General features: G+C 41.1%; 1 protein-coding gene and 1 long non-coding RNA gene across 2 annotated transcripts; one reads left to right on the top strand and one right to left on the bottom strand.

Annotated features, from left to right (window-relative positions):
• Positions 1–26220: 26220 nt before the first annotated feature.
• LOC147656599 (uncharacterized) lies at positions 26221–89254 on the bottom strand. Its single transcript, XR_015294135.1, has 3 exons — positions 89124–89254; positions 27867–28071; positions 26221–27627 (listed from the first exon to the last, which is right to left on the bottom strand). It is a non-coding gene; the product is annotated as an uncharacterized LOC147656599 (long non-coding RNA).
• Positions 42851–48618, top strand: LOC100863654 (sister of odd and bowl). The gene is made up of 2 exons (XM_003694431.4): positions 42851–45300; positions 47276–48618. Exons 1-2 carry the CDS (start codon positions 44312–44314, stop codon positions 47619–47621), a joined length of 1335 nt encoding a protein of 444 aa, XP_003694479.3. The 5' UTR covers positions 42851–44311; the 3' UTR covers positions 47622–48618.
• Positions 89255–116894: the final 27640 nt, after the last annotated feature.

The raw sequence follows: 116894 nt of genomic DNA, 5'->3' as shown, positions 1-116894 counted from the left end.
GTTTCGATAATAGAATTAGCGTGTTTGAATGTGTTGGGAAAGAATGTACGTGCTAGCGCGTAGTTATACCAAAAAAAAAAAAAAAAAAAAGAAAAAAGAAGAAAAAAAAAGGGGAAATATAAAAGAATACACTATCGCCCTAGTCTATTCTAATGTATATTTAAATATTGTTATTCGATTGGAAATAGAAATGAAATTGAAATACAATTAACTTGATAATTTTTTGAATTACCCATTTCATCCTATTAGATTTTTTCTCCATATATTTTATCTACGAATTATTTATTATCCCATTGATATTAATATCGATAATAACGAAAATCGTTTTAAACAATTTATGAAATTCTTTATAACGATTTATTTTACGTAGAAATCGCAAAATTTCAGTTTTCAATTTTTCTCCTTTCATGAAAATGTAGCATTATCACGAAGTAAATATTTGTGAAAAATTGATTATTAATTTTGTTTTCCTCTCCTCGTTTGAATTACACATAAAATATAGATACACCAACATGCCATTCTTTCGTAATTATCTATACAAAAGCTTATAAGAAATTTTTCTCGTATTCTCTAACTATATAATTATTACGGATAAATATTCGTCAAAAATAGATTTTTCGTTTCGCTTTATTTTTTCCTCCCTCTATTGAATTTCACGTAAAATTATCCTTAACATAATTCACTGTCGCTACAAAATAATAAACATTAACCATTTAATTTTACCATACAAGTATTTACACTAAATAAACATTTCAGCCCTTATAAGCTTCCAACGCTCCTTGTCGATGAATGACTTGTTTGGAAAGAGTTTCGCATAAAGCAAAAGTCTTATACACCGTCCATAATAATTTCACAGTTGTTTCATTATATCCTTTTGGCCTCCGCTTGTCGAACTATCACGTTTTCTCGACAATGGCAAGCAGTTAACCTGCTTGCCAGGCAGTTAGCCTTGTTTGACTTTAATTAATTTCCCCAGCCCTTCGAGGCGATGAAGCATGATGAAAAATCGAGTAAACAATTCGACCTAACCTATAACGCTTGCTCGTCTTCGCGATAACTTCGGCTCGTTGTGCGCGATCACCTAAATTCTCCCGGATTGATTTATGCTTTGGAAAGGAATTAATTTTCTTTCAAAAAAAATTAACGTTAACAACAATGTTGAAAAATTTTTTCCCCATCGTAAAATTGAGTCGGAAATGGCAAATTGTTTCATTCCGTCACACTCATCAAACATTGAAAAAAACTAAGCGTTTTGGGAGGCGTTCAAGGCGATCCTGTCCTCGATTTAGAAAAAGTGATTAGTCTTCCCCGTGGAATAAGTCACGGTGGACTCACCGCTGGTACCAGGAACCGGGCGTAATGCTGTGATTATTGTAATTAAATCGTCCCCGAAGGCAAAGGGTAGGAGAGGATCCTCTTCCTCCCATTTCCCATCCTCCGCTAAATAGTATTTTTGTTTCTCTTCCTTCCAGCTACGGCTACCTGCATCCTCGTGTATCTCTTCCCTATCTTTTCTTTTTTTTTAAGTTCGAATCCTTATCGAGGATTTCTAGAAGGTTGCAATTATCCTTCACACCATTTTCGTTAGTTCTCGATCGATAAATCATCGCGATTGCGGGAAAAAGAGTGATGTTGTTCGTGCAAAAAATGTAGGGGAAAGTATGGTTGAGCCAAGTACCTGATATATTTTTTTATAATAACAAAGAGTCATAATTAAAAAGATTGTGGATTCCACTTTAGAAATTAGTTAATTTTTCGTAATTATTTTGAATATTCCACCTATAAAATTCATATTGTGTGATGATTGTAAATAAGTAAATAAGAATTTTTGCGAATCTGAAGAAATATGTGGTGGACAAAAAAAGAAAATGGAACTTACGGTACAAAAATTGTGCAAAAGAGTTAGGTTAGAATGAGACGTGATAAGCAATTTTTTTTTTAAAAAAGTTGAAAAGAACAATTTAATTCTTCGATAGCGATCGATAATTAGTAAGCAATATCGATACGTTGTAAATGAAGTTGTTATTTTATCGTACATGAAATATTACACGACAGATTGCGATCCAACTTGAGGAACGCCTATTGATCTGTGACGGTGTTTATCACTTTCTACGATCGGTCGATCTAAACACGAGTCTGTATGCATAACGATATTAGCGGCAATCTGCCTCGGCAATTCGTTCTGTATTATCTGATTAAATTCTTCTGCTGTCGCAGTTATTTATCTGTTCAAAAGATTTTTGAAGTTATTTATTAGAAATTATATGCGTCAATATCGCATATGCTCGAAAGATCTTGCGAAACATTGTCTTTTGTGAGATATACGATTACACATACGACTACTAAAATACATTTGATTCTATGAAATATATATTTTTTTGGATTATCACATAATGATTTCAATATCACGGATCAACAAATTAAATCGATACTCTCATTTAAAAATAATTTTTCAACGTAAAAAAGAAGTCAAATATTTTTTCTTTTTATAGTAATTTTAGTGTTGCGGTTGGTAAGTCACTAGAAATTTTTTTTTCATGCTTTTACTTTGGTAATTTCTCCTATGAGAAAGAAATTCCCAACAGAGGGTAAAGAAACAATAACGATGAGAGACTGCCGTCAATGAAAGAGAAAAATGGCACCAGGATCGAAATTTTGGGCTGTTCAAAAGTAACAGTGTTTTTATTGTAAGTTCTTGTGGCAATTGTGGGAACGGTTGGCAGAACCTTGGTCGTTCAAATTGCTTCAATTTCGGAAGCATCAATCAGTTTAATGACTTCGAAGCACTGCGATTTTTGATTTATGCCTTTTAAATCATTATAGTTTATATTTTTCTTTCTTTCGTTTAACATTGCAAAAATAATAATAAGAAAAAATATAAACAATAATGATTTAAAAGACATAAATCAATTTTTAATAGATTTTCTATCGTGTTCAAGTAGTAATATTATAGAAAGAATTTTTTTTGTTTTTTTTTTAATTAATTCTTTTTCTTGACTTAAATATATTATTATCCAATACAATCCAATACATAATACAAAATATATATCTCAATACTATTTAAAACTATTTTGAAAATAACAGTATTTAAAAGTATCATTTTGACGTCATTTCTGTTTGTTAGATAGCGCAACTTAAGAATGGCGGTGCAAGCAGCGGAATGCAGCAAAGGGGGCGGTACTGCACGACGATTTCGGGGTAGCAGTTTTATAGCGAGCTCGCAATTGTGGGAGTTAGCACGGTGGAATGTCGTGAAGGGCCCCCAGGTTCCACCCTCGGTGCCCTAAAACGTTAACCACAGATCTCTCTCAGGATTAGATCTCGCTGGGGCGAAGCCTCGAGCTACGATTTGCGGCCAACAGGGAGACGAAGAAGAAGAAGAAGAAGAGAAGCTGCCACGGTCCCCTCACCTTCTTTCTCTTCGTGTACCCTCTTATTAGGGCGTGAGCCTTATCTAAGGGTCATAGGGCCTCCGCGACCTCCAAAGTCCCACAGGCGATTCCGCAGAATTCCAGGAGTCACTGGTCACCTTTACGCATCGTGCGTAACCCCTTTAGTTTTTATCTTTCCAATACAGTTGTTTTCTCTCGACTTATCTTACCCTTTTGTGCTCGAATCGATCGTATTCATCTGAATCACAAGCAACGATTAATTATGCGATCCCGTCACTTAGGAGGAGAATCATTTAAAGAATTGCAGACAGGCCCATAATTGATCTAGCGATGATTCTCAATCGTAGGACGAAGAAGCCAGTATGACCACCGTGCCTTTGATTCGCACGAACGATTAAACGTGAAATAATAAATTTCGGGAAAAGGAAGGTGGCCCGAACCTCTTTCGGGAAGACGGGACGCGCGCATTCAGGAAGGCGAAGAACTTGGTGCCCGCGGGCCCATGGCCTGTGGTTAGGGCGGTGCGCAGCCTCTCTTTTTTGCTAGCCGACGATTAGGTAAACTGGCTGGGTAGCCGTGCACAGTGTGCCCACATTGTAGAAACACACTCTAGGCCTGCTATTAGTTAGTAGTATAGTTTAAACTCGAGACGCCGTCCGGATGGGATGGGGCGCGGAAGAGAATGAACACGTGAAAAAAAAGAGGAGAAAGGGAAGGAGGAAGTTCGGGGTCCACCCTTTTAAACGCCGCTAATTCGCGACCTAGCCAGGCGCCGGCTAACCTCATTTCGTTCCTCCTCTGCTTTTTATGTTTTTCTCTTTTTCCTCGAGGTCGAGCCGGAGATCGAAATAAGAGATATAAAACGAAAAGGGAGAAGTGTAAGTCTTGTGGCCGAATATCTTTGCCTTCGTCGAAGCAAGTGACATTGCGTGCGAATGTGCGATTTATTTTTTCTTCATTCTCCCCCCGAGGAGAAAGAGTTGGTATGTATTTTTCTTCCGATTTGCTACGGTCGATAGTGTCGAGGCCTTGTTATCGACGGAGCGCGCCGCGACGAGTAGTTGCTTCGTGTCGCGCCTGTGTCACACTCGAATGCAGATTTTGCCGTTCTCCGATGCGTTCGTGGCCTCGAGTACGGGCTTCGCACCGCGACGATTCCATCCACCCGATGCTGCCATCTGAAGGTCTATTCGATAACGATAAAATTGTCTTTACATTTCGCGAGCGCGAAATTTTTACCCTTTTGCGAAAATGGTATGAGAAATTATATTTTATTTTTGAAATAAGAAGCTTAATAAGTTTGTACCTTCAAATAATTGTGAATATAGAACAATGTTATCACGAACAAGATAAATTATATATTAATCAATCGTTAAATTTGAAAATTTCTTTGTTTCTTATATCTTTTATATAAAAATCAAAATTCGTATGATTTAAATTCTATAATCGTAGTTGTCATTATTAAAATATAGCGATACACTGCAAAAATTAATAACTATTTATCTTTCCATTTCGCATGCAACAATAAAACGATAAAAATTCATTCACGATCTGACGATTCTGTAATCTCAGTTGTACCAAACAAAAAATTAGTTCACAATTGGAATTTTCGAATCTCATATATAAAATCGACATTTATGACATTTTATATTTAAAAATTTGAAAGAAAAATTGCACGAGGAGTAAGTTTAAAAATTTTCACATTAGAAAAATCAAAATTCGTTACTCGTCTCGCAGAAACGATTCTCACATATCTTCGTAACGCACAACTTTTCTCACTGCGGACGTGTATAAAAGAAAAAGCTTCGGCTTGCAAACGATAAACGCGCGTAAATTCCGCGCGGCAACCGTGGATTATCGGCTCATAATTCATCGCGGGCCGAGACAGTGATTGTCAGTTTGCACCGGCGCTGCATCCGCTCGAACTCGCCTCGAATCAGCGTAATGGATCATTATAGGCCGACGCGATAATCAATTTTCAAAGTACTCTCGGCCGCGGCGCGAGCCAGAAAGGGAACCGTTTTGTACCATTGCATCCGCCGACGCGTAATTTCAATCCTGTCGGTTCGGCACTTTTGATTCCCGCAGACGATATAACTGTCTTGCTGTTTCACAGAGGCAAAAAGGATCATTCCGATCATTCTCTGGATGGATGGATGGACGAGATTTTAATTGGGACGGACATTATTTCTTATAATTTTATTTATATTATTATCCGTATAATAATTTTTATTAAAAATTTTAATCAAATAAATCTATGATTACCAATTCGAGAAAAAAAAAAAAGGAAGAAGCAATTTTTTATCTACTTTTATTTCCCCCAAATTTTTCTCGATTCTATCTGGCATCTGAAAATGAATAACAACCGCGAATAACGTTAACGCTTTACCCTACTTTCCCTTCGGTACAGATTCCGCAAACGATCGAAAAATCAGTGTGGTTGTGAGGCGAGCAGACGGTCGTCCTGGACAGACGGAGAAATTCTCGTGGTAATGAAAGGGCTGAAAACCGCGATTCGGTGCCTCGGACAGAGAGAAAAGGGGAAGCCGGTGGAGGTGGAGGAGGCGGTGGCCGGCACAGAGAGGTGGAAGCGGTCCGCTGGAGGATGGCCCATCGGCGTCGGTGCACGCTGGTGGACGGAAGGGGTAGGGGAAGCGGACGAGGAAGCGGGCGAGGCGCGCTCGAGAGCGAGGCGAGTCGAGACGAGAGAGAAACGTCGGGAGGTGGAGATGGTGATGGGTGGTATTCGAAAAAGAGGAGGCAAGAAGAATTGCGGAGGATGTTGCGAGAAAGTCGGTCTGAAGTCGTTCGAGGGAAACGGGATCATTAATGGGTGTCCGACTGTTGCGAGATCGCGAGGAAAGAGGTGGCACGTTTTTCATTTCAGAATTCAGAATTGGAAAATGAGAAGTCGAAAGTGGTGATCGAAGAAAAGATAGATTTTTAGGTTATGGAATGATGTTTGAGAGATGATCGAGAGAGACGCGTTTTTTCGTTTCAGAATTTGCATTGGGATTGGAAAATGAGAAGTCGAAAGTGGTGATCGAAGAAAAGATAGATTTTTTAGGTTATGGAATGACGTTTTGGACAAGTTTGAGAGATGATTGGGAAGGCAATGGAATTGTCGATTTCGAGAGGTTAGAGATGGAAAAGAGAAATGTGAGACGAAAATTGGTTGAAAAAGTTAGAGGTTATAATTTGAGAAAGGTAATAAAATAAGTATGAGAGCGAAACGTATTGGAAGTGAGCTCTGTTGAAATCCAGATTGAAAAAGTTTAAACAAAGTAGATTACAATGGGATCACGAAGGATCGTGACGAGCGATATTTTAAATGGAAAAATTCAGAATGAAGAATTTCAAAACACGGTGAGAGTAGATCGGACAATGGATGCAAAGGGAACGAAGTACGTATTTCCATTGAAAGTTAATTTTGTGGGAATGGAAAGAGAGTAATAACTGCGAAAATCGTTAATAAATTTAAGGGAAGAGAAATATTACTAAATAAAAAATTTACTCAAAAGAATTAAACAAATCTAAATTATAATTATCCTATATTATTTTTATTGGACCTTTTTTTACTTATGTTTCTAATATAACGTACATAATAAAATAATATTTGTTTTTGCGTGTTTCTCTATATGTCTTTTTACAGGTAATTATAAAATTTAAACATAACAATGAAATATATAAATATATAAATGATTTATTAAAAATGTAATATTACATGTCAAGTTAAAATAGTTTCCAATTATTAATAATTCCGAATATTTGTATCATTTTACTATTTTATTTTTTTGCGATCGATTCGCGTATAAAGAAAAATTTCTAAATAACCGTATTTTATACAGACCTATAATAAGAATCCGAAATTTCAAAAATTTACAAGACAATATCCAATCAAAGAATCAATGACGATTCCACCTCATTTTCTAACAAAAAGTGAAATTTTTGTTACAGAACCGTGAAAAGTTCAACGAAACGCGTTCAATCCCCGAACGAATTTCGCTTCAAAGACTCCCTCCCTCCTCCTCCCTCTCTCCCCTCCCCAAAAAAAGATCCGACAGAAGCAACGAAGAGGACACCGAACGGAGGACCCGAAAAAACGAAAATATCCAGAGAGGAGGAGGGTTTGGATCGAAAGATAAGGGAGAAAGGAGAAGAGGACGAGTGAATCGTGGAGGGACAGGCAAAGGGGGTTAGTTAGGCGCGTGGGGCCACGTGCGTTCCCACGGTTTCGAGAGGCATATCGCACCACAGCCCTCCAGTTTCGCTTCCCTCATCCCCTCCCTCGATGGACCACGTTGGAAGGCCAGCTCTCGATGCTTATACAACATTATATACGGCTTCAAGTGTATGCATACACTTGCACAACCTGGTGCGGACGTGTATTCATATACGCGTACTCATACAGGGTGATTCACAAGTGCATGCCCATAGTTGAAGGGGTTGAACGTGAAGGGAAGAAACGCTGAAACAACGGACAAATTGTTCACCTGTTCAACCTACGAGCGCGCGATTCGATACAATCTAAAAAAGCTAAAAGTTCAAACTTTGAAATACAAAGATTCGAGATCCGAAGACAGAATCTTCGAGACATTGTTTCTGTGATCCATCTGTGTCGATACGCAAGAACTAGCTCTCCAAGCAATCACAATTACGCGCGACGTGTTTCCCCTTATCTTTCACCCCCTCGAGTGTACGAGTTTCTGAATCACCCTGTATACGTGTATATACACGCACAGACAGAATATGTATATATACGTGGCCCTCGGTAGAATGCCACGCCATCCCCTTCCCCTCGCGGCGTGGCCAACGAGGCAACAGAGGTTCCCGGGCCTCCTACACCCCCTTCGATCTCTTCCACGGCCACCACTCCTTCGTCCTTCCATCCTCCTCGCTAGCGTTGGCGGCGCGGTCACCTCTGACCTCCCATTACCGGCTCGACTGACCGACGACTCGACTCCCTCGCACATTGCAGGCCTGTGCGCACGGTTAGACACGCTGCCTCGATGCGATATAGACGTAGCAGCCTCGCTCGCGGAACGAGGCCGTGCCTCGAAGGGAATTTCGGGGAATTGAATGTTGCTGGGGGGGGACCCTCCGCTTCGAGGTGGGGCTTTGGGGGGTTGGAGTGCGATGGGAGGGTTGCTCCGCGATTCGATGGCGGTTCCCAAGATGAACGATTTTTTGGGGATGCCCGTTTGGATGTAAGTGGCGGATGGATGCTGGTTTTAGGATCGAAAGGGAAATTAAGGTTTGGTGAATTTCAGACGTTTCTTTACAGGTTTTTTTTTTTTTTGAGTTCAAATTGGAATGGAATACATGTGTTTTTTTCCAGAATGTTATTAAAGGAGGTTTGCAGATTAGTGTAGACAGATACTTTTTTGGAATCTTGGATGTTGGTGAGTTTAGATCGATGAAGGAAAATTAAACGTCCTTTTCACATTTCTCGATGTTGAGATGCGTAATAAAGTAAACGAGGCTTTAACGAATTACAGAAATGTTGTTTGCAAATTAGTATAGATAGATTTTTCAAAAGTATTCACTTTGAATGTTGGATGAAGATGTTAATGAGATACGTGAAAATGAGGCTTTAATGAATCACAGAAATGTTTTTTGCAAATTAGCATAGATATGGTACTTTTTTTAAAATCGATGAAGATAAATCGACAGTCCTTTTTACATTTTTGGATGTTGACGAGATGCGTGAAAGTAAATGAAGCTTCAACGAATTAGAAATGTAATGTGCAAGTTAATGATAGATAGATAGATACTTTTTTAAAACTTTGGATGTTGGATGAAGATATTAATGAGATGTGTGAAAATGAGGCTTAAATGAACCACAGAAATGTTTTTTGCAAATTAATATAGATATGATTTAACAACTTAATTAAAAATAAAGTATGACTTTTTTAGAATCTTGGTAATCGATGAAGGAAAATCGACGGCCTTTTATTACATTTTTGGCTGAAAGTGAATCACCCAAATGTTGTTCTCAAGTCGATCCAACGGAAGTTTCTCTCTTATTGAATCTATTTAACTCGGTATAAAAAAAAAAAAAAAAAAGAAAAAGAAAAATATTAACTCGCTTCATTGTCTCAAGTGAAATCAGCAAGAAACGGAATCTCGTCCGGGAAGGAAGAGTTTGCGCGAACAGGTTCGTTTGTTCCGATTCAGCGTCATTAAGCGAGTTGTTTCGCGGGGCATCAATTCCCGGGGCAATTTGAAGTAGGGCGGTGAATCCATTAGGCCGAGTTTCTCGGAGGCGAAAGGGGCGTTAAACGGTGCGACGTCGTGCACCGGGATCGTGTCTTCGTGTTAACGACACGGCTTCCTCTTCCACTGAAAACGGGAGGTGGCCGCCACGCGGAACGCAAAAAAAAGTTTCCTCCGCTTTTCTGTGAAACCGTAATAAATCCTAATCGTGGAAAAAACCGTGGTGTTTGTTCAAGTCTCGACCCTAATTCGAGAGATAATTCGACAATGAGATCGTTCGAGTCGAACGAGTAATGACTCGTGTCTTCTCGTTTTATTAATTTTAACATCTTCCAAACGAGATATCTTCGACGAGATCCTTTATCCATTTGAATGGTGCTTTGCATACTTGGCACGAAGTAGTACGAGTCAATAGTACGCGTTTAAGAGGTACACGTAACAAGAGGGAATAATTCGATCGTGGTTTGAGCTAGATGGAATCGTTTGTTAATGAAAGATCGATAAAAGATCACAGAAAGTGGAACGAATAGAAAGATGGAGAGATTGTAAATTAGAAAAGTTTAGAGGAGGAATCCACGGCAGAATTTAGAATTTACTGCTTAATGATATATCTCGGAGAGAACTAAATCGTTTCCATAATTTGTATACCATTCTTCGGGAAATTCACGCCGGTCATTTGAGGCTAAACGATCCAACTGTTTGAAACGGCGTGTAATGCGCACACTACCGTAAATAAAAATCGTGGATTATCCATCATATTAGCATACCCCATGCTTGAATGCCGGAGTGGAACGTAGATCATTTGGTCAGCTTATAATTTCAATGCGTTTACCGAAACACTTTACGTGCACGGAGCATCATCACGACTTCCTAGAGGCGGGAAATATGATAGAAACCTGTGTCTGTTTGCCTATCCCATTCTATCCCTAATTAATTAAATTCACCTTCCGACTGAGAAACAACAAACATTTTTGAAACGAGAATCGAAACGAGAGGAACTTGTTCGAAAACTTCACGAAACATTATTATTCTCGTTCAAAAAATAATTTCTCGATCGAAATTCGAAGAAAATTTCTCAGGAAAAGCGTCATCTTAACAAAGATCTTCGTAAAATTCGGCTATCGAAAAATCCGAAGCGAATGTATTATTTCTCTCCTACGAGGCGTAGGTAAAAAAGAAAGAAAAAAAAGAAAAAAGGAAAGCACAGGTACGGCAAGCATAAGTACAGCTGCAAGCTGGAGGGCTGTGTGGGGGTCCAAGATCGTGGCGAGCGCCGCCAAAGAAGAGACGCTCGCAGATATTCCCAAGAGCGAAAGCCTGGAACCGAGGTCACTCCTCCTCGTGAGAGGGCCCCCAGGCGCCGCATAGCCTCCCCCGTCGGCTCGACCCGCCACGAAAAACAACAAGACTTTATGGTTGCTGCATCGCAAGAGTGTACACGCGCGCGCGCGCGTACGGGCCGCGGTTGCTTCGGGCCCAGGGCCGGCCGAAGGCCAACCAAACCCGCCGCGGACCGCTCGAAAAATCCGCTTGAATAATTGTCCGGCTTACTTGTTCCCCGCGAGACCGATTCCCAGCTAGGATTAACGAGGCTGAGAGATGCCCGTACCCTTCTGGGAAACTCGAAGATTTTTCATCGAACGTTTCATACAATGGGGGAAGTTCGAAGTGTTTTTCTTTTTTTTTTTTTTTTTTTTTTGGAAGTTCGAGAGAAGACGAGCTTTAAGCTCTTGCGACGAATAATTTAAGTGGAGGGAAATTTGTTTTTTTTTTTTGCAAAAATTTGGAACACATATGATATTTTAAACTTTTTTGGGATCTTGGTGTTTTTTAATGGGTTCGTTGTTGGAGAAAGTAATTTAAACTAGAAGAATGTAATCCTTTTGTACGTTCGCGCCAAGTGTTTTGGTGAAATTTCTTTTCGAGCGAGGAAAATGGAGTAGAAGTGGTATTTTTTGGGGGTTTTGAGTGTTTTTTAACGAGAAAGTAATTTAAACTAGAAGAATGTATTTTGTTTGTTCGTGCCAATTGTTTTTTTCGAGCGAAGAGAGTGGAGGCATTTGAACGATTTGAATTGTACGAAAGATGCTCAAGTATCAACCGACTCGTTATATTTCAAACTTTTTTGGTTTTTTAACGGGTTTGTTGTTGGAGAAAGAATAATTTAAACTAGAAGAATTTTGTTTGTTCGTGCCAAGTGTTTTTTTTTTTTTTCGAGCGAGGAAAGATGTGATATTTAAACGATCTGAGAAAATGAATTACTATACGAAAGGTGCTTAAGTATCAACCGACTCGTGAAGTATTGACCAACTCGGCGAGCGCATGTAAAATGCTTCGTAAACCAGTCAACCGATGAGAATCAACGATCGATCGGGAAGCGTTTCTTGTTGGCCAGATCTAGAAGGATCTGTTCTTGGAGATCTGGCCGAGCGAACCGAACGATCGTCTGTAGAACAAGCTGGTAATCGGCTTGTACGCCCGAGTTACTTGTCGATTACTCGTTTTTATCCGCCTACTTTTTTCTACCCGTCTTCGATCAAATCTGGCCACGTAAATCGTGTGCACAATCGTGATGCAAATGGCCACTTGGGCATCTCGTAATTGATGGCACTCCCGATAGACGGCGGCGTCGTAATATTATCGGATCAATTAAATCGGCTGTCTCGCGCCTTTGAACGGCGTGAAAATAATCGATCGTCTCGAGTTAAGTGGCTCGTGTCACAATATTTGGACGCCCGTAAATCGAAGTAAACGAGTAAATAAATATAATTAATTGGATAAATTATTTACATAGATGGTTCAATTTATTTTAAGTGAGATATTTAGATATCGAATGATCTATTTAAATTAAAATATTATTAAATGAATAATAATTTCTAAATATTATGAATAAAAACAACACGAATAGTATAATTTCTTCTGATTCATTTTCATTAGAGGCCTCGTTGCTTTTCAATTTCCAAGAATAATTCTCTCTCGTGTAATTTAGAATTATTTAAAAACTGTTTTTAAACAGTCGCAATAAATGGAAAAAAGAAGGCAGAGGAGGGAACGAAATAAAAGGTAGAAAATATGATTTATCGTCCACTTTGTCTGCTTTTACGCAACAAGACGTCACGATGATTGCTTTTCTTGGTAAATTGCTACTATACCGTGCACCACGCGGCTCTCTCACGCGTATTTTACAGATATATTTTACAATGCTGCTTGTCCTCCAGCTTCCAAGGGTTAGCCTGTGATTGAGACATAGGTTGAATTATGTGCGAACTCGGGTCTCGGTTCATCGAACACGTCGATACTTTGTACTTCGGGCCTCTTCTTCGAAGAGAGCGAGCGAGATCGAGAATGAAATCAACGGCTGGAAATTTTTTTCTTGCGATAAAAATGAACACTCGCACGTCTCTTACTCACACGTATTGCAAATATTTCTTTTCTTTTTTTTTTTGAAAGCTTCAATTTATTTCGATACCCGAATCTTAAATATCTTAAATATTACAACACTTTGAATTTTGAATTCACATTCAAAAACTAAAAATTGTCTTTCTCTTTTCATCCTTTCGAAAAAAAAGACGAATGAGTCTTCGCGAAAGCCTCCTTACTCAATCCGAATCTGAGAAAAAAATTATCCATTTCGAATTCAGAGGGCTGTAAATAATTAATCTTAAATATTACAACATTCTGAATCTGGAATTCTAAAAATTGTTGAGAGCAATTATCTGTATTTCTGTTTTCGTCCTTTCGAAAAAAAAAATAAAGATCGAGCCCTTCTCACTCAGTCTGAGAAAAAAATTATCCATTTCGAATTCAGAGGGCTGTAAATAATTAATCTTAAATATTACAACATTCTGAATCTGGAATTCTAAAAATTGTTGAGAGCAATTATCTGTATTTCTGTTTTCGTCCTTTCGAAAAAAAAAAAAAAGATCGAGCCCTTCTCACTCAGTCTGAGAAAAAAATTATCCATTTCGAATTCAGAGGGCTGTGAATAATTAATCTTAAATATTACAACATTCTGAATCTCGAATCCTAAAAATTGTTGAGAGCAATTATGTGTATTTCTGTTTTCGTCCTTTCGAAAAAAAAAAAAGAACGAGCCCCTCTCACTCAGTCTGAGAAAAAAATTATCCATTTCGAATTCAGAGGGCTGTAAATAATTAATCTTAAATATTACAACATTCTGAATCTCGAATCCTAAAAATTGTTGAGAGCAATTATCTGTATTTCTGTTTTCGTCCTTCCGAAAAAAAAAAAGAACGAGCCCCTCTCACTCAGTCTGAGAAAAAAATTATCCATTTCGAATTCAGAGGGCTGTAAATAATTAATCTTAAATATTACAACATTCTGAATCTGGAATTCTAAAAATTGTTGAGAGCAATTATGTGTATTTCTGTTTTCGTCCTTTCGAAAAAAAGAACGAGCCCCTCTCACTCAGTCTGAGAAAAAAATTATCCATTTCGAATTCAGAGGGCTGTAAATAATTAATCTTAAATATTACAACATTCTGAATCTGGAATTCTAAAAATTGTTGAGAGCAATTATCTGTATTTCTGTTTTAGTCCTTTCGAAAAAAAAAAAGAACGAGCCGCTCTCACTCAGTCTGAATCTGGGAAAAAAATCGTCCATTTCGAATTCAGAGGGCTGTAAATAATTACGAAACGTGGTGTTGTACACCGTGAAACCGGATAAACGAACGATAAAAGCAATTTCAGCGGGATGAGCGCGCGTGCTGGGCACGTAGGAGGCGAGTTACAAGCGAAAGCCTCATTAACCGGACTGTACTCGCAAGAACGAGATAATTAACGCGTTAAACCGGCGCCACGTCAAGTTATCGGGCCTCTCCCCGTTTAATTACGTATACCCACGTGTTGTTGCTACTCTATTCGACCACCGGTGATACACGTTTGTCAACTACACCTCGGATGAACGAGAATGCAGATTTTTTGGTCTGACGCTGATCGATCAAACGATCGATAAACTTTCCGACAAAATAAATACATTATTGAACACGGAATGATAAAAAATGATTTTGCAATATATTTTTAAATATATAACATTATTGAAAGTTTTAATCTATATACACATAATATATAACACACAGAAGAAGAAACGATTACGATAAAGAAATTTTTCGTGTATACGAGTGAATGCAGTACAGGTGAATACCAGCAAAAGTCACCCTTGTGAAACACCACAAGAAGAAAGGTTCACGAGAATGGCAACAGGTGGTCAAAGTTACCGCCTCGCTATTCATTATCCTTTGAATAACGAAGGGGATGTTACCAAGAGGGTTCGTGTTCCATGGGGTGAAAGGAATATTCAATCCCTTGCGAATAATGGAAGAGAGTGGATAAAAGGCTATAGGTATTTAAGGAAAACAGGTGAAAGGATGAGAAAGAAGAAATATTTTTTCTATCCATATGTTTTTCTTTCTTATTGTACACGATTCCGAATAGTATCCGACTTGATATTATTATAATCATTTTTGGGAATAGGCTCGTTGCTCGGCAAATTCTTCTCCTCAGAAATCAATTTATTTTTACCATTCACCTAGATTCCCAGGTTGCAACAGGTAGAATTAGAAAGTTTCTTCCTTATCTCTTCGTTTCACCATATTCTATACACCTCCGAAAGATCCTCCGAAATATTCCTCAAATCTCCACAATTAAGAAAATCACGTTAAAAATCAGGAATTATCAATTACGAAAGAAATAACGATTCCAAGTATGGAAATCAATGGTCCAAGTATCGCCTCGAGCGTATCGTATTTGAAACTCGCCTCAAGGCCCCAAAACTACCAGGCACGAATTCATCCTCTGCCCCTCCTCGCCCCTCCCCACCGATCACAACCACAACGTGGTCTTCCCCGATGACCGTCCGACACGTGATCCGTCATGCGAAATGAAAACTGTCCGATAGAAGGTGGATTCGAAGGAGAAATCGCGAGTTGGCGAGTTGCATCGGGGTCCCACGCAGAGACGATGATTAAAATTGTAAATATCCACGGCCGACCCCCGGTGTTACGACCTTTGCACGGGCCACGGCGCCCCATCGGCTCACCCCATATATCAACGGATATTAGATTATGGTAAGAGGCGAGCATTAACGAACGTGGATTCGCGCGCGCGCGCCTCATTTGCCGCCCTTAGGCACCGTTCGCGCGCCATTTTTCACGCAACCGCCATGTCTGCGTACCCAATCGACGATTTCACCCCGGGAGCTGCAAGCATTCTGACGCTTCCTCTTCTTCTTCTTCTTCTTCTTCCTCCTCCTCCTCCTCCTCCTCCTCCTTCACTTTCCTTCTTTTTATTCGTTTTCATTTGCGCTTGGTCGGTAGTATCGAACGGTTTACGGTGAATAATTGATCTAATATCCGAGGGATTGGGGGGGAGGAGGTAGGATACATTTGTTCTCGTCGCAAGTGGGTGAAAGTTCCGTTGAAAGCCACCTTCGATGCGGTTAATGGCGTGCAATCTTTGTGAAACCATTGCTTTTGTCGAGCGGCTGTTTCCTTTTTTTTTTTTTTTTTTGTTCGTTAATCAAACGAAGCGTGTAAGATGATTCAGATGTTAGTGTTTTGCATTTGCCTTTTTTTTTTTTTTTTTTAAATACGGATCCTCTTTTACTAAATGGCCGATATCTTGGAATAAGCTGCAAATTGTTTTGGTATTTATAACGATTATAAGTTAGTTAATTTCACAAGTAAATTTCTAAGTTTTTTGGGAATTATTGGCTTGTTGTACTTTAGAATTATTGATCGTTTATTTGGTCTCGTTGGATCGTTGCTGAATTTTATAACGTTGCACGGTGTTGTGAAAGTGCAGGTACTATTGTTTGAGTAATTAGATGGGTATGTTATTATCGATTGGTTATAGCGCGTTTGTTCTATAATTATATTCAATTTTTTAACGAGGATAACATAATACGATGGGAAATTGCCAAGACCTTTACAACGATGTAATTTTCTATTATCCTTTTTAGTAACATAGATTCTTATGGATTATAATGTTCACGTTAAATAGAATGTTGAATAAAACTTATTATTATACGAATATATTCCATAATTATAATTGACAATTTAACTTTTACAATATTCTTACGATTTTTTCTTACGAAAACGAAAAAAAAAAAAAGTAGCGATAATTAACGAAACGCGAACGAATGTAAACGCAATATCATTCGTATTCGTATTTAAGTACAACTAGTTAATAGTCACGCGGCGCTAGTGTCGCCTCGATCTTTCGAAATCCGCCGCGTTTCCGCGCCGAGCAGAAAATCGATCCACCTCGTGTCACCTCGTTCCTCGTTCGAGAAGAAGGTGGTAAAGGGGTGTGGATACAGGTCGAGCAATATTTTCATGGCGCTTAGCGGCAGGCGGACTCGAACGGCTCCCATCCGCGCAGCACGACACTATTTCCGAATGTATCCCAGCGGCGTGCCGCCGCGCGCACTCGCGCGCGCACTACACCAAGACACGCGCGCACAGACACGGATCCGCGGCGATATTTTCCCGAATATATGTAGCGCGTGTACATACATACGTCGAAGATTAATCGAGTCAAAAGACCGCGGTCGTTACAAAGTGTGCCGCCCGCCGCGACACAAAACCCATGCATTACCCGGTTCAACGTTGCCGAACGAGAGGACGTCGCGTTCGTGTTCTAACGTTCATCTTGTCTCCGTCGATACACCCACGCTGCCCTCGGTGCCAAAGAAACTCGAAATAGGGTGGGGGAGGGGAGGGGGGGAGTGGAGAGGCCACGAAGCGTCGCCAACCAACGATGTCCAAAGCGAGCGTGTACGTGTGCGCGTGGTGAAATGGTCACGACCGTTTCTGCAAACCTTGTCCTCCTGTTCGTCCTGGAAGGAGGGGCTTTTCGAGTCTCGCTGTTCCTCACTTTAATGCCCCTATATATCGCGTAAAATCTTTGCGAAAATATTTCTGTTTCCTACGAAACCTAACCTCAAACACGCACCAATTTAATACAACAATTTGGAACACGTAAACGGTATAAAATACGAAGTGCATATATAATATAAGCGCAGATCAGCAGAAACTATAGTTTAATGAAAAAGAACAATGTAACAACGTAACCAACATAATGCAAGGGGGAAGGAAACGAGTCACGAGTGAAATGGAACGAAACAAGATCTATGTTCGGCGAATAAGTAAACGAGAACGAGAAAAGTTGAAGCGTCGAGGAAAGGAGAGGATCGCGCAGGATCGCGACGGAAGAGGAAGGCGTCGCCGGGCACGGTGGCGATCGCGGAGTCACGAAAATAATGATTGATCGAGCAATTAAATTCCGTTGTCGTAGGGCAGGCGGGGGCAGGGCCGGTGAAGGTTGAACCGGTGCCCGGGGTCGGTGGGGGCCGGTGCAGCACGGTGTAGCACGCCGCAGGGTGCCGTTCGGCCACAATTGCTGGTAATGAGCCAGCCTTAAGGCCTTCTGACGGGCCTCGTACGCCCCCTTGCCTACGAATTCGCATTCTCACGTCCATCCTCGGAGGCCACGATGACAACAGAAATCGACCAACACGCGGATACCGACCAAAGGGTATTCCCCCGACCTCCCCAAGGAGGTGATTCCAAGGAATTCCGCTTGATTTCGAAGAAACGACGCGATCAAGAAACTACGACGCTTGCCACCGTTCCAAAATCTTCTCCCCGAGCGATTTTTGACGCAAACGAAGAATATCTTCGGGTTGAGTGTAGATAGATAAGATGGAATGTTGCTTAAGCTCTTTTTTTGGATAGATTATCTGTGAATTTTTCTTTGCTTAATAGTTGCCAATAATCAGTAAATATTTATTAGAAATATGAGTTTCAAACTCTTGAACGGGAGTGTAAAATTTCCATTCGAAAGAATTTATAAATTATCGATACTGAGAACAAACTATCGATGATTCATAAATCTTTTTAAACACGCGAGCCATTATCTTGCCAAACAGAACTCCATTCATAGAGGGCAATTTTTATTCCATTATTTCCTATCAACCTGCTATTTCGTATTTTTACTCCTCTTTCTTTCTAAACTATTCTCGTGAATCTCAAACCCCATAAGACCCACGCATCGCATTATTCGAAGGCAAATAGACGACACTCTCTAATCAAACACTGCTTCATCCTCGATCCGTCTGGCAATTGCTTGACAAAGAACGTCACATCAGCCTCTCTCCACCTCCGGAAACCAATGCCCTCTCTTGTGCCGGCACTCTATCGAATTAACGGAATACATTAACCTCACATCTGTGTAACAGTTATTCCCTTATTCAACCGCGTGGACACGCGCCTGTCGCCGTCCATAAAAATTCCAACTAATTCCCCATCATCATGACAATGAGAGGCTAAACGCACGCGGTTTCAAAAGGATGCGATCGAATCGCGTTGATCGGCCTGGTCTCTTTGATGACTGCCGAATAGTTCGTCACAGCGCTCACAGAGCGCGCGCCAGTTCGAACGAAAGGCGAAAAACGTACGCGGCAATGGTACGCAAAAGTGTACGCGTAAAAATACACGCCTCGTTGATCTCGTCTCAAATTTCAAATCGAGAACACGCACACGCGTTTCTTTTCCTTTGAAGAAAATTGCATCTTTACGATCTTATACGAAAACTTTTGCGGTTGACTGTATATACGTGTATACGGAAAAAAAGAAAGAAAAGAAAGAAAGAAAGAAAGAAAGAAAGAAAAGGAATAGAAAGAATAGGGGAGGAAAGAGGAAGAAAAGAGAAGGAACTGAGACAGCGTGGAGACAAAACGAACCAATTCTCGGCCTTTTACGATCATTCTCCACGCTCTCACCGCGTCATTAGCTGGTTGCCGGATAGATACAGGGCCGTGTTACGAAAGGGGCGACCCCCGAGTCGACTCACCCTTTCCGAGAAACAATCTGTTATAGTGGTCCACTATGAATGGCGAAACGTAAAAATACCCCTCGAGTTCCCACGTGGCCGGCTCAATGGACCGGGAAGGAGCGGCTCCGGATCCTCGAGGACGGACACGGAAAGTGAGGTTAGAGCGAGAGGAAGAGACGCGTGAAGGCCAGAGAAGGGAAGGGAAGGTTTATAGTAGTGTTTCGTTCGAGTGCAGGATGAAGAAGGAGAATGGATAAGGAAAGAAAACGTAGGAGGAGGAGGAGGAGGAGGAGGAAAAGGATTCGTCGCGGAGTGCGGTTTTCAACGAAGCCAATTATTAGATGCGTCTCGAGGCAAGGAGACGAAGAAAGGAGCCCCGGATATATCGATGTGAAATACGCGGGAATTTATATTTTTGTCGTGGACGTAATTGGGAATGGGCCGCGTGAAAGAGTGGAGAAATTTAATTTTCGAACGACCGGCTTGTGGGCTTAGGGAACCGACGAATGGGAAGGGAGAGAACTGCGAGCATTGAGAAGTAGGCTCGGTTCCTTTTTTGCGAACGTGATTTTGTATGGATTTTGCGGGTTTAAAATCAATTCCTTTAGGGATTCTCTTGGAAATTTTATGAATTTCGCCATCGATAATGGCTAGCATTGTTGGAATTATTATTTTAGTATATATTTTCTGGATTTAAAATGGACCCTTCCATTCTTCTTTTATGAATTTTGTTATTGACAATGAGCAATGTTTGTCGGAATTGTGTTTTTACTTTTCTTCAAAATTAAAATTATTAATTTCTTCTAACATCCCATCCAATAACTCAGGATTAATACTTTAAAAGAGAGTTTCGAAGATTTAATTCTTTAAATTTAGTTTACTCGTAATCCTATCGTACGAAACAAAGTTAATATATCTGTTAATACAGAATCCATTCCTGATGCTTCTTTTACTCCGAGTACGAGGTATCAATTTTTCATACGTCTAAAAAAAAAAAAAAAAAAAAAAAGAGGAGTCCAAGCCGAAAACGGTAACGCGTGATCCTTCGCCCGTCATTTTTAAGTCACGATCGCGTATGACCGCTCATTTAGGGGAGGCCATTCATCCTCGAGACACTTCTCTTGTCCAACGTGTCTCAGGGCATCACATAGTCAGATACTTCCCCTTCTCTCTCTCTCTCTCTCTCTCTCTCTCTCTCTCTGCCTGTCTATCATTTTCTCTTTAGGCTCGTGCATGCTTATTCAAAATGGAACGAAACGAATTACTCGAGTTGTCGTGGACACGTGCTCCTCTCCTCGATTCTTCGTCGTCAGTGTCGTCGTTGTCGTCGTCCTCGTCATCGTCGTCGTCCTCCTCGTCGTCACGTCTCTGCCGAGCTCTCTTCCTTTCTCCTTTTCACACCCGTTCCTTTCTCTTCCTCTGTTTAATTGTGACGGCTGCTTGGGCGGGCACCACGAGCTGGCTGGGCGGTAGAGAGGGATCAAACACATTTATTATTCCGAGGGATAAGTCTCTGTAAATACGTACAACGGGGATAAAGAAACAAAAAGGGGAGAGAGGAATGTTAACCCTTTGAGTACTTTCATTGCGTTATGTGCCATGGTCGTTCTTTGTATTTATAATTGACCCTTTAGCTCAGACGCTTTGAGAATGGTCTTTTAAAGGTGGTGGAACTTATCGTGGTGTTACTTATTTACATGCATTGTAATTTTATATAGACTTTTATTGTTTTTTTTTTTCTTTTCCTTTTTTTTTTCTTTCAGTCAGAGATAAACGATTTAATGACGTTTTATTCGTGGATTGGGATATATATATATTTAAAAAATTATCTAATCTATTCAAATCTAGCCAAATCTATTTAAGAAAAATCTATAAAAGAAAAAACTATAATTAGTTTTTCGTATATAGTTATACCAAATTGCTTTTTGGACTTAGACTATTAGAAAGAGTTAAAGGAATTATTTAAAACCTCATTGAGGTTATTTTTATTCGTTGATCGAATCGAAGGTACTCGTCCAATGTTTCAATATATACGAAGTTTCTTCCCCCTCTTCCACCCAGTTGAATCTAAACCTTTGTGCGAGTCGGGAAGAAGTGAGGAGACGCTGCAGGGACACCTCGGTTCTCGTACGGCCCTGACAATGGCCCATTCGTCCGCCATTGTATCCTCGGCACATTAATTGTCTCTTTGAAGCCCGATGACCTCCGTGGATACGAGACCGCTCCTCCCCCTTCCTTTCCTTATCTCACCTTGCTCTTTCTATTCTGACACCCTTTTGTATCGAGTCATTGGTAAGGGGTTGATCAAGGGTGGATGACAGAGAACTGAAGTTTGAAATCGAAGGTGTGAATGTTCTTCTTATTAAAAAAAAGTTCTCGTTATCCTCCGTGAAAGGTCAATCAATTTTACAAGGCGTTACACAATTTTTATTTTTCTTCCTCTTATAATGGAGGAATTATCGAGAATTGGAGAACTTCTTTTTTTCTTCTTCAGAAAAAGAAAATTTGTATAGTTATTCAGGCATCAATGAAGTTTAATGATGTTGAAGCATCATTGACAATTTGTAAAATACCCTTTGACATTCTTGCTCTCTCTGAAAGGATCTCGCACACTCCTCTAACTTGCGCTCACAAAAATAACTTAATCTCTAAACAAGAGCAAAAATGAATAAGCTCTTACGAGCATCATATCATCGCGTAGAAAGGTAGATCGATTAAGCATAAGCTGTTGCCAAATCCATTGAATTTTTACGAAAAAGGAGCGAGTCGGAGAGACAAGAGGAAGGACAGATCGTTCAGCAGGAGATCCCCGTAAATCCTCTGGACGGTGTTCGCTGAATTACGAGCGATATCGAGGGAGGGCACCGCCGATATAATTAAGGAGAGGCGATCATCCTCCGCGAGGCCTGCTCGTGTCTCGCGTTGGAATCCAAATTTTATGTCGGTATCATAAAAGCGCGTGACGGCAGAAGAATTAGGACGGCACTCGGTCCTTCTCTCTCTCTCTCTCTCTCTCTCTCCCTCTCTCTCTCTCTCTCTCTTCATCGAGGGACCCTCACCGAGGACTGCTAGAGATATTATAAAGGCTAATTCACGCTGGACTTGTTTACCGGAGGAAGATCATCGTAAAGCGTAACGATCGTTTCTACTTAACCCTGTTTCGATCAACAATGTTAATCGAATCGAATCTCTGATCGTGATTTTATTTTAAAAAAAAAAAGAATATTCTTTTTTATTCAAGTTTACGCTTACGAAGAAAAAGAAAGAAGAAAAAGAGAGGTTATTCCTCAAGCATTTTCGATTTAGAAGATAATTGGAAAAAGGAGATAATTTGAAAATTTTTTTGAACAATTTTGAAGGTGAATCGGCGCGTCTATTGGCTTTAAAGAGACGATGCATGAATAAAAGAGGGGACATCATGGCGGTTGAGAGCGAAATTTGGACGAAGAGATTATTCTTCAAGCGTCTTCGATTTGGAAGACAATTGGTAAAAAGGAGATTTGAAAATTTTTTTGAATAATTTTGAATTGACCTTAAAGGAACGAATAAAGGAAGGAACATCATGGCGAGAGCGAAATTTGGACGAAGAAGTTATTCTTCAAGCGTCTTCGATTTGGAAGACAATTGGTAAAAAGGAGATTTGAAAATTTTTTTGAACAATTTTGAATTGGCCTTAAAGGAACGAATAGGAAGGAGGAAATATCATGGCAGACAAGAGCGAAATTTGAACGAGGAAATTATTCAAGCGTTTTCGATTTGGAAGAAAATTGGGAAGAGGGGATTTGAAAATTTTTTTGAACAATTTTGAATCGGTGTCCATTGGGCTTAAAGGGACGATGCACGAATAAAGGAGGGGACATCGTGGCGGCCGAGAGCGAAATATGGATGAGTAATATGGGTTCCTCGCTACCCTCACGAGGCAGAAAGGAAGACGAGGGTGTCGCGATTCCCCGCTGTGCATTGATGGCCTCATCTAGCCTAGAAGAGCTCAGGGAATTCAGCGGTAATTACCTTTTCTTCGGGCCGACGCCAGCCAGAGGTGTTTCTGGCGTGTTTCGCTGGCTTCAAACCCACGGACGTGGAAGTTTTCAGCTGCTTGTGAAGCTTCATCAAGGTGTCCCGTGGCCGAGTAATGGTCCCGTGTGTCCGTTGGCGATTCCTGATGGGTCTGGGAATGCATTAATCCCGGCTCGTTCGAGCTTGAAATTTAAACTGATTTGAATGTGCCGCGTTTAAAGCGCGTCGTTCCATCATTTACGATGACGATCCTGTTTGTACGTGGCGAAAGGCCCCCAGAGACTGGCTGGGGATTGTTATACGTCATTGTTAACGATGCTGTGAAAATTTTTGCGGCAAAAGGAAAATGATATCTCATCTAATGCATGTTTGTATATTTTAACTTTATATCGATTCATAAGATTTCGTCATATTTTAATTATAATAAATATATATATATATATATAGTATTATAATGTAGCAGGTAAAAAACGAGTAGAAATTGATCGTATAAAAATGATCGAGGCTTATTTATCGAGTTATTGAAGTTTGCGTAAGACGAAGTGGGATAGAGAGAGACAGCGGTGTCTTCGTTACATTGCCACGGTGCGGCGCTGAGGTAAATCGATTGCTTACATCCAGAGTTGACCATTAATCAGAGAGTTGAGAAAATAATTAGTTAAAAATTTGGAATAAAGTAATAACATTAAATTTACGCTAATTACATATTTTCATTAAGCCTCAACCAATATTCTTTAAACAATTATTTCTCCTGTTTGTTTCAACCTCTAAACGATTAATATTAACAACAATATTAATAATTATAAAGAATACAAATTTGAGGTATTATTTTAATTCGAGTTCGATTAAAAACATTTCAAAAGTCGCGACTTTACGAGTTTTATATCTTTCCACTCAAAAAAAAAAAAAAAAAAAAAAAAAAAGGAAAAAAAAAGAAGCTGAAATAAACGATACGAGATATTTTTAACTAACCGTCAATTTCTCGAATCGCCTTAGGAAAAAGTGAATTGAAAGGTGCGTTATCCGCATTAATTCCCGACTGGTTAATGACTTACACGCGGCGCGTCGTAAACTCCACATTTTTACAAGATACAAGGGCCCACGTCCGCCGAACCGTGGTCGCGAGCATAATTGCTGAATCGTGAATGAATTCACAAGATCATTACGGCCTTGCAAGACACCTTCATCGGGCATCACACGGATCGGAACAGCCTGTTGAATCTCTCTCCTCTCTACGCAATAAGATTTCTCGGACGAGAGAGGCACGAACGTCTCCTCGTTTGGCCGTTGACAGCATCTCCTTACGGCGAAAGTAAGCACGCAAGAGTATTCGTTGGCGTTTCGTACGGAAATCCTGTGAATTTCCCACGCGTAATACACCGTGATGCGTGTGTAATCGCAGCGACGAAACGAAACGTTCGAAGCTTCGAGGTTGGAATTGAGTATATAGTACCTACTACTTGTTAGTCGAAATTAATTCGTTGGTGAAATTTATGGATTCCGGTGGAATTTAGTCGCGTCTCCAGCAGCGAACTGGATGGAACGAATGAATGTTTACGATTCGTTGAACTGTGAACATGTCGGCTGTTTCTTCTTTTTCCTTCCTTTTCTTTCTTCTCTCTCTCTCTCTTTTTTTCCTTTTTAAATAACATTTCTTTCGCCGGACATGAGAAATGGGATATTACGTAATATCCTGTCCCCGAGGGAAAAGAAATTCGTAGATAGGTCGTTTTTGTTACACGATGGAGATACAAGAGAAACGGAAATTAAAACAACGTACAAATAACATTCGCCTTTGAGCATCGATTTACAATCACGTCGTTCATATTTCCGTTTCTGGATGCGACGATTGCTACGTTTTCTTACAAATCCATACCATTGCCAAGGATTTTTGCTTTCCACGAACTTTCCATTTTCCGGATCGGATCATGCCTTTCCTTCGTTCTTTTTCAAATTCAGATCAATTTCGTCCCATCGTTTCACTCGATTCCAGCCGATTTCGAGAGGAAAGAAGAAAACGATCATCGCGCCACGTTGGCAGGAAGGGAAACAATTTTCAAGCCCCGTGGCTTCGATCCGCTGGATCTTCGATTTCTCCACGGTGCGCCCGTGTCGCACGGATATAAGTTACGAGCGTTGGAATAATTACACGGGTCGGGTTTGAGGCGAGTCGCGGTCAGCGGAAGGCAAAAGACAATTTTACGCAGCAGGGGCACCGACGTCCCTGGCGACCCGGTGGCAACCTTCTTTTCTGCTAACTATTCGCCCCACGAAATCGACAGCCCGTCCCGTGTTCCACGGAAACCCACGATGTCGGCGATCGAGAACGCTTTTAATGTACCTGAAATGAAATATAACGCCGACACTCTTCGTTGCGGTTCTTTGGAGCCGCGCGGGGGTGGACGGGGGGTGGAAGGTCGGCGATAAATCGTAGATCCGTTGAACGTACTTGCCGTGGTAATTGTGGCCGGGGTAAACTGCGCTACGTGTAATTTGATTTCGGATTTTGTGACCACGGATTGGATGGACGGAAAAATTTTTCAACCGTTTCATGGATCGAGCTTTCTTCTTTTTTTTTTGATTTCTGTGATGTAGGGCTGTTGCTCTACCTCGAATTTAAGATGTGTCGAAGATGTTTCGAGCAGAGTTAAGGGGATTAACACGTTTAAAATATAGTAAAATTGGTTAAAAATTTCGAAGAAGGTTATTTATGCGAGCGAACGATACAAATAGGTTTTACGAAACAAATTAAATTTAATAGTTTATTCCATAAATTTTTAATATACAATTATATTAAAATTAATATTTTATATCCGAATTAAAATTATTTTTTAAAAAACTAGATGTTGATAAATCTAGTTTAACATTTAATTAATATTAATAATTTTACTTAAACAAAAGAACCGACATTTAACTCATTTAGCTTTCGATTAGTTTATTAATATTGTTAAAACAATTTTAATTAACCCCGATACAAATTAAAACAATTACAATCTGTTATAAACTTTCGATCATGCACAATTTAAAAATTCTAATAAAAATATTTATCTTCCACTTCACCCCCTTAGACTAGCGTCCACTCCCCCGATGATCAATGATACCCAAGCACTTGTTAATCGTGAAAGAGACACCTGAGGGCCAGAAGAAAAATAACCCGAAATCGATCCGATTCATCTCGAAACCAGCTCCTAACCTCCACCACCAACCACCACGAAACATTCATTAAAAGACATCAAGGAGCCCCTTCACCCGCGGCTTTCTACAAACCAATTCCTCCGGCTATCCCAGAGACATCCGTCACGCGAGAAAGCTGGCTTCGTTAGAACCTGAGAGCATCCCGAACAATCGACAGAGCCCGGGTTTATGTAAATCAGGCCGCGGCCACGTAATTGGCGCCGAACGAAAAAACCTAATTACCGAAATCGTGCACCCGGGACCCGGGGCCCCATCAGCGCCCAGCGGGATGTCGCGACACCCTCGCCCCCCTCCCCATTGCACGCGTCTTTTCCACGATATTCACCGGGCCGAAGGGCCCCGCGATATTACTCATCCCAGGGCCGATATACCGACTACCTGCTTCTCGATTATGCTACTCGGCTCGCGTCCAAAGTGGCGAAAGAGATATATTTCCACTCCACTTTTTCTTCCCTTCCCTCCTCCATTCTTTCTTTCTCGAAACAAGTAATGAATAATATCGTAAATCTTCGGAGGGAATAATCACACCCTTTCTGCGAAAGTAAGCAAGGGGGTAAGAGAGGGATACGTATTATCCTCGGTGTGGAATTATAAGAGGAAAAGGAGGATAAATTATCGAAACAACGTTGGTCCATGTCGAATGTACTCGCTGCTAACAAGTATCGTTTATAGAAGGAAGAAACGCGTCAACCGCATTTTACCGATATTTACGGGTTCCAGCTTCCTATGACGTCACCTCGCGAAAATCCATATATCAAAACGGTGGAAGGCGCATCGGTAGAGAGACGATGAGTACCGAGCCGAGGGACTCTTCAAAGTTGATCAGCGGGGGTCCTCGAACGGTCCTCCTCCGCCATCGTGCGCGACACGCATACACACGCACACGCATATATGTATGTATACACGGAGAGGATTCTCACATTCTCTCGGCTTTCGCTCGCGCGTGTGCTCGCCTAAAATTTGTGGTTTTCCTTAAACGGCAGCTTCCTCCCGTGTTTCATCCTTTAAAGCCCCGCTCCTCCTCCTCCTCCTCCTCTCGCTCGAGAGAAAGATACACGGAAGAGAGAGACGAGAAGAAAAGGGGGGAATATATAAGAGGGGAAGGGGAGGGGAGCGGAGAGACGTTATTAATCGTCGTAGCGGGTCGCTGAAAAGGAGGCGCGCAGGAAAAAGAGTACGCTGGTTTCACTACCTGGACGTTTGCGGGAGAGGATGGCCAGGTAGCCGGTGGATCCTTTGACCTTTCCACCGGCTGTCCTGCGGGATACGTCCTCGTTCCTGTCCACCTTCTGTCTTTTCTCACCGAAAGAATTCCGCCAGCGGCGCGGCCGACTCCATCCGGGGGCGGGGTACTACCTTCTTGGCTTCGGTTCAGCTCCCGCTATTCATTTTGCTGCCTACGAGAGAATGGAAGAATTAATAAGTGACATCTAGCGAGAGGAGGTGGAAAAGAGGGGAAAAGGCGCGTGGAGTGGAAAAGGCGAAGGGTGAAGGGGGAGAAGAAGATTGCTCCTTCCTTTCTTTTCTTTTCGTCGTCGCGCTGGTCCACGCGGTCCTCCTACTCTTCGAATCCGCCGCGCGCCCCTTTGTTGTGCCGGTGCTGCCTTTTGTCAGCCCGGCGAGGAACGAAACACCTTGTCTTTGGTTAAGCGTAACACAATGGGCCTCGCAGATCAAACCTAGTGTCTAGTAAGTCGGAACAAGGGAATTCTGACACTCGTTGCGCGCGTGGTGGATGATCGGTCGGATCCTTCTTTGGGGCGGCCAGGACTGAAGAATGTAGCGTAGGACCGTTGTCATTGTATCAGACGCTTATATCGTCCTCCTGTTCCCGATATCGTAATCGTCTCGACCCAATTTTCAAACGCTCGATTAACTCTACTAGATGCAACTACAACAGACTGCTCTTCAGTCTGTCATCTCGTTCTCTCTTCGTTGTCTGAGAATCGTCGAACGAAGCAAAAAGTGATCACGAGTAACGAGTAGTTTCATCGGTTGCAACAACGTCGTCGGGGAATGGAAGGAGGACACGAGCAACGAGATGGTGTTCGAAGGAAGATGCAAAAAAAAGGCGGGACGATCGGGATACCACTTCCCACGAAGCGATCAATGGGGGAAGCGAGCCGCTGCATGACGAATGGGGGCGCAGCCAATTTAGATGCATAGAGGTCGCGGCGTAGGGTCGTCCGACGACCTGTCGTGTCTCATTCCCGCGGGGACTATTCACGGGGATCTCTCTCTCTTTCTCGCTCTGCGCCGAACGAGGACCGACCGCCTCCTCTGCCTCCTATCCTCGTTATCGAACCGTTGAAATCCGATTGCCGGCTATCCGATCGCCTGTAAGATTTCGATTGTCCGGAAGGAAACTGTGACGAAGGCTCGATCAACCGGAATCGAGTTTTTTTTTCATTCTCACTCTCGTTACTTTATCAGCATCGTCTATGAGATTTCGATTGTTCGGAAGGAAACTGTGACGACGTTGTCGAAGATGAGACGCGTTCCAGAATTAAATTTTTTTTTCTTTAATCGTCATGTTATCAGTGAAGCATCATCTATGAGATTTCGATTGTTCAGAAGGAAACTGTGATAACGTTGTCGAAGATGAGACGCGCTCGAGTTCTTTCTTTTTTTATCTTCACTCTCGTTATTTTATCATTGTCTATGAGATTTCGATTGCTCAGAAGGAAACTGTGACGACGTTGTCCAAGGCTCGATCAATGAGAATCGATTTTTTTTTTATCGTCACCCCCGTCGTTTTATCAGCGGGGATAATATGGAAGAAGCGGGGGCGAAAGAGAATTTGTACCTTCCCTCCTGCTATTCCGCTCATTATCCGCGCATTATCGGCATTGTCTTCGCCAAATCTGATATCCCGCGTCCTGGGTGGCGGACCGGTGTAATTACTAACACGAAACCGCAGGCTGGGCCGCCGATTGGCCCCGATCGGGGCCCCGCGATGACGAGAAATCTCTCTCTCTCTCTCGAGGCCTTTACCTGTTGAAGCGATCGAGGGGGGAGGGGGCGGAGCGGGCATTGCGTCTTCATTATAAATCCTGAGAATCACCCAAATTGATAACGGCATCCGAAGGCTGCCGTAAAGATCCTCGTAATACTCTAAAGAGGGCTCACCTCCACCCTCGCGCAGCGGGGTGTCCCCGGCAACGAAATAACAGGAGGCCACTTTCGCCCCCCCTCTGACCAAGCTACGCGCCATCCTTTCGTCCGCTTGTGACCGTGACGGTTGTTTCCACGACGGTTTAGAACGAACGCCAAGTTCCTTCCATCGATTCTTCTCAGAGTGTTCGTTCTTCCACGTAAGAAGACCGAATAGATCGTCGAAGGAAACACGTGAGTTATATAGGATGTAGGGAATATGAAAGTTCGTGAAGTTTCGACATTTCTCTTCGATGCTGGATCCATTCTTCTTTCGAGAATTTTGCTTATCCTCTCCGTGACGAAGTCGTTGAAGAAAAGGAATCAAAGTTGGATAAAAATATAATTTTTAGATTTCGAGAAATTATATCTCGCTCTTTGCTTTGTGTGGAAACTGAATGAATTGAATTTTTCTAATTCTTCTGGATGGATCAAAATGGACGATCGAGGAACGAGATATTTTCTTCTTTTTCTTTTAAATTAAACGTTTAGATCGATGGAGAAAAACATTATGGACGTTTTGTATTTTTTTTGGAAAAAGTAAGAGAGAAACTTTTGGAATAGCTGTTATCGTGTCGAGGCGGGGTTGGATGGAACGTAATTAACAGATTGATTTTTTTCGAGGGATGAATGGAATCGTTATTGATCCGATCTTTTGAGAATTTTATTAAAATTCGAACTTGCTTAAAATGGTACTTTAATTCGCTCTAAAAAAGGACTCAAACTCGACTGTATCGTAAGATAGCATCGTCGTTCAATCATCGATATACGAATCAACGACAACGTCTAAATGACGCTGCAAACTGGCTTTTTCGAAGCAAAAGAAAAAAAAAAAAACGAAAAAAGAAAGAGAAAGCCACGAAACTGCCAAGAAAGAGACACAAGATTCGATGGAATCCTGTCTCGGCAGGGTGTCGGCGTGGACCCCGCAGCAAGAAGAAGAACCGCGATCACCTTTTCTCTCCTATCCCTCACCTGTCCTTCACCTCCTTTTGCCACGATCTCGACCAACGACGGCGAAGAAGAAGAAGAAGAAGAAGAAGAAGAAGAAGAAGAAGAAGAAGAAGAAGAAGAAGAAGAACGTTCTCATCATCGTGAGGGCGAGCAACGCAGCCGAAACGTCGGCTCGCGCCATCCTCGCCTCCTCGCATCATCCTCCACCACCACGAAGGGGTGGATGGAGTCGCGCAGGAGCGAGATGGACAGCGTTTGTGATATTTCCTTCAACGGTTCCTCGAGCCCAAGTCCGAGGGAACCGAGCCCGGTGGAAGCAGCCGCAGCCCTCGCCTTGGCCGACCGGTGGAAGATTCATAAATTATTTCAGGAAAAAAGGAGGAAAAGTATTTCCAATTACAGTTTTTTGTGAAGGGTTGCCGCGGGCCACGCGGCAGGGGGTCCGCTTAATGGCGACCCGCGCTCACCGCTCCTCCTCCGCCCCCTCAAACCCCTCCACCCTTCCCTTCGTCTTCTTCTTCTTCTTCTTCTTCGTCTTCTTCTTCTTCCACAGTCTCTCTCTCTCTCTCTCTCTCTCTCTCTCCACCGATTCTTCAGGGTCCTCTGACGCCGCCAACGTGCACGTTCTTTCTTTTTCTTTATCCTCCCACTACTAACGGGGCCCGCGTTCACTCCACCTCCTCTCCTTCGTTTTCGTTCCGCTGTCTGACGAGCGACGGTGACACGAAAGAGGATCGATCATCCTCGAAAGCGAGGATCCTCGCAGATTCCGACCGACTGTGAGGGGGTGGTTGGAAATCGTCGAAACGACTTGCATTTTATTTTCATCTCGAGGAATATTTGATCGATTTGGATGATTTCTAAAGATTAGAAATTTAGAAAGTGGAAGAGCTTCCATATCGGTCTACCGAGGAAAAGGCGGTTCTCGAGAGATAAGGAATGCGGATAATAGGGGTTCTACTATTCGAAGAAATTCCGATCACCTATCGATGTTTCGGCAGGGCGTGGAGGCGAGCGAGTCACGGGTAGCAGGAGGTGAGAGGTCAGGACATAGGGCTATTTCGGGGGTCACAGGTAAGAGGGACTCGGTAATTTAACCGGCCGTCAAGATCGTAAACGGCCACGCCACGGAATTTGTCCTCGGGGGATGCAGTTTTTTGGCAGGTAGGTAAAGATTCTTTCGACTGCAGACGGCAATTACGCGCTTGATGAAACAATTATTATTCTAAATTCGAGGTGAACACGATGATGGAAGGAGGGAAGGGAATTGTACGCTGTCTTTTAGGGGGGTGGCGACCGTGACAATGAGTTTCCGTGGCGGTTTAACATAACCGCACGTGTTCAGATTTATATCGCTTTTGTGGTTGCCAAAGCGTAACATTGCATTAGTTTGTTCTGTGCGGTTAAAAAGAATTGTGGTTGTGTTGATGATAGCTAAGAAAAAAGGTAAGTTATTGGGTCTTAAACAACCGACCTTTCCCTTTCTCTTTCTTTCTTTCTTTTTTTTTTTCTACGTATCGTTGTTGCGTCGGCGCGCAACACGAGTTATCCTCTAAAAATTATTCGAAAATTAATGGTATATCGTTCGAAATCGGTATGGCAAATTTTAATCAAGCGTATCTTTTCACCATTAGGTGGGTTATTGGCTTGATATTTTGGAATAAGTACAAGTTATGGGGGTGGCAAATAAAGGATCTCGCCTTCGTGTTTCTGGAAGAACACCATGCCGATCATGTAGCGCCATAGGCAATTATGTTTGCAGGTTTGTGAGTGATGGAATGGAAAGGAACTAAATGTTATCAAGCCTATAAATATTTTCTTACAACAACAGTTTTTCTTTCCTTCCTTGTCAACGATGAAACATACATTATCAATTTGATATTATTTAAATTCTTCATCCAAGAATTCTTAGAATCTAAGAAATGGAAAATCTCGTTGACGAATTATTAGAAAAAAAACGAATTGAGGAAAAATCCTGTGTAGAAAAAATCGGTAAAAAATTAGATGGAAAATGGGTCGAGAAAAGACGGGCAAGTTGGAAAGAGGGCTGTCGGTTTGTTTATGATCGTTCGTGGCGGACTTCCCGGAATGTTCGGCTCGTGTAAAGCGGACCTGACCAAGCGACGGATCCGGCCACGACCTCGCGCGCGCGCGCCAGCTCGATCTCTCTGAGCCGGGAACATCGAAACGCAGGACGTATTGCTCTGTCACCCACGGGCCGGCGATCTATTAGTTATGAATATTGTTGCCCACGGCGGTACATGACCAGCTCGGCCGCGTGGTGTTCTCCCAAAATATGTACGGAGGCTCGCACGCTCGACGTTCCTCTTCCCTCTCCCTTGCGCGCGGCCATATTCATTCCGAGATGTCACGTGAACGAGCTTTTACTCGCGAAAAAATTTCGAGACGAACAGTGCAGCTCGGTCTCTGGTGATAAACATTTATCAGAAATGTTCACGAATGCTCGACCTGAAAAAAGTTCGCTCGATCGGATTCGATGATTGTCTATCCGATTTTTACCTTTTCCTCGTTTTTTTTTTTTTTTTTTTTTTTGTAATACATGCAAACAGATATATCATTTTGGGGGTCCATTAAAAGTATAATTTTTTTTTAAGCATTACAGATATTCGATTTATTTCGATAGCCATTCATCGCCGTTTATCGATCCCCAAACATTTTCTCGCGGTAAATACAAGCAGAAATATGCATATACGATAAAAAGAAAATTGTAATGCGCCGTTAAATTTAACAGCGAGCCATATTACGACATAGACTTCTTTTTTTTCTTTTCCTCCCCTCCCCCAAGTAACGTTCACATTCTCTCGAGAAGGTGAAAAAAAAAAAAAAAATTATATCCCCAAAATTGTTTCATAAAATCGTGTCGTGTTAAAAGGAAAGGGATATCTCGTGTAATAAAAATTCGATTTCACCTCGATTTTATTTATTAATTATCGCCGTTGTAACTTATTTTCTTCTAGGCAAATGAATTTTCCGAAAACGAAAACGGGGACAAAGTTTTATTATTCCATTGTTTCATCCGGTCCAAGAATAATAGTCGACGCGCGCATAGACGAGTACGATTTTAGGATGGAAGAATGCGCGACACTCGCGGCGGGTGTTCAAGTAACACGAGTGACCTGTGACCCCCGCAGGCGGTACCCCAAGCAGGGTGCGGCGCTGGAAGTCTCCGAAAGGGTCCACGGTAAAGGCCCGAAAAGGAGATGGGGGGAGGAGTGGACGCAGAAATACCTCGACAATAGGGCCCAGTCATACGATAATAATGATCAATTATCGATCTGTCATTCAAAGGATACGCCGGCGGAATGCACGACGAATCGAACTCTTTTTCTTCGTCGCCCACCGATTCTTCTCCTGCTCTTTCTTCTCCCAGAACCGCCTCCTTCGATCCCCTCCCCCCTTCCTTCCTATCCGGACCATCATCGCGTGGCATTATTCTGGTAGCATTTTCTCGAAAATGTTAATGATGCACGGCTATATATCGGGTTAGATATATATATACTTTGTATATATCTCGTAATATTTCGCGTTTATTATCGTTTATCGTGGCCACGAGTTATGCTGGATTGTGGACGAGGGAAGATCGATGTGATATTATTTTTATTATCGTGAGAATAGATTTGATCGATCATATGGATGAATGAACTCGAAATTGCAAAAAGTTCGACGTATAGTTTCACACGGTGCCTCGTAGAAAGAGAAGAATAATAACGAAAAAGAGAGGAAAGAAACAATTTATACAGAAGGGTGTTGAGCCGAGTTGATACATCGCTGGGCCAATTTTCAGCTCACCAAGTTTTCTCACAGCAGTAAACCGGCGAGTAACTACCGGCTGCTGCCGCAAAAAGCCTAAAATTAATAATGATAATAACGGCAGGTTACGTAGTAAAAGGCGCTGCTAACTGGATCCCCCCGGCGGTCAAATACTGTACTACGTAAAGTTAGAGGGAGAAGAGGAGATCTTTGTCGGGTCGGTGAAGTTTACCGACTCGAGATTACGCGATTACGCGAGTGTCAATGGATTAGCCGGATCTTCGACGATGTTTTTACTTCGTTTTACGGACGTGTCAACGTTTTACGTACGTTTTCATAAACCTTTCGAATCGGTCTGTTTGCTTCCTTCGTTCGAAATCTGTTAAATGTCGCGCATTATCTTTCGTGACAGTGCCAATTGGAATGATAACACTCGAAATTTTGAACAATTTTATTATTATTAAATAATTTATCCACGATATCCATTGATTCGTTTAATTGGAGTGAATAATAGTAATTGTAAAAGTGAATTTTTAATAGCCGACATACAATCTCTTCAACAAATTCATCGATCCTGGTCTGCAGAAAGAAACCGATTTTCCAATTATCAATCCTTTTCGGTCCCCCAAATAAAAGATTCTGGGATCATTCTTGATTCTTTTTCACCCAAGTGAGTAGAAAGAAGAGATTCCTCGAATCGAAACGAAGAAAAGCGTACGGTCATTTTCACGCTGCGATCGAGGCGGCAGATTGCGAACGAGGGATAAACCGAAATCACGAGTAAAAGCGAAAGGACACGAGAAGGTGGAGGCACCCCCTGCCGCGAGTCCGTCGCCTAATCATTCTTTAAACGTGCATAAACAAGTCTCCACAGCTGGCAGTCGTGGGATGCTTCATGACTAATGCCATTCCAGAACCGAGGAACCTTCCCCTTTGTGTTCCACCCTTGTGTTGCATAACATCCCTCGACTCTTTTATCAGAAACGTGAAAAATAACGAAGAATGATCGAATAAAATCGATATTAAGTTATATCGCGCAATCTGAAACAATATGAAATAAGAAGAAACAATTTCGTTACGTCTTTTTATAAATTTAAATATAATTTATTACTGAAGAAAAAACTGTGCGATGCGTTCCATAAAGAAAAAGGAAAAGAAAAAAGAACCTCAAATCGAGCGAACAAGTTTCACACACCGGTAAAAAAAAGGGTTGAGCATAGGCTCGAATCCAGGCAACTCGACTAATCTGAACGACGCTTGAAAGGAAGATAGACGAGAGAAAGGAGAAGGAGGCGAGGGTGAGCAGCAGGCGCGGCAGCCTAAATCTAAAATGCAAATACACTCAACAAATCACTATCGGTGACAGGCATCCTTACTTTTAAAAAAGAGGAAGGAGAAGAAGCCGGTGTACGGACCCCCTGCCAGGGGTTTCGAGGGTAACTCCAGGTCCCCTGAAGGCGAGTTTACACCGCATGCGGTCAACGCCTGTTGATGCATCCTTCCAACCAACGGCTTCCACGCTCTGCGTGTCAACGTGTGCATCCACTTGATATCGCGAACCCTGCAATTCGACCTGATAACGAATTCGCCACTATGATTTATTTTTCATTATTGCATTCGTTATCAATTGCAATCACTCGTCTGCTGGTAATTTTACAACTTGTTATGCTTCTCTTTTTTCCTTCCCCTCAGTTGGGAACTAGTCGTTCACCTGCTACGAGATGAGAATCTGGTTGAATTATGATCCGGGAGCAAACCGAAATTTTTCGTGAGATCGAGACTAGCTACTCGCTTCCAAGCTTTCCAAGTAAAGATACAAAAGTTTTAATTTGCCCGAATTCTTCCCTCCCCTCGCTTCTGGGAGAACATTTAAGATAATCCTTTCGAAAACAAATTATCACACACAACATTGTCCAAATCTTTACCTTCCTCCAATTTTGCCAATCCAAACTCTCAACTTTCAATATTGATCGATCGATATCGGTATCAGTTATTCACAGGCCGAAAAGAGATCACGGGTTGGTACGGTTGTAAAGTAGTCGAGGCGTGTAAACGGTGCTTTAAACCTGGTGATCCTCGGTGGTGAGGTCCTGACTAATGGAATCACGCTTTGCCTCCTGGTGATACGTGGCATCCACCAAGGATTTTTCGTTCCTTCCCCCTCCTCCTTCTTCTCTTTTATTTAACAAGCGGTTCCGGATAGAAACGCTTCTAGGCAGCCACCTAAGGGGCCTCCTGCCCCTTTCGTAGACAGGAACGGGGTGGAGTCGCGCCGTTTATTTATTGGGAAGGGGAGACGGGCCTCGAAAGCAAGGCGGCAGTGCTGAAAGTATCACATTTGTTTCATTGGCCCGGTTTTGAGGCCGCGTCGTACGCGACAGGGAGCACTTTATCCAGTCGCCTGGGAAACAGTAGGGGCCGTGTCACCCCCGAGAAACATGGGTGACCGCCTTTTATCATGGCTGCCCCCTCCGTGTTCCTCCAGCCTCCCTGTAAGTCGGTATTTGTTTAAAGGAGGTGCTGCGTATCGTATACGATCGTATACGAGAGATATTTCTCGGGTTGAGAAGATTTTTGCCTCGATTAGAGATTGGGCAGGGATGTGGCGGGGTGGAATGGAGAAATGTTCGGGAGATGACGTGTTGATACGTCGCCGAGGTGTCTTCTGTTTGGGGGGATTATTCATTGGGTGTTTAGTGAGGTTGGGCGAGTTTTCGTCGGTAATGGGGAGGGATGTTGGGGAGATGTTTCTCTCACTTGTTGGTTGGATAGTAGTATATCGTTGGAAAAATTGTTGATCGAGTATCAAAGTATCGAAAAGAGCATAAATATATTAAATGAGTTTAATTCCTTCTCAGAATGTGTATACGCGAGGCTTTATGTATCTAGGTGTATAGTCGAGCTCTTAAATAATGAAAAAAAAAAAAAAAAAAAATAACTATAATGGAAGATAATAATGGTAGAAAATAACCGGTATTAGCAGAAGGAATAATACGCAATGAAGAGATGATTGGCCAACTAGCTATTCGAAGCAGTTAATGTTCAAATATTCACGGGAGGGGAAGATGAATATACAGAGGTGCATACGTATACTCCTTAAATCATTTCTCGAGACTATGTTGCACTAATATTCTGTCTTAAATGAAAAGTAAGCGTATACTAACTCTCCGGGCACGAGTTAGTTTTGCGACGGTAATAAAGTTTCGAGTTGAAGGTGATACTTGCGAGTACTTCGCGATTGCAGGGACGAGATTGCCCCATAAATTATTTTAAAGACCGCAAAGACTGTCCGCGTAATTCTTTAAAGTTGAATCATAATTTTTCCGTATGCCATCGTGCAATACAGTTCGATACTTAAAATATTGGCACCCATTTTTGAAAAATTACGCAACCTTCAAACGTGCCTGCATAATAATTTTCATTCGAGATCGAAAAAAGTACATCAAGATCCCGTTCAAAAGAAACAAAACTTCAATTCCTATTTCCCGCGTAATTTTAAAAACAATTCCATCTTTTCACAGGCACGTTGATCTATCGAGATCTACCGATTTTTACCGATCGTTCCCTCTTTATTAAAAAAACAGATTCAAAGATTATACCGCGGTATAAATCACGGAGCCGACGACAAGCGGCGACATTGATTTAAAAAATGGAATAACATCGGTAAGGAGCGCGCGGTTTAATCGGCGCGTCGCTTTACCACTCGGCCGCGGTAATAGATTTACAAAAGGCCGCTCGGTGACACACGCGCGTGCGCGGTACCACGGAGGATGCGCGTGACCGGTGACGCATTAATCTTATCAAGTGCTGCCCCCACGAAGGGGCGTGGCCGCGTCATTAATCAGACGGGCCGGGACTAATGATTCAGTGTCGTGAACACGATAAATCCGTTGCCTCGTATAACGATTTCGCGGCCTGAAATTTACATTCAGGGATTATTGGAAGGCGCGCGTGATGACCACTCGTGAATCGACGATCGGATTGTTTAACGTAAATTGGACGAATCAATCTGGTTGGTTCCGGAACGGGACTGGCCCGAATTTTCTCTTCAAGCGTGAACGATCTTTGTGAGTCGACAGAGAAGTCTTCTTTCGAGGACGGGTGGCCGATGTCGTGGCTTTTTAAAGATCTTCGTTCGAGGTGTCTCGAAATGTTAGGTTAGGTTAGTTGGTACCTCGAGCTTACTCGTTATCTATTTTTGACAAAGTTAAGGTTAGAGTGTTTGTCGTCTGCCGATGATATTCTTCACGTTGGTCGAAGCGTTGTTGACACGAGGTTTAAGAAGGCAAGAAACTTTCATCTTGGATATCCGAAGAACGAGTCGATAAAGAATTCCATCACATCGGAAATCAGTTACAATGGTTGTTGGGTCGATGCTAACTTTCACGCGTCTATCGGCATCACGCCGCGAAGGGAGCGTTTCGCTCGCACGCCGGCTCGCTGCTGGCGAGCTGACGGAAGAAAAGGAGCCGACGGGGCGAAGGGAACAAGCTTCGGTACACGAACGGAAAGAAAGAAGAAACGGCGAGCGGTACGCGACCGCGGAGGTGAAGATGCGTGAAAGTGGAGGTGGTGGTTGGTAGCGATCTAATTATCTACGCGGCGGGAAGTCGCGACCTCCCTCTGCGCTTCACCGCATTCAGGAAACAAGAGCAAATTGAAGGGAGCTCTCGAATGCTCTCGTGGCTCAACGAGCACGCGCGCGCGTCATGCGGTTCGAGCAGTTTAAGAGCTGTCGGTCCAATCCTATCCCGATCCTTTGCATCCCCTGACTTTTAAAAGTCTTGCAAATCCTATTTTTCCTTAATTCTTCTTTAACGTCGTTGCCAGTGATAATAAGTGACATGTACGTCTCAATTATACACTATATTTTATACATATAAAATTGACTTGTTTTGCATTAAATTAAAAAAAAAAAAAATGATTAGACTTTAATCTTTCCTGGAGTAATATTTGTTCCGTTTGTCATAAAATTGGGGCAAAATTGTGCTCAACTCTTACGATATCATGCGTTGCAATCATATCGTGTGCCATATCGTTTGCGCTTCGAGCAAACATTTGTATTTGATATTATTTACCAGATGCAGGTGCTGTTAATGAACGATAGTTGGATCGGTCTCGAGAGATTTTGATACACGTTGCATCGACATCGTTCTCACGTGCAATGGCGGGAGATCCATTGCTCGATAGGCCTGTTTCTTTCTAACACTGTCGAATTAACCTCATCCACGGCCCGGAGCACGTGTAAACACGGTGAACGAGGATGAAGAATGATAAATGAAACCGGTCGAACGGATTAATTTGTAATCGTTCCTCTTTTTTTTTTTTTACCGTGGATGATCAGCGTGTACTTTTTGTGGAATCGGTGGCTCACCTTTGCTATAGATTGATTTCGTTTCGATTGTTTCTTTTTGCCTTTCTTTTTTTAAATATCGTTCGGTCTTGTTATTGTCACGGGATACAGTTTCTTTTGGCCAAGCAAAAATGTAATAAAATTCTAATGCATATGCATTTCACAGCCAAGCACGGTTTAACTAGCGGGTGTATGCTAATTTGAGGCGTTGTAAAGAAGATTTATCGAGTAGCCGAGTCGGTTGCTTGTTTCAAACCAGATATTTGCAACGAGATTTGATTTGAATTAAATAGACAGTAATAATTAATGGATTTTCAATAGAATCATTTGACATTGTTATACAGAAATATTTAGTTTATGAGAAAGTATGAAATTTTAATTTCTGGTTATTAGAAGAGACATCTTGACAATTGGAATGTAATGTAAAACGAGAAAGTCTCTATCGACCAAATATAGTTGTCGCGAGGTCGAGTCTCGAAATCGTCAGAATGGAATTCCAGTAAAGCTGACGTAATGGAATTCCGGTTGTAAGCGTGAGGACTCAATGTTGTATTGTCGCTTTATCAAAGGATGTGTGTCAAAAGAAAAAAGAAAGAAAAAAAAAAAAAAAAAATACACAAAGTCGTGCGTGCAGTTGAATCTCGAAAACATTCATCGTATCTTTAATACTTCACTTTCAATTTACCATAATAATACTTACCGTAAGTATAATAATACCTTTGTAAGTAATATCTTTGCAATCGTACAAATAGACAAAATAAAATTTTTTGAATTTTTCATCCATCTCTTCTCATCATAAATGTTATAAATACACTTCACGAAAGGAACAAATGAAGAAGTATCAATCATCTAACCCAAACAAATTATAAAAAAAAAAAAAAAAAACCTCTTTTACAATAAAAAGCACACTTCCATTCGAACTTGGTTATAAAAAGAACGCTCCATTCACACACCCCCATCCATCTGGTCCGCGAGGGTCTTCTTTCAATCACCCGGGCCGCGAGTGTGTGGGTCGCTCGACTCCATCGTGGAGAAGAGCGGCTTAATTAACCTCTCGTTCACGAAAATGAAAATTTCGAAAACCTACGTACACCAATTAATTGCAAACAAGAACTCGAGAAAGTACTCATAGAAGGAGATAAAAAGACCGAGGAGGAGGACAAAGCAAAGGAGGATTAAGAACGAGCGAGGAAATGAAGAAAGACCGATAGAAGAAGAGAAACTCGAACGGAAGAGAAGAGAGAGAAGAAGAAGAAGAAGAAGAAAAAAGAAGAAGAACGGGGGGGCCTTCGAGATTGGAAGTAGGGTTGGGGCGGAGGCACGGACGGACGGGAAGAGAAGGAGATAGATAGTTAGATAGAGAGAGGGAGAGAGGAGCGAAAAGAGAAAGAAAAGCGTGCACGGTGACGGTCAGCGAGCGCGAGGCTGAACCCTGACCCTTCGTCCGTTGTCGTCCATACTCGTTCCCCGGCTCGGCTCGGCTCCTCTTTCTCCCACCCACGGTGCCCAACGACTTCGTGGGGCCGCAGCGTGGGCGAAACTCAGGCGCGGGGGAGTGGGGAGTTCCTGGGGCCCGAGGTGGGCCGCGTGGAGGGGAGGGGGGGAGGGACGGAGGGGGTGACGAGTTGGCCCGCGGGCGTCCCGGGACCGTGAGAACACCACCTATAATATTATTTAGTCTGCCTCGGTTCGCCTCACCTCCCCTCCCTCCCGGGCCCGCTCTCGCCTCTTTCCTCGACCTCTCTCTGTCTTTTCTCCCTCTGATCCCTTTCCCTCCACTTTCTTCCACTTCGTCCTCCCTCTCCCCCCCCCCCACCCCCCGCCTGCCTCCTTTCGCGCTTGTCCCTCCCCCTCCCGCTTCGTAAGTAAGTATGCAAGCTTCTTCTAAAGGTTGGTCGCCCGTTGCCCGGTCTTCGTTCGTTCTCTTGCCGTCGAGCTTCTCTGTATCGAGAGAGTTGGCGGCGCGTTTTCCTCGCCAACTCTTCTTCCTCTGCCTCGTTCTCTCTCTCTCTCTCTCTGTCGCGCGCGCAACGAGATCCGTCCGTCCTTCTTGCTCCCGAAGGGCTAACTATAGGCGCGCGCTAGCTATGGGCACGGTTTAGCTCGCGCCCATTAATTGCCATCGTAAATTGTTGCCGGTTTTGCGGCGGAAACGAGGCACGCCGGCCCCCTCCCCGCGCCTTTCTCCATTTTCCAGGGGGGAAAATGTCTTCTTCTTCTTCTTCTTCTTCTTCTTCTTCTTCTTATTCTTCTTCTTCTTCTTCTTCTTCTTCTTCTTCTTCTTCTTCTTATTCTGGGATCGTAGAGGAATAAAAGTATCGAGAACTCGATCGAATTAGTGGAAATAGAAATGGAAGAAATGGACGGATATGATGATTGGATCGAGGATGAATGGATGATGTATTTGTGGAATTTGCGGTAATGGAAATGTGTCTCGATGACACGTGACTTATTAATTCTACGACTTAGGATTATCTATCGGAAGAAAATGTTTGAAAATTTGCTCGGTTCTGAAAAATTGATTATGATCGAGTGGTAAAGCGATAGAGTGTGGAATTGGCATGGCTATAAGAAACGTTCACACGACTCGGTATGTAATAAAGCCGAAGAAGATATGGTAGATAGTTAAAATTTGCTTGTTACGTTAAGCGAAGATTGGTTTCATCGGTATATAAAATCGTGTGCGCAAGTTTGCAACTCATCGCATAGTGATCTACAGAACGATAAATCAAGTTAACGGTACACGCATCCTTATTGAACTTTTTACGTCTTTCGAGTATTTTATCTCCAACAAAAGTCTCGAGTTTGTTCTCCAACGTATAACTATATAAGCGTCAAACATTTTTCAATCATTTAGATATCGATAACAATAGAATTTATCTAATCGTTTCGACACAGATGCGAACGATGTTTGTTCATTTCTAAACTAAATAAGATAATTTAATAATAAAAAAGATTTATTATACAAATAGTTAATTACATTCAATTTTTTTCAACTTCAAATTATACCTAATAAACGCATAAACATCCGCAATAAGAAGTTAAAAATTCATCAAAACAAACTAATAACTCGCATCATTTCGAACATTTTACAAGCAACTAAACAATTAATTTCATCCTGAGACATCGTTTAGCATCTCGACCTGGGAGCATTTCCATCAACGTAATGACACTGTATCCGCGTGTTCGGATTGTTAAACGCGCGAATAGCTCGAGTACGAACAAGCAACGTCGTATTTACATTGTTTATTGCCCGACGTGTACGTATCGTGGCTGGTGACACTCGCCATGACAGAATTTGCTGTTCATTACTTTCACGGCTCACGGTATGTTACGTAAGTACCTCATAATTCTTAATTCGCGACGTTTTAATGATAGCCGCGGACACAGAAGCGCGGAGATTTACCGATACGTTCCTAGACAGAAATTAATTTAACCTTCGAGCTCTGTTGCGACGTACAAATTGAATGAAACGTTTCGTGACTGCTCCACCAAATCTGTTCGGTTCAACATCGAGAACGAAGGGTGGCACGAAATATCAAGCCACTGTGTTTTCACAGAAAACAATCCAATTTTATCCACGTTCCATATTTCTCGAAATTCCGATTCAGAATCAGAATTAAGGTTACCGATATTCTCTACCAGATATTTTTAAATTCTTCGTTACAAAAACTTGCAATAAACAAACAATTTCGTTAGAAATCTATCGCGTTGCTTCTTTGGTTCGACACGCTTTCGATCAACAATCGTCTCCCCCTAAATCCATCATTTCGAATTATCGAATATAACTCGGGGCCCCCGACATTCCTCGATTATCTTTCCATCTGCCCGCGTAAATCCCAAGTAGCGCTCGGAATCATCTCGTAAGAACGGTCTCGAGGGGTGACGTCCCCTATGGCCGGGCGCGCGCGCAGTGACGCGTGCACGCGAGATTACGAACGACGCCGTTTACGCCGAAACGGCGAGCAATTGCGTGGCCAGCTGTGTGGCTCTCTCTCCAGAATCCGGGGCCCGTTCCTCGCGGACGGTCCCAACTCGCCTCGGATACCTGCCACCAGGTGTCTCCACGAGCAGTGCCCAGCAGCGAGAGGCAGGAGCAGTCGTCGAGGCGCCTTCGCACCGCCAGCATCGCGCGCGTCTCTTCTCTTTCCCGTTACCACGTTCGTCCACCCTGCCGCGAGCATCCCTCGACGATAGCTCGCGATCGACGCGTGAAATCGCCGAGCATGAGGCCCCTGGCCCACCACGGGGCCCCTTCGATCGACCAGTGACAATCTCGACCACAGCCAAGTCGAGAAAACAACAACCTCGAAACGAACCGACGGATCGCCGGACCAGACCTCGCCAATGCTGCCGGCAACAAGTCGGCAGCCCCTCAGCCTGACCGATTCTAGCGACGGGGGAGGATGCAACAGCAGCAGCAACAACAACAACAGGACCAGGAGCAGGATCGGGGAATCGTAATGGTCCCGTCCTCCTCCTCCTCTTCCTCCTCCTCCTCCTCCTCCTCCTCGTCCTCCTCCTCCACGTCCGCCGCCGAGGTCAGAGACGTCGCGAGTGTGACAGAGGCTGGACTGCCCAATTTCACGTTGCAGAGCGTCGCTCTTGGACTCCAAGGTGCCCTACTTGCCGCCCTTCAGAGAGTCGCTCTGCTACCACCTGGACATGCCGCGGCCGCCGCCTTGAACCTCCAAGCGTTGGAGACGTACTTGACCCTTCATCGCCTCCACGCAAGTAGCACCGCGTCGAGTGTCGGCCAGTCGTCCACCGGATTAGGCAATCAGAGGTGTTCGCCGGTGAACACCGGGTTGGAGACCGCGTTGACTTCCACGACACCGACGAAGAGCGATCACCTAGCCGCCGAGAGGCTGTTGCAGTCCCCGGGGGACGAGGAGGACGAGGCCCGGCTGGATTTTATCGGGGACCCCGACGAGGATTTGGCCCTGTTGGAGGAGCAGGAGGCGTTGTTGAGAGACACGTCCGTGGCCGCTTCCTCCTCCACCACCGATCACGAGGCCCTGTTGCGACGGATATCGGATGGGAATCGCGCCGGCTCGAGCTCGGTGACGACGGCCGCCCAGTCCCTGCCGCAGATCGCCGCTTCCTCGTTCACGTCCCCGTCCACCTCGTCGTCCGCTTGCTCCTCGTCCTCCTCGTCCTCGTTGTCCTCCTCGTCGCCGTTGCAGGCCACCTCCACCTCCGCCGAGTCGAGCATACCGAGGACGTGCAGGGCGTCCAGGCCCAAAAAGCAGTTCATCTGCAAGTTCTGTAGCCGCCAGTTCACGAAGAGCTACAATTTGCTGATACACGAGAGAACGCACACCGACGAGCGGCCGTACTCGTGCGACATTTGCGGAAAGGCCTTCCGACGGCAGGATCACCTGAGGGATCACAGGTAAGTCGGGGGACTGGTGCCAATCGCTTTCGTTTTACAACGTGAAACGATCCTTTTTTGGGAAGAATTTCTCTGGTATAATCGTCTGTCTGGGTGGAATCGTAGGTCGTTTCTTCTTTCTTCTTCTTCTTCTTCTTCTTCTTCTTTTTTTTTTTCCTTTTTTTGGATTTTGATCTTCGGTTCGGTTAGTTCCTTCTCGATATTTCGAATCTCGTCTCGTCCATCTTTCTTAACTTTTTTAAAATTAATTCCGATTCTTAACTTAAGTTTTAATCGAATCGTCTTTTGTATTTTCTCATAATTTTTGTTCAATTTCAATAAGTATCCCGTATAACAATTACTCGATTTTTCATCGGTTTCAACCTTTTTTTCCCGATTAATTTGATCCATCTCGGAAACTACACCACAAAATAAACATTCGTCACGAATCGTTACATCGATCGAAGTCACTTTTATTCATCGTCCAAGTTAATATTCAAAAATTAACCCGAGCGTGGATGGAATCGCGGAAAAGGACGCGGATAGATAAAGCCGCTTATTATATATGCTTATTGGCGGAGGGAAGCGCGCATCAGGCGATAGTATAGTTATACACCCAATCATCTCGTGAAACACGCTTTCTTCCCCGTTCAACTCTCGCGCACGACCGTGCTCAAATTGATTGCGATCTTTTGTGCTCCGTCTAAATACGACCAAATGATACGGTTCGAACGTGTAATTATGAAGATTATGGTCGCGTTATAATTAATATCGAACAATTTTTCGCGACAATTTATCGTGGTTTTTCGTATTTTTGATCATCGATCATCATGGCGTCGACACGCACGCCCGCAATTAACCGTTAATTCAACTGTTAGGCGTTCTTCGATTCTTCGATTTTTACTATTTCTTTTTCTTTTTTTTTTGAATAATCTTCGTGATTTATTTTTATTTTCTTCTCTCCTCTTTTTTTCTTTTCCTTTTTTTTCTTCAAGAAGATGGAGGAATGTTTTCGCTTCGGTTTATTCATTGTTCGAATGAAAAATTGAAAAATACAGATATTTGGTAATCAATTCGAGAATTTTGAATTAATTTTTTTAGAGTCTAGTTTAAGAGTCAGGATTTTTGGGATTGTAATTTTTTTTTTTTTTGTAATTTGTATAAATTTAAATTTTTTTTTTATAGCTTTATTTATTTTAAATATTTTTGCATTGAAAATGTTGAATTATTCAACATTTCGACTTGTTATCCTTTTTTTTTTTTTTTTTCTTAATTCTTAATTTATTAACGCGTTTAATATTAGCATAGTTTCAGAATACATAGACTCTTATAAATTTTAATAAGTTTCTTCGCCGCGTTCATTAGATTATCGTATGCTTACGATTATTCGTGGATATATCGTGTATAAAAATTTGTAAGAAAAATAACTATTTACAAACTTTCCTCTCTGCTTACTGCAGATAAACATAATAATTATATAATAAATAATTGTCCTCCTAATCATCTAAACAATCGTCGCTACCGACACGATTTGCGAACAAAGATTTTCGTATTTCATTCTACTAACTGGCAATTTATTTATAATCCTAATTAACATACAATGCCAAAACCTTAACCGTCCATTTTCTGCAGCACTGACAAACCTCTCGCACAAATTCCATAATCCCACGCAACCATCCTCAAACAACGATGCTTAAACCAACGACAAACCTCCTCACTCGTTCTCCAAAATCAAAAATTTTCACGCTTCGTCGCTTCGACAATCAGTTAATCCCACTGATCCCTTTAATCCCATTACACTGACCACTCCTGAAAATCTCGTCATCGATATCGTCACACTTAACGTTAGATTTTTATCAAATTGATCGAACTGATTTGCGCCAATTAAAATTATCCAAAACGTTAGTTTTTCCATAAAAGAGATACGATTAGATACAATAACAAATAAATTATATTCGGATAATTCAAAGGTGGAAAATCGATCGATCCGTTGCAGGTACATCCACAGCAAGGAAAAACCGTTCAAATGCGCCGAGTGTGGAAAAGGATTCTGTCAGAGCAGGACCCTGGCCGTGCACAAGATCCTACACATGGAGGAATCACCCCATAAATGTCCAGTGTGCGCAAGGAGTTTCAACCAGAGAAGCAACCTGAAGACGCATCTTCTCACGCACACGGACATCAAACCTTACCACTGCGCCTCCTGCGGCAAGGTGTTTCGCAGGAATTGCGACCTGAGGAGGCACTCATTGACTCACAATTTGGGTGTATCGACGTCCCCTCCACCACCAGGGATACCTGTGCCTGGTACAGGGGCGGTAGTGCTGCAAGAGACGTCCTAGTGGCGCGTGGATCGACTGTGACAAGTCTCGGCACCGTGCTAGGGACATTTTATTCTACCGAGCCCTTCGCTTCGTTCGATTTCGAGAGGAATATTATAAAAGGAAAGGTTTTGCCATGTTGAAATCGGCGAAAGGAAAAGGGCAAAGGAGTAGGTAATTGGTTCGATAGACTGATAGTGGAAAGTCTAATATTGTACTAGGGACATTTATTATTTGCACCGAGTCCAAGTTTGATTCTTGCATTCCATTTTTGAGGGATGAATAAATTGGAGAATTTTCGAGAAATTTTGGTCGAAGGATATCGAAAAGATGGGCGAAGAGGGGTGGAAAGAGTATAATTGATTTTATAAATTATTGTGAAAAATCTTTGGTATTCTTTTACGGATATTTATTTTTATATTTTATACACTTTCGTTCTTCTAATTTTGATATTAATTTTGAGAAATTAACCTGAAGGAATGTTTCATAAATGAGACATCAAAGTCGTGAAAAGAAGAACGAAAAAAATGGATTGACATTGTGAAAAATCTTGGCATTATACTTTAGGGACATTTACTTTTGTATCGAGTTTAGAGTAAATTTTGATGAAATTGCGACTAAGAAAATTTGTATTCGTTCAATATCGAAGAATAAATTCAAACAAATTCAAACGGATTTCAATGTCTACGAAAGAGTAACGTTTATAATATAATCGGTCATCGTTTGAATTCGCGAAATGTAGATGAAATGTTGAAGATTCGTAAGAGTTAAGCGGACTTTGGGTCCTTGATATTTAGCTGCGTATGTATTTCGTAGTTGTTAATGCGTAGAGTATAATTATAACTGCATATAAAGATGTTATTCATGAATTCACGTTCGTTAGATCTGTAATTATGTTACGTATTACATGTATAGGTAGCCGGAGTTAGGATTTATCTCTCACACTGTGTACCTATGTGCCCATGTTGTGTTTCGTTTGTACGTGTAAAATAAACTTTTATTATATATTATTTTTTAATTATGTCGTTGTATTTATTGTTCTTTTACCACTTCCTTTCCTGTAGAAATTAATTTTCAATATTAATCAATACTTCTGATAAAAATTTAACAGAAAAGTAATCACAAAAATAAAAGAAGCAAAGCTATTTCCAATATTCTCTTCACTTCAAAAATAATACTTCGCATATAACAACGAACATAGCAAAAAAAGGTAGTGACGAATTAAAAGAAGAAACAGTAATGCCTCTAGAAAAGCAACAAATTGTAAGAAGAAATAGTGTCTGTCTTAAAACAGAGAGGCAGCAACAAAGTGAAAGGAGAAATAATAGTATTATAGTTAAAGAAGGAGAAGAAGAAGCAGGAGCAGCGAAGAGACAACGACGACGACGACGACGACGAAGAAGAAGAAGAAGAAGAAGAACAAGAAGAAGAAACGCGTGTATCGTGTTACAAAGAACGAGGCCGCCAGGTGCGCGGGACATGACACCGCGATACGTCTAGGGTTACGTTTCTTTTTCGAAGGTAGGTGCTGGAAAGGCACGAGGTGGGCCCCGAATACGCTATTTCGGGCCCGAACACGGGACAGCTCGCGTCGATAAGGAGAATCTCGCACGACCGGTCGACTTCCACTTCTTCTTCCAACAGACCGCTCCGACTAGGAGTTCGTTCTCGAACTTGGAAACTCGAGGAATTTCGATCCGGATCAAAAATAAGAAAAGAAAAGGGGAAAAAAAAAAAAGAAAAAGAAAAAGGAAGGAACGAGTGAAACCTCGTGTCTCAGTCTTGTAAGACGAATTTACATAATTTCTTGACAGTTATAGCGGTGAAATTAATTCGGTTTTAATCCGGATACGATGGATTTGATATCCATTTTGATTTGAATCGTATCGTTCTCTGAGCATTTTGAGGATCCTGTTCGTGAAAAATAGGATTTACAATAGATACAATTTTTTCGTGAAAAGATTTTTTTTTTAAACTCAACTGGCCTGTCGTTGTTCCACGTATTTATTTTCACCTCGAGTTTGAGAATTATATTATTATAAAAAAATATTACCGAAGTTGGAAGAATTAGTAAAAAAACATTTCAACTTGCAATCAATTCCGTATCTTTAATGCCTTCGAAATTAAAAAATTCATCCTCACCATTGAAGATCACGGGTCGCGGGTCAAACAGGCCACCAGTCGCAAAACGATCGTGACACCGGTATCGCGGAGAGAAGAGTAACCCAATCGTCTCTTCTTCGAGGCACGCGTGTAAAGATACCCATACGCAGGGAACTACGTGTTCCGCTAAGCTCGTAGTGGAAGAACCATCGGCGACAGTAAAGAAGGAAAAAGAAGACCAAGACAAAGAAGAAGAAGAAGAAGAAGAAGAAGAGATTCCGTACGAACGAAGAGTAGGACTGACCAGACGTGTTATCGACGCTCTGCCAACCCCTTAAATCAGCGAAGGTGAGCCAAGGGGGTGAAACGGAAGAAGAAAAAGAAAAAGGAAGAAGAAAGGAGAAAGAGAGAGAGAGAGAGAGAGAGAGAGGGCAGACATCCTCCTTTCCTTTCTCTCATCCCTTCGCTTTCTTCTTTTCTTCCTCCACCCTTTTTTTCCCCCTTCCTTTTCCTTTTTTTCTTCTTTCTTCTCTCTTTTCTTCTTTTCTCCAGTTCGTGACGAAGAGAGGACATGCGCATGCAGATCACGTTGGTTGTAGCCAAGTGATAGCGTATCTGTGGGCGGCGCGTGCGTGTGGTCCTTCTATGTCCCCTTTAACTCCCATCCTTACCTTCGTCTCTTCCACCATGCTCGAGGTGGAACGGTCCTCCAGTGTCTCTCTCTCTCTCTCTCTCTCTCTCTCTTTTTATCTTCTTCTCTCTTTCCACCGCTCTTTCCACTTTTCATCTTATACCTGGATCCTCTATCCTGGATCCTACCGGTTTATACCTCTCCTCGCTTTTAAATGAGGAAATGACAGAGTTAATATGCGATTTTAATACGTGTCTACCTGACGATACGCTTTCCGCGCCGTGTCGGCGACCAAAACGTTCTTTTTCCTTCCCCTCCTCCCTTCCTGGAGTTTACAACTCGCCTCCTTTTCTCCCTTTCTTTCCTCTTTTGGACGGGGACGTTGGCCCGACGTTGGTTTTATTTATTGCTCATTTGTTACAATGTTCACGGTGGCTCGATCGATCGGTCGAAGAAAAACATTTTGGTGTAAAAATTTTCGATTTCTATTCGCAAGATTGCGATTCGGGAAGGCGATTAATTTCACGAATCGGTGTATTTACATAGTTGCTTAAGAGTGAAAGAGAAATAATAGGGGGACACGTGAAGGGGATTTATCGACCCGCGTTTCAACATTTTGTTGACATAATTATTTATCGGTTTTATTAAATCATAAGAGATAATGTGTAACTTGGATTTACACGATGGGGAATATATGTGACATATTAATATTAGTTTGCGCTCGAGGGGACACGGGTTTGGAAAGCAAGATCGGATATAATTGATTCCTTGGGTCATTAACATACATTGAAATCAGAAATACGTTCTACAATCTTGTTAATAACATACTTTGGAAATTTATGACGTAGTTTAGAAAACGTTATGGATAGACGTTGGAGCAAGGAGATTGATACGAGAAATTGACATTTCATTAAAAATCATTATCGTTACTTTTTCTATTTCTCTTCAAAACACAAAATTGATCAAATCGATCGATAATTCCTCCATGATGCAAAGCAAAAGTCAATGATCTTTAATTTTGCAAATTTCATCGCAATCGTTGAAATGCATGCGTGCAAAAATTACACGTTTACGCGAGAATTTCTAATCTACATTGTCGGATAAAAATCAGGATAATTAAAAAAGAAAAAAAAAAAAAAAGAGGAGAAAACTTGTTTATCCATTAATATGCTAATCAACGATACACATGAATCTTTCCACTTTATTAAATCTTTACATCGAATTCCTGCATGAGTAATTTCTATTCAGACGTCGATTTGAACTTTAGATAGATATCAGATTGCGAGAAGTGATAGCCGTGTACCGATACTGGTAATTATTTTCATGTAGTTTCAATGCTTAAAATATGTGTTGCTCATCCATATATCAAAGTTCACTTCGTCGAGCTGCTTTATTTCATCTACACAATTCTTTTCAGTTTTATCGCAAACTGCGATGCAAAACTGCGATGTTGTTCGACAGATAAAAACGACAAAGTGTTGTAACTTACGTGTTATTTAATTGTCTTAATTGCCCTATCTTTATAATTTCTTGCTTAGAACTTGTTCGCCTTTATAAATTATTGCACATTGTATAATGCACTGCACCATCATTCATTCATTATAACACATTAGATATTGATATTTTTATCTTTCATATCGCTCGAATCTTTTCAATCTTTTTTCTAACTTTTCTTATAATGTTTCATTAAAATATACGATACCTTTCTCATTTCAATCGTGAAAAATCTCGTAAGCGTTAACGAAACTTCGAATCGACAGTGAAAAACTTTAGTATTGCCTCTCTCTTTTCCAATCTTTCATTCATTTTCTCTACTCTTCTTTTATTAGCAAAATCGTGACTCCTACACGATAAGTGTTTTAAGTGAAAAACTTACAGAGTCGAGTATGAAGGGAAAAATTCATTCAGCCTTTCATTCATAATCCGAAAAGGAGAAAAATAAAAAATCCGTTTTATTCTCATTAAAATTATCATCAAAAGGACGTGATCGTATAAGAATTGTTTTGCGAATTGTGTTCTCGATTTCAAATTGTATAAGGGAACAGTTACTTTGATATTTAGATACACTTACTTCTGAATTTATAGTTTAAATAACCTATTCAAACAAAATTTTTACAAAATTTTTAAATTATAAATTAATACTCGCGCACAACGTGTTCGCAAACAATTATTCGAAATTAATTAATTATTTAACGAACGAAAAATAAGAAATTTATTCTCTCGATTTATTTCTAATTTTACCTTTACTTTAATGGAATGGATGAAAGAAATGCCTCCTCGACGATCGATCCATGAATGCATACCACCAAATATTACCATCTCCGTAAAGTTACCTCTTCTTCTCCCGAAGAAAAAAGGAAGAAAAGAGACACGAAAAGAAGAAGAAATACACACGCGAAAAATCAATAATTACGCGTAATAAAAACACGGGAACGCGTTTAATATTGGGCGGGCGAATTCATAAAGCCGTGCCACGATTACCACCCCTTTCCATTTTCGTTTTACGCGTGATTCCACGGATAAATAAATAAGTAACAAGCCGTACATGCTTTTGCGCAAGGGGCCCCTATGGTATAACGTCTCCATAGCCGGCTGAACGAAGTTGTACTTGCCGATATACGATCGGCGGATGCACACGCAGAAGGTGGCCACCCGCAATTCCGCAGGCGTGTATCCTTCGGCAGTTGAGCCACGTGCGAACGGCCTCCCCTTCGAGTTTACACTTCGAAACAATTGATGGAATTACGTTTTACGCGCAAAATTTATTTGGGGAGAAAAAAAATTTGAATATTCAGAGATATTTCTTTCCGTAAACATTTCAACGAGAATTCTATCGAAACGAATCGGACCTAACCTTCCCGTGATTTAACGATCAAAAACAGGTGAATGATTTGGCGGATCGAAAGGATGAGGGTGTAAGTTACGATACGCTTTTGCCCTAAAAAATATTCACAGATATTTCTTTAATATTCATTTAAATTCCACGTTTCTGAATCGAAACGAATCGGACCTAACTTTCTCGTGATTTAACGATCAAAACGATGGAGTAACGGGTGAGTGATTTGGCGGATCGAAAGGACGAGGGTGTAAATTACAATAGGCCCTAAAAAATTTAGAAATATTTCTTTAATATTAATTTAATTTTCACGCTTCTGAATGCTTCGTTTCCTTTAAACATTTCAACGAGAATTCTATCGAAACGAATCGGACCTAACCTTCCCGTGATTTAACGATCAAAAACAGGTGAATGATTTGGCGGATCGAAAGGATGAGGGTGTAAGTTACGATACGCTTTTGCCCTAAAAAATATTCACAGATATTTCTTTAATATTCATTTAAATTCCACGTTTCTGAATCGAAACGAATCGGACCTAACCTTCTCGTGATTTAACGATCAAAACGATGGAGTAACGGGTGAGTGATTTGGCGGATCGAAAGGCGACGAGGGTGTAAATTACAATACGCCCTTGCCCTAAGAATGTGACACTTTGAATGGGCAAAAATCGGGCAGCATCCGCTCGTGATTGGCGGAACGCGTGTGCGTGCGCTCGTTCGCCAAGCCACGAAATACGGACGGGCGGACAGGATGACGGACGATGGGACGCCCTGGGCAACTGGCGGTGACACAGCCTCACACTCGCCCACGTATTCGAGTCTTACCCCACCTTATACCGCTTTTCCTTCATTCATAACGTTTTGTCCCTATTTTCCTTTCTTTTCTTCTTATTGGATTAATTATCTTGGGTATGCTTGTCCATCTCTATTTCGTTCAATTTCTCTTTTTCGTTTTTCTCTTCATCCTTAAGTTAGATTTCCTTTTTTTTTTTTTTTTGGATAATTTCGAGTAATTTCTTTGGGAAAACGTAATTAGGATTGTACGTATACGAATTAAAAAATATGGACGGAAGATGGAGAGATTAGATTCCTTTTTTTGTTATTGAGACAATTTTGAAAATTCCACAATTTTAAGAATCAACGTGTTAAAATTGGAGAAGAAATTAGATTCCCTTTTTCTTTGGGACATTTGAAAATTTCACAATTCCAAAAATCAGTTTATTAAAATTGTACACGAATTAAAAAATATCGAAAGATGGAGAAGTTAGGTTCCTTTATTCTTCGATTTGAAAATTCCAAAAGTCAACGTAATTAAAATTGTACACGAATTAAAAAATATCGAAAGATGGAGAAGTTAGGTTCCTTTTTTCTTCGATTTGAAAATTCCAAAAGTCAACGTAATTAAAATTGTACACGAATTAAAAAATATCGAAAGGTGGAGAAGTTAGGTTCCTTTTTTCTTCGATTTGAAAATTCCAAAAGTCAACGTAATTAAAATTGTACACGAATTAAAAAATATCGAAAGATGGAGAAGTTAGGTTCCTTTTTTCTTCGATTTGAAAATTCCAAAAGTCAACGTAATTAAAATTGTAGACGAATTAAAAAATATGACGAAAGGTGGAGAAGTTAGGTTCCTTTTTTCTTCGATTTGAAAATTCCAAAAGTCAAGGTAATTAAAATTGTACACGAATTAAAAAATATCGAAAGATGGAGAAGTTAGGTTCCTTTTTTCTTCGATTTGAAAATTCCAAAAGTCAACGTAATTAAAATTGTACACGAATTAAAAAATATCGAAAGATGGAGAAGTTCCTTTATTCTTCGATTTAAAAATTCCAAAAATCAACGTAATTAAAATCGTAGACGAATTAAAAAATATGGACGAAAGATGGAGAAGTTAGGTTCCTTTTTTCTTCGATTTGAAAATTCCAAAAGTCAAGGTAATTAAAATCGTAGACGAATTAAAAAATATCGAAAGATGGAGAAGTTAGGTTCCTTTTTTTCTTCGATTTGAAAATTCCAAAAATCAACGTAATTAAAATCGTAGACGAATTAAAAAAATATGGACGAAAGATGGAGAGGAAATTAGGTTTCTTCTCTTTTATAGAGACATTTGAAGATTTCAGAAAAATCAACTTGTTAAAATTGTGCACGGATTAAAAATTATGGGCGGAGAGGAAAACGGAATCGGCGATTTTATTTATGGCGTACAGCATGCGTCGACTTCCTTGTTCCTTTTCTCGGAGAGCCTTCCTCTTGCGGGCAGCCGCAAGTATAGCCGGGAACGCGCGACCATCATCATCATCGTTGTCTAAAGGATATTCAGGAACTACGGTCGAGGGGGATCATGGTCGGTCGCATAAGCGATCTCTTGCGAAACGTTACAACTTGCGGTCTGCTCTTTGCTTCCCTTTTCTCTCTCTCCCTTCGCCGCACTCGATGCAACTGCGACGAATCGAGGCATAAAATTAGGCGTCGCGTTATTGCGTCTGCGTTAGTTGTCAAACCCTTCGGGCGAGAATTATTTTGTTTTACCGTGTAAGAGGATAGGTGAGAAGAGATCGCGGAAAATTGATTCTCCAACAATGCTTATACGTTTATACTTAAATAATTCGTAATGTAAGAAAGGAAGAGATAATTTCAAGGGGAAATATTACCATGAAATACTACCAATATTACCATTTTTATCCCTTGATAAAAATTATTATTATTTTATCCAAGTATCCAATTAATGGTTAATCCATGTTTTGATGTAAAAATTAGAAACAGAATCGTACGATTACGGTTTATACACGCGATTATGTACAAATTAGAAAATAAGAAAATTGCAACAATTTTGTATATCGTATAATAATCTTTTTATCCGAATTTCTTTGCAAATTACTTTGTCCATCGCAAGAAAGTTAAACTAATTTGATTCGATAAAAATGGAATGTGATCGAAAGTAGTGTAAAATGTACAAATGTACTAAGAATGGCGAAGAAATTAAAGAGGACGAGCGAATGGTGGTAAGAAACGCATACACCGCTTGTTCCCTTTTAGTTAGTTCAGCCTCTTTCTTTCTTTTTTGTTCCTGTTTGTTTCACCTTTTCTTTCTCGGTTAAATGACCGAGTTAGCAACGGAATAGGAGATAAACGAGAAATATATGAACCGTGGAGAACAGAGGGGTAGTAACTCAAACGAAACACGCGTATTAGTTTCTGTAAGTACTGTGAAGGCAACTTGATGAGTTATGGCAACTTGCCATTTTACCTTTCCACGAGATCGTTTTGTCTTCCATTTTATCTTCTCCTTTTTCTTTTATCGTAATCGATAAGCGTCGAAATTTGTTGTTGAAATTTTGCTCTTCGAAAAGATAAAAGTTTCTTCGATAATTAAATTTTAAAAGTATCGATAATAAAATCTTCAATAATAAAAAAAAAAAAAAAAAAAAACTTATACAAAACAAAAGTTTTATAACGAATACGTGAAATGTGTTTACGATAAATAAAATAAAAAAAGATCTCCACCTTTCAGAGGAAGGCGCGAAATATATCAGGCAAATACTTGCTTCACGTTGGCGCGCAGTTTCAAATTTCACCACGGGCTCTCGCCCATGATCTCAAGAATGTAATGAAAATGAAGAAAAATATACTCATAGCATGTTGCTATGATATTACGTCTTTAAGGTAACGAAGACTGGTGTAATATCGATACAGAACGACCGTACGGATTTCTGAGAAGCTTCTTCCACCGTCCTTTCCCCTCTTCTACACTTGAGCGCACACGATCCACCACCACTTATTATATTACCGACTTATACCCTCCCTTAGCTATGTTTCATTATTTTATTATCTCGCATATTTGTACGCACGGAATTCCTCTTAAGCTCTATCCACACCGATTTACATTATATTTCAAATTTATCAATCAATCAATCTTCCTAATAATATACATGCAACGATATATATTTCAAGGTCGTCGATGGACACCGTCCAATTTAAACAATCGCCTCTAAAAAAACAATCCCTGTTAAATCGTCACTTCTTCTCCAAACAAGTTTCCCCCATTCATGAGATGAGGAAGAAGGCATAAACGCATAATTTCCACGTAACAATGGCGTATAAATGCGTTCTTCTTTTCACAAGAGGCGAAATCCCATCGGGAGAGGCAAGAATATACAAATCGCGCGCGCGCGCGGTGTGTGTGTGTGTGTGTGGGGCGAGCTTTAAAACGCGTTGACGACGCGTACATACGATCCGACTACTTATTACGTTATCCAATATATCCCTACACCTTTACATTACTTCATTGATTTACACGTTTTACAGTTTATTCTCTCGCCTCCCCCTTCCCCTCCCCACCCGTCTGTGTCAGATTGGGCTGTGGAACATGATATTTGCTTCGCCTCCTATTGAAATATCGCCGGGCATAGTTAACCTCTTAAGTCAGTGCAGTGAATATATCCAGCGGGACAAGGCGGTTCGTCTTGTGCATGCAAGCCTCACCTCGATCCAAGCCAAGATTTCGAACCGAATTGGAAAATGTTATCAACGATATTTTCGTGAAATTCTTCGTAACCTGATACGAAGAAAGGAAGAAAAATTTATTTTTCGAGGGTTATTGGTATTGGTGTGATTTTGATCCGCGTTTATTATTTATAAACGAAGGAGATTTTATAATTGAATTTGAATTTAAATATTATGCATTTAATAAATAAATAGACGAGAATCGCGCGAGTTGAAGTTATCGTTGCATCGTTGACGTACAGCGGCATATCACGTTTTCACTTTTCTTTTTTAACGCGTATAACTTCCACACTTCATTTCCACAATTTTATGTATTCTATTAGATTTAGTCACGACACACATTTTGCATGCTCACCTTTTGCACAATTATTACGAAGAAAAAAAAAAAAACGGACAAATGAGCTAGGAGCTTCATTTCTCACGACCACGATCGTTTCTTTCGTTCGAAAGACCTCGAGGCCTCTAAATCTTCGATCTCCATTGGATTATTGCTTATTTGTTATCTTTAATGCAGTAACCAATGCAAATAATGTTAATGATAGTTTCGAGCAAACTGCGACGAGTTATCAGATTTACATTTCGACGTTTTCATGAATAAATTATAAAGCAACAAATAAAAATCGTGAGAAAACATCTATTCCATCTATCGATCGATTATTTTTTTTCTCTCATATTTTTATCTTCTATTTTTCTTTTATTCTAAATTACCTTATTTATCGTGTATATAACTAAAGCGTGTAATAAAAATATTTATCGTATCTTTCGTTGAAAAATCATTCTATTCATTTTTATCCCTTTGATTTCCAATCTTATAAACTCGTCCTTTTTCTTATGCAAAAATTCAATATATTTCGTACAACTTTTGAGTATAGTTATTGAAGTTTATTTATTAAGCAATTGATATTTAGAAGCGAAGCGAGATGGAGGTAGAGCGAGTTTATCTCGCAGTTGCATCGTCGCGCCACGCCGCGGCGCGGTATGTCATTCTATCTCCGTCTCGCTTCATCCATTCGTCGTTTATTCATCGTATCGCCACTCTGTATCAACAATATTTTGATCCGAAATGCTCGTCCATACGCATTAATAAGCGTGCACAAACCTCGTAAAGAATCGTCACAGTTGAATCAGAATAGAAACACGATCGAGAAAAAGAGGTAAGAGGTACTGCATCGCGTTGTCGATGTCGATCGAAAGTTGGTGAGGTTAGCTTTTCGACGCTTCGATTAGAGTTGGCTTTAAGTACCAAAAACAAGGAAACAAGAAATCCTCCCAAGGCACCCAAGGAAGCACGATATATATATATATATAAAGCGAACGATCAACAACTTAATGGACTAAAAAATATCATTATATACCAGAAAACCATCGAAGCAGCGAGAATCGCCATACACGGCCGCACTGAAATACGACAAGGATAATCAAACTCCATACCCTGGACCCCAGCCCGTGTACGACCGTATAGCTTCCTAACTCCGCTCGCCGTATCGCTTCCATCCCTCTCACCTCATTTACCTGTCACCATATCCGTCCCGTATCCAACACCAATAAAGCAACCCCTCCTCTCCCGGGGATAATTGAAATGGTATTTTCGCGATTTCATTTTCAATATCTTCTCGCCTAAAAGCCGTAAGGCTGGCGGCCGCCTGACATTTAGCTCACCTTTCAGTGAAACATTGTTCGGTACAGAGCTTCGGCGTGGCTAAGAGCGTAGCCATGGTGGTCGGCCTGGAAGATGGTTTCCTCGTCCCCCGGCAGAGGTACCCGAGCCGCTTAAATCTCCACAGTTTATGCGATCCTGCCGGTTCCCTCGATCGTTTTACGCGCGCCTCTCTCTCTCTCTCTCTCGTAGTCGTACGACGACGATCTATCTACCTGTGTGTATCCAACAGTACTGCTCAACCGGGACGTATCTCTCTCTCTCTCTCTCTCTCTCTGTCTCTCGCCTCCCATGGAAACGAGCAGATAACGTAATTTTACGTGTGAATGCTTCGGGGCCAGAGCAGGTACCCGAGCACCCAATACCAACGTCCAAGAGATAACGCCGCTCGATAATTTACACGGCTGATTCATCTCTCGGGGGTCCTCCTCCCTCTGACCAGGTATGGCGTATATACGTGGCCTTATTAATTGAAACACGCGCATCGTGGGACCGGGATCACCGCGTCGATTCTTGGGACACTACTGGATCTTTTCAGACTTCTCGAAGGGGGGGAGGAGGGTTGATAAGATTGTACCACGGTTGTTGCACGCGTGTATGACGTGTTCCCGAATTGGTGGTACAAGGTGATAATGGACAGAGTTACGATTTCTTCTTCTCTCTTTATTGGAATTCTAATTATATCGAACAGGTCGACGTTGGAGATTCGTCGAGGGGGCGAATAAGATGACGAGTTGAAAAATAATTGCGGATCAATGGTGAGTGGAATTTGCGATTGATCGGTGGAAATTTCATTTTTCATTCACGTGAATCAAGCTTAATAATCGTAAAACTGTAAGCATCCTCTTTACGAGGACATAACGCTCGACGTCCAGTTTTCCTTTTCCACGGAAATGGCGGCCACGCGTGCAGCTCGGGTCGAAGCTGAGCAACGATGCATTCTAACGAGTGATTTCGAGGTTAGAAAACGGAACGCAGCGCCACGTTGGAATTTATTCAACGAGTTTACGAAGTGACGACGCGGCGAAACCTCCGTGCCACGATTATAATATAAATAAGAATTTATCGGCGACGTTAGGTTAAAAGGTTTACGTTTATTAATTCCGCTAATCCTTCCTCGAAAGAGTGTTACGAGAGAGAAAAAAAAAGAGGAGGGGGATACGATGCAGCCGAATGCTTGACAACTTCTTCCTCTTCGATTTTTATCTTCTCCTTCGTTTCATTCTTCACGAGTTCCCTCTCTCTCTCTCTCTCTCTCTCGCTCCTCGTCCACCCCCCGTTTCCTGTTCGTCGATCGTTCACTTTTTAACGGCATGTTAGCGCCGTTCACGGGTAGCTCGGGGGAAAATAAAGTAGGGACACCCGACAGCGTCGGCCATTTTATACGTCAGCTCGTTGAGGGGAAATAACGCAAAAAAAAAAAAAAAAAAAAAGACGAAGGAAAAAATCGATGAGAGAAATTCTAAGATACAGATATGTTTTTAAATTTTCATCGTTTTCCATTGTAAATCATCCCTCTCTTTATATTCGAGATTCGCTTTAAGCATTAAAATATGAATAAATCGTTCTAGTAATCGACAGATTAGTAGAAATCCAAACTCTGCTGCAATCTGTTCGAGTTCTGAACTATATTTTAGAATTTAAATCATATTGAATATAAATTCTAAAATAATTTCACGTATCAAAATGATTAATCCATTTTACAATGCAACAATTTGTTTCTTATTTAATAAATTATAGATGGAATTATTAGAGTCCAAGATGATAAATCTCGCACTTGCACGGTTCGAGGAAACAGCTCGTCACCGATTATGCCGTAAACAGGGAGTGTAACAGGTGCGGGAAGAAAGAAAAATCCGAGACAACGAAGCGACTGATAATTAATAACGAGTTGCGCGCGCCCACCGGCTGTCTCTCCGCCGTGTTCACACTTTCCGCTTTTCGACGTAGGTGTCTGCTTTAAAATTCCACGGGGGATTTAATCGTGATGCGTGTTTCGGAATCCGAAGGGAGGACAATGCCGCACGAGAAGAAATGAAGAGAGAAGACGAGGCATCGGGTTTCAGGAGGTTCTTAAGTCGATCCGTGAGCCGTTCTTGACACTAGTATTTTCGAGAAACGATTGCAGTGAGATCTCTCTCTCTCTCTCTCTCCTTCTTTTTTCGAGATCCTCTCCGAATTCGCGTGTTTTGCATACCGAAATTATTTTGCTAATTTTATCGATCGCGTTTTTCGTTACGATATTTTTTTTCTTCCAACTTGGTGCCTTTATATATACAGTTCTTCGTTTACATATTTAATTCCTCGAGTCACCAAAATGGCGAGGTAAATTTTAATTCTCGGTTAAAAATAAACAAATTGAACGGATCAAACCCACTTGAAAAAGCGGGGAATAATATACCCCCACGATCGATCCCTTCCCACGAGTCGTCGATTCGTGGAGAGCCACGGACGGAACAAACAATGACCAATCACTCGTTTAAATATGCATCAGAGAAACAGCGCATGAAACATTCCTGAATTAATCACAACGTTGGTCCGTGTACTCCAGAAAATATCGATCGATGCTTCACCTTTGTCCGCTAGAAAATCATCGAAACACACGAACAGAAACCGAACGAGGAGTACGAAGAAGAAGAAGAAGAAGAAGAAGAAGAAGAAGAAGAAGAAGAAGACGAAGGAGGAGGAGGGACATGGTACATAGGTATATTGTACGGGCTCGAAGGCAGCTCCTTTGAAGTGACCCGTACGAGCCGGCCGGATGACAGGGAAGAAATCGAAATATGCGATGACTGCGCAGATGAAATATCCGTGTCCCTTAATGGCGAGCTCTTGCCTCGTCTCGTGGGTGTACCGCAGGAGAAAGAGAGAGATCTCGTCGCCTCCTCCACGAGGACGAGTGTATAGGTGAAATCACCAGTGCGTGCCGACTGCTGTTGACTCGTTTCGCTTGTTAGAATGGCGAAAAAGAGGAGCGCGACACGGTGGGGAGATTGAGAGGAGAAGGGGAAAGTACTCGGTTCATTGTTAGATCGAAATCGAGGAGTAAACAGAGAGAGAGAGAGAGAGAGAGAAACAAGAGAGATTACACAAGTTTTCGTGGATGAAAAAATCCAAAAATCCCCCAAACAGCGAACGAACAAACAAAGTTAAAAATAATCCTTCGAATGGATTCGCCTTTCGAATACCATACGCGCGCGTACAAATTCCTGGCCCATAAATTCCCCTCCTCCTCCCTTCCTTCCTTCCCTCCCCTGCCCCTCCCACGAGGGGGGATAGCGCCGCGAGGATCTCCTATTAACAACAATACCGACAACACGATAAAGAAGCATTCATAATGAAATCAGCTCGATGGACGGTGATTTCGGTGGGAGCCGGTCGCCAGCGGACACCGAAGGGCCCCGGCATCGGCTTCGCCCGACAAGGAGGGCACGGCTCCCGGCTCCGTGGTCGGACGAGGAGAGGAAGCGCCGAGCGGAATCCCGTGGAGCGGAGTGGCGTGCATACGGGGGTGTGCCGCGTGCCAGACCCGAGGCCCTCTCCGTATACGCTTCACAGGGGGCCCGTGGATGGAGGCCCCGTTCACCGTAAGATAAGGCCTCCTGGTGCGAGCCGACGACGCGCGACCGACAACCATGTCACATTATTACTATATAGGTACCGGTCGCGTCGTCACAACACCGCGCCACGACCACGTACCACCGCGCCGTTATGCGCCGCTAGGGGGAGGGGAGGAAAAAAGGGGGCGAGGAAGAACGAAGAAGAAATCATCCTCTATTTTAGTTACGAACCGGTTCGATATCTTCCTTCTTCTGTTCATTCAGCTGAAGAACACTGGGTGTCCTCGCGCGGAAACCGCGGTGCGATGATGGAGGAGGAGGGGGAGGATTGGGGTCGCGAAGTTTTTTCTTCCATCGATGGAGGAAGGGAGATTTGCGTTTGGGTTAGGCGGATTTGGGGATGATTGATTAAATTTAAATAATATCGATCAGTTTTGCTTTCTGAAATAATAAAAATTAAAAAAATTAATCTATTTAGTGGAACAGTAGATCCAATTGAAGAAATTGAATTTCAATCAGATAATATGAATCAGGATAATCTGAGTCGAGGTATAGATATTAATAAATATGTATGATTTTTGTATGCTTTTTGAGGATTGAAATTGCACTTTTTTTTTTTTTTATTTAGGGAAAGTAGGAAAGCAGGGTACGAGGATTAAGTTAATGCGTGGTTGGATGATCGATGATAATTTGATTTTATTCGAACGATTTTCGAATAATCGAATTTGATAATGGATATTATGAACGTTTAATGGGTTGGAATAATGTTCTTTGTGATTCTTGCCGTATCTCGGGTAATAAATCGCGTGCGATTCTGTTGGAAGAAACATTTTCATCGTTATTTTTAAACAATCTTGAAAGGGAAACAAAGTGAGGAAAGAGAATAAATTATTTTCTGCTTTGCTTCTAAACCGGTTTAGACGTCTTATATGTTCATTCATAACGTTCGTAGGGCCGATCGATCTATTTATACTTCGCTTCTGAAAAGTCGTTATAACACTACTTTCACTGAATATAGAACTCGAATATGCCTCCGCGAGTAGAGCTTATCGTCATCATTTTATTCCTCAAGATTTTCAAGGGAATTGAAAATACAAGTAAAAAGGAGAATAAAAAAGAGATTTTCTTTCTTTCTTAGAAAAAAACTACACTTTCACGATACAAGATAAATGACTGACCAGTGTGACTGTTATTTATATAGGCAAGGGGATTACAACGATATCATTCTCCGATTACCTTCAGCGATAAATTATTATTCCAGAGGATAAAAAAAAAAAAAAGGAACTATTTTACGAAGAAGCGAACTATAAAACTGCTCTACGATTCAACCTGACCAAAAAGATCTTCCTTACCCCAAACCCATTCAACCCACGCCGAAATCGAAAAACACAGTCCCCGTGTAAAACAACCTTCCTCCACCAAAAATCATTCAGAACTCCCACACTGAACTCCCCGTCCATTCGCAAGGATCGTTACTTTCAAACTGTCGCGCTAAAAAAAATCACGTGGAAACTCATCCCGAATTTCTCCATCTTTCACACTTAACCTAACCTCAAAATCTGCTACCGCACCGAATTCGTAAAACAATTGCGAATTATAATTTATAAACGAAGTACGTTTCCTCGCTTGTTATTTGCACTTGTTATATCATTGGCAACACGTGGAAAGAAGTCGACTAAATTCGTAAAAAAAAAAAAGTCCCTAGACTTTTTCAAAAAATTCAATTCAAACGAAAAGTTATCGATCGTACAGACCTAACCTTATTATTTCAAGTAATTAATACGAGACAAATAATAGACCTGTTAACTCGAAATAATATTTCAAATAATACGGTTCCAAGACCCGGCCAAGGGAGCAGTAAAATCGAGTAAATGATTGGCCGGTTGATCCACGCGAATCGCCGAGTGAAATCAACTCCCTGAAGGTGTGGTACCCTATCTTCGTTTCCGTCTGTCCTCTCTCTATTTCTCCTGTCTTGTTCCAACTGTCCCGGCAGTTAGGCGCGTATAAACACGGCCAGGTATGGAACCGCAGGTAAGAGCCATGGTGGTCGGTGGCGGACACTCGCGAGATAAACTTTACTGCGTACGGGTAACACGTACAGGTAGGTACGGGCAGCTCGGCCGAGCATTGTAACCGGCGCGACGGTCGTCTTTTATCGCGACGATGATTCGTAACGTTCACACCTTTCCAGAGGTTAAACAGGGATTGCCGCTGCTTTTCCCGGAAATCGAACCAGCTTGGGAAACCTTTTTCGACCGGTGCAGATTGAGCATCGGATCTCTTTTTTCTTCTCTTTGTTCTCTCGATTCTTTTTTTTTTTTTTTTTTTTTTTAGGAATTATGATTCGTGGTTTTTACACGTTTTTAACGGAAAAGTTAACGAGGATTGTCGATGGTTTTCTTCGAAATTTTTTGTCGATGATTATATAGGATTGAACGTTGGATCTTTTGATCTTGGTTTGTTTTTTGATATAACGATTCGTTGTTTTTTTTTTTTTTTTTTGGAGAAGGAATTTTGGGAAGGAATGAAATTATGGAATTTTTTGAGAGCTGGATATTGGGTTTTTTTTCTTAATTTTAATTTTTTACTAAAATAATGATACGTAAGATCGAATTTGCATTTTAATCTTATATGCGAATTTCTTGCCAACACGTCGAATTAAAGTTTTAGATTTATCTTTGGGTTATTTTAACTTTTTATTTATTGAAATAATGATTCGTAATTCATTCGTATTTTTGGAGTGACAGCAATTGCTGGCGATTTTGTAGAAAATTGAACGAGATTGCGGAACTTTATTGTCTCTCTTAAGTGGTACGGACAAGTAGAAAGTAGATTTTTCATTCTCGGGAAGCAAACGATGTTGCAGCTTCAAACAGATCCGTACGTTGAGAGTGGACATGCAAGAAAGTTAGTCGTTATCCTATCTTATCGATATTGCGAGTTGAATATGCGCTTTTAAGAGAGAATTATATGCATTCCTTTTTATTACATTGCATATTGTAAAGTGGATTATTCTTGAGTAATACTTGAAAATTTTGCGAGCTGAAGGTATACAAGTTGAAAATTATCGGTTATTTCCATTCATCGAAAACAAATTTGTAATATTGAATGAAATTTATCGGCATTGTCAAATGGAATTCTGAATCGTGGCGAAAGATAATTCACTTTTTATCTGCGATAATTTCAAAAGAGAAAGTCCGTTATGGTATATTTTTGAAAAAAAAAAAAAAAAAAAAAAAAAAATGAAAGTAACCATTTACGACGATCGTAATTTTTTCAATTTGCATCATTTTTATTTTCGTTTTCTTTTTTTTTAATTTCAATTTCCCAATTAATATCAACAAAACCCTAAATTTTTCATCTCTCAATTTTTCGTAACTGATCGTAATTGGTGTAAAATAGAAAAATAATTTAACTATCGAAATGTAAAGGATAAATGTAAAAAAAAAAAAAAAAAAAAAGAATAAAAAAAGGTGAAGAAAATTTTCGAAATTGAAAAAAAGATTAGACACGCGTGTTGAAAAAAGCAGATTGCGTTAAACGAATTATTGCAAGTTCGCGTTCCTTTGATGTCGTAAACAAGAGGCTCGCGTGGATAATATTTCTGCCACAAGGAGATAACGAGATGAGCTTTACGAGAAATTTATCATCGCGGCTTAACAGCGTTCGCCGAACGCTTTTCGATGCGTCGATAGTTATACGCGTGGATTATTGCGAATGGAACGGGGCATGCTAGGGGCCCTGGTAACGAAGTTATAATTTGCCAATGATAGAATGCAAAATTGATTTCAACCGTGAAAATTGGTAAGTGAATAAAAATAAAATCGAATATCGTTTAATAAATATTTGCTCGAACGTAAAAGTTCCGAATGAAAAGTAATTTTTTCCTATTTCCTATTGATTCGCTCTCTTAAATGGAATAACTCGTATTTACTATTTATTAGCAGCGAATCGATCGAAACAATTTCTCTTCCATTTCTCATCCATCTTCCAATCTTACTTTCCAACCGTCATCATCGTCGTCGTCGTCGTCGTCGTTCTCTTCCACCTTTGCCACCTTTTCGGCCAAATTGACGCGCGCCCAACGAAGGATCAAGCCTCGTTGAAATCCGCAAAAGAGCGCGTCAACGTCCCCTCGGTAGTGTAACCGTGTTGGCTCGTAAATCGAGGCTCCCCTTAGCACTCAACAACGGATCCAAACGAAGGTGGTTGGAACGGGGAGGAAGAGATCGAGAGGTGGAGGAGGAGGAGGAGGAAGAAGAAGAAGGTTCGGACATTTGGAGAGGGACATCGACGGTCGTGCAGGTGGTGGTCAATGCGTGTCTAAGGTACGTAGGCATGCATCGGGGCCGGCGAAGACGAATCCATTAGCCGTGAGCGCGGATTGAGCAATAAACCAACTGGGAGGTAAGTCGACTCCAGCACCCATACCCCAGATAGAGGAGGAAGGGAGAGGAGGAGTAGTAACACCCGTCTCCCTCTTTTTCTCTTCCTCAGAGGCGCGGGTTTCGGTTCGCCTGTTTATTCCTGTTGGGCCCGCATTCCCATACAAGATGTCGCGCCGATAAAAGTCCCCGAAGACTCGTGGTGGGGCCCACCCCGAGCAATTCATTTAAACATTCCCGGAGGTGGTCGCACGACAAATTACTCTCACGAAACCTTCGCGCGACAGCCAAAAGCTCCGTCGGCCCCTCGTGCCTCCTATCTCCATTCAGGGATCTCCCACTTCCCCCCCATCGTCCCTCTTCCTCCGTCCCATCCTCTCGCTCCCATCCTATTCTCTCTCTTTCTTTCGAACGTTCGACGGCTCTCCCACCGCAGTGGACGCGACGTAAAACCTAGTGACACTTCTCACCCTTCTTAAGGAGCGCCTCCTCCGCGGCACGAGCTGGCAACAGAACACCGGATCTTATCGAGCTGCGGTCCATGCGATTATGTGGAGGGATGGTTTGATGACAAGGTCAAGGAGAGAGACGAATTCTTGATCGAGCAACCTGGTTCGTTACCTATAAGAGTCTATCGATCGTGAGAGGATACAGAGAATAGAATTGTTAATCGTTTAAAGGGATGGAGGGTTTGTAAAAATTGTCTAGGAATAGCTGCTCAGGTTCGGGTGGATACGGACAGCTTCCGGAAGCGTGGAGATCCGCCGACCGAGATTGCGTCGGGCGTCGTCTTCCTCTCCGTTAGACGGAGGGCATCCCCTCGTAAATAAAGTGTCGAGATCCACGAAAGGCGAACGGACCGCAGGGTGGCTAATATATCTCACGACTCGGTTAATTGACCCGAGCCAAGGCCCTCGCATGCTTCCACCCGTGTATCCAATTCGTCTTGACACCTCCGATTCTTTTTTAGGATTCCTTTCCATAGTCTACACCGGCCAGGAATGCGAGCTTCGTTTGCGTTATGCGTGAAATCGGTTGAACAACCGATATGGCGAATGCCATGGGAGATGAATGAAAGTTGCCTTGCTCCTCTCCAACAATTGTGCCAACACACTTATCGATAAGCTACAATCGCAATTTCTGGTGAATTTGTATATTTGATTTAAGGCAACGTGTTTCTTTCTAATAGGAAGACATTCGATACATATTGGGCCCCATACACGTACGTGGGTGCGTCAAGAAGACGTTAATTACGGGGGGACGGCGCGTCCTCGAAGCCATGCCAGCTTTTGTCACTGGCCAACCGTTGCCTGCAACTTTTTCGAGACACCCGTTATTATCTCTCGCATACATCGCCGGGACAATGGGCGAAATAGTATTTCGAGGTATCAGGTTGTAACTTGAACAACCTTGGCCCCCTTCACGATTACAAAATCGCGCGCTTTCGATTTCGTCGAAATCGACCGTTGGATTTTTGATGTTTGGATTCGGCCAAATTCAAATTCTCGTTATTTTGCAATTCTTTTCTTCGATTTCTTCCGAAATCCAACGAACGAGGATAAAACGAGGAGCCCACACACAGCCCAGTTGGGTATCACCCACAACATAACGATCCTCGCGAACAAAGCGTCCAACTTAATCATTCAAATTTCCGTTTCACGATGCCTCGTTACCTCGTCCCGAACGTCAGTCCTCGTAGAGACGAGCAAGCCTACCACGCGTCAACCGCATCCCTGGGTTGTGCGCGCAGCACACAACCAGATCGCACACAGCGTAGTGTCCGGCGCGCGGAACAATTCGCCATTAAGATAAAATCCCGGCAAAATGGCTGGTGGCGCACGCGCACTCGCCTCTACGCGCCAGAGAGAAGAGGTTAGACGCGTTCCAAAAAGCTGGCAACTGTGGGGGTGGATAGGGAAGAATTCGCGCACCATCCGCCCTTGGAAGAGTTGGAGGTCGAGGAGGTCATTCTGGAGGTGGAGGGAAAAAGATCCCTGGGTTATGCAACCGCGGGGAATGATAATTTTTCCGGAAAAATTAAAAGAAAAGCGTGGACGGAAAGGAAAAGACTTTCAGCCCAAGAAGAAGATACCAAAGACGAAGAAGAAGAAGAAGAAGAAGAAGACGAAGAGTAGGAGGAGGAGGAGGAGGACGGAGAAATAGTAAAATGGAGCGAGAGACGAAGAGGATGAAGAGGTGTGCAGAGACGGCCTCTAGAGGAGGTAGACGAGGAGGGCAAAAGGTGATGAAGCTGGCGGTGAAGCGAGGGGGGTGGTGGAGGTGGAAAGGGGTCGCCCACGCACGCGTAGGATAATTGCACGCGTGATTCTCCCTCGGTGCGATGCCTGTATTTATCTCTCTCTCTCTCTCTCTGTCTTTCTCGTTCTTAAGCGCTGCCCCTCTGTCTTCGTGGCCCGCACTGGATTCACCGGCCGTGTGTACGCGAGTTAACATCTGCATGCGAGAGGAGGCTTCTCTCCTCTCGCATAGGAGAGCCGAGCGAAGCTGGAAGGAGTGGAGGTGCCCGAGCCAAGGAGGTCAGAGGTCAGCCGCACTCTCGACGAGGCAGACGCGACGCCCACCGAGCGACACCCACGCGAAAATCCTTCTGCTCGAACCTCCGAGTCTTTTGCCTACTTCCTCCTCCTCCTACTCTTCGTCTTCTTCTTCTTCTTCTTCTTCGTAACCGTTGTCGTCTTTGGTGTCTTCTTCTTGGCTTGGAAGTCTTTTCCTTTCTGTCCATACTTTTCTCTTAATTTTCACTTTGTTTCCTTCTTTTTTCAAGAGTTATATAGGAAATAAGATATGTCTTAGGATTGCGATGTTTAGGCAGGAAGAATGTAGGAATGATTTTTCGGTGAATGCGTACTATTCTTGTTGGTATGGTTCCATGTGTCTTGTATCTAAGGATCTAGGATCAGAATTCTAATTGGGGGGGCGAACGAAAATGGTAAAAAGATTCGCGGATACGTTTCGAGATACGTCGTTGAAAAAAAATGGATCGAAAGAGGACAAATATGCGGCGTGACCGCGTTAACTCCTCCGGAAGAGACGAGCACGGACAGAGGGCGCCGCGTAACCCGCGACTCGGCCGACCAAGAGCGACGGTAAATCAACTAAACGAAATTTATCGCTAATATTTTTCCAGCTGAGCATTTAACTGTCACCCGGTCGTTAGCGCCGACAAAAGATTTGGAATTTATCGAGTTCCCGGCTTAACCGAACGTCCCCCCTCCCGAAGTCGTCTTCCGCCAAACTTTCCATTTACGACCATCATCCACGGATCTCGTGGAGGGCCGATCTTTTGTCCGTTAGCGCCCGTGTACGCTTCCCGAATTCGATTATCCGCTCGTTTGATCGTGCCCGGCCGCGCCACGTTTACAACGTGGCGAGAAGAAATTATTATTAACGATCGGGTGCCACCCGATAAAGACGTTTCCTCCTCCACCGGAGAAAGCGTTGCCTCGTTAAAACGCGATAAATTGTTCCATGACAACGATTCGTTACACAATTTTCTAATCTATCTATTTTGGAAGAATTCATTTTTGAGTAATCCTTCGTGTTAACTATTGCCAGTAGATTTTCTAATCTATCTATTTTGGAAGAATTCATTTTTGAGTAATCCTTCGTGTTAACGATTGCCAGTAGATTTTCTAATCTATCTATTTTGGAAGAATTCATTTTTGAATGATTCTTCGTGTTAACGATTGCCAGTAGATTTTCTAATCGTTTGGAAGAATGAATTTTTGAATCCTCCATCGATTAGATTGATGGATAATTTTTTTTTAGCTTCTTTAACAACTTAACTTGTCAAACTGTTATAACTGGAGCTATATAATGGATTGAAATATAATTAAAATTGGTGAAGGAGGATGCAAGAAGTCCTCATCGACGCGAGCAGGTATCTGGAAGCGGCAACTCGAGCGGGATCGTTGACACGATCTATCAACCGCGACTTCATCAACCACCACCCCCGACTGCGCGTATGGGAACATTCATATTCACGGGCACTTAATGTCGGCCATTCGAAAAAGGGATGGGAAAGAGAGGTTTCCGACCAGCATTACCACGGATTACATCGGTAAGCCGTGGCTAACTGGCAGCCTGACGTCATAATCTTGAGAAATATTCGGCCGACCGACTCTCCACCACCCTTCCTATTTTTAATTTTTCCCCCATCTCTCGGTGTATTTCGTGAATCACGATTTGCCTTGTTCACGGATTCGAGGCTTCGACATGGTTGGTATGGACGCCGCAGACCCGAATTCGTTGAAGCTTTTTCTTGGTTCCTTTTTTTTTTTCGAAGGAAAATTTTTATGTTTCGGAAACGTTGCATCGTCGATCAAAATTTTTGTGCATTTTCTTCAATACAATTCCAACAGCATTGTTTATTCCGAAGCTTCTGTGTGTTTGTTTAGATTGCATTTATTATATTCAATGCTTCTTAACAATCTTCTATTATTTTTATTTTTTAAAATGCAATATTCGCAAGATTAATCCTCTAATTATTCTATTTTGTTTCTCAAAGAAAAAGAAGAAACCTTTCTCCTTTGCTATTCCTCTTTCCATTTAATTTTTTCCTATCTTTATATTTCATAAATCACGATTTGCTTTTTTCACGAATATGCAACCCCTTTTTTTTTACCTTCTGTTTACAAAATGCAATTTTCGCAAGATTAATCCTCTAATAATTCTAATTTATTCCTGGCCAAAAAATCTCAAAGAAAAAGGGAAAAACCTTCCTTCTCCACTGTTCCTATTTAATTTTTCCCCAGTTTCAATAAGCGTTATCTTTTTGGGAGAAAAATTTTTACGTTTCAGACAAAACATTGTACCGTTGCTAAAAATTTTCATACACTTTTTTTTAAAATATTTTTATAGATATCCTTCTGTTTAGATTACATTTATTATTACAATCCCTTTCTCCTCATTGTACGTTACACGTTCTATCCAATGCTTCTCAACAACTCCATTATTTTTATCTTCTCTTTACAAAATTCGATTAATCCTCTAATAATAATAATAATAATAATTCCAATTTCTAATCTCTCGTAAGAGAAAGAGAAAGAGAGAAGCGAACCAACGGGTTTCCGCAAAAACGAACTACAGGCGAGAGGCAAAAGGAATTTTATTATACCCGAGAGAGAATTCGGTCGATGGGTAAAGATCAGGCCCACGAGATCTGGACACGATCTACGAGCAAATGCTCGAGCAGATCCTCCGAGTGATCACCAAGATTTTCGAATCGATCAATTAAGCGGCGTGTGGGAACCGTCCGCTCCGCTCTCGTCCATCCGTCCATCCGATCACCACCAAAAAAGCTCAGATCTTGATCTCTCCGCAAACCTGTAATCCTCCGTGGAAGGAGCGCACCAACGACGATCCCTCCCTTTCTTTCTTTTTCTTTTTTTCCTCCTCTTTTTTCGTCTGCCCTCCTCTCTCACTCTCTCTCTCTCTCTCTCTCTCTCTCTCTCTGGGGACGATCCTCGAAGCGAGGAAAAGGACAGGAGACGATGCACCGTCGACGTCGAGGGAATAAAAGAGAGAGAGAGAGAGAGGGGGGGGACGAGAGTATTATGTATACTCGATCGAGCCCGATATCCTCCGGTGTCACCCTCGTCAAACGGTGCTTTTTGCAACCGGTCAAGAAGGGAACTCGCTGACGTTTTGTCAGCTCGATCGAGATAACGGTAAGCCAGCTGAGAAGCGCATCCGAAGATTGGGAGTGACGGTTGAGGGAAAACTTTTGCTCATCGACGTGTCGCTCGTGTTCCCATTGGGATTCTTTTGGAAAATCGCGACGAATTTCGTTGCAGAATTTTCTTTTCCTTTTAAATCAACGATTGAAAGCTACTCAGAAGAAATTACGCACTACTCCCTTAACAGACGAAGATTAAAGCGAGAAGAAGAAGAAGAAGAAGAGAAGGAAGAAAAGGAAAAGAGTAAAAGCAAAGCTATCAGGGACCCTCTCCAACACCTAATAACTTCCTTATCTCCAGGTTGACTGGAAACAAGCGAGCGATCGAAGGGTTCGCCACCTTCTTCCACCAATATAATACTGGATCCACCGGCATAGAATCCTCCGAAAGACGGATTCAGACGACCCATGCGTGGACGACGTCCACCCTGCGAAGGATGGATAGATAGAGAGAGAGAGAGAGAGAGCCGCTTAATCTCGCGACAACGTGGCCGAGAGAGGCCTAAGCGCAAGAACTTGGATACGACGATCTTAAATTCTCGCGAAGGGGCCTACTCGATTACCTGCCCACGCGATTTCTCGAAGCTAACCCGAGCGTCAGGGACGAAACACGGGGTAGGAACATCGGAAGAATACGAGATAACACGGCCGGAACAGAGACGGAGGGCGACGTTAGCGGGGCTGTGGAACGAAGAGGAACGCGTATCCGTGACAAGAGACTAGATCTACGCCGGCTGGACCACACGTGCGACGACCGGCAGACGAGCGCGGACACGAGGGGGTTTCCTCTCTCGTGTGGATCTCCGCGCGTGGATTTTCGGCGCGGATATCTCCTCGCGGCCGAGCACGATCATTATGCGCGGCCACGTTTCAGATATCGATGCTCGATCCTTCGTGTTTCAGGCTTTGTTCAAGATCGAGAGAGCGTTTTTCTTTTCTCGATCTTCTTTTGCGAGTTTTTTTTTTTTTTTGTTTTGTTTTATTACTTGTTTGGAAAGATCATCGTGGTGGATAATTGGGTTGAATGAAGTAGGGAGATTGGATGAAAATGTTCGATATTCGAAGAATATTTTCACTTTGCGATGATTATATGTTTGATGATATTCTTGTTTATCGAGGATTGAGAATATTGTTTTATTTATTTATTTTTTTTTTTAAGTTTTCTTTTAGCATTTCGATTTATTTCTTGTTTAAAAAGATTGATGGATAATTGAGAGACTTATTGAAGAGAATTAATAATAATATAAATCTGAATGTAAGTCTGAAATTGATATTGAGAAAACGAACAAATAACTTATCAAGATCTACGAAGAATATTTTTATTTACACGTATCTCTGATAAATTCTAAAAGGGAATTTGCGATCGTTATACGTTTGAGATATCGATGATCGATCTTTATTTCAGGATCGAGGGTATTGGAATTTTTTTTTCATTTTATCTCTTGTTTAGAAAGATCGATGAATAATTGGATTAAATAAAATAAGGATTAGATTAAACAGTTCCATATTCGGTATAAATTCTCGAAAAAGTTAATCCAAACGTAATTGATATCGAGAAATGAACGAGAAAAGAATATTTTTTACTTTCACCTTCTCACAACTCTGATATCCATAATTCGAAGACCTAATTCTGAAAGGAGAACATGAAAAAAAAAAAAAAAAGAAAAGGAGAAAGATAGAACGTGCGTGGTTCTTAACGTTTTATCGTTGCGCACTCGATCAGCTCGAAAATTTGACGAACTGGTTCCTCACTCTCTCTCCCTCTCTTTCGCCAAAGGCGAGCGCGCGAGGGACAAATCCGGATAGATGGCTCGGCCTGAAATCGAGATCACCCACTTTCCGGACGATCGTGAGACGATTCGCCAAATCTTCTTCTAGCAACGACTTCTTTCCCTTCTTCCCCCTCAATTAAATTTCTAAACAATTAATTAATCAATCACCAATCATATTCGATTTAATGGGAATAATAACGCAACGAAAAAAGATCGAAAAGATTAATTCGTCCACCCGAATGAAAATAATCGGCCCGACGATTTAAAGTAAAGGAATAACATCGAGCTGATATACGGCCGCAATTAATTCATAAAACCTGTTGACGGACGACAACAGGCTCGGGCAAACATTGTCGCCGGGGGAATTCGTCAAATGGGAGAGGAGGTTGTAAACTAGCCCAAACAACGCGTCCGAGGAGCCATCTATTCGTCGTAAACTCGCACACCCTACACAATAAACACGTGAAAAATGCCGGGATGCCTCTAGTACAACGATAAACGCGAAATACAAGACCCCTTTCAACCCGTACGGCCATCCGATACCGAGAGAATTTCGCGAAAACGAGACAGACAGAGAGAGATAGATAGATAGATAAAAGAGGGCGAGAGAGACAGAGAGAGGGCGAGAGGAGGCAGTTCACATGGTGTAGTACAAGTTTACGAGTTCCTCGGGTGTAGCAATTAAGCTGCACGTGATAAGGAATTTAAATTGGCGAAGGGGTTGAAATCGCATTTCAAGAGGTCCATCCCCGTCCGGATGGGGGAACGAAGGAGAGGGGGGGGGGGAGGAGGTACGGGTGACCGGGGCGGTGGAGTGGAGCACGGGAAACGGGATAAAAGGCCACGGTATAAAACAGCTTTATGGCTCTTAACGGCAACTAAGATCGTAATAAAAAATTTAAACACCGAGACGATGATAAATTCTCGACTTTTATCACGATGGTAAATTTCCCGCTTTACGATTCCGACCGGTGACCACGGCGGGTTGGCCACGATCTAGTTTCCTAGTCCTGGTTGACTCCTGCTAACGGACGGCGTCTCTCTTCACCGGCCATTCCGAGCTGGCCGAGCCAATCTCTCACTTGTTGCGCTCGCCTTCCGATGCGATGCGAAATTACCAAGCAGGCGCACATACATACGTGCGCTTGGAATTTCGTGCGCAAGTGTCAACGAGCGAAAGATACTTTCGTGAATATTATTAGTCTGATATCGTTGGTTAATATAAAGAAAAGGGTAATATAGGTGTCTTATGCCACTACAATTAGAAAAGGAATCGAATGGTATCGAAAACTTGGCATTCAACTTCTTTTGGGAATTTCAGTTGCAAACTGAAATTGAAAGTTTAAAATTGAACAACAAAGAAGAGTGTAAATATTAGAAGACTTGGAGGATTGTTTGAAAATAGAAGAAAGCCTTTGTCTTCAACGGAGTCAGCGTAAAAATGATTATAATAAGCATGTTATTCGAGTAAAAGAATAGACCGATCCAACTTTTCGTCCAAATTATCCTGACCAATCTCATCTTCGTACAAAATGCTTTAAAGTTTTACATTCTGAATAATTTTTTTCAATAAATCACTTTCGTTTATTTCCAATAGTTTTATCATTCATCAATATCTTTCCAAATACCTACGAAGATCCCTCGCGAGTACTCAAACAAGCATCATTATCCGATCGATAAATGACAGATTCTCATGGACGAACAAAGGTTTGATAATAAATGTATTACGGCGATCAAAATCACTTTAGAAGAGGACCTCTCCTTACCCTCCTTAAAGCCAGCTTCGAGCGAACGAATAGGACGGGGTCCTCTCCTCCACTCGAAACCCCTCCTCCTGCGATTTTGCCCGGTAGTTTTCTCGCGAGGGAAACGGCGTGGCGGCCGTGTAGGACGAGAGTGGACGCATAAAAGAGCCGTTTGGCTGGAAACGAGACCTACCGAAGACGCGAGTGGACGTCGTTAAGCCGGCCGATGGCATTTCTTCGCCGGACAATGAGGCGCGACAGGGACGAAATCGCGAGGGCGAGGACGGGGGGAAGGTTGTCGCTCGTTCGAGGGCCAAGCAAGACCCATTCTGGCCCGGGTGGTCGCCCGTCAATCTGCTGTTCATGCCGCTTTCGGCGCAAATATCCTCCAACGATGTACTGCGGGTCCTTCTTCCTACCCGCTCGCCTTTTTTCTCCTCCTCTTCCCTCCCCCCACCTTTCGTCTTTTTACTTTCTTCCACGTGGCGCACGTAACGGGCCCTCCACGAAACTCTCCCCCTCCTCGAGAGGAAGGAGAAGAAAAGGCGATGCATCGGCGCACGAAGGTGAACGAGAAGAAAGACGGACGCGCTCGGCGTTTCCCAATCCAATACCAGTTGGGACCACCTCGAAAATCGCTGCCTCTCTTCCTCTTCCACGGAGGATCGCTCTTCTCGATTCTCGTCCTCCACGCGGTGGGCTCTCTCGGTTTCACCTTCCGACCAGGAAGGAAGAAAAGAAACGATTTTCTTCTTCTTCTTCTTCTTCTTCTTCGATCAAGCACGTTTCCTTGAGAGAAATTGAAGTGGAAGATTGAAAGAACAGAAGGAATCTTCGATTGGTCGTCACTCGTCGCGATTCCTTCTTGTTATCGTCCTGGATTGCTAATCGATGCGGGTGAGACAAATGTCAACTTTCATTTCGAGAGGGTACGAAACGATCTCATGAAAGAAACATGGAAGAGGGGGAGTCCCCGGCGTCGTTGCGGAGCGAATTATTAAAGGTTGGCTGGCATCAAAGGGAAATTTTAACACGTGTAAAACGATGAAACGCGTTCGCGTGTTCAATTAGAAATCAGGCCCGATGTAATTCATGCGCGGCCGCTTTCATCTTCCTCGCACTTGTCCCGTTTCGGATCCGTGTAAATTATAAGACAATGGGATTTCGTGATCGCCGGGGGAACGCGTTACGACTGCGAAACAGTCGTAAATCAATTTATCTCTCGCACTGTCGATTAATTGATACTTAACCGCGTCACAGGCATCCATCAATGCCTCGCCTACCACCTGTCACCGACTTCAATTAACGCGGGAATAACTGTGCTCGACACATTGTGTACGCATCGCACAGTGTTGTTATGCACATTCGCGAATGACGAGTTCCAACAATTCATGGAGGTGAAGGAAAAAGAAGAAAGGGTTAGGTTAGAACGCTTTCATAACCTAAAAAGCTTTCCTTTTTACTAGCTTATTTTTATTAACCGTTATCATTAGTGGATCCAGTAATTTCTTAAACAATCGCCGACTGTTATTCGGCTGTTATTGAGTCCTCCTCGAGGAGAGTCTCTCGACCAAGTGCCGACCATGTCTAAATTATGTCAATTTTGAAGTGCAACACCCTGGTAGTGTTAAAGGACCAGCAACGGACGAAGATAAATCGAGGTAAACACAGGCGTATCTGTCCGACAAGAAAGTTAAATTAACTAGTAGGGGGTTGTTCGCGATAAAGTTGGAAAAGGAAAAGGAAAGTGTGAGGGATGAATACGTGGGTAAGGTCGCCAAGATCCAAGGAAGGAAGGACAAGACCCCGTAAACCAGAAGATTAGGATCTGAGGCGACGGCCACCCAGTCTGTAGTTCCTCTACTTTTCTCCTCTTCCTTCGCTCCTCTGCATTCTCACGTGTCTGTCGGTCAGTCACGTGAAACTGTTGCCCCTGCGTGGCGATAATTAACAGTAAAACGTCTGCGAACTTATTTATTTCGCGGCCTTTCACGTGCCCCGATCGACCACACGCGGAAGTCGTCGCCGAGGGACTTCCTCTTCGGAAGGTGTTACGTTCATTTGGTGTCTCGTTCGAGAGTTGGTGTTGCGTTTCGATCGAGGGTTGTTGATAAAGCGAAGCTCGTTGTTTGGAATTTCACGGTAATTTTGATTAATTTCGTTCAAATTCGATTCTGAAGTCAACCGTCATTGTGATTTTTTTTTTTAAATGTGTACAAATTTCGAAATGAATTTGAAGTCAGGAGTGTATTTATATTCGTGTATTTTTCTTTCTTTTCTTTTTTTTTTTTTTTTTTTTTAATTAAATATAATCATAACTGTGGAGAAATTTTCCATGTTACAAGGTTTATTAAGAAATCCATAATTTCTCAGCCGGAAGTGAACCGTTCATATTGGAAAGTAATAGGTGTATCGTTAAACACAATGCACTTTCGACACGTGGAAGTTGGTCGACGAGTTTAAGTTTACAGAGAAGATGTTACGAGCATAGGTGAGTGTCGGTTTTCATGCCCGTACATTCGTTTATAAACGACAGTACGAGCGGAATTTAGTGGCTTTCCTCTTTCGATGGACCGTGCATACTAAATAGAAATACGACGAAACACCGTAGTAACGTATCCACTTTGTGCCACGCCACGTTTCCTGTTATTTCGCCGTGAAAACCGAGATGATGGCCAGGAAAAAATATTGTAAAACGAAAGGATGAAACGTTTGCGTAATTAACAAACCCGATGAACTCCAGACTTTCTGTTCTTCAAACACACCTTTCCGCGTATTATAAAATACACGCTCTTGCCTTAAAGTCTTATAAATCTCTCTTCAAATTTTCTTTTATGCTTTTTCGTTATATTAATTATCCAATTTTTTCCTATGGAAATTTCTTCCATAATAATCAATTCTAATTACACTCACGTATTAGTGTAAATAATTCCTCGACTCATTTCTCTTTAACCTCGTCAGGGACGCTACGAGACCGTTCAAAGGCACCGTTACAATCACTGTCCCGTAAAATAAAATTTAATTACATTAATCAATCTTTTCCATTCTTTTCTTTTTTTTTTTCTTTGCTTACCAATAAAAGATTCTCTTTTTTCTCCCCAATAATTTCAATCCTCCTCCCTCCTCGAGTAATACTAATACCTCCAATTCGTCTTAAAAAAAAAAAAAAAAAAAAAAAAAAAAAGAAACCATCTTTCTCCTTCCAAAACAAATCAACCAAAACAATTGATTCTATTACGCCATTGCAATCCATCTCTCTCTCTTCCTCTCTCCATTACTCTCACCTTTCACCTCGTCTCCTCTAAAATCGGACTACGTATCGGTAAACGAAAGGTCGTCCGTTATTGGCGAAACACACCGACGGAAGTCCCGGCGAGTATAAACATTTTAAAAGCCTATTACCGTTATCACCGGCGATCTACAGCCAACAGACGGTCGGCCCGCAGGTAATACAATATTTTCCAAGCTTTCTCGTCCAGGCCTTCTCGGGTCCTCCTCGCCGGGCGTTAAAGGTGTCGGTGGTGGTTGGATCGGTCGCGAGATAACATTTTTCCTCCCCAAAGATCGATCGATCATCGAGGAGAGGAGCAGCTCGAGGAATTGTCTCGTTGTCTCAATCGAGGCTTGTCTCCACGAGCGGAGAGATGAGCAGAGAGGAATCGTCGTTGGAACTGCGCCCAAGGGGATCGAACGGGAGGTTCGTATCCCTGGGACCGTACAAGATGGCGAGGTGTACCATGCTAAATCGGGCACGTGTGCCGTGGCGGGATAGGGCGAAGGAAAGGGGAAGAGGAAAGGGCTGGATCGAAGGACAATGCCTGGTGCTGGCCGTCGTCCTTAGGAGGAGTTTACGGAGCAGGGAAGACGAGGGATGGATGGTGTTTGAGGGAATGCTATGTGCGGACAATAGCGCAGTTTCAACGAATCTTTTTTCCATCCTTTCCGCTCGTTCGTTAAATTTTGGAACGTTGCCAATTATGAGACGACGCGTGAAATACGATACGATACGATTCGGGAAGCGAGCGCGAAACGATGTCGACGTTGGCGAAGAAAACGGCGAAACAATTATCCTCCATCGACTGTTCTCGCATTACCAACTTTTGTTGGTATGCGAATGTACACATACACACACATGTATCGAACGAATATGTGAAAATATTAAACTTCATATTTCACGATTGACATTTGACATTTTGTCAAAATAAATGTCAGTAACGAGCGAGAAGCAAGAACTTGAAAGGAAAAGAAAAAAAAGGATGCAACGGGTCGATGCAAGGAAGGGAAAAAAGAAGCGAAACGATAGCACGATATCCAGAGAGAGAGAGAGAGAGAGAGAGAGAGAGAGAGAGAGAGAGAGAGAGAGAAGAAAAATGGAAGAAAAGAATGAAAGAGAAGGAGAAGACACGGTGTCGGTCGGACGATTTCCGAGCAAAGGACAGAGCGGTCGTGTCCGAGAGGAGAGGAAGCAAGAGGAATACCGAGCCCTTGTAGTTGTAAATAATGCATTATAAATATAGGCACGCAGGTCGCGCGCGCAGGCGCACGCTCACGCAACACAAGGGACGCGTGCTTGGCATAGCTGCGCGCATTGTGGGCCCAGCACGAGGTCCTTGCGGGTCCCTTAGGGCCCCATCTCCCCGGCTATGCCGGTATACGGGACGACAGGGCCCCGCTTAGACAACAATCACATTCATCGAGAGACTCACAATGCTAATCGTAAAGACGCCGCCTATTATGGCGGCGTGTCCACGAGGAGGGTTCACTCGGGGTTCTCCCTGGAGGCGGGCTTCCCCTTTCCTTTTTCTGCCAACAGGGCCCGCGAGAGCCGAGTTTTTATTTCTTCGGCCGCCTTTGAAGCGCCGTCGAATCGAGAGACACTCGCATCCACCATCACCTGTCTCTCTCTCTCTCTCTTCCTCCCTTATCCTGCTCCTCCATTTCCTCCTCCCTTTATCTCCACAACCACTCCACCTCCACTCTTCTTTATTTCTTCATCCACTCCTTCGTTTATTCCTTTCGAATGGCGCGATTGTAACCTAACTAAGCTTCCTCCCTTCTTCGCGAACACGGTGTGAATAGCAGTCGAAAGATGTGGTTCGACGGGGTAGCGAGCCAGGCTCGATTGGGGCAGCTTTTGAAAATTCAATGGCTCGTAAGTCAGGATTCAATGTTGTTCGCAATTTTAACTCTTGACGAGGAAAAACTCATGGAGGATGGAGAGAGAGAGAGAGAGAGAGAGAGAGAGAGAGAGAGAGAGAGAGAGAGAGAGAGAGAGAGAGAGAGAGAGATTTTGCTCTTCTTACCGCGAGAATGATCGAAGGGGGATGTTCGAAGATGTTTACGATCGATTCGACTTGCGGATTTTATTACACAAATTTTTAACCAGGGTTAGGTATTCGAAGAAGGTTATCGAGGAAGAAAAGGAAGAAGCGCGACAACTATAAACGAGAAATCGAATCTAAGACGTAGTTAAAAAACTTTCTACCGCGTTTCTTTAACAGCGGTTTAAGACTCCGCAGACAGTTACTCCTACCTAACCTCTCTCAGAAACTCTGGAACCTTCACCTATACGACCCACATAAACCCTAAATCGGCGGCACATTAAGTTTCTATTACCATCGGTCGGTTAAAACGACCATGGTGCGCTCCTTGACCCTATTCAGCCCCGAATGCGATTTCAGAAATTTGTCACGGGCACTGGTAGCAAGCCACGGCGTATCTCTTTCAAACGTGGCCACCGCTAACGACCTTTTGTGGTCGAATTCCTCCGAAAAACTGGCGATCAAAGGTGGCTGCGGAACGGAAGGACGAAACGACAGGCCCCCCGCCGATGAACCGCACGGTAGCCGGCCCAGAATGTGTCTCCGCCTCGTGGACCATCGTTCACCTCTTTTCACGAGATTTACTCTTGACGCGGCGAAAGATCCCTCGAATAATGTCGGTCGGAATAAGCGAAGAAGAAGAAAAACGTTTGTTCCGGAATAGCTTCTCGACCCGAGCTTTTCGCTTTTCTTTCTCGACACTGTGAAACTATTGCGATGGGAATAGGCGTTAAGATATTCGTGGAATATACTTCAAAGTAAGTCGAGATAAAAGACAAAAGTTGGTGTACGAAAAAAAAAAAAAAAAAAAAAGAAATGTCGGTTTAAAAAATTTATTTATCGAGTTGTAAACGATAACATACGACGTTTGCTTTAGATGAAGCGTTAGACGGAGAGACAGAGCGACGAGACTGTGCTGGATATATGGCAGACAAGTTTCGTGGAGAAGCACAGCTCATTTTGTCACCTACAGCGTGACACGTGAGATAAACCGTGCATCATTATTCATCTGAGAGGAATGGAACAGTTGAACAGGCAGAAGCCGCGATGTTTCGATAATTTGCGACAAGCGTCGTTTTAGCTTTATCGACTTGTAAAAGCTTTCTGTTGGACAAGAACCCTTTCACGGTGAACACCAAACCTTTTTGATTAATCACCTTTATGCGTTAAACAGGTTTTCGTGATAAGTTTTTATTTTAATATAAGCATGATACAAGTGAAATTATCGTGCCATTTTTTTTTTCGAAATATTAACACAAAATAGAAATTAAAAATAGAGAGGAAATAAGTATAACGAAAATCTTTCCACTCGCGTATATTTTCATAATTAATAACGCAACAAAAAGGTGTTGCGAAACAATTTCATCGAAATTCAAATTCACAAAGTGGACGACGATCGAGTTACCAAGAACCATCCGTTTGACGAGCTCTCGATTAATTGCATTAATTTTATCGAAGTGAAATTCGACCGACTCGTGAAATTCGCAGAGAACTGACCGACAGAACGAATCGATTTCCCGACTTACAAAGCCGCCTCTGACATTTCGAGCCCCTGTTAAGACAAGCGTGTCAGAATCTAATTAATGAATCATGCAAATCGTGGCTAGAGAGGGAATCGTGCCCGCCAGGTATCGAGAGCCTACTCTCTCGATGCTATTCCTCTTTCCATTTATCTCCCTCCTAGATCGTCGATTCGAATAAGTCTCCAATAAGTCAACACCGTGGACAAGTATCCCCACGAATTAGCCCTACCTGAATTATCCTCGCCTATTTACCGCTCTCTCGAGATCCTCTCTCTCTCGAATCCTTGAAGAAACGAGCACTCTCACGCACAGGATCGAAAAGAAGGAGGAAGGCTATTGTTGCACTCGAGTATCAGCTACCTACCTATCTACCTGTCTACGAAACTAGCTCTCGTGCCGATGTAAGGTCATCCAGCGTGAAAAAGAGACCCGTTTCTCTTTCTCCTCCTCCTCTTTTTCTCTCTCTCTTTCTGCTCTCCACTCTCCCTTTCTGTTTCGGGAAACGAATCATCCTCGACCACCTCGCCCATTGTCGCCTATTGTGCCTTCGAGAGACTGCTAGTGTCACTTTGTGTCGCTGTTACGGGACAATTTGCGGTCTTTCGAGCTCGTCAATGGTGGTCCTCGTTTAAGAAGCGGAAAAACGGGAAAATCGCGTCTAAGAAAAATGCATCGTTCGAGGATGATGCACGCTTGGTGGGTGGTTCTGTTTTGTGGAGGGGAATGGGAAAGGTGTTGCGCTTTCCTTCGAGCGAAATCGATCGTCTTTTTCAATGCAAGTTGTGGAAAGTCTTATACGGTCTATACGGTATATATATATTTTTAAAAGGTAGAATTGACGATCAAAAATGGAAAATTATCCATCCGTCTATCCGCGACACTTTTATGGGAAGAGGGATCCCGAGAAGAAGAGATCGACAGGCCTATCATTCACGGCGCGTTGGGGAGGGGATTCCGCGAAGAATTTTTGTGAGAATAGGCTCGAATGACGCCTCCATAAATCCCCTCCGTAATCCTTCTCTTGATTTCAGGGGATCTCGATTCGCGCGATATATTGCGTCGAATTCCGATTAACCGTCCGTCGAAATTGCCTTCAATTTAGCAATTAACGAGGGGGAGGGGGGCTAATGGGAGGGTAGCTAGACACATCGGGCCGGTTGAGTGACAGCTCTGACCTCTCCCACAAGTTCTACGCGCCTCGAACTCACCCCGACAATCGACAATCGAGTTCACTCGCACGACCCTGCCGCTATTCATTGAAATCGAATCCATTCCTCGATCCATGCCTGTCTCTCCGCCACCCATTAACCGATCGATGCAGAAAATTGCCAGAATCGAATAGATTGCAATCTTTCGAATGAAATTTTTAAAGAAACACTAAATACTCGCGAAACTGGCGAATATCTATGATATAACAGAACAGAGATAAGTATAGAGATTCTTCCAAATTATTATACGAGAAATTTTGTTTTCACGACCCCTTTCCCTCGTTATTAAAAGCACGTTGGGAATGGGAGGAGGATAAAAGATGGACGGGAGGGGTAAAGTGTGTTTCCTCATCAAGAATGTTCGGCCAGCTTCCGCGGAGAAGTTCTCGAAAAATGGGCCAGGGCCCGCTCGTAATCCGGCGCCCTATGTTTACGACCCGACGGGAGCAACGTCTCTAAAAACCAGGTACGCCCCACGATTCCACCGTCCTCCTCCCTGTTTCCACTGTACTCTTCTCGCCTCGGGCCCTCCAAACATTCATTCCGCTGGCGTAAGTTCGCGGGGTTCTTTCACACGTTCCAGAATGACCCGAACAACGTTTCTATCCGTGACAAATGATACGTCGAGGATTGATCGTTTAATTTTTGAAAAGTCATAAAATTAACCAATCCAAGTGAACCAATCTATATATTCTGTCACTCGATTTTTCTGTCCGAATTAACTCGAAAACATCGAGGAACAACAGTATTCGAATCCATCCCCTCGAGAAAAGCAACATCTCAATCAATTCGACCCGATCCGTCAAATGAAGATGAAGAAAAATCATCTCATCTCGTATTTTCCATCCTCCTCCTCCTCCTCCTCCCACTAACCCATGAGAACAGAAGTCGAAAGTGGAAGGAAGGAGGCTCTGGCACGAAAAACAAGACAAGGCGAGACGGGCAAACCACAGAGCTCCGTTTCCGGGGGTAGTCGTAACCGGTCGCAATCGGTCGGGGTAATTGGCCGTTTCCACGTTTTAATTGGCTGGCCCGCGGTCCAGCCTCGGTCGTTAGGTGTTATATTGTGTTCCGTTGTAAACGTTCCGGTGGATAGATCGAATATTTTTTTCCACGGAACCACGGGAGGAAGAGTAGGGCCCCCGAGAGATGGGCACGGCTCGAAAAACGGGGGCTCTCGCGTTTACGAGCGGTGGACTGGGCGGGACCCGATCAATGGCCAATTATATACGCGTTCGCAGGGACCCCCGACGATAATTTCGAAAATTGATCCCCGAGCTCGAGCCCTTCCTCTCTCCGCCCCCTCTCCTCTCCTCGAGTTTCCTCGATACCCGAGCGGAAAGCGGACGACGACAGGGTGGAGGGGGGGGGGGGAGGGGAAAGTGGTGGAAGGATAATATGATGAAGGGTGACAAATGACTTCCTCACGATTCGAAACGTATACTTTCGTGGAATTGTCTCGATTGAATTTAAAACGGGGGGGGGGGGGCCTCTCGGAGGGGACCCCTCCTTTGATTAGCGGTTTTCTGTTACCGAGAAGGGGAGGGGAAGGGTTGTCGGTCGAAGAGTTTCAAACCGGTGGAGTTTGTGTATTCGATGATGGATTGACACGCTTGATACGCTTGGTACTTCTGGTGATTGGAGATTTGAATCCCCGATCGGAGAGGAAACGTGAAGGTTTAATAACCGAAGGGAATGAAATCGATTGGTATATAAATTTATCTTTATGAGAAATGATGCCATTCCCTTCGAACCCGTTGAATTCGTAAGATGGGATTAGGAATTTGTTAAAATGTATTTTCTAATTCAAAGTGTATATATTTCACGGAATTATTATTCTAATGCAAAAATCGAAACGGTGTCCGTAAAGTAAAAGATCAAGATTCTCACGAATTCAAATGAGATTAAGTTAATTATTACTTGGGGAGGAATCGTATAATTCTTCGTTCTTCGAAAGACATAAAATTAAAAAAAAGGGAACAGAAGAAAAAGTCTAGTTTGGGGCTAGACTTTTGTGCACAATGTATCTCTTTGTGCTAGATAGAAGCTAGAACGGAATACTTTTTTCTTTTTTTTTTTTTTTTTTTTTTTTAGAGAATCCAGGCATCGATCCCTGAACATCATCCTCATTGTATGCCGCCCTCTTTGACCTGCGCGTTTATGGCCAGCGAGTTAGGATCGACGAGCAATTATACGTATACGCTTTCACAGGAACCCTGCGATTCTCTAAAAATTCAGCTTTGCATTCAAATTTTGTCTATTACTGAAATTTTCCTCGGTGAAAAGAACAATTATGAATTGCTTTCCTCCGTAAATTTTTAGATGACGTTTTAAAAATTCAAAAGAGAGAAACAAATATTTTCCTATTTTCCTCTGACAATAATTTGCAGCCCATTAAATTAGAATCTTCTGAAATCTCTTTGCGCGAGTCACAATTTTCACGCAAAATTTATTCGTTTAATCACGTCCCTTCCTAGCATCGATTTTTCCTTGAACGAGGGCGCGGACGATCGAACGGGGGTCCGAAGGGGGGAAGGGCGGAGGAAGAAAGTAGAAGGGTGAAGGAAGAACCGAGACGAGGCCTGGACAGGCCACGCGGTTTCGAAAGTCTATAGTGCCTACCATATAATTGTTACGTTATTAAATACCGCTTAAGTTGGACTGTTTCGAAGGAAATTCCAGTATAACACGGGGTCCCCTTAATTAAGGGGCACCGGTGGCCATACCGCCCTCGTACCATGTCCAGGAAAACGAACTTTTAATAGGGCACCCGCGAGAAAGGGAATCGCCTCGGATAATTATCCACGGGGATATATAGAGACTTTTTTTCGGTATTTATGGCGATCAAAGTCCCTGCCTCCGTTGTGATGTAACGGGCCCCGTTACCGTTCATCGGCTACCCGCTCACAAAATGGAGGGATGACGGATGATGAAGAAGAAGGCGGTGGCGAACACACGGTTCTTAACTGTTCTTGATTAAAATTTTGCGAAAGGGTTTAATTGTGGAGAGGAGGAATTGTGTTTCGAGGACACGTTGGAATATTTATAAGATCGGGCAAGGTTGTGGTTTTTTTTTTTTTTTTAAATATTGAGAAATTTAAACATTTCATTTGGAGGATCTTATATCTTTGATTAAATTATTAAAGTGGATTGTGGAGAATTTTATTTCGATCGAATTAATTGAAATAATAATGAAAAATACGAGTACTGTTTAGAGCGAAAAATTTATATTGGAATTTAAATTTTGTTGGTATATTATAAAGCATTCAATAAATTCTGATCCATACATTGTAAGTTTTATTTTGATAAAAGTGACACGAACAAAATTTTATTCGATCAAAATTGCCATTGGCAAATTCCGGGCGTGGACGTGTATTGTTTTGGTGTATCAAACGATATTTGCATGCTATGTGCTTCAATGAATGTGTACCAGGTGTTCAAGGGACGACCTATCAGCGGTCTGCTTTGCTATGCAAATCCATGTATAATAATTTATTCAAATTCAAGGCTGCAGATTTATTGATGGATGCATGTAATAGCATTTACCTTCTATGCATTAATAATCAATAAAAACTGATTTGAAAATTACAATTGACTTGTAATTTTTTTATGAAGCCTTTATAAATATTTCCATCCTTTCTTTTTTTCTATGTTTGTTTTAATAAAATATATTATCTATATACTTTTGTAAAAGTTAAGTTAAAAATTATTAAAAGTTGAATGAATTTTATTGCAAATACATATATTTTTTTCTATGATAATTGTAAATTGTAAGATAATTCATTTAATTTCTAAAAATTTATATTCCAAATTTATGTTATTATGTTATTATTTCGTTTTAATAATGTTTATTCGAATCAATGATAACAAAACTTGTATCGATATTACTAAACTTTGATATTTTTTAACATTTCAATTAATTCCATTTATAAAAAGTCTAATAGTAATAATTTCAAATTATTATCATTATTGATTATACATCATTATTGATTATAAAAGTTTATTTATATCTAATTTCATCATTTTGAAGTAAAGTAAACTTTTATTTACTTCAAAATGCAAATTTATACATTAAAGTAATTATACAATAGCTATTAAGCAAACTATTAAACTATTAAACAAAGTAATGACCAATGTAATTAAACTTGTTCTGTTAACATCAAAAACTTGTTAATGATAATAGAAAATAAATGTTTGTGTAAGAATTTTATTTAAAACAAACAGATTTTGTCATTGACAATGATATACATGTATGTATGTACATCTTTTTTAAATATTTAAAGATTCCTTTAATTTATTTTTAATTATTTTTAACAAAACATTTGATATAGATTAAAAACAAAGAATATTTACTTTCTACTATAGAATTATTATAACGTATTAAAATCAAATATGTATTATAAATATATATTAATATATATAAATATATCACATGAATTATTAAACGATATAGCCAAATAAAAATTAAAAATACAGATTTATAGTATGTAAATGTAACAATTGTATCAAGGCTTTTAAAACAGCCTTCATATTAAAAATTATTTCTAAACTACATAAAACATAAAATATGACTCACCAAAATCATCCTTTGATGTTCCAAAATACTCTTTATTTATCCTAAATGTTGTAACTTTCACATTTTTCACTTACACTTTATAAATTTTCACTATTCAATAGCAATACAACTGACAACTGAATTCATTCTATGCGCATGCGTAAACGCATGCGCAACAAGCGTCTCTTCGAAAGACGCGTATGTTTGACGCGTTTCCACGGACGTGTGCGTTTACAATGAATATAATTCAGTGAATAATCAAAATGTGATTACCGTGTTAGTAAAAGAATACGATGTGAGATAGAATTCGTCGAAAATTGAATCTCATAAGGGGCATGAAGGGCGCGTCTTTAAAAACACATAAATTAGAAGCAAACGACTGCACGAGATGGCAACAGTGACAGTAAATTACGAATCGTTGACGTTGTCGCGTATTCCTTGCTTCTACGCTTTGAATGTTCTCGTCATTCAGTTTGAAAACGATTTTCCGAACAGCCGAAAAAAATGACAGAACAAAGAGAATATAAAATACACACCTGGCTTCTCGCGATCGACTACTACAGTCATGAACAACTGAAATATAGGTAAACGTGATTTTGTGCGCGCGCAGGATTCGATGTATCTCTCGGCCATCGATAGATTGATCGTGAATGTATCTACGAGTTGTGTGAATGTGTTTCCTTTATTTTTATTTGTTTTGACAAGAATTAAGACCTTGCTATGGAGAATGTTAATAAAGGTAATTTTTAACTTGATATTTATTACACCCTGACTATAAAAGTAACACAAAATATATTTTAAGTTATTTTTGTAAGACTATTTTTATAGTATATTTTTGAGGTTATGAGACAAAAATAATAGAAACGATATTTGATCGTTTTACGTGTTTCATTTTTTTCTTGTTAATATATTAGATTGTTAATAAATTAAAATTAAATGATAATAAATTAGATAATGTTAGAAGTTTATTATATAATAAAGTCTAATATGTAGTAATAATAAAAGTTATTCAAATGGTTATTTCTTTATATTTCTTAGAAAATTAATACACATATTGAACTGTGTTTATAAAATGGGTCTGACATAAGAAAAAAAAAAGCAAAAAAAAAAAAAAAAATAAGAGGCAAAGAAACAAAATTTAATAAATTTGTCTGACTAATAATTAAGAATATTCGATACCGATAAAGTAAGTAAAATAAACAAATAGAATTTAAAGTGGAGATTATAATATGAAAATTATAATATAAATTGGAAATTAGAAAAATATTATAGTTTTATAGCTCTATTAGGAAAAAAATACATTTATCGTAAAATAAATGTAAACGTTTTCTATTTTTTTCTTTATCTTTTACGTATAAACACATATAAGAAATACTTGCTTATTTTGTTATATATCAATTGTGAAATATATAAATGAAAAGTATGCAACGAATTTTATGTTTTGCGCGACATAAATATAAGTGATAAAATCATAAAACTAGTTTATTATTTCAGATTTATTTTTTTTTATTACTTAATTTCTAATTTATATGTAAAACTAATATATGTCGATTTGATATTAAGATTTATATAATTCGATAATAAAGCAGAAATACACAATGCTAGAAAATTTAAGTTTACGTAATAGGATAATCGATGAGAATTGTTGCAAATTCTTTGCATCTATCAGATGTAAGATCGAACGGAAAAATTATTTTTATATGCTAATGCAGCGGAATTATCGATTTTATTAATCTATGAAAAGAAATCTTTGGTTTTTTAATATTAAATGTCGCATTAATAGCAGGTAGTAAATATATCTACATAAATTAGAAAAGAATAGACTGTAAAATACTTATTGAATGATTTAAATATGATTATCATACGAGTAGGTACATAAAATCCTGTCCTATTAAAACGCGCCATCAATTTTCTTCCCGCCATACAGGTTCGCGAGAAATCGTTCTCGAATATTAATACTTGCGTGTATTTCTCCATATACATATAAATTTTTATTCACTATTTGAACAAATTGATTATTATAAATGCACAATATGTGAACATGACTCGTTTAAATATTTCTATAATCTGTAAAAGTAAAATTGATAATAAAATTTCAAATACTTTCGCAAATACTTTATTATTTATTACAGAAGAAGGATGAAAAAGGATAAAATTCTATCTCCTATCGTTAAGTGATGAATTAAAATTAATCCTTTCAACGGATTTTTCGGATTTCTCTTTCTCCGCAACGCTATTTTTTTTTTTACAAAAGAAAGAAAGAAAAGAAGAAAAATTTATCAGATGCATCGCTTCTGTGCAACATCGTAGGTTATTTTCCCACCAACGTAGAGGGGCAATAAATAAACAAAATAGGCATAGGTTTACGAGGATCCACGTAGATCCGTAGGCGGCAAAAGTGGGGCCTGATTTATTCGAAATTACGTTAGCCAGCGGCCATCGCGCGCGTTACCTAATTGAGAAACGCGATGGTCGGTGAGTTATTATCGCGGTTGAGAGCCGCAAATAGTTTTACGACTGCGAGAATAGCCATAAAACGCGGGAAACAGATTCGAGGAAAACGCGGTAGGCGAAACTTTAGAAGTCAACGAGGGGGGTTAAGGCCCTGTCCTCAATTAGCGACAGAATGGGAAAGCTTTTGATGCGGAGGGTAATTAATAAGGAACTCGTTTCCTTGCATCTGGACAGACGAAGACAGGGTAATCAGGCGTGATTTATGAAGGCGGTGGTATTCTTATGGTAAGGAGAGAAGATTTAATACCGGGGAGGGAGTGGGGGAGGAGGGAAACGAAGCGTATCATTTCGTGGGATGATGTAAAGCGTGATTTCGAGTGGTCGAATTTTTTTTCAATATATTATGCGTATCCGGAATTCGCGTACGTATTACACGAAACGTAAAGAAAAAAAGTCATCGTCAATATATAGGAACCAATTTTCATTCCGAATGTTGAAGGATGATCATTTCCCCTCTCCCTCTTTTCTATTTTTAACGTCGAAGGATACTTATTTTTCTTTCACTATTCGTGTCAAATTTGCATCGGTATATTGGTAGCACTATGTATAATAATAATAGCGGTAATAATGATAATAATAATATTGATTTGCAATTTATGCTCCATGGCATGGAGTATAAATTACTTATAATAACAGGGAAAGAATATCTACTTACAGAGGCAGCTGTGAGTTACACGTGATATTTCAACTATAAATAGTTGAAATTGCCTATAAAATTGCCCGAGCATTAGATAGAACGTAAAATCTTCATAAGTGTGTTGCTTTCACGTGTCTTTTCATCTATTGTTTTATTCTTCTTCTATATAAAATCAGCGTGAATCAATCTCTCGATTCACGAGGGAACGTAACGTCTTATTTTCACAAAGATCTTCTTCTTCTTCTTCTTCTTCTTCTTCTTCCACTCGTGCAACAATTTTTTCGATTACAATACAATAACGAAATAATAGAAAATAAAAGATAGTTATTTCTCTCCTAATAACTTTCCTCCTTTTCTTCTTCTTCTTCTTCCTCTTCTTCTTAGGTAATTTAACTTTAGCGCGAAAAGGAGATCATTTCCATCGTTTAAAACAATTCACCCCTCGATCGGATTCACATCCCTCGACTGGAAGGTGAGAGAAGCCCGTCCAATAAAGAGAAAAGGGGACAACGGAAGAACATTAGTTGAACACGGCCCTTCCTTTTCCTCCTCCCTCTCTTGCCTTGCTCTGAAACTTGCTTTTCTCGGTGTCCCCGCGAGTTAAGCGAAGAAAATAAGAAAGGAAGAGAAGGCAGGGCTGAAAAAGAAGGACGCAGAGAGAGGCGGAGGTCTGACCCTGTCTCCTTCTCTTCCTCGGCCTCTCTCGCTGCCTCTCCTTGTCGGCCGCGACATAACGTGCCGTCGGCCACACGCGTCGACAAGTAGATAAACCGATTGATATACGACCTACATCCTACCTACCTTCTCCTCTACCTTCGCTCGTAAGCTTGCTCGCGCGTATGTGCACGTCGATTCGACGATCCCTCTTCATTGACCGTTGCTTCTTATGATTAGAGTCGGCGGGGACACGGGCTTAATTCTGCACCATTGTCGTTACAATCTAATCACGCTCGAATTTCTCCACTATATTTTTTATAATAATAATTAATCTACTTGTTTTGTACAATTTCTTCTCGATGAAATATTTCCTTTTTTCGATTTGAAACAACATTTTGGCGATTACATTTTGGAAAATTAAAATTCTTCTTTCCAAAGATACACCGTTTGACCAGTTTCGTATATTGACTAAAATACTGAAATAAAAGATTTATCGCTATTTCGAAAAAAAGTTAATTCCTATTTATTGATCCGCATACGAAAGTAATCGCTCGATCATCATCGTCACTGATACACTGTTCCGAAAACTCGTGGAGACAACAACTCGTACCCGTTCGTTTCGGCCCACAAAGTGGACAATTTACTGAGATCCCCTCCCCCGTCAAAATCTCGTCTCAATCAAGGATCTCCTCGGCCGATTAATTTCCCCTGGCCAACGCTTATTACCAAGCTCGCATGCTAATGAGCCTCCGGAATGAGTCAGACGAGTTGGCCACAGGCCTCTAAACTCTCCCCAGACGAAACTCCCAGCTTCCCAGCTTCGAGGAATCCGCGATGGAGGAATTTCGCGCTTGCACAGCTCGCCGAAAGGATGCTCTCTCTCTCTCTCTCTCTCTCTCTCTCTCGGCAAGGATTCTCGCGATACGCGACGATTTGTCCGGAGAAATGGTAATCGGAGCCCCGCTGAGCGCGGTAACGAGATTCGAGCGGGCCCCGAGGCCTTCGTTTCCCGAGGGGGAGGATCGATTTAAACGTTCGAAGGTCGAGATTCCTCGGGCCCCGAATTTAGCGAAAGATCGCCACGGCTGGATCGGATGCGCGCGTTTCGATCGGGGGCGACGACGCGTCTGTCAACGCGAGTTTGAAACAGGAAGTGAAACGCGCGAGAGAACGCGATTATCGTTTAAATAAATACACCTTGTAACGGCACTTTTTCGTTCTACGGCCCTACAATGCACGGTAAAAAAAGGGTTGTTTGTCGAAATAAGAACTGTGTTATTTTATAGAAAATCGGAACAGATCCAATTGAATTTGTATGGGTTCGTTGTACGTCCAAAAAAAAAAAAAAAAGGAAAAATGCTTTATGAAGTAAAAATTGTATTATTTTATAGAAAATTGGAACAGATCCAATTGAATTTGTATGGGTTCGTTATATAAAGCTTTTCGCTTTACGATCCATAATTCATTATACAGCCAAAAAAAATGTTTTATGAACTAAAAACTGTATTATTTAATAGAAAATTGGAACAGATGCAATTGAATTTGTATGGATTCGTTATACGACCAAAAAAAATATTTTATGAACTAAAAACTGTATTATTTAATAGAAAATTGGAACAGATGCAATTGAATTTGTATAGGTTTGTTATATGGCCAAAAAAAAAAAAATGCTTCATGAACTAAAAACTATATTATTTTGTAAAAAATAATGGAATAAATTCAATTGAATTTGTATGGATTCGTTATACGACCAAAAAAAATATTTTATGAACTAAAAACTGTATTATTTAATAGAAAATTGGAACAGATGCAATTGAATTTGTATAGGTTTGTTATATGGCCAAAAAAAAAAAAAAAATGCTTCATGAACTAAAAACTATATTATTTTGTAAAAAATTGGAATAAATTTAATTGAATTTGTATGGATTCGTTATACGACCAAAAAAAAAATATTTTATGAACTAAAAACTGTATTATTTAATAGAAAATCGGAACAAATGCAATTGAATTTGTATAGGTTTGTTATATGGCCAAAAAAAAAAAAAAATGCTTCATGAACTAAAAACTATATTATTTTGTAAAAAATTGGAATAAATTCAATTGAATTTGTATGGATTCGTTCTACGACCAAAAAAAAAATATTTTATGAACTAAAAACTGTATTATTTAATAGAAAATCGGAACAGATGCAATTGAGTTTGTATAGGTTTGTTATATGGCCAAAAAAAAAAAAATGCTTCATGAACTAAAAACTATATTATTTTGTAAAAAATTGGAATAAATTCAATTGAATTTGTATGGATTCGTTATACGACCAAAAAAAATATTTTATGAACTAAAAACTGTATTATTTAATAGAAAATCGGAACAGATGCAATTGAATTTGTATAGGTTTGTTATATGGCCAAAAAAAAAAAAAATGCTTCATGAACTAAAAACTATATTATTTTGTAAAAAATTGGAATAAATTCAATTGAATTTGTATGGATTCGTCATACGACCAAAAAAAATATTTTATGAACTAAAAACTGTATTATTTAATAGAAAATCGGAACAGATGCAATTGAATTTGTATTACGGTTCGTTATACGGTAAACGAGTCGTAAAACGAGGTATGGGTGTATTACAAATTAATCGTTTTCGTGGATTTTTTTCTTTCTTTCTAAGTACTTCCTTGTTCTTCCTCTCCCCTCCCCCCCGTTCATTCATATATTCGAACTCGTGCCGCGCATATTCGAGAGACGAGAGCCGCTCGTTACATCACCTCCCGATGAATCAACCGTGCGCGATCGGAGGAGAAGCCACGCGTCCCCAGTGTCAATTTTACTCTCCGATTTCAACTCCATAATTCCAGCCGCCTCTCAAGGCCGCGTGTCGGTGACACCAAAGCCAAGGAACAAAAAGAATCCTCCTTGATTCGGAGACACGTTCAAAAATCGTGGGCGCACATTCGCAAGGAAAGAAATATACATTAAGATGTACATTTGTCGAGCAAATAGTTATTTTCGAAAAAATAATCGAATTGTTGATGTTTCGTCAATTTATTAACCATCTTCGTTTCTTATTGTAAAATTAGGGGAGGGGGGAGAGGGGGAGGGAGGAGAAGAGACTTGAACATTTATCCGAATTGATAAAATTAAAATTGATGGAAAGGGAAAGAGTGACTTGATATTCCGTGACCAGCGATGTTACACCTACGAAAAGAGGAGAAAAAGAAAGACGAGAAAGACAGAGAGAGAGAGAGAGAGAGAGAAAGAGAAGGAAAAAATTCCGTGGGCCCAATGGTGGAGGTCGCGTCGTTGCAAAAGTGTCGGTTCGCGTGCTACATCCGGCATGCAGTTCCACGCACGGGCGAGCGCTCGGTCGTAAAGAAAAAAATATGGATGTGTCTCATCCCGGATTCAAATACACACCCTCGGCTCCCGGTGCCACATAAATTTGGTTCAAGCCTTGGTAAAGACAGCGATGCGCCGCATACCAAAGCGTCCCCTGTTCCGTGTTCTTCATGGTTAACAATGTAGATCCACAACGACAGGGATGGCGTTTCTCCCATCCTTCGTAATCTAGAAGCGTGCATCAAGAATTCGCATTTGAATCTTGGCCGACACATCCATGCCCCGTATCCACACGGGAATTATATTCGATTCTTATCTCTTTTCGACCGTGTCCTTTTGTTGTTGTCAGTTTTCGATCCGTGTTTTTACAATTTTTCTTTCTTTCTTTCCCTTTTTTTTCTCTCTCCTTTTTTTTCGAAATTGCTTCGGATATTTTTAGCGATGACGTTTGGCGAGAACGTTTTCTTATTCGGGACGATAATGGGATGTTTTGGTCGGTTTATCTTCACTCTTTCGATATATTTTTCTTGTAAATACGTATATCGATTACGTTTGTATTTCGCAAGATGTTTAATAATAAATCATCAATATCGTTCAAACCAAATATTTCACAAATTATATAAAACCAAGCCATTAGCTCGATCAGATATCAAAGTAAAGTCTACAGAATCCACCAACAATCCACAAACTCAATTTCTTATTTCAAATTTTCTTTCCAACCTCTCCGCCATACAAATTTTTCCACCAGCAACGTTCGTCCAACCATTGATCAACAACCTCTAAAATTCCCTTACACGAAATAAAGAAATTTCCTAAATCGTAGAGGACAGCGCTCGATCAATTCAGCCCCAAAAATTAAATATCGATCGACGAAGAGATCGGACTCGGGTTAGGTTTTAATTGGTCGTTCCTCGCCACGCGATTCCACGCCATTCATTTCCCGGAGGCGATAGTAGCGGCGTGGCCACCAGTTACCACCAGTTTTTCGAGTGTTTCATAAAACCAGCAACAGCCTCTAAACGACGGTAACAGCGAATGAATACGGTTGTTCGGGGACAGAGAGCCGAAGAGAGGAGCGCGAGAATATAAGGCAGTTATTTACGAGACAGCGCCGCGGCGTAACGAGCGTCCACGAGGCCAACGAACGACTAAGCGGCGCGACACCGATCTGTTCTGGCCGCATCGTGAAATTTCATGCAACAAATGCGATTGCGCTTGCCCCTTAACCACCTTAAAAACCGTTCCCGGATCGCGCTCGATGCTCGATCAAATTTTACGTCTATATTCGAGTCTTGGTGCCTGTTTATGGCCATTTTCGGTGCGATGCGGCCATTTCGTGAACGGCTTGGCCTCGGTTTATCATTTAACGAGGAAGCTTTACCTTCACCGCGAAATATCCTCAGCCCGAACGAGTGGAATCGCTCGGCTATTGATATTTTTGCGCATAATTAATTCATTTTCCTTTTCAAACATCTTTTAAAATATATTCGTCGCTTTTGAAATTAATTAACCACGCGATCGAGGCGAGAGAGAAATTCCAAAAATTGAATCGAACGACCACTCCCCCTCCAAACGTACCTCGAAAAGGTGGACTCTACCAAGGTCAGGGCGGATACCCTCGACCGAGGCAACTATTAACAACACCAGAAGTAAGCTCGTGGTGGGATCCCCCTTTCCCTCCTCCCCTTGTCCCGAAAAAGGACTCTCGAATGTTACACCACTCTCGCTCTCGGATATTTATTATCAGGCGTCGATCGCATGAATCGCCAATCGATATGCCATTCGTGGCCGTCCAAGGAGTCGGGACACCCCGCGGACGTTCTTGCGATGCTTGACACGACCTAACAAATGGCTGTTTTACATCGGGCAGAAAATGAAGCGAGCATGACGAGTTGATTTTCGGTCTTCTCGACGTATTGTGTGTGTGTGTGTGTGTGTGTGTCCGAGTACGCGAGTGGACGAGCCTACTTCTCTCTCTCTCTCTCTCTCTCTCTCTCTCTCTCTCTCTCTCTCTCTCTCTCTCTCTGTCTCTCTGTCTGTCTGTCTGTCTCTCTCTCTCTCGCCTCTCTTGCAGAGACACAGAGGACTGGAACAAGGGGACAAGAGGCGAAAGAGTGAGAAGAAGGAAAAGGGTGGTAGAAACAGAGGCAGGTTGATCGTGGATCGGCTAGGAGAAATAGAGACGAAGGGAAGAGACGGGTTAAAAAGAGAGGATTCCAGGTGGAGGACCAATGACTGGTGGAAAAAAGGTGGAGGTGGAGGGGCGAGCAAGAGAGGAGACACTCCTACGGCCGAGAGGAACACGAGCCAAGAGGTGTTACTTGTCAGTCCTCGCCTCGAGGCAATGACAGCCGTAGCCGGGGAATTAGCATGGGATAATGGGACGCGCGGTTGGCTCCGTACCCCCACAGGGGCGAACGAGCAGCCACGAAACCGCCTCGTCGCTTCGAAACGGGAACGAGCTCTCCCCAATATTTTCTAGTGCCTCGCCGAAGAAAAAGTGTTTTCCTTCCGCTTTTGTTTCGCTGTCGATGACTGGAGTGAAGAGGAGGAGGAGGAAGGGACCGAACTCGAGATTCGAACGATCATTCTCGTTCTTGATTTCGCATTTCGATCTTGGGAAACGTTTTCCTCCTCTTTCTTTTCTCGAGTAGCTGGAAGATTTCACGCGCTCGTTTCTGTTCGCGTGGAAAAAGTAAAGATCGTGGAGAAATTTCAGAAAATTTCAGTTTCAACTAGTCTCTAATCTCGTGTGTGATAATTGAATTAGCGTGGAGGATCGAGAAGGAAGATGGAAGCGGAGAATGGAGATCGTGTGACGAGCATCCACGCCCCTTCGTGACACCTCCACGTCGACCGGCTGTCACCGATCTTTTTCTCCGTCTCCGAGACACGCGGATGATCCCTCCGCGACACTCCCACATTCCCCGATGACGAGGCTAGATCACGTCTCTCGATAACGAGCTCTGCCATCTGGGCCATCCTTCCTCCTCTTCGCCGCGAGATTCTTCTTTCGAGGATAGGGGTGGAGATCGATCGATCCCCAAAACTGACAATTTTTTTCCATACTAGTGTCATCGAACGTAGAATGTTAATTTTTCGACATAGGCACCCTGAGTTTTCTTTGCTGGATTTCATGGGTGGTAATTAATTCTTGGTGGAATAGGAGATCGATTAATTTAATTAGTTATTTGTAATTTAGAATTAAAGAAAGTATTTTAATTTTGTCGCCTCGTTTCTTTTTCGCATAAGATTTTTGAGTGAAGATACTTTTGCATTAAGATTTTTTTGCTGGATCGATTAAGGATGCAAGGATAATTAATTATTTGTAATTTAAAATAGAGGAAAGTGCTTTAATTTTATGGCCTAATCTTCTTTCCAAGACAAAGTTTTGGATATGGATAGATTAATCTTAAAAATAGCCGAAGAAGAACAGGGAGGCGAGAGAAATCATTTGTTATCAAAGAAATCACCGATGTCCAATAGAAATTGTAATTCTTTTGCTTAACTTTCGTTTGCAATTTTGTTTACAATTTCACCCAAGCATGCAAATATATACATACATCATGCATATTTCTTTTCACGTGTATAAAACGCGAGAATAACACGGAAAATTTATCATTGGGAAACAATATAACGAAACGAAAGGAAGGAAGCGTGGAAGAAACGCTTTTGGGAGGGGGAAAAAAATCGCAGATGCATGCAAAAGCTTTCAGTCCCCGAATAAATTAGCCGATATCGCTCGGTGTACTGGTTCGCTTCGACCGTTCAACGATCACTCTTTGAAGAGGCCAGCTTCGATTCGCCTCAAACATTTCCAAGTTATCAGCGTGGGCGGTTGCCGGAGAGAAAGGACAGGAGGAGAGGCGAAAGATAGAGAATAGGCCGCGAAAGGACTCCGTGTAATATGTTTACGGAGAAACCGTGAGCCGAGAAATCGGCTGGCCCGGTTCGCATCGCGTTTCCGCGCCTGTAATTTGCATAAAACATCATGGTCATTCACCGGTTGGTAGCAACAACCATATCTGGACAGAGATTACAATCCCCTATACTCGATTGATTTTTTTGTAAGTGTAATTAACCGGTTGTAACACCGACAGACCACAACGATTCTTGGGAAGCCGTGGATGTCGAGAAGAGAGTTCTCCCGATTTTAAGTGTGAAGTAATTGCACTTATCGTTTCAAGTAAAAATATCGATCACTTTCCTTTGTGGATTGGAACACGTGAAATTATTATACTGCTATGATCCTGTCATTTATATTTCAATTTATTAAGCGTATTAGATTCTCCGTTGCTATTGTTGTTGTAATTAACAATATGAAAATTGTTCAATGAAATTGTGCGTTCCAAAATGAAATATTTTAAAATTAATTTGACACTTGAATTTATTATTTGTGTCGATTTATCGTTATATTTTAATTAATTAAGCGCATTAAAGATCAATCAAAGCCATGTTCAATAGCTAATGCTAATAAGATTTTCCACGTTCAATAAAATTAAAAATTTGAGACGACGAAATATTTTAAATTATCTGTGAATTATTCACAGTACGTGTTTTACTTGCTTACGTGTATTATTTTTATAAATTGGTACAGTATGCGGAGGTAGTTTACTCGTGATGACCCTTGTCATCTGTGATTTATTGTTATTTTATTAGGAATCTTGAGAGGTTGTAAATATTTGGATTTTGCATAGAGAAAGTTTATCAGGTCTGATGAATTTGTGATATTTCTAAGAAGGAAAGGCTTTGAAAGCAAATTGTTTACACGTTATTGCTCTTTTATGGGTTGCACATGAAAATCTATGATCCTGGTTACCTGATGATTTATTATTATACTATATTTGTATTGAATTTAGAATAACGTTTATTTTGATTCAATGGATTTATACCTGGTTACCTGAAGTATCTTGAAAATAAATTTCCAACATTTTTCTTTTGTTCTATTTTACACAATTCAAATTTTACTCTATGGTAGGTACCTTTTGATTTATTATCTTTTGTATTTAGTATTATTCTAGATTATTAGACTTAAAGTGACATTGCTTCCAATATTATTCTTCTACGAATATATCCAGTAAATATTCTTAACAAGAATAAAACTTGCTGCCGTTTTCTTTATCTCTATGCCCACTATAAATCATTCGATCAATCCTTGTATATAATAAAAACCATAGATCCTTAAATATACAACAAACAATTTTGTTCCTAGAAGATTCGCGGATCTGTAACTTCCTGTTTAAGTAAAACAATTTTCATAGTTAGCTCGTTGTCGTCATATATTATATTACGTTAGTAAATATATTTTAAGCACTCTTGTTGGTAACCTTCTCAAATATAAATGCAAAGAAGAGATTATAATTCAAGCGCAGTGATTACATCTTTACCTGCTCTCTCGTTCTCCAATATACATAAACAAATACATACTTCTCAACCATTCCAACTTCCTTTCGCTCTACGATTTCTAAGCCAAAAAGAAAAAAAAAAAAAAAGAGAAAAGAAAAAGAAAAAGCTAAGTAGCCCCATTTTGCCCTACACCTCTCCCCTCCCCTTGCAACGCGTAAATCACCCTCGCCTCGCGCATTAACCTTAGCGCGGATCGCCTCCCAGAATTTCAATTACGAGCTCGCGACTATAAAGTCATTGCTGAATTATTGCCAACCGTGGAGAGTTGAGTGGAGGGCCAACTGGATCCATCCTAAGAGAATTAATTTCTCTAAAAGCGGCAATAATTCGTGGGCCCGAGGCACATACCTCGATCGGGCATACCGTTGCTTTCACGGTAGGAGAGGGGGGACGTTAAACGTCAACGTCAATGCTCCGCGGGCGTAAATAATCGTTATTGTTAAAGCTCGACCGGCAGCCAGCGTCTTGATCCTCTTTCTTCCTCCTCCTCCTCCTCCTCGACGTCCTCTCTCTCTCTCTCTCTCGCGTCTTTCCCCTTTTTCGTCCTTTCTTCTTCTCTCTGGACACAATGTCCACGTTCCTCCTCTTCCACGGCTCTTTCACTCCACCTTCGTCCTCGTCCTCGTCGTCGTCGTCCTGCGTGCCGTAGTTGTGACTGGTGAGTCACAACGAGGGCCCCGCTCGCGTCGGCGGAGGTGGCTCTTGTCTCGTAATTTATAGATCGTGGCGAATCGCCGAAGGAAGAGCGGCGGAAGAGAGGGTTCTTCTCGAGAGAGAAAGAGAGAGAGGGTTATTCGATTTTTCCTTACGTTACCTGTCGCGCGGTAATGCTCGATCGGTTGAGTTGCAGAGTTTTCTGCGAGAATTTGTTTGCTTAGGTTGGTGGCAGTGGTTGGCAGTGGGATGGAAACATAAGAATGCACGTTTGTGGAGAAGTTTTTTCTTTTTTTCTCATACGACTCACTCACGATGTATGAAATTGATTGTAGATTTTCTTGTAGATTTTTTGTAAGGAGGTAATAGTGTTGGCGAGATTTCTTGTGGAAATGGATTCCAGTGGAAAAGTTAAATCTCTGTAATTTACTACTGGAAATCGCCTCGACGATAGGCCTCCTCTACGGTTCCTGGATGGAAATCGATCGTTTGAGATTCTTGAATTAGTAGAATTCGTTGGTTTTCACTTTTATTATGATGTACGATCAAACTCGGTTGTACGTCTTTCGATAAATTTGTTGTTTAAATTTCCCTCTTATGAAGTTTTTCTTTTTTTTTTTTTATTGGGAAATCCGTTGTAGATTCTCCAAGCTTTGAAATCTTCACTTTTACGAGCGGTGGAACTCGATGGATTCGTAGATTCTTAGACGAATTGGTTAAAATTTATTTTTCTTTTTCTCTCTTGGAAATCGTTTCTATTTATCCGTAATTTCCACTTTTATGCTTTTCAATTTTACGCTTTCCAAGATTAGGGGATTAAATATTTCAAATATTGCGAAAATTTATTTCGTTTTTTCATTATTATATTTATTTACATTCATACCAATAGTTTCTATTTTTTTCAATAAGAATTAAATTTTTATCTAACTCATCGTGTACACAGGATATTTTATTAACATGAAACAAGGAAAGAGATGATTAAGATAATATCAATTTTTATATCTTCGTAGACAATAAAAGGAAGCAAAATGTATCCTGGTAGAAATTTCGAGTAAGAGGAACATGGACGCGATAGCGTTGCAATTAGATACGCGTGTTGCAATGCTGTACCGTATAATTTTAGCTACATCGTAATCATAAGATTACAACGTAGCATATAGATATGAAAATAACGTGATTATCGCATGTTCGCGTGAGTATCAATGGTGCATAAGCGAGGAAAATTTTAAATATGGGAACGTGAAAATGGAAATTACACTTTATCCTTTGACAGCTCGATAAATTGTTAAAACGGTTAATTGCGATTAGATTTCCTAAAATCCGCTTTTTCATCGAGTTTGCATTTTCGTTTAATTTATTGGCTGCAACGTTCGTGATAATGAAAGAAACCTTTCACCCAGAAATTCTTATATACGCCTTATACACGCCTTGATCGATAGTGGGAAGAATTACGGATTAAAGCAGTAATTAAATCAGCATTAGAATTTACACTGATAAAACTCTGTCAAGATCCACGTACTTTCCGCGCACGAAAGTAATTTATTACCCTGGAAACTCAAGCAGCGCCGATCTGTCTCTCGACAAATCCATTCTTTCTTTCTTGACTTCCTTCTCTTCTTTTCCTTTTTCATCTCGAACGATAAAAATATACCGTTAAAATTTATTATTAAAAACGTACTCCTCTTCGATCCAATCCAACAGCTCTCTGTCCTCTTTAATTAGCATGATGCACTCTCAAACGGTAGAGAAAAAAAATCCTTCTTTACTCACCCAGTTAAATCCATACCCAGGCGCCACGAGCCGAGGAGGAATCATCTCCAGAAGTCGATGGGAACCGTGGTGGCTCGGTCTTCACATATTGTGCCAACAATTAGGTGAAAGGCGCTCCCACAGATCCTAGAAGCCGCGGCTCGCGTTGCAAACGAGGAAGAACGAGGGGTGCAGGGATCTCGGGAAGGCGAGTGCACAAAGGGGAGGGGACAGGCGGGAGGGAGGACGAGGAGGAGGGGGACTGGATCGTTTAATATACTTACCGAGCGACCAACCGACCTACCTACCTACCAACCTACCGGCCGGCTACGTTAGACGACGGTTGCCACGTTCGTGTACAGAGAGCAAGACCGACAGAGACGGAGACAAGGCTCGAGCAAAACATACCTCGTGTTCGCCCAAGGGGGACTAATCTAGCTGGTAGTAGTTTGACGTGGCGATGATGCGGTAGTAACCTTTAGCTTACTTCTCCTTCTTGCTACTCTTCGACCTGATACTCCTCGCCCATCTTCTCTTCCATTCCTTTCCTCTTCGTATTGTCATGTGATCGAGTTCCATCTTTTTACGTACGAATTCTTGTGTGTATATATATATATATATATATACGTGACGAGGCTATTATCCTCGAGTGTATATATATATATGATGTTTACACGGTGTCGGACACGTTTGGGCGTTGTATTTGTCGGTGGATGGGCGTGGAACGAGGAAAGAGGAGAATTTTTGCGGTTTGTTGGATTTCGATATTTGTTTCGTTTGAAATTTCTTAAATTATTTAATTCCTTTTGTACATATTTTATACTTGTTATATCTCTACGGATATGTTTATTCATATTCTCTTATATAAATTAATTCAACTATTTCGCTTTGTAAAATAGGACTAGCGTGTCTCTCGTTAACGGCCAGTTCTCACGCGGATTACGAGCGGAAGACGAGCAGTGGATGGAAAAGTTAGTGGGAGGGAAAATTTTTCGCATTTTTGTTTTCCTTTTCTTCCAAGAAACGGCATCAAAACTTTCACTCTCGCCCACGTGTCGATGTTTCCCTTTCCGAAAAATAACGACCGGTCGCATCTAAATATTTACTTCCAACCGCAACATCTTTCCAATACGATAATTTCGCTTTTACGTTTTAATAATTCAATCGATCGACGTTCAATCCAATCACGATTGGAAAAAAATTGTTTCACCAACGAAATTATTGTAACTTCAATATTAATTCCATCCACACGAAATCAACCGCTACGCTTCTATCTTAAGCCTACCTCGTGACGAGGCTATTATCCTCGAGTGACGATTACCATTCGACGAAATGTCGCCTAAATTAATTAATTATGCAACCGCGACCTTTACTACACGCTTCTTCCTGCACACGTTCATATCTACATCCATCCCACACACCCATCATCAAGCTCTGTTTACCTTTCGATTCCGGATCGAGATTTCTCGATTCAGCAGGTTGATTTAGCTATTAACTCCATTTAACGAGGCGCAGCTACCAGACTCATTATTAATAGTACGTTCTCACGCGAATTAACTCCTCTCGCAGACTTCCAACGAGAAATCCTGATATTATACGGTCTTTCTAATTGACACGGAACGCATTGCTCAACTGAACGCGCGGGGGACAGAGGAGGGAGGGGGAGGAGGAACAGATATTTTAATGTTCACGCGTTCACGCCGCTGTCAGTCTCGATTTCTATTGTAATCGGTTCATGCAAATGAAGCATTTTAATTAAATAACTTTCACGATCAAACATGCGCGCATGCGCGCACGTTATAATAATAAAGTAGACCGATAGTAGTGTTGATGCAATAGGTTAAGAAATGAATTTCTGATTATATTTTTTTTTCGGATTATTTTTACACACAAACGATGGTAATGTTGAATGTTTAACGGATTCTTTTATTTTTTAAGAAAAAGTTTTTTTTATCGCCGCCGCATCCCAATTTTTTTTGTCTAAATGTTTCCTTTCAATTTTGAACATTGAAATGTTTAATCTGCTAGCGCGCACACGGTTACGTCGCAATTTAGATTTCTAGGAATAATATCGATGAATAAGAGTAATTACACAAGTGAATTTATCAATTATATTAAAACAGGTATCCACGTACACATCTACATCCTGATTAATTAGATTCGATTTCACATGGTGCAGCCATTCCCGCTGAAAGCGAGAAACACCACACACGGATCGCAATGCATTTCCCATGCTCCTTTAATTCAAGGATCACCGTTTTTTCCCTTTTCGTTTCATCGTCGAGCACGGGCGATTAATTTCACAGATCGAATAAATTAATTCGTTCGTCAAGATAACCAGCTACCAGTTTCTGTATTTGCGTATAGAATCGCTTGTCTCGTTATTAATAGGCGGCTCGGCCGGGGATTAATCACAATCGTGAACGGTTGGTGCAAGAGTTTGCCGCCATTTTTACGATTTGAACCGTGGCGCGGAAAATATTGCCTGCGCTTGCGCAAAGGGGGCTCTCGTAATTAGTCACGAAAGCAATCTCGGGAAACGCACGTTTACTTGGACAATTAAGAATTATAAATAATATCGGCTAGTTGTTGTAGTAGCGAGCGATCGTGCTTGTAATTCTTTGCTTGTTATTTATTGGCGTGTTAAGTCAACGCCGAAGGTCGTTGCAAAAGTGTAAACCGAAAGGTGTAAAATGTGTTCTGTGCAATCCAAACTCTTTGTAAGAGAAATGCAAAAAAAAAAAAAAAAAAAAACGTGTAATAAATATTTAAGCGACAACTTTTGCTTTTTGCAACGACTTGGCGAAATTTAGTGCAATGAAAATTTAAAATTGTATTAAAAATCATTTGATAAAAAAAATTCGTATTGTAAATATTACATTAATTTTATTAAAAAAAAAAAGAATGATCTTAAAATTTTTATCACAAATGCAATATTTATAAATTATATAAACAGTGTCTAAGCATTCATGTTGTATAACAATCTACGAATTTATTCCAACATAATGTCTACGTTTTTAAAAAATCTACGTTTTAGTAAATTATTAATATAATATGTATTACGTATATAATAGGGAAAATAAAATTAATATTTAGGATCACGGAGAATAATTACACGATATTATCATAATATAATCATCATAAATTAATCTGAAAACAATTTTTTTATTCCTTGGTAATTAATTTTTTGTCCCTTTTTTTTTTCACAATAGCATGTGAGATTCGATTTCAATGCAAATACATTTTCACATCATTGAATTGATCAACTGAAAAAAAAAAAAAAAAAAAAAGAAAAAAAGAAGCTACTGATACTGAGTTAATTAAACAATCTTTTAATCTAACATCACGTAACTCAGAAATCATGGATACACGTATCATTCAGGCATCAAAGTAAAAAAACATTAAGATACATCGAGATCCTCGCTCGACAACAATCCTCTTCTCAATTCGTGAAACGAAATTCATTCCACGAAATTCACTAACAAAAATACCCGATCAGCCCTTTGCTCGAACACAACCACCCGGATCGTTAACAAAACGAGAACGAGCAGACTCTACGCCGACTTGGAACAGCGGGTATTAATGGAATACGGTAGGTCGTAGTTTCACGCAATCGGGGCTACCCGCGCAACGCTCGGTTATTAAATATAAACGTCGAGACAGCGGGGCATCAATATTGTAAGGGGATCAGTCAGTTGAGAGAGAAAGAGGGATAGGAAGAGAAAGAGAGTGGTGGAAGTTACGTGAGAAAGCGAGCGTCGTTTTGTAGTAGTAGCAAAAGGTGAACGCTTAACTGCTCTAAAGGTTATTATTGCGGTATCATCAGCCGTCGCGTCAAACGTGGTGAGAGGTCGAAAGAAAAGTTGTAGTCTCTGTTTGTTTTGGACAGAAGGACAATCGCTGGAGGACGCTGTTTGAAAAATCGTCTGATCAATAATATACGACACGATACTCGGATTACACGGATTAATTGCTTCATTTACAAGGTAAACGTCGTGATTTTTGCTAGGTGATACGGATGGCAAGTGTGAAGACAAGAATTCCCTTCGAAACTATCGGGATAAATTAATAGCTTTCGAGTAGAATCTGAAAGGAATTTGAATTTTCTAGAAAGACGTTATTCAGGGCGAGAACGAACCGAGACAAATCTCAGGGTGGAGAAGAAAAAAGAGGGGGGGTCCAAATAGGCTTATAGAAAGGAAGAAGAGAGAGGCCGACCGTGGTGGGTGTGGATATCGTCTTAAATAGTGCCAGAAGGCAGAGTACTTAAAGGTTACTACCGCATCATCGTCACGTCAAACTAACAGGGAGATTAATACCCTATAGTTGAACGCCAGTTACATCGCCTGTTACACCATTCTCGGTGTTATTAACAATCACAATTGATGCGAACCGTATTATTAATGACTGCAATGATAATAATAATAATAATGCAATATACGAAGCGCGATCAATTATCAATTACAATTATGGTCATTGGAATTTAAATTGTGCTCTCTATTAAGATCCACGATAGATAGTTTTTGGTTAGAATCTTGTATTAAATTCTAGTCGTGATCGAATTGCATTTATATAAGTTATAAAATGATAAAAATGGCAAAAAATATTGCTATATATTATTATTATTTAAAGGAGCTTAATTATAAAAGGACAAGATATAATTGTAGAAACAATGATTGTTTTCTTCGTATACCTGCTTGATTGATGATTCATTTCTATTCAATATCGATTACGGTGAAGGATAATTAATATTCTTGAATAGAATTTATGACGAAGTCGTTTAAAACTCGCAAGGGTGAATTCTGTGAAAATTGAAAGTAAAACTGCCAGGAAATATTTCATATTGTATAAATTCTAATGTTCTAACTGCAAACCAAACTAAAAATACGAAAAAAAAAAGTAGTCAAGATTATCATCGAAATTTTCTCAAAACAAAAAGAAAAAAGAAGAATAAAAAAACTATAGATTACTCTTCAAATCTTTTCGAATCATCATTAAATGACACACGTAACTCGTTAATCAATATAAGAACCGTGAAACGGCGAACCTTGCCGAGGATGCAAGGTCACGCTCGTCGCAACGAGATTTCCGCGTTTCCAGAAGAAACTGCGCTCCCTGATGGAGTGAAAGCGGTCCGTGGCATTGGCGCTATTATAAGTAGCGATCGTTTTTCACCGACCTTTCCCCCCAAAACGGATCGCGGCCACGTCTGCTGCAACGCGAAGTTCACTTTCCGCCCGCGGAGGTGAGAGCTCCATGGGAAGCTTCTGCCCGCTACCTTACTCACATGCCCGTAACTTGTTCTTAAGTATGTGGAAACGCTCTCGTGCCGCGACTGCGTATTACCCGAGTCGAATTTGGCCATCCTTGTCTATTTGGCCGATGAGGAGAGAACTCTTGTGTAGAGACATCTGGTGTAATGCGTTGCGGATATTTTAATTCTTTAGATAGATCGATTGAATTTTTTTACATTGAACCATGAAAAAGAATAATTTATTTTAATACGCATCGTTCTGGTAAATTTTTATTATTAATGTACCTGCGGGAGAGTGGATTTTTAAAGAGTCGATTAAATGAAGATTAAAATAACGTCGATTGAAGCTTATTGAACTGGAATTAGAAGTTACGACGAAGGGAGGTACAGATGGAATGACACGGTGCGCCGCACTGCGGCGGTGTGGTGGAGACACTACTGTCTCACTCTCTATCTCCGTCTCGCTTCATCTAGAAAAACTTCAATTAATAAGTAGGCCTTAACCGATATTTTATAATAATTTTTCTATTTTAAAATTGTCTTTCTTCATGAATATATTAACATTATATGTATACATATATATATATATACATAAAATTCTTCACAGATCAAGATTCTAAGTAGGATAATAATTCTTGAAGATTTATGATAGAATTTCGTTAAATCCATAAGTATTCCGACGGATGTATGTTAACAAAATAATTCCGTTATAGTAATATAATCAATAATAATTATATTTTATAAAAATAATTATGCATATACGAAAACGAACATCTTTCATCTTTGAAACGTCAAGATTAGATCATAAGACGTTTAGTCTTGAAGCGTACGTATATAAAACACGGATATTTAGAATTATATGGGAATAAAGGGATGGCGAGGAATGTCGCTAATCCAATCATTATCGTACGGTTCCGCTTCGTGGAACGAGTTTCGCGCTTCGATATGTTAACTGCGCGTAGATTGAATGAAGAAAAATCAAACTTGTTCGATCAAATGAGAACATTCTCACGTATTCGCGCAAATTCACATAGATTCAATGCCATCTTCAAATCTGGCTTGCTCTTGGCTCTCGAACAATTAGCATTTCGTTCTGATACAGTAATACGTGATTAATAACGTGTAATCGAGGTAATTAAGTTTCATTTTAACATAACTATGTTTGTTAACTTAACGATTACATTTCCTAAGCATCATTTCTCTAAATCATTTAAGGTTTGATCGCAAATTATTGTTATCATTAATAATTCGAAATATTACTTTTATTTTTTTCCAAATCCACAATATTCTAATTTGACTATTGTTCATCTTCTTGGATTCTTAAGATAACGATTCCAAACTTATATAATTGGTGTACCGTACATGCGAGGTTGGAAAAAATTATAAAGAGAAATATATGCACATCCCGAATATTATTATTCTCCGATCATCACGGAAAGAGCAAATCTCAAGTAAGAATCGATTATCGTTTAATTCAATTTTACTGGAACAAACAGCTCGCATATTTACCTCGGGCACAGTGTGGAGCACCGATTGCGAGGCAAAAGTATAAAGTGGCCGTAAAGTGGTCGTAAAACACGGCTCGGTGCCTCGAAGATGGAAGAGGATACTTAGCCAGTTGATGTTTCGGCTGATAAATTATTCAGAGGCGCGTGTTACAGAGAAAAAGAGAGAGAGAGAGAGAGAGAAAAGAAAAATATCGTCGAGGGAAAGAAATGGGGTTGCGGGGAATATTTTCTGAATCCAGGAAAGAGATACGCGCGGAGGCGGAGAGGCGTGTACAGCGCTCGTCTCGGAAAGCGCGCATCAACGGGTCGGTATTCAATCACCGTGACATTCAGCTCACGACTTTTGCCCCAGGAGGTGAGAGCAGCTTCCAGCAGAAGCATAAAGCGAACAGGATGCGCCGTCTGCAATCATGTTCATGCCGTGCGAGAGGCTTAAAGCTTATTGCACAATTGTAAAATTCTGCGCGAACAGATGGCGGAAAAATCGGCGTCCCCCGACGCCGTGTGTGCAGTGAAAGCTACACGTTTCGCACGTATTCGCACGTTTCACGTGCGAATGGATTGATTCGACGAATTTTCGTCCTGATGATTCCCTCTTGGATGATGGATTTGCGAGAGAAGAAAATCGCGTTTGATAATATGGTATCCTCGATATCGTGTATTTTAAACATATGTTGTTAAGAAAAATTAATATTTTTGCCGCTATTTATCGAATATAAACGATTTGAATATTTTTCAAGCAGAAATTTTCGGAAAAAAATTTCACATCGTGCAAAATATTGCACGACCGACACTCTTCGACAGAAAAAAAGTCTTGCAAGACGTCTCTATAAGCGTACCATAAAGTAACGTAGGAGAAAAGAAAGAGAGAGAGAGAGAGAGAGAGAAAGAAAAACCAAACTATAAAAATCCGTTTTAAGAAACACATGTTGGAACGTGTACCAGGAAGAAACACGTTTAAAAAGGCAAGAAACGTATTCGAGGTGAGCCGTAGCTAATTCAATGTTTGCCGATTCCTTTCCACCGAGCCTCTTCCGGTCGCTGATACATCTCTCTCTCTCTCTCTTTTTTCTTTTTTTTCTCGAATCTTGTTAAAGCTAATTGAGTCAAGACGTACTGTTCCTCGTTGGACGACGTATTGTGACAGGAATGATAATTTCGTGCAAACACTCGGCTATTTCACGCCCGCGGGAGGCCTGCCTCGATCACGAATATTACTCTCCTTATCCTTCCCCACATTTCTCGCCTCGTTCCTCGCCCTGGCTCGTTACGATTCGCGTGACGGCCATTTCGAAGCGGTTCCCCGGCCACGACTCATCGGGAACTCGTTTTAAATATACCACACGATCTCGAAAGAGACGATTCGAACACGATTTTAAATGGATCCTGAGTTTAAATAGCCCGCCTCGTTTATATTTCACGAGTTCGAGCGTTATCGACGTTGCTCCGCGACTTTGAATAGCTTCCTTCGATAAAAAAATATGTGCGCAAATATTTGAGAGGATCGTTTTGTATCGCTGCGTATTCTGCCTTTTCTTTAAATCAAATGTATCGTGTAACCGATGCTATTCTCTATTATTAGTATAAATTTTTTGATTACATCGGTGTATGATCGTATATACAAGTGGACAAGAAGAAGGTATGATATAAAACGTTAAATTGGAAAAAATATTTGACTTCATTGATGGGAAGAGATTTGTAGAAACGTAAAAAAAAAAAAAAAAAAAAAAAAAAGAAAAGAAAAAAAAAGATAAGAATGATAATTAATTAAAAGAATTATAGTATTCTAAAAATTATTTTTAATTAACACGGTGAACAGTAAAGGAACAGTAACGAAATACTAAGCATAATTTATTAAAACGACTCTACTTTACATAATTGTTCTTTGTTCTCTATGAGGTCATCGCTAGTGTGACAATGCTATTTTTCCTTAGAACTTATGAGTTAACTCTGGCGTGACACATAAAGTAAATGTGTAAAAAACAATTTTTTTGAAAAAAATTCCTCTCGAAGCATATGTACGTATACACGTATATACTCGCATACGTCGGAGAAGAAAGGTCAGATCGAAACAAAAAAATTTGAAATTTGAAAAATTAACCAAGAAAAATTATGGCGTAACAACGTTCAATATCAATTACTCGACATCTTCTTCCTGTATTTGCCGATTAAATTTTTCATCGTACTTTCAATTTTGCCGATTTTTCTCATTTTTCGTCTCGAATCCACGATCATCCAACACCTTCCAAAATTACAACGCAACAAAATTCGGTATCAATCTCCTCCCTATATTCGCCATTTAAACTTCTTATCATATCTTTTTATCAACTTTGCCATCTTTTTCTCACCTTTCCTCCCCCATCAACAGATCTATCCACAATCTTTCAACGCCTTATATACTCCCAAAAACCTTACATACCCCAACCTGACCCAAAGTGAAGAAAAACAAACGCGACAGAGCAGAACCTGGCCAGAACACGCCGGTGCATAGATCACCGTCAAAATCCCTCGAACAGATCGAAACGGAAGAAGAGGGAAGGGAAGTAAGCGCGGTGGAGGCTGCCGGGCCTCGAAGTCGTCCATCAAAAGGCCCCGAGGGGCCCATTAAAATAATTCAATTAAACGGACAACAAATCAGCCTTCTCTTGCCGCGGAGCGAGCGAGTGAGCGAGCGAGAGAGAGAGAGAGAGAGAGAGAGAGAGAGGGGTAAGGCATCGGGATGAACATGGTCATCCGATAACTTTCGTCGGTTGGACATGTTTGGAAAAAAGGATGGGTCCGTTGTTGGATTTCGTGAAAATGTGCACGGCACAGAAGAGGAATGGAGAGGAAAGAATGGGATGAAAGGATGGGATGAAAATGAGAAGGAGAAAAAAGTGAGAAAAAGAGAGAGAGAGAGAGAGAGAGCGAGAGAGAGAAGAAAGGAAGAAGAGAGAAGAGAGAAAGAGAGAAAAAGAAATGGACAGAACAGCGTTTTACGACTTGGCGAAATTTATTGGTAGGCTGGTAGGGTGGGACGTGCCCACAAGTACAATGCGATTCCCCGAAAGCACACGGAGAGGTGTCACGCATACTCGTGTCGTCTTATCTCTCTTCGAGAGAAAAGCAACAGAATCATGTCTCTCTCTCTCTCTCTCTCTTTCTCGCTCTCTCACACGTTCCCTCTCATTCTTTCACTCTTATTCTCTCACTCTCCGTCTTTGTCTGCCACATTGTCACCGGGCTGACCGTGCGCCCCGGTTCATTTGTAAAGCTAGCGATACAGGCGTAATAAGATATACAGATACACATTACAATATATATATATATATATATATATAATATATATATAATATATATATATAATTATAACATAATATATTTATAATATAATAAAATAATATTATTATCACTCCTATTAAACGATAATTAATAAAAAAAAAAACGATTATTACAGCTTCTACGGGGATCGAGAGGCCTATCGATGGCTACGATGCGCATTGACTAACAACTATATATATTTTTTTCCATAATTTTTTTTCTTCTTCAATAACGTTCATCAATATAATAATAATAATAAAAATAATAATAATATATAATATATAAAATAAAATAATAATAATTATAATAATAATAATAATATTAATAATTATTATAGTTACAATAATAATAATAATAATAATAATAGTAATAATTATAATAATAATAATAATAATAAAATAAAATATAATAATAATAATACGATCGAACGATTAGATTAATTTTTAAAAGACGCAGCGATAATATATAAAATATTTTAAGCTATTTACAAAGCGCGACTTTTGTCTCAATTTCTTCCTCTTTTCTATCTTCCAAACTTATTCACTCTCTTCCTTCCTTTTTATCACGTCCCGAAAAAGCAGATCTCGCGATATTTGATCGAGGAGATTATATTTCGTATACAATTTTTCAAAGAATTTCAAGCACACGTTTCGTCCATATCGTCACAGATTTTCGAAACTGACGAACAGCTGATCGATCGATCGATCTCGAGACACCTCGAGACGTCGCAGCTTGCAAAAATCAGAGTCGTTTCGAACAATTATTTTTACTTCTCATTCGCGCTATTTCTCGATGTAGCTTGTTCTTATATTATGTAACACGTAATTACGGGGAGATTATAAAATTGTAGTCTCGCAAATTTGTCGAGCGCGATCGATTATCTAATGATTTTTAGATAATAGAAAAAATTTAATTTGGAAAACTGAAATCTAGCACGAATTTATGAGCTTCTCTTTGAAAAAGCTTCACAGTTAAATATCTTTAACGAGTGCTTTGGCGATGGGAAAAAAAAATAATTGTTTCGACTATTGCATTGAGATTGGATGCAATAATCTGAGAATTACGAAATACAAAACAATACAAAAATTGTGTTGTAAAAATTAGCAGATAACTATTTTAAAAAATTTACCTAGCATATCTATATGAACAAACATAATCTTATATTTCGGACGAATATGTATAGCTCAAAATAATTGGAGAATGTTTCAACGTGGCATCAATGTTTCATTTCATTATTCTATCATTGCACGAAATAGAAATTTCTCAATAACTATTCCTCCTCCTACAATTTTGAGCAACACATTTACAAAAACTTTCAAGATACTTAATTTTCGCAAAGTTTCACAATATTCCTTCGAGACTCGAGTTACAAATCAAGAGAGAGAGAGAGAGAGAGAAAAAAAAACAGAAAAAAGAGAAATTACCAACAAAATCTCCAATCGATTATTCAGACGTGGCCACGCGTTGCAATTGATATTCGCTCGTCACGAAGACAATGCACATTTCCCAACCAGTACGGTGCCCACATTGCCATTTACAACAAAGTTGCAAGCAAGGTACTCGTGGCTCCGAGGACGGAGGAACGGTTGTCCAGTCTGGGAAACGGTCGATACCGATCGATCATGCCGTTCTGATCGAACGATCGAGGCCTCGTGTCCACGCGAAGTCGAACAGACACATCCAGAGTCGACGGTTCATCCACTGGAAACCGATCCCTGCTGACTGGTATCTGCGTCAGTGGACCCGCCTTGTTTCACATTTCCAAGGTCGTCGTGTCTCTCTCTCTCTCTCTCTCTCTCTTCTCTCGCGATTTTGGCTCGCCTTTGCTCTCTTCATTGCCAATCAAAGAGAGAGATTCTTCCTCGTCGAGGAACATCTTCGAGGAATCCTCGTCACACGATCTTCGTTTCTTCGTGGATCCCTTCTCCGTTGAATCGCGTGGAATCGAGGCCCGCACTCAGATCCTGATGGCCAGGTGGTTGGGCCGACAACGAGTCGCTCCAGGCCTGGGCGTGGTCCCACGGTAGCATCCGGTCCTCAGCAGCATCTTTGAAGCGGGTTATTACGCGGCCCAATTTGGGACTCTAGCCCGAGGTCCTCGTGTAACAACGTTGACACGGATCCATCCTTTCTCTCTCTCTCTCTCTCTCTCTTTTTCTCGGCCTGTTTGCACCTGCCCCGCCAGAGGATCCTCGAATTCAAATTAGACGCTTCCGGGCCAAATCGCCGATTCGGATACCCCTTTGATATTGAAATCGAGTTCCTTGCCGTTTTATGGATCGGATTTATGGCTCTCGACAGGGATTCCTTTACAGGGAAAATTAATTAGTGTTTAGCCACTTTTTTCTTTTCTTTTTTTTTTTTTTTTTTTTTACTTTCGGTATATGTCGGACTTCCGGATTGTTGGACAGGCTTGAGATTCGTTCTTTCGGTTCGACAACTAGGACTGTACGAATATCGTATTGTTGGAAGTTTGATGAAAGCGTGTGATCCTCTTTCCACCGACCTTGGCCCCGTTCTCTCTATTCCCATGGATGCTCGAACTGAATTACGTCGGCTTTCCACGATTAAGTTGTTACAGGTGGCGTAAGAGAAAGCAGGAACCACGGCCTGGTAGATTTTAGAGAGATAACGGGAACTGGTTGGGTGCATACTTGGCTGCCTTCGAACGTGTCGCTGATAACGAAGTTAGATTGCCTGCCTTTCCACGATCTTGTGCAACTGCTTGGCCATCATCTCGAACGAGTTGGGGACTCGTTAAAGACACAAAAGTGGTAG

The sequence above is a fragment of the Apis florea genome, unplaced genomic scaffold, assembly GCF_048593485.1.
Source record: "Apis florea isolate Af1SG1 unplaced genomic scaffold, ASM4859348v1 contig_3585_pilon, whole genome shotgun sequence".
Taxonomy (NCBI): Eukaryota; Metazoa; Arthropoda; class Insecta; order Hymenoptera; family Apidae; genus Apis; species Apis florea.
Note: the sequence above shows the minus strand (reverse complement) of the source record. Positions and strands in the feature narration are given on the sequence as shown.

What these genes read in the sequence shown, in the direction of transcription:
- LOC100863654 (XM_003694431.4), top strand. Translation starts at nt 44,312, where the DNA reads ATGCAACAGCAGCAGCAACAACAACAACAGGACCAGGAGCAGGATCGG. An exon ending in GATCACCTGAGGGATCACAG is followed by an intron (nt 45,301 to 47,275) that starts GTAAGTCGGGGG and finishes GATCCGTTGCAG; the next exon opens with GTACATCCACAGCAAGGAAA.